Source organism: Pantherophis guttatus, chromosome 4 (genome assembly GCF_059756535.1).
Source record: "Pantherophis guttatus breed Tessera chromosome 4, ASM5975653v1, whole genome shotgun sequence".
In the NCBI taxonomy this organism is placed as follows: Eukaryota; Metazoa; Chordata; class Lepidosauria; order Squamata; family Colubridae; genus Pantherophis; species Pantherophis guttatus.
Genome location: NC_142066.1, coordinates 35,808,233 through 35,929,311, shown reverse-complemented (window position 1 = coordinate 35,929,311; position 121,079 = coordinate 35,808,233). Strand labels below are relative to the sequence as shown.

General features: G+C 36.4%; 1 protein-coding gene and 1 long non-coding RNA gene across 3 annotated transcripts; one reads left to right on the top strand and one right to left on the bottom strand.

Annotated features, from left to right (window-relative positions):
- Nucleotides 1-14,522: 14,522 nt before the first annotated feature.
- LOC148114001 (uncharacterized) lies at nt 14,523-36,780 on the top strand. Of its 2 annotated transcripts, XR_015734325.1 has the most exons (6): nt 14,523-14,573; nt 15,377-15,587; nt 16,578-16,616; nt 31,550-31,576; nt 32,396-32,487; nt 33,883-33,970. It is a non-coding gene; the product is annotated as an uncharacterized LOC148114001 (long non-coding RNA). The 2 variants fall into 2 exon arrangements; XR_015734324.1 differs by lacking the exons at nt 31,550-31,576; nt 32,396-32,487; nt 33,883-33,970 and adding an exon at nt 36,290-36,780.
- An 11,015-nt stretch (nt 36,781-47,795) lies between these two features.
- LOC117668705 (uncharacterized) lies at nt 47,796-118,767 on the bottom strand. The gene is made up of 49 exons (XM_087893607.1): nt 118,677-118,767; nt 112,485-112,505; nt 111,077-111,097; nt 110,257-110,277; nt 108,966-108,986; nt 108,148-108,168; nt 107,231-107,251; nt 106,406-106,426; nt 105,818-105,838; nt 104,995-105,015; nt 103,583-103,603; nt 102,765-102,785; nt 101,849-101,869; nt 101,024-101,044; nt 100,436-100,456; nt 99,613-99,633; nt 98,201-98,221; nt 97,383-97,403; nt 96,466-96,486; nt 95,641-95,661; nt 95,053-95,073; nt 94,229-94,249; nt 93,411-93,431; nt 92,494-92,514; nt 91,669-91,689; nt 91,081-91,101; nt 90,257-90,277; nt 89,439-89,459; nt 88,522-88,542; nt 87,697-87,717; nt 87,109-87,129; nt 86,285-86,305; nt 85,467-85,487; nt 84,551-84,571; nt 83,726-83,746; nt 83,138-83,158; nt 82,314-82,334; nt 81,496-81,516; nt 80,579-80,599; nt 79,754-79,774; nt 79,166-79,186; nt 78,343-78,363; nt 76,931-76,951; nt 71,206-71,226; nt 59,684-59,704; nt 59,402-59,422; nt 58,575-58,595; nt 53,453-53,485; nt 47,796-48,943 (listed from the first exon to the last, which is right to left on the bottom strand). Exons 1-49 carry the CDS (start codon nt 118,765-118,767, stop codon nt 48,378-48,380), a joined length of 1,656 nt encoding a protein of 551 aa, XP_087749733.1. The 3' UTR covers nt 47,796-48,377.
- Between the last annotated feature and the right edge of the window lie 2,312 nt (nt 118,768-121,079).

The window sequence follows — 121,079 nt, the reverse complement described above, 5'->3', positions numbered from 1 at the left end:
TTCAGGGCCCGACGAAAAATCCGGAGGTCTGTTATTGTACGTAACTCTGGGGGGAGGTTGTTCCAGAGGGTGGGCGCCGTCACAGAGAAGGCTCTCCCCCTGGGGGTCGCCAGCCAACATTGTCTTGCGGACGGCACCCTGAGGAGGCCCACTCTGTGCGAGCGTACTGGCCGGTGGGAGGCTATTGGTGGCAGAAGGCGGTCTCGTAAGTACCCCAGTCCTAAGCCATGGAGCGCTTTAAAGGTGGTCACCAACACCTTGAAGTGCACCCGGAAGACCACCGGGAGCCAGTGCAGCTTGCGCAGGAGAGGTGTCACATGGGAGCACCTCGTCACCCCCATAAACCCCCGTGCGGCCACGTTCTGGACCAGCTGGAGCCTCCGGGTGCACCCCAGGGGGAGCCCCATGTAGAGAGCGTTGCAGTAGTCCAGGCGGGAAGCGACTAGTGCCTGAGTGACTGTGCGTAGAGAGTCCCAATCTAGAAAGGGGCGCAGCTGGCGTATCAGGCGAACCTGATAAAAAGCCCCCCTGGCCACGGCCGTCAAATGATCTTCTAAAGACAGCCGTGCATCCAGGAGGACGCCCAAGTTACGAGCCCTCTCCGTGGGGGCGAGTGATTCGCCCCCAATAGCCAGCGATGGCATCAGCTGGCTATATCAGGACGCTGGAAGCCACAGCCACTCGGTCTTGGAGGGATTGAGTCAGAGCCTGTTTCTCCCCATCCAGGCCCACATATATATATATATTTATTTATTTATAGATATAGATATAAAGTTACATGCATTACATATAATTGAATTTGCTAACAAATTCTTATCCTTCGTATCCTTAAAGAAGAATTAAAATCTAGTGATTATATTTATTTTAATTTTTTGTTTACTCTAATAGCTTTGTATTCATTTCAATATTGTTTTAAATCATATTGTAAAAATACTTTTACTACAATACTTTTGTAACGGCACTCCAATTTGCACCAAAACTATAGGAACACTAATAAATGTTGTAGTCTGAATATTATTCTCAAAAGATTTGCACATATATACAAATTACTAAATTTCAAAAACTCCTGAGAAAAGCCAAGGTTCACAATAAATATTGCCATGTGAAACATTGTCTAGTCAGCAACAGCAAAAAATGGGGGCAATAGTAACTACAAAAATAGCAAAATGCCAAGAGGGAAAAAAGATAAAACAGTGGGGAGGGGGGTTGCTACCTTTTCCCTGCTTTCATTCCAGGATGTATCATCTTTCTTTGCTTCTAATTGAGCAGCAGTAATGTGTGATTTTTGTAATAAAGAGTACCTGAACAAAATAATCATGGATTTATGAATGGAATGTAGTATTTCAAAGCTTACATTGGTGGCTAGCTTGTGGACAGATCCAGCTTTGTGGATTTGTGCTAGAGTTATTCCCGAACTGAGCTGGGAACTTGTTGGGGAGTTGCCTTGTTGCTGGACTGGGGATTTTCTGGGGAAGACTTTTGGAGGGGTTTGGAAAGCCTCAATAAACCACTTGAATTCTCCAAGGTGTGCATGCATATGAGCTGGAGCAGGACAATGTATGTTAAAAGCAGGCATTCTATTCTGAATCAGAATCAAAGAGTGTGAAACTATTCCTTGTCCATCATAAATCCAGGGCTTTGTGTTGGTCCTTCCATTAAGTTGTTTCTTCTTTGGGTTTATAATAATATAATAATGACAAAAGTATCCACAATATTGAAGGAAGCTTCCTTTTCACTATTACAAAGTATAGCACCAAAAACTGATCATGGAAACCAATTAAGAATTGCATGACAGTAAAAAGCAGAGATTTTTGAGATTACCCTTCTATAAATCTTATCCTGTTGACATAATTGGCAGATGAAGACTGAATAGAAGCTTATATATCTAGAAAATTTGTTTTCTTATATAGCAGCTATAACTATATCCTGTGATACTACTTACTATCTACCTGGTTAGCCATAACCCCAACTCTGATCTCACTTCAGTTCTATTCGGTGTTCCTTGTTTTATCTACAAACCTGCCTGAATTCATCAGAGTTTATTATACAGGAGGAATATATACATTACCTTTTCTATTTGAATGGCAAATGCTTAAAGTTATTGGAATAAAAAAAACGACAACTGGTATGCAAAATAAATAAAAAATGATGTACAGGTAAGTTGAAATTGATGAATTGCCTGAAAAATAGATGATAAGGAATAGGTCAAATCTGAGCAAAATATTTCTAGACTTTGTCCCTGAGCTGTTCCTGTTCCAAGTCACAAGAACTTATCAATTTTTAAGTTTCCTTGTGTTTTATTTGGATGAAAACTGTATTTTCTCCCACATGATCTAAAACAAAATACTCAGGCATATTTTTATTGATGGCCCCAAACAACTGGTACTAAATTATAATAATATAATATAATTTATAATAATATAAAGAAAAATATAATGAAATATGGGCAAATTCCATGGAACTTTGGTCTTGTCAGTTGTGGATCATGTGAAACTATAGCTTCATGCCAGCCTATAAAATCATATTACTAATCTTTTTAAAAATCCAGAGAAACTGGAACAAGTTTAGAAAAGGACAAGAAGGATAATCAGAGAACTGGAACCTAAATCTTGCAAGTGGACTTGGGGAATGTTTTGCCTTGAGAAATGAGGAGTAAAATATAGCAGTAGTATTTTCAGTACCTCAAGATGTGTAACAGAACATTTTCCAATTATTTGCTCTCTATCACATTAAAGTGCAGGATTTATTATAAGATTCCGGGATTACAAAAAAAGCAGTGTGTGGTTAAATGCTAGGAAAAGACATCCTAACATTAAGAGCAGGTTAATAGAGGTCCAAATCCCTAAAAAGATTCTGTACTTCCCTTTTATTGCATGTTTCAATCAGAAACAGAAACAGCTGTCTAGCTAGCATGATTTAATTTTCATTCTTTTCCTTAATAGAAATACCCCATTCCAGAAATGATTCTGTTTCTGACTATCCTAATTTTGTATAATTTACAGATATCCTAGCTAATCAATCATATAATTTGAGGGAAAATTGATGGTTAAAATGTCTCTTCGGCTACATATACATAGCAATTTCTGTACAATATGATATTCATAATTACCTAAAGTAGAGAGTTCTAAGGAAATCCTTTTTCCCCCTTATCTGGGCTGTTTCTTCAAGAGGCAAATGTAAGATGCTGAATTTCAAAATGCTAGCTTTCCTTGACATTTTTTTTTCTTTTTTGTTGAACAATTGAGAGATATTTATGTTTTTCCCCTCATTGTTCTAGAACATTTTTCCTTAATATACAATATGTAGTAATTGCTTGTTTCCCTAATTTAGGAAACACTGTTTTTAGAATAATAGCTACAATTTCAAACAGAATTACTTAAGGATTCTAAAGGCTCCATGGTATTTAGGAGAGCTGAGGGGAATACAAGTACTGGTAATCCTCAATTTACCACCACAGTGGAGCCCAAATTTTTTATTGTTAACATTTGTTAAGTGAGTTAACATTTGTTAAGTGCCCCATTTTATGATCTTTCTTGCCAAAGTTGTTAAGTGGATCACTGCAGCTGTTAAGTTAGTAGCATTGATAAGTGAAACTGGCTTCCCCATTGACTTTGCTTGTCAGAAGGTTATCACATAACCCTGGGACACTGCAACCGTCATAAATATCTGGATATTGCTCACATGACCATGGGGATGCTGCAACAGTTGTAAGTGTGAAAAATGTTCATAGGTGTAACTTTAAAAAGTCACTAAATTAACTGTTGCAAGTTGAGGGCTACCTGCATTATTAGACTGAGAGATTTGGGGCAATAGCTGTGCCTCCTGGATACTATTTGGATGTACATGTTTCAAACTTCTCTTCTAAACTAGCAAGCAGATCAACTATGATTGCTGAAAATTTATCCAGAGAACAGAAATTTGTATTTTTTCAAAGGCAGAGTTCCCTTCACATTTGGCTACTTAAATTCAGCTACTAATTACCTATTAATTCAGCTACTAATGATTTTATTTTATTATAATGAATACTACCTGTATTGTCAATATGAAGAAATATTTGATTCTGATTAGCCCAGTCAGTTGAGTTGACAAAGCAACTGTAGCTTCCTTCATCAGACATCTGAACATTTTTCAGCTTTAAGGAGAAATTTCCAGTGTCCAATCCTTCATTAAAAACAACTATTCTGGCCTTATAGTTCCACCAGTAGATTTCTTCACCAATTGGTAGTATAAATTGATAGATGTTTTCAATGGTATGATTATTTTTTTTGCTCCATTTAATTTCTTTAAGCTTGTCGCGAGTCTTTAAAGTGACATGGCACGGTAAGATGACATCTTCATTCACTTTTACAATGACAAATAAGGGGGAACTCAGTTCAAAATAGTCTGGAAAAAATAGATAGAATTATTTTTTCAGTAATATTTAACAGCCTAATGCTGTAGCATTTCACATTTGAGGCAGAATGTCTGTCAAAATAGCTCTGTATATAATTCATTAGCTTTGTCATTCTAAATAACTGCTTATAAAACATTAGAAAATGAGTATCGTGTCTGAATCACAGGACAAGTAATCCTTCCATAATGAAAATTTAAGAGAGAGAGAGGGGGGGGGGAAGGAAGGAAGGAAGGAAGGAAGGAAGGAAGGAAGGAAGGAAGGAAGGAAGGAGACAAAGGAGAGGAGAAAGAATAATTGTCACTTAAGTAGGAAAAAGTTCCAAACAGAAGATATATATATCTAAAATTTTAGAATGAGAACAAATATTTTTGAAAGCAGCATTTTCTGAATAATGGCAACCCTACATATACATCATAGTTTTTCCCTTTGCCAGTATTGGAAAGTGAATTGAGACCAATGACAAATCAAGCTTTCATCTACTGCAAAGCAATAGGATCATAGAAGTCCTAGTTGATGACAATCTACATATAAATTTCTCTATTAGAAAAGATCATATTATTGGAGGTTTTCTTCCTATTTTAGCTGATAATGGTATCAACAACTGTACCAATAGGGATTATGATACTCATTTTAGATTTCATTCTGTATTTCTAAATATCTATTTATAGAAAACCTGAGGGAAATTTTATGATAAAAGAAGAGTGTTTATTTTTTTGTCACATAATATATTAAATACTATATTATAGTAATTTTTGTACAATATAATATCCACAATTATCTAAGGTGAAAGTTCTAAGGAAATTCTTTTAGGATGGAACTTTATCCAAACAGTATCGCAAAATCTCAAATATTTCTTCAAAAAGCAAGCATAAAATGGTGCATTCCCAAATGCTACGTTTCCTTGATGTAGTTTGTTTGCTGAATAATTAAGTAATGTTTATGTTTTTCCCCTCATAGTTTGAAAAAAATTTTTTAGAATATAATATGTAACAACTGGTTGTTTCCCCAATTTTAGAAGATATTGTTTTTAGAAAAATAGCCACAATTTCAAATGGAATTACTTAAACACATTTTAAGGGTTATGTGTTATTTAAAGGAAGTGATGGGAATATTGTTAGAATGGGAGAGCTGAATCCCAGATACTGTTTGGGGATTTGTGACCTCCAAACTTCTCTAGTTTGAAACTAGCAAGCAGATCAATTGTGTAGATTGCTGAAAACTTCACCAGGGAACAGAAATTGGGATTTTTCAAAGCTGAGATCCCTTCACAGTGAGACCATAATTCAATTACCAGTAATCTTAATTTGATTTTATTAAAATCTACACAGTACCTCTTGAACTTTCAATATGAAGACGTATTTGGGTCTGATCAGCCCAGTTAGTTGAGTTAACAATGCAACTGTAATTTCCTTTGTCAGACACCTGGGTGTTTTTCAGCTTTAAGGAGAGATCTCCAGTTTTCAATCCTTCTTTGGAAAAGATGGCTCTGGCTTTATAGTCCTGCCAATAGATTTCCTCACCAATAGCTGGTATAAATTTATAGATGTCCTCAAGAGTATGATTGATTATTTTGCTCCATTTAATTTCTTTAACTTTTGCTAGTGTCTTCAAATTGGCATGACATGGTAAGATGACATCTTCACCCTCAATTCCAGTGACCAATGAGAGGGACCCCAATACAAAATTGTCTGGGAAAAAATATTACAATTATTTTTTTTTTCTTAAATACCTAACAAGCTACAGTAGCAGCACTTCACATTTGACAGAATATTTGTCAAAATATCTCTGTAAAATTCTTTAGCTTTGTCTCTGTAAATAATTTTGCATATAAGACATTAGAAAATGAGCATGGTGCCTGAATCATAGGACAGGAACATTTCAAAGTTTATTTTTGGGCAAAAGGCTCTGACTTTGCTAATTGCTAACTATTATGTTTTCCCCTCTATAATGGATCTTTGAGATTAGAAAAAGAAAGAAAGTGAGTAGCAACATAAAAGTTATAAATAGGACACCCTATAAAATATTGTAAAATGTGATTATTGAATAAGGGTTGTTTGGAACCTCTATTCTAGTTCCAAATCAATTATTGAATTTCTTCATATTTTACCTGCTATAGGAATCAGTGATAGGATTATGATGCAGAAGTAATCCAGAATAAGATGGAATATATTTTTACTTCTCTGCGGTGTCATATTTTTTAGCAGTTCTAATCTGTAACAGACATAATTCAAAATAAATAATTTTAGTATTTCGTACTTACACTTTTCTAAATAGAAACCCATGCAGTTAAAACCATATTATTTTGGCTCACTGTATAAAATTTCAAACACAAATACCATCTGTTTTTCTTATGCAACATCTCAGAAACCCATTTTCTTTTATTTTTTTGATGTCATCATTTCATTTCATTTCTACACCATTTCTCCACCTTCTTGTGAATTATCTTGTAGGTTGTGAATTTAGCAATAGCAAAAGCACTTAGATTTATATACTGCTTCACAGTGCTTTACAGCCCTCTCTAAGCAGTTTACAGAGTCAGCATATTGCCCCCAACAATCTGGGTCCTCATTTTATCGACCTCGGAAGGATGGAAGGCTGAGTCAATCTTGAGCCAGTGAGAATCGAACTGCCAAACTGCTGGCAGCTGGAAGTCAGCATAAGTAGCCTGCAGCATTATATTCTAACAATTGTGCCACCATTTAGATGCAAATTGATCTGATTCATATTTTCTAACATAAAATGCAGATTGCAGAATACATATGCAGACAGAAATATAAATAAATTCATACAACTATAAATAAATAAGTTTAAATACCATTTAGATTGAAATATAATTACACACACACACACACACACACACATATACACAGTGTGTGTCAGCAATTACTTTCATGTCTACGTCATTTCATAGGCATTGAGTGATTGTTTGCATGGAAAATCCCAATTCTCAAAAATTTGCTTTGGTTACAGATAGGTAGAATAATCTATCATGCAGAAGGGCTTTGTAAAAAAAATAAGTAGATATTCTACATTTCGGATTTGGACTGTTTTGGAAGGCAAGCATCCTGAGATGGTATGAGGAAAATAAGTAGCTTACAATATAAAGAAAGGGGTGACTGAAACAAATAATGCATGTTTTATAGCTTTAATTAGAAGTGATACATTTCAGATGGTTTCATCTGAAGTAAAAACCTAATGCTGTTTGGGGAAAAAGTAAATTTATTTTCCTTTTTTCTATTAGGAATCGGAAACTCTTTCACATTGTACTGAATCATGCTGAAAAGTTCCTTGTTTTTCCCCTTTCCATCCCAAACTTTAATCATAATTTTATTAACTGTGTATATGTGTGTGTATGTAATGCATTATAAACTGCTGTAGAACTAATGGAAAACAATCAAATATATTTATTTATAATGGATATTTATAAATTTACTACTTTTGAGAACCTTGGAGATATTTGTGTGAGGATATGGTATTTTGTATCAATAACTCTCCTTTGGTTTAATGATATTGTTTCTCTCTTGTAAGAAATTAGTTCCCCTCAATTTTTAGTACTTGCCCCAATACAAAATGTGCCAAATGGCTCTTGACATTCTGAAGGTCCAAGAAGCTGCTAAGCCTAACTTAGCCCTGGTTCTTCATTTAAACAAAAAGGCATGTGATAATGTCAGATATTATTCCAGTTTTTGAGATAAAATCAGAAATATAAAAAAGCATCTCCCCACTCCATTTTTTTAATTTTTTTAGACATTATATAAGATATACTCTGTTTCCCTGAAAATAAAACCTCCCTAGATAATAAGCCCAATCAGGCTTTTGAACACATGCACTAAAATAAGCCCTCCCTGAAAATAAGCCCTCCTCGAAAATATTTAAACACATGCGCAGCCGGTCCCACCATTTCCTCTATTAAGGGTTAGGGAGACAGAGATGAAAATCAGGTAAAACAGCAAGAAGAGCCCCATCTTGCTCCACATGCCCCAAAATAATAAGCCTCCCTGAAAATAAGGCCAAGTGCTTATTTCAGGATTCAAAAAAATATAAGAGAGGGACTTATTTTGGGGAAAACATGATATCAAACACCCACATAACCAGCCTAATGATGAGTTTTAATCTTTTCAAATTCAGTTGATTAAAGCTATTTAATGATATATAACTGTTAGTTTTATGGCATTTTAAAATCCCAATTTTTCTTTCTTATTTTTATGGTACTTTTTTAATACCATAAATGTATACATTTATCTCTTATAAATGGTACTAAATTAATGGTTTCTCATATAGTTTCCATACTATTTGTTGTAGAAAACATCAACTAAGTAAATCTGAAAGTTTCAAATCAAATTGATTTCAACTGAGCAAATTTAGGCATATGTTAAACATTTTTCTTGAATACAGCAGAATTACAAATGATTTATCTTGGCTAAAATACATTTTTTATGAATTTTCAATGTTCAAAAAATATTAAATTAAGGACTTTTTCATTAAAGAATCCTAACAAATAATCCATAAGGTATTCCATCATTTATGTAACTGAACAATTTAAAGTCTGTATTCATTATTATATTGCTACTATTTGTGTACTGCACCCATTCTTTTTCATATAATTTTGAAAACAAACAAGGAATTAATAGAGCAGTTTGTTTAATTTATTAAACTACAACTATTGATGTATAACTATGCAAAATTTACCCTCACTGTTGAAAACCCTGCTCATTTTTTAAAAAAATTATACCTTTTTAAAAAGGCAAGAAATAACATACCTTTTCATGGAAGAAAGCTGAAAACCCAGATTATGACTATAAGAAATGAATTTGATCTTTGTATCCTCTTTATTTCAAGAAGCCTAAGACACAAATGAGAGAAACAACTGCACTGTGGCAAGATTAATAAGAGAAATGAGTTACACATTAACTGGTTTATTATAATCAAAATATGTAGTCTGTATACATATATGTTCCTGTACAAGTGTCTTGTTTGCCTAAACTCTTTGCTCTCTTTTTAGGGGCTCAACAGTTTTACTGTCTTCATTTCCTTAGAACACCTAAGAAGTAAATCTACAACAGCAGTTTTTGAACTTTTTCAAACTGTGGATCTCATGTGTTTAAAAAAATCCTTAATCCCCACTGCTTGTCTTTCAGGTACATATAGAGATGCATGGTCATGTTTACAAAACCCGTGAAGGTTTTCAAATCTCTCTTGAGCTGAAATTTGCATCATTAAGTTCAGGGAAATCTGATGTATTTCATCAGTTTGAGAAGCATGGATCAGATTGGATTTGTTCCAAATGCAGATCAAATTAAATCACCATTCATCATTGGGTGCAGAATTAGTAACATAAATATAACTTAATTAGCCCTTACTTAATAAATGTTAAAGTTGATGGATTCTATTAGGTTTTCTTACTTTGTATGCTGTCCAGAAGTTTAAAAAAGAGAGTATCTGAAACTCTGATGTGGCCACAAATTTGCTGACTCTGTGGCTAGTGAAAAAAATGTTACTGTTTTCCTTTTGTTGCATTCCTTCAAGAATCCGAGGGAAATTTGAAAGTGTTATGGTATTCCTCATTTAGCAACTGCCTTGTTTTGTGACCATTCACAGTTATGACAATGATGAAAAAGTAACTTTACGGTTAATTCTTTGCTGTATAGCAATGGAAAGCTGAAATATAATCATTAGCCCAGTCATGGTTTCACTCAAGGACTGATTCACTTAACAACCAGGTTGCCTGTATCAGTTATGGTTGCCAAAAAAGGACTATCTGTGTAAGTAGGGAAAAAACCAACAAATATATTGAATGAGAAAAAAAAGTTGACCAAATTGAGAATGAAACCAATAAAAATCAAAAGGATGTAAAAGGTTAACTCCCTGAGACACACCTAACCTAGTTCCAAATACTGATTCTAAATACATAATGTTAATACTGAATCAATATTGAATCAAGATAACGTGTTCAGTAAAAAAAAGAGTTTGTTGTTGCTGCTGCAAATTATCATTCTCCCATTTCTAAATGGGAAAAAAATAATAATCTAGATATCAGATATCTATAGAATCATGCAGGTCATGGTTGCCCCAAATACGTTTTTTCCCCAAAAGGCAACTGGACTTTGTTTTTCCTTGGAGATGTTTCACTTTTCATCCAAGCTTCTTCAGTTCTGGCTGAACTGTGTAGTATGGAACGATTTATATTCCTCGCAGTCATTTGGTCATTAGCACTCACTTCGAGGTTTAGATATCAGATATTTAGATTGTACTAGAAAATACTATAACATGGAAAAAGCTTGTTGCAATTGTAATCATTCTGAAATATCTATTAGATTCAAAGTTCTAGATTTTCCAAAATGAAAATCTTTACTTAATTCAAAACTATTTTTTGTTGTCAACACAAACTTATTGTTTAATCGCTGTCCTGGGTTTTACATGTCCCATTAAAACAAGGAAGTCTGAGGAAATGATATTGTAACTAATTATTTTTCAAATAAGCTTTTTTAGATAAACTGTATATGTAATAGTATCAGATGTGAAACCACTAGAAAGAATTTTAAGTAGACCCATAAATAGAAAATTCATTGCTATAAGATACTTAAAGAAATCTAAGGAGAAGAATGAATTGATAAGGAATTCTTATCAATGGAGAATTCTAATTTCATTGAAGTGTATCTAGTAATATATGGCATGAATTAATTAGGAAGTTAATTTTACTTACGAAATAAGGGGGCAAAATCATGTGGTCCAAAGGTGGTTTATCAACCTCAGAGGACTTCCGGTTGGTGCCGCGGGAAACCAGACAGGGAAATAGCGGGCTCTCCGGAACCCCACAAAAACCCCGTCTCCCAAGCCCCCGCCAACAGGTCTTCGGACCTCCCCTGTCCTGTAGGGACAGGGGGCATGGAGAGGGACCCCTCAATCAGCCGAGAGGAATGGGCAGGTTCCTCGGAGCTGGAGGCTTGTCCTCTGCTCTGGCGGCGGCAAAGTGGCAGCCATGGTGGCTGCCCTGAAACCGTGGCAACCGGGACACAAGAATGCGCAAGAGGAGAGGAGGAGAAGCAGAGAACAGAGCCGGGAGTTTGTTTGCTGGGTGAGTTACCATCATCCCAGGCGGGAACTGCCCATAGACTCTGTTAAGATGAGTCTTTGCCCCAGCCTTAACAGCGGCTGTGAACTATTGGGGCATAAAGGCAAAAGACCTGTTGGAGAACAACATGAAATAATGATTTTTTGGAAATGGCTGCATTACAGTGTTGGATATAGTTTTTTTTTCTTTGTATGGAAAAATGAGATTGGACTATGTTAGAGAGAGAGGAAGGAGAAGAGGAAATAACTATGCTTTCAAAAATAAAGAAAAAAAAACACGGAGGCAGAGAAAATGGCTGCTAATTGGCAAGTGAAAGTGTGAACTTCAAACGGCCTACTTGTTACATAAAGGGAGAAACTTTGTTACTTGTTTCTTTAAACTTGATTAATTTGGGGGCCAGGAGAAAAAGACTCAGATTAAGAGAGCCTGATTCTGGATAAACAAATTTGTTTATTGGAGGATATATTGAAGATCAGAAGAAAGAAATTAAATGGAACAATGGAAACTGAACTAACAGACGTGGTAATAAGAGAAGGGTGTGGCAGCACAAAAAGGACATGATGATACCATATATGGAATAGCCCAGAACTATTTTTTTTAAAAAAAAAAAAATGATGGTATTAAAATGGAGAAGAAATATATTTGGACAGACTGGAAAAAGGAATATTGGAACATATTATGTAACAAGACAACAAATTATTATATTTTGATTTAAACAGATATAATAGTTTTTAGGTGGATGAATAGAGTTAGGAGACATTTCTTTTTTTTCTTATTATACCATCTCTCTCTATTTCCTTTTTCTATCTTTTCATTTGTTTTTGTTTTTCCTCTTTAAATTTTTTTTAATCTACTTGATTTTTTCTTTCTTTTTTTTTGTTTTGATATATTTCTATCCTCTTCCCTTTTCTTAGTTTTTTTTCACTATTATTGCTGTATTATGATTATTGTCACCATTTTAAGATAATTACATTATTATTGTCACCACCTGTTTTCTATAATTATTATTACTTTTATATAAACATATAAATAACTTGATTAAGAAATGTTTGAAGGAAGAAGCATCTGTTTTGGATGTTCTAATGCCTTTTTGAATTTTAAATCTTTAACAAGTAATATTTACAGATTTAATAATTTGGAAGAAAATGTTTTTTTCTGTTAAGGTGTTGGATGTTAAAAGAATTATTCATAGATTTAATAAGCATAGAAAAATTAATTTAAAATGGTTTAAAATGATGTTTGTATTGAAATATGAAATAAGCAAGTAACAGGATAAAATTTAGGAGAAAATAAGAGATAAGATATTTGTTGAAATGTATTTTTTTTTAAATTAGCAAAAGATACGGAGGAAAATAGATTGAAAATACCATTGGTGATACACTTTGAAGTAATTTGAAGCTAAATAATTGAATAAGAGATCTTGGAGTGGAGGAAAATATAAAGCAAGATTCTGGTGATCAGTGAAAGAAAAGCTGAGACCCAGTCTTACAAATAGGGTAGGAGTGGAGGAAAGCATCATACTGGAGAACAGTTAATGCAAACTGGGAACCAGTTAAAAATAAAAATAGGAGCTAGGAGCAGAGGAAATATGCACTGGAAAGCAGTTAAATCAAAGCTGTGAACCGGCCAAAATACAGTTAAGAGTGGAGGAAAGTATACGCTGGCTAACAGTTAAAGCAAAACTGTAAACTAGCAAAAAATAAAAAGGCAGGCGTGGAGAAGACTATACCTGGGGATCAATGGAAATAAAGTTGTGAACCAGTTATAAATAGGGGTAGGAGTGGAGGAAAGCATTGCTGGAAGGCAACTATCTGAGTTGTGAACCAGTTTTACATTAGATTTAGGAGGAGTAAAGGAGAAGGTTGGTATGCAGTTAAAACTATACTGTGAACCAGCCAAAATAATTAAGGTAAGGAGTGGAGAAAGTATTGCTGGAAAGCAGCTGATTAAGATGCAAACCAGCTTAAAAATAAACCTAGGAGGAAGTGGAAGAGACATTATTGGAGAATAGTAATTGAACTGTGAACCAGTTAAATAAATGGAGAAAGGAATATTGAAAATTATAACTGGGAAATAGATATTTAAACCATGAATCAGTTAAACAGCTGGTCTAATAGAATTTGAGAATAAATTTGAAATATTAAGGTAAAATATTTTGGAAATAATAAAATATAGAGAGAAATGTTGATTTATTTCAAAATGATTTTAAGAGAGAGGGAAAATATTTTTTGTCAAGAATTGGATATCTGTTGTCATTTAAGAAAGATAAAATATAGTTTTGAGCCAATGGGTTTTAGGATTGAGGAATATATATGAAATATTAATTGTTAAAATGATAAAGATTTAGAACAGTGTTTATTGTTTAGAATTTTGGGTGTTATAGTAGAATGATAAATGTTTAGAATAAGAATTTTGTCTTTTTTTATTTTTATTTTGTCTTTTTTTAAAGTTTTAAAATTTGGAACAAAATTGATTGAGGGAATGTGAATAATTATACTTATTTTAAGCCGGACCAAACCCCTGCTCTAAAAAGATGTATTTTATGTTTAATGTTAAAATTTTTTTTAAAAAAATGGGGAAAAAAAGGTGGTTTATCAACCTCAAAATAATTGGGGGAAGAAGGCCAAGAAAAGAAGCTGGTTGTCTCCTATTGAAGATGTTAAATATTCCATAAAATGGAGTGGAAAAACAGATTTTTCCAGATACTTAAATACATTCCAGCCTTTCCAAGCTAACAATTTCCAGTTCTGAAGACAACCTGAAAGTCAATGGCTGGTTTGTAGAAAAAATATTGAAGAAAGGGGAAGACATCCTCAATGTTTAATACCGATGTTGTGTTCTATCCCCTTGATCTCACAATCAGCTCCTGGACAAAAGAACTTTGAAGGCCCTGGTGTTTAACTGCTGCTGGTGAATGCCAGGTCAGTTAATAAAAAGGCTCAATTTATTATTAAGCTCATTGTCTTGAAAGATGTCAACCTGCTTTCTCTGGGATTGACCTCAGGAGTTCTAGGGAGTTTTTGGTCACCATGGCAGCCATGGAACTATTTGAGACTCAGGACAGTGGCCACACTCCAGAGATGATCATGATGACAGTATATTTAACAGGTAAATTAGAAGAAGCATCTGTTCCCATTTCTGACTAAAAGAAATAGTCTATTTCTCTTTAAGATGATGATGTTCAGATGTATCAGCATAGTCAAAAGTCACTTACAATGTCTCTTGGTTACTCATGAAATTATTGCCGTAGTCAGGAGGTGGGGGGGGGGAGAGAGAAATTGAAATGGTACCTGTAACTCATTATAACAAATAGTTTTCCATCTGTGCAAGATTTCCAGTCTACAAAGTTTAGCATTTCAAATGACATCTTCAACTGTCGCTGTGGAAACTATTGTGCTTAAATGCATATTGTAGCATTCTCTGTGTCAATAACAAAATAGTGTGCACAGATTAAACACAACACTCAATTTCCCTGCATGAGTAAACCTTTCTTATCCTACTAAGCATCAGTTAGGAGCTTTGCCACAGATAAAGTCACTTCAGGATTTCAAACAAGAGGAGATATTTAAATAGGTAAAATAATGGCTCAAAATTCTAAAAGCCACTACAATTAGCAATCCTATACAACAAAATAAAAATCTGTACCCAAAATAAAATATGCCTTTTCATATCAGGTACTGCTTTGCATATTTGGATGCTTATTATAGGGTATCCATTTAAGGTACAAACCACCACTTCTTTATTGGAATTGTTTCTAATGTTAAAAATGATTGCACTCCATTACACATACACACAAAAAGCCCTTTTAATACACACCATTCTAATATGGTACATAAGGGGGAAAGTTATGGATTAGGTGAATATTTATTTTGCAATGCAGGAACACGCAATAAATTTTTGTTTCATCTAAGGTGAAATGAGAATAGAGCTTTTGCTTCAATCTTCTATGCAAATAAAGAAATGACAACTGGAAACTAGCAACCAACTTTGGTATCATCAAAAAACTCTTAGTAAATAGTAGATGATGTCTGACTTAAGCAGGAGAATGCTCTTGACAGCTTGCAAGCAGAATGACAATGGCTGTTTCTGTACTGACACACTTGCTGGGGCTCTGTCTTTTTTGTAAGTATGATTAAGATTTCTAGAGTGTCCTTCTAAAGATTGAAGGAGTTCTGTATATATAAGAATACATCAGTATGTTTTTTTCCTCTGCTCAGTTCAAGCTTGTGGGCTTTTAAAAAGTTAGAAATGTTGGTATTAGTACTGAAGGAGCTTTTTAATGGCTATATCTCTCATTCCTCAGTCATTGCTGAATTCTCTTCTCAGATCTGTTATGAATTTTATTTAATATATTCCATATCTTTAGAAGTATGTAAATCATACCAAATTCAGTGTGGGTTACTCAAAGGAATGTGAGTTCAATCCCATCTTTTAAAATTTTCAGACTCTGCTGCATTAATGTTGCCATGGACAACCTGTCAAGAAAAGCTTCTAAATGTCGGGAAGAAATTAACATATTTTAATCTGACAACAAGATGTATTTCTCTCTATATTGTTATGATGCGAGGCTAGTAATAGGAATGTAGAAACCTGCTATGTTTAACTTATTTTCTTTAAATATTATTTTTAATAAATGTATTCATTTTAAAATGAGTTAAGTATAAACAAATGCTTGATACTATTTTATTTACAATTTAATACCAATATTGTTTATATTAGCTATCTCACCTGAAAAGCCAAACCAATTGATTTAGTGTATTTATTCCCAGTTATGTGGAAAGTTCATATATATATATATATATATTCACAGAAATCAAACTATTTGGATTTGAATTACAATTTAAGGCAGTCTAAGATTTATTTGAATTTTGATTGGTAGTAAAGAATGTGAATTGTCTTACAGAGGTGCTTCTGAACAGAGATTCAAGGGATAGGATTTATTTAAATTGTATTAAAATATGATAGATTCAAACTACTCACAGAAGTACATAGCAATTGTTTGGTAAAAACTAAGTGTACTGTATATTTAAAAACCTATTTGTGAATTCTAATTATGAATATTAGCCTTTCCTGGTAATAAATATTTTTTATATCATGTGTTCTATTCTAAAGGCATTCACCATACAAAACAAGAAAGCTGTAGTGCTTCAGGTGAGTATATTTCTTACTATAGGAAAGCTTGCTCTTATTTATGCAGATTTTCAATACTTTACAGTCTTTACATTCATATTTTAAATATAAAGCATATTGGCAAAGAGCTTCCACAGAGGCCTACAAAAACCAATGGAGAGTTCTAGGAGAGTAGTATTTTCTGCTGGGTGCTTTATTTATTTATTTATTCATCTATGTGGGAGAAGAGTATATTTTTTTACTTCTAGGTTGTACTGATTTTTGATATCAGGATATATTTCCAAAGATACTAATCTGGAACATGGTAGGAAAGAGAAGTGATTTCTCTCAACTTAAATCCAGTAAAAGTACTTCTCAGAAGCTACTAGAATCCAGAGTCTTCTCATCCAACTATCCTATTATTGAAATCAGGAGTTTTCCAGAAACACATACTGTAGGCTTTCACCACTGAGATTATATTCAATTTTAATCATACAAAAACAAAATATAATGAAATCCACAAGTTATTTTTTCTACACTCCAAATGATTTCCATTGTTTTGCTTGAAATGCAAATATATGCATTCAGCATCATTGAATTTTGATTCAAATATATAATGACTACAGTGCAATAGAGTAGACAAACAAACAAAATTTACCTTAATATATTCAGTTAATTTTGCTCTTTTTATATATATTTAATTTCTTCAGGTAATCTTACTTCACCTCAGGTATATCTGTGCGGTTCATCCTTTGATGAAGTTGTGGTTAATTGTCTGATATCTCAATTCTCAAAATTTTCCCGAGTAATTTTGTGTAGAGATGGGAAAGAAATGAAAAGGGGCATTGGTCCTACCTGATACGCCCCTTCTCGTTGAGTGGAGACAGCAGCCAGACGTGGGTTGTGCTCATTGGACAGAGGTTGGACTGAGCCTGTAAAATCTTCTTAAATCCTTCCCCTGTTGCTAGGGCACCCAGTTTTTGCCGAAGGAGAAGGAAACAGACTCGGTGTGTAGAAAGAAAAACAGGAAAAACATCAAATGAGATAAAACCAACAACAGAATGACCAGACTGAAACAAACCCTGGGCAGGGCTGGCTGCTGTCTCCACTCAACGAGAAGGGGCGTATCAGGTAGGATCAACGCCCCTTCTCCCTTGAGGGTGGAGACAGCAGCCAGACGTGGGACATACCAAAGATCATTGTCCCATTTCACGGGCGGGAACAGTCTGGGCAGAAGACCCCTCCCGAGGGACAACACCCTGTAACACACACCTCCCAAAGTCAGCCTCCACCGAGGCGAAGTTATCTAGTTTATAATGTCTAATAAAGGGTGAAGGAGACGTCCAAGTTGCCACCCTGCAGATCTCAACCAAAGAAGCCTTCGAGGTCCAAGCTGCCGTGGTCGCAGCACTTCTGGTAGAGTGGGCTGTGACAGAAGCAGGAGGGGGCAACGACCGAAGTTCGTATGCTGTTGTGATCGTCACACGGATCCACCGCCCCACCGTGGAAGAAGTCACTCATTGTCCTAAAGAAGATGGTAGAAAGGAAACAAACAGTGATTCTGTCCGCCGAATATCAGCAGTCTTCCGGAGGTAAAGACTCAGTGCCCGGCGGACGTCCAACGTGTGTAAACAGCTCTCTACAGGACTGGAAGGAGAAGGATAAAAATCTGGTAAGACTAGTTCCTGCAAACGATGAAAAGGAGAGTTAATCTTAGTCACAAATGTCGGATCCAATCTGAGGACCACCCGATCCTCATGAAAAACACATAGATCATCTCTAATGGATAAGGCTGCAAGTTCCGAAATTCGACGCGCAGACGTAATCGCAACCAAAAAGGCCACCTTGCCAGACAATAAATGCAAGCTGACCGAATCAAGAGGCTCGTATGGTGACCCCATAAGGGAATCCAGCACGAGAGGAAGATCCCAAGAGGGATACCGATATAGAACCGGTGGGCAGAGATTAGTTGCACCTCGGAGAAAACGTCGAATCAGAGGTTGCTGAGACAACGAATGTATTGAGTTATACGTCAGGATGGAAGAAATTGCTGCAACCTGTCTTCTGAGGGTGTTAGGAGACAGCCCTTTGTCCAAACCAGATTGAAGGAAGCGAAGGATTTGTAAGACAGAAGCTCGAAGGGGCGAAAAACCTTGGGATGCACACCACGAGGAAAAGGATCGCCAAGTCGCCGAATAAATTCGTTCTGTCGAAGCTCGTCGGGAGGCCAGAATGGTATGGATCATGTCAGAAGGGATGTGGTCCTGCTGCATAGCTTCCCACTCAACCGCCACGCGGTCAGCTGAAGCCACTGAGGTTCCGGATGTAGAATCGACCCTTGGCTGAGGCAATCCGGAGAACACGGAATCCTCCAAGGAGGAGACACTGACAGATGCATGAGGTCTGCAAACCAAGATCTCCTCGGCCAATGAGGAGCCACCAGAATAATCTCCGCCTGTTCCAGCAGTAGCTTCCGAATCACCCGTGGGATGAGGGGAATTGGAGGAAAGGCGTACAGCAGGCCTTGCGGCCAAGGGGAGCGCAGGGCATCCACAGCTTCCGCTTGATGGGAAGGGAAGCGGGAGAAGAAACGAGGTAACTGGTTGTTCTGAGGCGAAGCAAACAGGTCTATTTGCGGACTTCCGAAATGAGCCGCTATCCCCCGGAATAGGAGCGGGTGAAGGCTCCATTCTCCGTGGTCCAAGTGCTGGCGGCTCAGCCAGTCTGCTGTCACATTCGAGACACCCGATATATGGTCCGCCTTCAAGGAGGCCAGATGCCTCTCTGCCCAAAGACCTAGTCTCTTTGCTTCCCGCATCAGCGAGATTGACCTGGTACCGCCTTGGCGATTGACGTGCGCCTTGGCCGAGTTGTTGTCGGTCAAAATCAGCACATGTTCCCCGGACAGCAGACGTTGAAAAGCTCGGAGAGCCAGGTAAATTGCCCTTAGCTCTAACCAATTGATGCTGCGGGCCCCTTCCACAGAGGACCAAGTCCCTTGTGCGAAGTGAGTCCTGCAGTGAGCCCCCCAGCCGGATTTGCTGGCGTCGGAAGTCACCGTTACCCTCTGGGGTTCTAGGAACAGACAGCCCTTGGAGAGCGCAGGAGATGTCCACCAGCGAAGGGATGACCGCACTCCCCGTGAAACTGACACCTTGGTCAAGGAGGATCCCTTGGCCGCTTTCTGAAAAGGCAAGAGAAACCATTGAAGGTCTCTAAGGTGTAATCTGGCCCATGGGACAATGGAGATGGCCGAAACCATCTTCCCTAGTAATCTGGAAAGGAAAAGAGGGGAAACCCTCCTCTCCCTCATTACTTTAGCCACCATGGATTTCAAGGCCACCTGTCTGTCCGGGGAAAGGAAAACTTTGCCCTGTGACAAATCAATAATAGCCCCCAAATGAAGGATCCTAGTAGAAGGTGTTAGGTGGCTCTTCTCTATGTTAACAGAGAAACCGTGTGACGCCAGTGTCTGAATCGTAAGACGAAGATCAGACATGGCTTGCTGATGAGAAGATGACATAATAAGTATATCATCCAGATAGCACTGGAGACGAACGGCTTGAAGTCTGAGATGGGCCGCTAAGGCCGCCAAAATCTTGGTGAAACTACGGGGTGCAGAGGAAAGACCGAAGGGCAGAGCCCTGTACTGGTAGTGAACCCCAGCATAAGAAAAACGAAGGAATCGCCTATGAGAAGGGTGAATGGAGATATGGAGGTAAGCCTCTGTGAGATCTATTGAACAGAGGAGATCGCCCCTCCGTACGCCGGCCAGAATTGAAGACAAGGATTGCATTTTGAACCTTCTATAGACCACGAACCGGTTCAAACGTTTAAGGTCCAGAATAGGTCTCCACCCCCCCGATGATTTAGGGACTAAAAAGACCCTAGAATAGAACCCCTGTCCCATCTGGTCGTGAGGCACTCGCTGAATAGCCTAATGGCCAAAAGATGGTTGATAGCCGAGTCCATAAGGGCTCGACGGTCGGCTATGTGGGACAGAGGACATCGGACAAAAGACAAAGGAGGGGTGGAAACAAATTCAATGGCCAGTCCAGCTGAAATGGAGGCCCGAACCCAGCAATCTGAGGTAGTACCCTCCCAAACTTTGGCGAAGAGGCCCAATCGTCCGCCAATGGGAGGATCCCTAGTACTATTAACGCCGGCGATGGATGGAACGACCCCCTTCCCCTCGAAAGGGCCGCCGAGGACCAAAATTCTTTCCCCTAGCTGGCCTCTCCTGGAAATTCCTTTGCCTAAAATTCAAAGCCCCAGGATAAAAATTACCCGTGTTTCTGTGGGGACCCATTCCCCCTTCAGCCGGACGGAAATGAGGATGAGGAGGATAAGGAGAGACCCGAGGTTCCCCCCTACGGAAAACCGCAGGTAAGACTTTTCTTTTATCTTTGGTCTCTACAAGGAACTTATCGAGGTGCTCGCCAAACAGTTTTGAACCTGAAAAGGGCACTGAGGACAGACGCCATTTATGCCGCGCATCGGCTTGCCAATGGCGAAGCCACACTAAGCATCGGGCCACAATGGAAGATGCCAGGGACTTAGCTGCAAAGCGAGTGGCATGCAAGGTGGCGTCTGCAGAAAACTGTACCGCAGCTATAATTTTATTCAAGTCCTGTTTCAACCTAGAGTCCTCAGACGACATCTTTTCCTGTAATTGTTTAAGCCACAGGATTGTAGTCCGATTAAAAAATGATGTGGTGGTAGCAGATTTAATGGCCCAAGCCGCACCCAGGTGAGCCCTCTGAAGAACCTGTTCTGCTCTGCACTCCTCAGGTCGAAGACCCTCCTCTGGATTACCAGGAATGGAAGAGGATGAGAGCAATGCCGCAACAGGAGTGTCGACCGAGGGAACCTGAAGCAGGGACTCTAGATCTGAAGAAACAATGAAGTTTCTTATGTCAGTGGAAGTTAGTACAGGAACCAAGGAGGGAGCTGACCACTGCTTCTGGATGACCTCCAGGAAAAGCGGAGGCGTAGGAATGGCTGTCACTGCCTTAGGTTGCTCTGCAAACAGCGGATTCAAAGAGCCCGTAGATGGAGACGGCTCTGGCAGAGAAGAGGGCCCCAGTTGAGCTGTGTTAACTGCCTTAAACAGCAGAGATTTATAAAGAGACTGGGGAAAAAGGCCCGTGAAGGCTGGCAGGTCAGGGGCCAATCCCTCATCCTCTGACAGCTCTGGTTCCTGGGGTTCCATGATCACATCCTTGGAGTGATCACTGACCCCAGAGACGGATGGAGAATCAGAGCCTGCCAGAGAAATGGCATCATCCATATCGAAACCACTCAGAGATACAGCCGGTTCAGACAAAACCGCACGAGAAGGGGCCGGCCCCGGAGCTGGATTGAAATGGCTAGACAATAAATGATGTACCGCGACGGAAATCATTCGTTGAATGTCCTCCGGCTGCCAATTGATCGGAGGTTGGCCTGGGGCCGGACCGGCCTCCGAAGAGGCCCGGACCGGAGCAGAAGTAATAGGAGGGTGGACCGTTGGGAGAAAGGGAGCGCTAGACTCCACTGTCGAACAAGCCCCCGGCAAAGGAGCTGATCCCCAGACTTCAGTAGAAGGTACTGCCATTTGAAAGTCCTGCAAGGACCGTTGATCCGGAGTTAAGGAAACCTCCCGTCTTAAGTCCTCAGAAGACCCTCTGGTCCTACCCATAGGAGTTCCATTACCCGTCTGCCTTTTCGAAACCTCACTGGCAGGTTTACCCTGTAACTTGGGTACCTTGGACAATAGTAAGGGTCGCTTGGTGGAGACGGCAGGAGCTCGCACCCCTTCGCCCAGAGCTTGAACCTGGTTTTCCCACAAAGAGGCCTCAGACTGTTCACGGATCATGGCCTTACGGCCATGCCTAGATTTAGATTGCGCCTTAGGCATGATTAAAGGAAAAACAAACGAACCAGGTAGGCCAAATGATAATAAATAAAACAGGCTGTTTAAGTTGGGATACACAAAGCCAAGAACAGTATAATACCAATATTGAGAGTCCCAGTAATTTTCAGGAAGGGCTCTATAAAGAAACTCTTATAATGGAACTTTTAATACTCAATAACTGTCAAAGGAGGAGAGGCTCTGTAGGCCTTACTAAACTCCGCCCTCCTTGTAAGCTGTCTCCAAGATGGCGCCCAAGAAACTGACAGGAAAGGATCGAGCTCTCCTGTCACAAAATGGCGCCCCAGTGAAAGATCGATAGAGCGCGAGGCTCTTCTTTAAACCAAAGCTCTCGGTGCTTAAATACAGAAAGGAGAGCCGGAGAGGGCGAGAATCCCAAAAAAACAGCTAATGAGTGGCCGGAAATCACTTCCGAAGCCCAAAAACCGCCGACTAGGCTACAGAGCCGGTCTTTGTCAATAAAAGCCGACAAGCGGCTAAGGCAGGGAGCGCGCCGCTCTGCCTCAAACTTTAGCGCCAAACAGCTGAGCAACAGAGCAACGGTCGCCGCAGCTCCGTTCTCCCGCCCCAAGCTCTAAGCCGGCTAGATAGGACTGAACGACTAGCGTTCGTAGGATTGAAGTCCCAGTAGACCACCTGGCAGTAAACTGGCTCCAACGGCAGCAATACGAAGAGGACAAGCAATAGCCGACAAGCGGCTGGCCCAGGAAAGCGCGAGACTCCACAATGTATTATAAAAGAAAAATGAACTGTCAAAGCAGATGGGGGGGCGCAAGGCTCCACAGGCTGCAAACACCAGGTAAATGAGTTTACTTAGAGATAATAGGGTAAGAAACCCCCCGTTTTCCCCCAAAGGAGAGCGAAAGGCTCCTCCAAAGAGTTGACTAACCGTGTATTCGAGGCTGACAGCAACTGAGGAGAGAGACCTCAGCAGCTCCAAGGGAGCTGCTGAAATAAAATTCACCTAATCCAATCCAGCAACCAGAGAATAGTCAAAAAGGGAATCCTAAATCAAACCAGAAAAATCCAGAATCAATCAGATAGCGATATAATTCTAACTGAATAGAATCTAGAGAACACTTTCCACACAACTGTCCAGTCTGACGACTGAGCAAAAAACTGGGTGCCCTAGCAACAGGGGAAGGATTTAAGAAGATTTTACAGGCTCAGTCCAACCTCTGTCCAATGAGCACAACCCACGTCTGGCTGCTGTCTCCACCCTCAAGGGAGAACTCAGGAACAAAAGGACAAAAAATTTTCATACACCTTCCACTACAACATATCACAAGATGGTGCAGGGAAAATTTCCTGCATGTTCAAGGACACCAAGAACCAGGTGAAGAATTCTACTATAAGTAACAGCCACGTTGTTGGTAAAGTTTTGGGTAAGAAATAAATGTTTTTTCAACCATAATTAATTTTAAAATGGGTGATTTAAAATGGAGTTGGTTTTTAAAAAGTGCTTTCTCTGTCCACTATCAATGAAATGTTATCTGTGAATGTATGTTAAGAATTTTTATCAATAGTATGATTGTTGATCTAGTCAGGAATTGAAATCAGATTAATTCTTTTTTAAAAAAATTCTTTTTATTAATATAAATAAAAAAGAGCAACATATTCAAAATCCATATAGACAGTGTGTTGTCTGGTTACAATTTTTTTGAGTAATAAGCATCACTGTAATGATAATAGTATTCTCTAATAGTAATCTCATAATAACAGTGCTTTTCCCTCATAATATTAATACATATTAATTGTTAATACTAATCAAAATTAATCAAAGGTAATAGTTATGGTAAACAATCCTAATAATAAAATTAATCTTTCTCTTATGGTTTTTGAAGTTCTAACTCATGTTTCTCTTATTTTACCATTGATAGAACAGATCCCATACCACAAAATATTCAGTGTCTTCCTTTTCCTTAATTTCAAATCTTAGTTTATTCATTTCTGCACATTCTAAAATTTTTGAATTATCTTTTCTTCTTCTTTTTTTATTGAAAAGTTTTACAGAAAAACAAGAATTTTCTTCCCCCCATGTTCCCCCCACCCTTTCCCTCCCCTCATCCCACCCTGCCCCCCAGACTTCCCAGAGCAAAATACAAGGTATTTCATTTAACAATCATAAACTAGATTAACCTACTTATCCTCAGACTACTAACTCCCCCCCCTGAAACCTTAACTCCACTATAGATAACCTAATACTTCTAATACTTAACGTTCATTCATAAGCTATTTGATATTTTCTTGTCTGATACTTATTTTGAATATAATCAATCCATCTTCTCCATTCTGATACGTATCTTTCTTGTGTATAGTCCTTCAGGTACGCTGAGATTTTTGCCATTTCTGCTAAATTCATTACTTTCAGTATCCACTCTTCAATAGTGGGCAAAGAGTCCTTCTTCCAATATTGCGCTATCAACAGCCTAGTTGCTGATATTAAGTTCAAAATCAATTTAGTCTCTGATACTGTACAGTCTGTCGTTATACCCAATAGGAACAATTGAGGAGTAAATTTCAACCTTCTTTTCAGAATATTCTGCATCACCCACCAAATTTTTATCCAAAATGCCTTGATTTTCTTACAGGTCCACCATATATGATAATAGGTTGCATCATTACATTCACATCTCCAATTGCAAATTCGAGTACATACATGATAATTTTTTAGGATCTAAGTGCCATCTATAAAACATTTTATAAAAATTCTCTCTCAAATTTTGTGCTTGCGTAAATTTAACGTTTCTGACCCAAATCTTTTCCCACGTTTCCATCATCACTGGTACCTGAAAGTTTTGTGCCCATTTTATCATACTATTCTTAACCAATTCCTTTTCTGAATCTATTTCCAATAATGCATTATACAACCTTTTAATATGCATCTGACTTTGATCTCTAATCTGTTTCACCAGATTTTCCTCATTTTGCATGACACCAAATTTTTGATCTTCCCTCCATCTAGCTTGAAGCTGAGCATACTGAAACCAAGTATAAATTATCCCTTCTTCTTTTAATTCATCTAAAGATTTCAGTTGCAACTTACCCCTTTCCAAAAAAAGAAGCTCTTTATAAGTAATCACCTCCATTTTTTGCTCTATACTTATATTTTCTATTGCATGTCTGGGATTTGCCCATATGGGTATCTTATAATTTAGCTTATATTGGTACTTTTTCCAAACCCTCAACAACGCATTTCTAAGTATATGACCCTTAAACACTTTATCCACTTTTTTGTCATATAACGGATAAGCATGCCATCCATATAACAAATCATAACCTTCTATGTTTAACATTCTTTCTTCAGTTAAGTTAAACCAATCACTAATTTGTGATAAAGCAGCTGCTTCATAATACAATCTTAAATTAGGCATTTTAAGACCTCCTCTCTCACATATATCCTGTATAATTTTCAGTTTCACTCTTGGCTTCTTCCCAGCCCAGATGAAAGTATTAACCCCTTTCTGCCATTCCATCAAATTTCCATCTTTCTTAAGCACTGGTATCATTTGAAACAAAAATAAAAACCTAGGTAGTACATTCATTTTTATTGCTGCTATCCTTCCCAGTAATGATAGTTGTAACTTTTTCCAATTTTCCATTTCTTTCTGTACTTTTTGCCAAAGAACTTCATAATTATTTTTAAACAGTTTCGTGTTTGAGACTGCAATATATACTCCTAGATACTTAACGTTTTCAACTATTTCAAACCCCATTATTCTCCCTAAATCTTCTCTTTGAGTTATGGACATATTTTTAGTTATCATCTTTGTCTTATGTAGATTTACTTTAAATCCAGATACTTTACCGTATTGAGCTACTATGTCCAACATATAGGGAGCCGCTTCTATAGGTTGAGATAAAGTAACAACCAGGTCATCTGCAAACGCTCTTAATCTATAATCCTGCTGTCTAATTACAATTCCTTTTATTTTATCAGAGTCACGTAACTTGTTCAACAAAACTTCTAGCGTTAAAATAAACAACAATGGCAACAAAGGACAACCCTGCCTAACCTTTCTCAATTTTAAACACATCTGTTAAACCTCCGTTAACTATTATTTGTGCTGTTTGTTCCTGATATATTGCTCTAATTGAATGTATAAAATACTCCCCAAAATGCATTTTTTCTATTATCTTAAACAGAAATTGCCAATTCAATTGATCAAATGCTTTCTCTGCATCCAAAAATATGAACGCTGCAGGGACCTAGTTGTTTTTTTCCAAATATTCCAATAAGTTTATAATTTGTCTAACATTATATTTCATTTGCCTCTCTTATATAAATCCTGATTGATCATTATGAATTGTTTGTTGCATAACTGGCATTAGTCTATTCGCTAATATCTTAGCAAAAATTTTATAATCCGTGTTCAAAAGTGAAATTGGCCTAAAATTTTCAGGTTTAGTACAGTTTTGATCTTCCTTTGGGATCAGTGAAACAAAAGCTGTTCTCTAAGAGGGTGGAACTCCTCCCCCTAGTTGAATTTTACAAAATAGAACTCTAAGCGGTTCTACTATTTCAAGCTGTGAATTCTTATAATAAACAGCTGTTAATCCATCTGTTCCCGGAGCCTTCCCTATTTTTAATTGCTTAATTGCATCAATAATCTCCTCAGAAGTTATTGGTTGATTCAATCTTTCCCTCTGTTCCAACGTTAATTCAGGAATATTCCCTTCCTTTAAGTATCTATCTATATCTATACCTTGTATTGAGTCACTAGCATATAACTTTGTATAAAATTCTAAAAAAGCCTTTTTGATCATATTCTGTTGGTAAACTTGCTTACCTCTAAATTCTATATTACCAATGACTCGTGATGTCTGTTTTTTCCTCAACATGTAGGCCAACCACCTACCTGGTTTATTGGCATTACAAAATGTATTATGTTTAGCATATTGTAAGCTAATTGCCATTAACATATTAAATTGCCCTCGTAGTATATTTATTGTTTCTTTTACTTTCTTGTCTCCTGGATTAAATATAAGTAATTGTTCTTTCTTTTTTATTTCTTCCTCTATCTCTTTCCGCTTCTTTTGTTGTTTTAGTCTATATTTATTATTCATATGTATTAACATACCCCTCATATAAGCCTTACTAGCATCCCAGACCATTTCCATAGAAGTACCCTTATTCATATTAATAACAAAAAATTCTTTCATTTGTTTTTTAAGCTCTTTCACATTTTCTTCATGTCTAAATAAATTTTCATTTAACCTCCAAGACCTCCTTTCTCCCCTCTCATGTTCAAATTCCACCCAAACCAGACTGTGATCAGTTAAAGTTCTTGGACATATCTTCGTCTTCTTCACCCTAGAAATAAAATCATTTGTGATTAGTATAAAATCAATCCTTGAGAAGGATTGATGTCTATCAGAAAAAAAGTCTCTTTCCTCCACGTTACGTTCTCTCCAAATATCTCTCAATTCTATATCTTCCATCATATCAAAAAAAGATTTAGATAATTTTGCACGTGTTGAGATCTTTGATAAGCTTTTTTTATCTTTCTATGTGTCTATTACTCCATTCCAGTCACCCATTAATATAAAAGATTTATAATCCCATTGTATTATTGTAGTATGTAAAAATTTATAAAACTTGTCTTGTTGCTGATTAGGGGCATATATTCCAATTAAAAGCATTTTTCCAGTCTGTGTTAATAATTCAATTGCAATATATCTTCCTTGATCATCTGCCTCAATTAAATTAGCTGATAATCCTTTCCTTACATATATGACTAGCCCATTTTTCTTCTCTGGTGCTGATGCCACAAAATGTGTACCTAACATTGAGTTTATCAAATATTTTTGGTCTAATAATCTAATATGTGTTTCTTGCAAGCAAATAACATCATTGTTAAATTGTTTCAAGTGGTGACATACTTTCTTTTTTGTGGTGAATTTAGGCCATTGACATTCCAAGATAGGAATTTAGTTGCCATCTTTAGCCTTTCGAAGCTGTATGAGCATCAGCTGAAGTTCCTCCTCCACCTTACTCTTCGGCCTAGCCCCCCCCCACAGCTTCTGTTTTTTGAACTTCTTGAGATAAATCTTGAGATTGTTGCCTTTTTTATTGTTGTTCTTGAAGTTTATAAGTTGATCGGGTCAGTCGTTGTACTTTCGACTCTCCCTTCTTAGATGGTTCCAAAGTTGGGGGTAAACCCCCAAGATCCAAATCTTCTTCCATGATAATTTCTCCAGCTGCAACCTCCGCATAAGTTTGTATCTGCTTTCCATCTTTTTCTTGTTGTATCATCTCCATTTTCTTCCTCGCCCCCCCCCCCGGTGAGGGTGGGTATCCAGCCTTTAAAACATTTACATAAAAATCTTTTGCCTTCCAGACTGTGTTTAACCGGTATCTTTCTCCATTATAAGTCACTATTAGACCAGTTGGAACGTCCCATCTGTATGCCACTTGTTGATTTCTCAGCTCATTTACCCAAAAGCCAAAGTCTTTTCTACTTCTCAGCATCTTTGGAGGAATTTCTTTCAAAACTACCACCTCTTGCCCAGCCACCTGAACTTTATTCTTGTAGGAAGCTTGTAAAATATCATTTCTGATCCTCCTGGTTGTAAAATAAATCACCACATCTCTTGGCAGCTGTCTTTGTCTTGCCAGCCAGGAATTAACCCTGTAAATTTTATCAATTTGGCTTGCCACATCTTCTGGTCTTTCTTTAATTATCTCTGCGATAGCATCAGCACAAATATCTTTTAAATTTTCTTTACTATTTTCTTTCAGGCCTCTCAGTCTCAAAGCAAATTCCATGGATCTGTATTGTAACATTACCAATTCATCATCCACTTTCTCTGTTTTGGTCATTACATCTCCCATTTTGCTTTCCAAATTTAAATTGGCTTCATTAATTTCTTCCACTTTCCCCATCAAGCTGGATAACAAGGTTTGACAATCCTGATACAGCATAAACAATATCATCTCTTATTTCATCATGTTTTTCTGAAACCACTTCTTTAATTGATCTTATATCCTCCTTAACTTTCTTTAATTTCCCTTCCACAAGTAGTGTTAAATTATTCATTGCTGTGGCTTGATTATTCATAGCTTCTTTCATTGTTGTTGCTTGATTATTCATGGCTTCTTTCATAAATTCTTTAAAATCATTAAGAGCAGCCTCCTGACTCTGTGAATCAGCCGGAAGTTGTGCTTTCTGTGTCACCACTGACACAACTGGAGAACCTCCCCCTCCTTTAACAACTCCTGGTTTCACTTGTTTAGAAGCCATTTTTCCCCCTTTTAAAAAGATCTTTTTTTTCCTTTTTTTTTCCAAAGCCACAAAGTCCCTTAAACAACTTTAAAATGTTTGTAATTTATAGTCTCTAATTTATCAGGCAGGATAGTTTTTTTTCTCCACAAGCTCTCACTTCCCAGCAGTTAATAAGCAGCTAATCTATTCTCCCAGCGCAAAGTTTTCAATAAGCACTTTCGTTTCTGGCTTTCACTTTCAAAACCATAACAAAGACACCATCTTCAGCCTCCAGCTCAATGAAATTCAGTTTAAAACAGAGTAACTCCGGAGTTAAGCTCTGTACTTGTTCTCCTGTTTCCGCTCTGCCTGCTTGTCATCACTCAGACTCACTTTTGACAGCAGGATCAGATCACGGCTTCTTACTCTGCTTTCACAGAGTCGTCCCGGCTTCGGAGCTTCCTGGCGGGCTGACTGGGGAGTTCTCACCTTCCAAGCCTCTGGAAATATTCCAGAGAGCTTTTGGGGAGCTCTACTGTCACCCACCAGCTCTCCTCTCCTTCTTTTCCCGAAGTAGAGGTTTTTCAGCCACCAGACAGCCGGTGTGCACTGTCAAAGCGGCTTTTACGAAGACACTGGGCTGGCAGTCTAAAAAGACCATCCACGAAGCCTGCGGTGCCAACCGGAAGTTGAATTATCTTTTCTTCTGTGAGGATCTCCTTGCCCTTCCAATATTGTGTGAACACGATTCTGGCCGCTGTTAATACATGTATTATTAAGTATGCATTTCTTTTACTATATTTGTCTGGTATGATGCCCAACAGAAATATTTCCAGTTTTAAATCTATATGTTCCTTTATCATTTTTTCTAAACCAGTGTGTACTTTGGTCCAGTATTTTTTTTTTTTTTGCTTTCGGGCATGTCCACCACATGTGGTAATACGAACCCAGGGTTTGCTTCCACTTCCAACACTTAGCAGACATTCTAAGCTAATTTTAAACATTAAAACATTCTAGCTAATTTTGCTGGACGGAAGTACTATCTATAAAACATTTTGTATAAGTTTTCTTTATATGCAGTGGACAATGTGAATTTATAGTTTCTGTCCCACAACTTTTGCCATTTGTCCAATTCTATAGAGTATCCGAAATTTTTAGCTCATGCTATCATAGTTTCTTTTACTTGCTCCTCTTCCATTCTAATAGTAAATAATTATAGAATTTTTAAATCAAAATCTGATTAATTCTATTGGCCACTTTATATGTCTATATAAAATAATCTCACCTATTAGTAATGGTTTTTATTAATTTGAACTTTATTTGTATTGTAGTTTTAAATCATGTTAGCTATTCATAGTCACTACAGCAAGGTGGGCAGTCATACAAATTAGATAAAATCATATCAATCAATAATATATAGAAACCTACAAACTGTAAAGAAGAGATGTTAGGGATGATAATGTCAAAATATTTAACAGGAAAATTAGAAGAAGCGTCTTTTTCCATTTCTGAAATATTCACAAAATAGAGGTTATGCCATACTTCATATTTTTTAAATCTACTTTTCTATACTTGATATTGCCATGGCCACAATATTTTTCAAGCGTGAAGGAATAAACCAATGGTACTTGTGGGAGAAGGGTAGTCGTGTGAAGGGTAGAATAGGAGCTGGTCTCCTTTCTTTCCCCTCAGAAAGCCATATCTTAAGAGATTTGTATTTGTGGACATTAAAATCCTCAAAATAAGTATTTTTTAATATAAAAAACTTAATATGGATTTTCAAAGTAATAAAGTGTCATGTAAAGCAAAGCTGGAAGGGAATGTAAACATTTCATTAACTTTTATTCAAACTACAGATCATGAAGGTTCATTGCCTTACCCAAGTAAGTAATTATTACATATGTTAAACTATTGATTTAAATGATTTAGCACATTTAACTGTTTTTATATTTTTGACTAATTTTGTTCACTGCTCAGAGTTCGGCATATAATAAATTTAAATAAACATTATTATATAATTATATAATAAATATTATTTATATAACTAAGCCAATACAAAATAACCTCCTAGGTTCTTGAGAAAAATTGAATGTTATAAAGGCCAGCACCAACTGAAGAACTGGCAGCAAGTGATTTCATATTGTTGTTTGTATCAACAATAACAACAATTAATAAAATACCCTTCAATTGAACAATGTTATATATTGGAAGGTATAAGCAGCATGTTGTTTCCATTGCAATACCTGCCTGATTGAACAGCTTCCTCTGGAGATTATATATCTCACATCCTACAGTTTTTCTGGAAGTTGTAAAAAACATAGCTCACTTCCCAGGTCTGGTAGATGTTGGGCCTTTATTAGTTTTTGCTGGTTTGGTATATATTTGGTATATATTTCATTGTTTGTTTTTTGTTCTGGATACAGATAATTTTTTTTCGTTTGGATTTTTTTCTTTGTGTCTGTAGTTAGCTGCCCTGAGTTTTCTGGGAATTGAGCAGCTTCCCAATCAAGAATAGAAATAAATAAAAATGGTGAAGCCAAACAATATATCTCAATTTATATCTAAATGTCTTAGGCAGTGATCAGTGTGCCACAATGTATCTTTGTAGCTTTTATCACAGGATCACAACTGCAGGCTAATAACAGCCCTGTTCATTTTCATTTGTAAGTAGACTAATTATTTCATTCCATTTCATCCTGTAGGTCTCAGCAGATTGAGTCTAATGATAAGACTTGGAATTACAGTTGCTTCTATTCCTATCTTTCTTAGAATCTATTATGGTCTGAGAAAAATGGTACTATTCCAGCTAAGTCTTTTTTAAAATAATAAAAATAATAATGCAAATAATAATGCTGAAACTGCATTTATAATTTTTCTTTGAGCAGTCAGCAGATAACTATTCCAGGTTGTTTGCTACTCTTTGGCATAAATCTCCCTTCCTCACACACCTCCATTTAAGTGATTTAAAATTCAATGGCAAAGTTTTTTATTTTGATATCTTCCTGAAATCTTGAGTGCTGAATATTAAACATTTAAAAATACTACTCTCCAAAAGAAAAGAAAACCAAATCTTAATGGTAGGGTGCTTGCTGGATTTGAAAGCATCAGCAACCAAATTTCCCCTGGTTTGCACATAGTATTGATCAAACACTGTTTCAGCCTAGGATGAAAAGTTTTGCCCATAAAATGCTGATAAGTTAATAGTGTTTTCTGAAGGTGATATATCATAGTATTTGTTGTAGCTATGACCACTAACAAATTTGAGTTCTCAGTCAAGAATTCATCTCTGTTAAGGGACTGTTCAGAAGCAATAACAGTTTATGTCATTATTGTAATATTTGGGACCATTTAATACAAAGAATAATTAAACCTACCTCACTACCACTAACTAGAATGAAATTGACCAAAGATGCTGAATGAAGGAGAAGAACCAGATAAATTAATAGTGGTGAGTGGTGATGTTCCATTCATTACTATTACTTTACCTGGTTCTTGCTGAATCCATCTGAATTTCAGTGGAATAGAAAGCTTAAATTTGGAATTCATTAACAATTTTGTAATTTGCCATTCATGCTTGCTTCATAAAAGGGAGAAGAGAAAATGTATTTCTCAATACTTTTTATCCATAATTATATCCCATTCTCTCTCTGCCCTGATCTGTAATTCTGCCAAGAGAAATCACCTAAAAACCATAATTCAATATTTTTAGTAGGTCCCTAAAACAGGCATTTTCTTAATGCTTTGCTTAAATATATTTAAATATATGATTGTACAACAGAAAAATACAAAATTTATCATTCAGTCAAATCATTACATTAATGGAATTGTTACTGATAATTTAATTTATTAGCATGGCCACTTATAGGAACTCCTAAAATCTTCCAAATGCAACCTATCCAAAAAGTGACAATTTTCCTACTATATGTTGAAATAGATAATGATGATTCAGATGTATTAGTGTGGTCAAATGTCAGTGCTTAAGATGTCATCTGGCTGTTCATGAAAATTCAGGGAAAAAAGGAAAAATAGTTGAAATGGTAGCTGTAAATTATTATAATGAATACTTTTTTTGCATGTGTAAGATTTCTATAAGATATAGCATTTCAAATGATATCTTCACCTCTGGCTATGCAAGGTATTAAATACTGGGCTTAAATGCATCTTGTATTCCTTTCTCTCTCTTTTTCAGATATAACAAGAGAAAGAGCACCAATCAGATTGATATTTCTGTCTCTGATATTAAATGATTACTGTAGAAGATAATAAAAAACATTTAAGCAAGATTACCAGTTTTTTTTTAAAATCTGGGATTTCTAATGATGTCTTCACTTTTTATATCTGTCAGTGTGGCACTTTCGCATGTTATTTTAATATAATTAAATTCATATTGTGAATGCATATGTATGTGTGGGTGTATACACTCATAATATGGATTTAATCCACAGTATGATATATAATAAACAGAAAGCAACAATCAGATCTTTGTTTTTAGAATAAAACTATGAATTATGTAATCTTTTTGTCTCCGGTATTGGAACTGGAATTCAAGATTGGGGAAATAATATTTGTTTTTGAGAGTTCTGCAGCCAGCAACAAATAGAGAAAACAGCCATATAAAAGAATGCATCTTTCCTTTCAAGGGACTGAATGGTCCAAAAGTGTGGAGGTATAGAAAGAAAAAGAGGAAGTACAAAAGACAGTGTGAAAAACTGCAAGTCCGTTACATGCTGGCCATTACTAGAAAAGAAAAAATAGAAGACTTTCCAGAGAGAGGAATTGAGCCAGAATAGTGTTTGCAAAAATAAAACATAATAGTATTATTATGCAGTGTAATAATAGTAATTGAATACATACACATACATACATGTATATACATACTGTATGCAACCCTCCACACACACACATATGGGATTAAGAAAATGTTGTACAAATTTAGATTGAAATCCAAGATTATATTACTTTCTTAATCAAAGCCCTCAATTTTCCTATGTGAATTAACCTCAATTTGCTTTCTTACCTAATCGTACCAATTAGGAACTTTCCTACTGCTAAAGTCACTTTAGGAATCGATCACAAGATATATTAAATGGGTACAATGACTTGAAATATTCTAGAAGCTGTTGCATATGTTAATCTTATTCAATAAAATGAAAACCTGTTCCCAAAATAAAATATTCCTTTTCACAACAACAACCTGCTTTGGATGCACGCTGTACAGTATCCATTTCAGGTTTTATATACCAACTTCTTTATTGAGGTTGTTTCTAATATTAAAGATAATTGCACTAAATTCACAAAATAATCCTTTAATAGAAATCATTCTACTATGGTACTTAAGGAGTAAACATTGGTTAGGTGAATATTTACTTTGCAAAGCAGGAGCATGTAAATAAATCTTTGTTTCATCTAAAGTGAAATGAAACTAGAATTGTTCTTTCAATCTTCTATGCAAATAAGTAAATGACAACTGGGAACTAGCAACCAACTTTGGTATCATCAAAAAACTCTTAGTAAACAGTAGATGATGTCTGACTTAAGCAGGAGAATGCTCTTGACAGCTTGCAAGCAGAATGACAATGGCTGTTTCTGTACTGACACACTTACTGGGGCTCTGTCTTTTTTGTGAGTATAATTAAGATTACTAGAGGTCCTTCTAAAAATTGAAGGAGTTCCATATATATAAGAATACATCAGTATGTTTTTTCCTCTGCTCAGTCCAAGCTTTGGGCCTTTAAAAAGTTAGAAATGTTGGTATTACCATGTTTCCCCGAAAATAAGACCCTGTCTTATATTTTTTGAACCCCAAAATAAGTACTTGGCCTTATTTTCAGGGAGGTCTTATTATTTTGGGGCGCATGGAACAAGACGGGGCTCCTCTTACCATCTTACTTGATTTCCAGCTCTGTCTCCCTAACCCTAACCAGAGGAAATGGCAGGGATAGGCTGCGCATGTATTTTAACATTTTTGGGGTGGACTTATTTTCAAGGAAAACTTATTTTGGGGGGAGGGCTTATTTTAGGGCATGTGCTCAAAAGCCCGATTGGGCTTATTATCTGGGGAGGTCTTATTTTTGGGAAAACAGAGTAGAACTGAAGAAGCTTTTTAATGAATATATCTCTCATTCCTCAGTCATTGCTGAATTCTCTTCTCAGATCTGTATGAATTTTATTTAATATTTTCCACATCTTCCATTTATGTTTCTCCCAACTAAGCCAGCATGGAATGCGGGGGGCGGCATTAGTAAAAAGTAACCAAGGATACTTCATTTTTTGATGAACATATCCTGGCAAAAAAGGATTTTGGTTTTTTTTAGAAATAAATTATATTGATTCAGAGTGGAGTACTGAAACCCATGTAAAATTTTCAGTCTTTTGCATTAATGTTTCCATGGATGATTTTCAAGAAAAACCTCCAAATCCCAGAAAGAATTTAATTTATTTTAATCTGACGATATGTGTTTCTATGTACAGTATATTGTTACAATGATTGATTTATTGATTTATTGATTGTATGACTTTTATTCAGGCACTATATGTTATAATGTCTATTTGTGAATTCTAATTATGAATTTTAGTCTTTCCTTCTTTTCTTTCAGGAAGAAATTGGTAATATGGAGAAGAAACTTCAATTAAGACTAGGAGATGAATTAACCAAGGAGAAGTTGACCCTATTGAGACATAAAATGAACCTATTAGAGCAAGATGAAATTGCAAAAAATCTAAACCAATCCAAACAATTCTATTTTGAACATGCAAATAAGATGGGTAGGAGGTTGGCCTAAAAACTGAAAAAAGAAAGTGAGGCACAAATTATTCAACAATTGGAAGATGCGAGGGGGAACATGCAGAACAAAGAAGAGGAGAAAATGAAAATAGCACAAGATTACTATACAGACCTTTATAATATCTTCTTTATAATAAAGAAGATATACCAATAGAGAGGATGGATACTTAATTACTTAAGGGAGGAAGAGATTTTACCATTAGGGGAGGATGAAAGAGAAATGTTGAATAAAGAAATAACAATAGAAGAGTTAAGAATGGCAACTTTGAGACTCAAAAACAATAAAACACCATGTCCAGATGGTCTCCCGGGAGAAATTTATAAAAAATTAGATGAAATCATAGAACCAACACTATTAGAGATCTGCAATGAAGCTTTATTAGAGGTGAAGATACCAGAGTCATGGAGGGAAGCATATATTACACTACTTCCGAAAGTTAGTTAGTTTAGTTTAGTTTATTATATTTGTATACCGCCCTTCTCCCGAGGGACTCAGGGCAGTGAACAGCCATGGTAAAAACAATGTACAACAAAAATTAAAAGCTTATTAAAATAATTCAATCATTTGGCCAAATTTAAAACATCCAACTAAGATCATTTTAAAAGAAAGAAAGTACAGATAAAAGCCAGATTAAAAAATATAGACCAATATCCCTTTTAAATGCTGATTATAAAATCTTTATGAATATAATTGCAGAAAGATTGAAGAAGATATTAAATGCTATCATATATCCCAATCAAAATGGTTTTCTCCCGGACAGACAAATAAGGAATAATATAAGAATAATTGTAGGTACCCTGGAGTATTATGAAGCACATTCAGAAAAACAAATGGCCCTTGTTTTTTTGGATGCCCAAAAAGCCTTTGTCAATTTAAACTGGCAATTTATGATTGAGGAAATTAAATTAATGAAAGTTGGAATTAAATTCGAGAAGATGATAGAGACAATATGTTAGGATATGGTTTGAGCCTAACAAGTTGTCCAGGCAATATATGTGTTCTGTGACTTTAATATGAATATGTATTGTGTGACTTTAAAGTTTAACTGCTGATTCACTGTAATGCTGAGTCATGCTGTAATTAGATAATCACTGGTTGTGAATGTATTTAAGAAAGGTATTGATAAAATTTATTAGAGATATAACTAAAGATTTAATAGAACTTATTAGAATTAATAATATATTTAAATAGAATATTTAGTTTAGAAACTGAAATATGACTTGCTGAGATATCATATTTTATCCCTGCTCCTTATTTAAATTTAATTAATCCCTCATATAATGATATTATAGTTTGAAATTTGACTGTATTTGAAAACTAAACAAGTGATATTGGCTTCTGTAATTATCAGAAGGAAAATCTTACTATATACTATAGACAGTGCGTGAAAATTTGGGAACTATTAAATTAGAAAATTAAGACGACAACTACTGGCTTATTAATAATGACAAAACCAGGTAAAAAGGCAATAGCCAACCAAGCAATGTCTATTACGTCATCAACACAACAGAAAACAATAGACACAATGTTACTTTCAGAAAAAGAGAAATCTCCTCAATCAATTAACATCAAAAACATTCACTCAGTATTATCAATGATACAAGAGAGTATGAACAAAACACAGGAATCAATTGCTGATAACCAACAAGAAAGTAGGAAAAACCATGAGGATTTGAAAATGGACATAGGTGAAATTAAGGATAATCTTAAAAAAAATGGATAATAAGATGGAGAAAATTCAACAAAATATTGCTAAAAATGAACAAAGGATCCAAAATATTGAAGATAAGATGGGCAAAGTAGAAAAAAAGATAGAAGAGTCAGAATGTGCTCAAACAATAATAAACAAAGAACTGGAAAATTCAATTTCATTTTTAGAAATGGAAAAGGCGTTATTTTACCTAAGATTTCAAAATATAGTGGAAAACAGAGAGGAAGATTTGAGAGATGTAATGGTGGGAATTCTGTCTGAAGCAACGTTAAAGAATAAAGAAGAAATTAATAAGGAAACTGATGAAATTTATAGAGTATTCACAAATTACGCCCGAAGAAACAGGTTACCAAAAGAGGTTCATATTAGATTTGTAAGGAAGTTGGTGAAAGAGGAAATATACAAAAAAATGAGAGAAAAACCAATTATATATAAGGGAAAAGAAATAATTACATTAAAACAAATACCAAGAAGAATAAGAGAAACAAGGAAAAATTATAACTTTCTGACAACAGAATTACACAAACATAAAATAATGTTCCGGTGGTTAACGCCAGAGGGACTGCTTGTTTCATGGCAAGATAAAAAATATAAACTTGATACACCAGAGAAAGCACAGCAATTTTTTGATAGCAACTTTTTTCCTGAGGAAGAACAAGAATCTGAACCACAGCAAGAAATTGCAAATCAGGAGAACAAACCGAGAAAAATACAGCAAGAAGAAAGGAAAAGAGGGGAGAAAGAAAGAATGGAAAGAGAAGGAGCAAGGGATAAAATACAAATTACAGGAAAAAAAAGACACTAGGAAAATAAGAACATCAAGAAAATAGAAATTTGAAATGGAGAAAGATTTAAAATTGATATCGATTAACATAAATGGACTAAACATTCCATCAAAGAGATCACGTACTTTTAGAAATTTACAAAAATTGAAGACAGATATTATAACATTACAAGAAGTTCATATTAAAAAACAACAACGAAGTTTATTAGAGAACAAAAGATTAGGAAAACTTTATACGGCACTAACAGAACAAAAAAAGAGAGGTATAGCAATGTACATCCGGAATCATATACAATCAAAGCAATTATTTGCAGATGAGGAGGGTAGGATGCTGATGATTGAAATTGAAACAGAAAAGAAGAAGATATTACTAGTATCACTTTATGCACCAAATGGAACCCAAATTGATTATTTTAAAAAGATGCACAACAAAATTAAGGAATTGGAATACCAAAACATATGCATAATTGGAGATTTTAATGCAATTGTAAACATAGAGAAGGACTATAGGAGTTGTAAACATAATAAATCCAGGAAAAAAACACTTCCAGAAACATTTTATGATATAGTAGAAGAATTTCAATTACAAGATGCTTGGAGGAACTCAATTATGATAAACAACAATACACATTCTATTCAAATCCACATCAATCGTGGTCCAGAATTGACATGGCTTGGATGACAGCAGAGCTTATAGCAGACATTAAACAAATAGAAATTACAACAAACACATGGGCTGATCATAGCCCCATTGAAATAACATGGAAGGGACACCAAAAGCGTAAAAGATGGATGATGGATAGAGATATTATAAATGACAAACAATATGTGGATATGATCCAAAAAGAATTGAAAATATTTCTACAAATTAATGTGAAAGAACACACCAGTCTACAAAATTTATGGGACACAACCAAGGCATATATCAGAAGCTTAACAATTGCCTATACTGCACAAAAAAATAAAAACAAACAACAAATAAAACAAAATTTACAGACAATATTACATCAATATGAATTAGATCTACAGAAACAGCCATATAATCAAGAAATTAAGGAGAAAATAAATTTAACAAGGCATAAATTAAATTTGATCACAACAACAGAAATAGCAAGAAAAATAAAAATCGCTAAACAAAACCAATTTGAACATGCAAACAAAACTGGACGGTGGTTAGCATATAAATTGAAAATAGAAAAACAGAGGAATATTATAATACAGTTAAAAGATGTAGATGGTTGTTTATACCAGAATATTGAAGACAAAAAACGAATTGCAAAGGAATTTTTCAAAAACTTATACGCAAAGGAAGATATTAGAGAAGAAAATATCATAGAATATTTAAATAAAATAAAAATTCAAGAATTAGAAGAAGAACATATAGAATTATTGAACAGACCAATCTCAATGTTAGAATTAATAGAAGCGAGAAAGAAACAAAAAAATAACAAGACACCGGGAACAGACGGTATACCGGCAGAGTTTTATAAGACATTCCAACAACCATTAGATGATATATTAATACAAGTTTTCAATGATGCATTAATGGAAGCTGAAATTCCGAAGTCATGGAATGAAACAATAATCACATTAATACCAAAACAAGATTCGGATCCCACGGAAATTAAAAATTATAGACCAATTTCTCTTCTCAATGTAGATTATAAACTATTCACATCAATTATAACACAGAGATTGAAAAACCTAGTCAAATACTATATACATCCTGATCAAAATGGTTTTATTCCTGGAAGACAAATTCATAACAATACAAGAACAATTATTGACACTCTGGAATTCTATGAGCAAAGATCGGAAAACCAGTTAGCTCTAATTTTCCTAGATGCGCAAAAAGCGTTTGATAATCTCAACTGGACATTTCTATTAGCACAATTAGAAAAAATGAAATTTGGAGAAAGATTTATAAAAATGATTAAAAAGATATACAACACCCAAACAGCAAAAATACAAATTAATGGAGATACAACTGAACAATTTGATATAAAGAAAGGAGTGAGACAAGGATGCCCATTATCTCCTATATTGTTTATATTAACATTGGAAATATTACTAGAAGAAATCAGGAAAGATACAGAAATAACTGGACTAAAAATAAAAAATCAAGAATATAAACTGCAAGCCTTTGCAGATGATATAGTATTCATTTTAGATAAACCCATACAATCTGGACCAAAATTAATGATAAAAGTACAACAATATGGAGAAGTAGCGGGACTGAAAATTAATAAACAAAAAACTAAAATTATAACAAAGAATCTTAACAAGTATCAAAAAGAAGAATTGGAAAATATATTAGGGATACAAATAGCAAAGAAAGTTAAATACTTAGGAATATGGATTACAAACAAAATATCAACTTTGAAGGAAGACAATTATATTAAATTGGCTAAACAAATAGAAAAGGATTTGGAAAAATGGGCAAAACTCCAATTGTCTCTTTTAGGCAAAATTGCTACCATTAAAATGAATATTCTGCCAAGAGTGTTATACTTATTTAGGGTAATACCAGTAAACCCAGGAAGAACATATTTTAAAGATTTAGACAGAATGATATTAAAATTTATTTGGCAGGGAAAAAAAGCAAGAATCAAATTAAAACATCTACAAGACAAAAGAGAGAGAGGGGGAATGGGACTCCCTGATTGGCAGAGTTATTACAAAGCCTCAGCGTTAATATGGATAAAAGATTGGATCGAACTCAAAAACATAAGAACATTAATATTGGAAGGTTTTGACTTAACAAGAGGTTGGCATGCATATCTTTGGGGAGAGAAAATTACAAAACAAGAACAATTTCGCAAACATATTGTAAGAGATAATTTGCTTAAAATATGGAATGAAATCAGAAAATATCACTATGATAGGATTCCTAGGTGGACTTCCATAATGGAAGCACATATTTATCCAAATACAATAGATACAAATAAATTAAAAACATATAAGGACATCTTAAATGAAGAAGGAAAACTAAAAACAAGAGAAGAATTGAGAATGCAAAATGTGGAAATAGAGTGGTGGTCATATTTGCAATTAAAATCCAGATATAAATCTGATATGGAAAAAACTGGAATTCAAATGGAACCAAATCAGTTGGATAAAATTTTATTAGGCCCCAATGAGAAATTAATAACCAAAATTTATAATTTTCTATTGGAATATAAACTTGCAGAGGAAGTAGTTAAAGAGAATATGATCACATGGGCGACGAATTTTGGGTATGCAATAGAATTAAATAAGTGGGAAAATTTGTGGAAAAATATTAATAAATTAACATTATCTGTACCATACAAAGAAAATGCTTATAAATTGTTCTATAGGTGGCATCTACCACCGGCGCGAATTTCTAAAATGTTTCCCGGCACATCTCCACTCTGTTGGAAATGTAAAGCGCATAAAGGGACATATTATCATATATGGTGGTCATGTTCCAAAGCTAAAAAATTCTGGAACAATATAAAAATGCAACTGGAACAAATAATAACTCAAAAGGTGCCATTAAAGCCAGAAACTTATTTATTAGGAATACCTACAAGCAAATATGAAAAAGAAATAATATATTTAATAACACACATATTGACTGCAGCAAGAATTATATACGCACAAAATTGGAAACAAGAAGAGGTCCCGACTCAAGAGAAATTAATATCCAAAATTATGGAATGCGCTGAGATGGATAAACTTACCAAGGAGATCCAAGGAAAAGAAGAATCTGAATATTATCTGGTCTGGCAAAAATGGTATAAATGGTTAGAGGGAAGTGAAAAAAGAAGAGAAGAAGAAAGAAAGAAAAATTGAATAAAAGAAAAGATATCAATAGATTAAAATAAAGTTTTAAATCAAATGAAATTTAAGAAAGAGACACGAGATATCAATAAAATAATATCATTATATAAGGTGAGAGAAATATTGTATATTGAAGAATATAGGATATTGATATTGTAACAATTCAGATATTATAGGTAGATGTTATAAAGATGATGTTTGTTGTAAATTGTTTTACTTGCATTTATAAATGTATTATGTGGTTTCTTAAATTAATAAAAATAAAAAAAGAAAAAAAGAAAGGTACTGTAACATATTCAGTTGATGATAAGCTACCATAGTGTGTGGAGTTGCTTTCATTGTGCTATTATCGTTGGATGGATCTGCTACCATCGTGGTTTATGAACCAGAGTGAGTTTGTTATTCTAACCAACTACTGTTTGTGCGGTAAGAAGATTTTGTATCACTGGACTGATTTAACTGGCGAAGACTTGGATTGATTTAAAGATTGTGAGATTGTTTTTTCACTATAAAGTAAACTTTTGATAAACCAGTTTGCACATCTCTTATTCATTGCTCTCAGCAATGTTTCTCTGTGCTCTACACTCTGCTGGTTGGTAACACAACAACAATATCCTTAACATTGGTTATGGGCCCAGAGCCAACCAGAACTAACTAGGATCGTTAAGAGCTAAACTGAGAGTTAATGTGAATAGTACAAACTGTGTTTGTGATATACAATCCAAGTGAAGATGGCACTAGAACAAGCAGCAAATTTTTCCATGATAACCCGGCTGGATGGAACAAACTATGTATCCTGGTCTACAAAATGTAATCTACTCTTGCGTAGAGATGGACTGTGGAACATAGTTAATAATCCACCAGATGTAACTGCATGGGATCCTGCTGATGAGGAAGATGCGAAGAAATTAGCTAAGTTTAACAGAGACAATGAACGAGCTCTTTGCATTATTGGACTAACACTGGGTGACCAGCAGCTTGTGGCGAAGAGTCTGCTGCTAGGTGTTGGACCAAGTTGAAGAGACTATATGTTCGTGACTGTGGGTGCTCATATTTATCTCACAGGGAGATTATTTAAACAACATCTTCTTAAAGGTGGAGATATGATGGCTCATTTGGAATCCATGACCAGAATTTTCCAGGAGCTGCATGAAAGGAAAAGGAACTTGTTTTCTCAGAATTACAGCAAGTTTATATAATTCTTTCTTCTTTGGACGATAGTTATGACAACTATGTTTCTTCGTTAGAGGTTTTGTCCAGAGATGAACTGACATTGGCTGGCATAACCGGTAGGTTATTGGAAGAATCCAAAAGAAGACAAGAAAGGGATCAGTTGAGAGTGCAACAACCAAAAGAAGAAAAAATGTATTCAACTGCCTATTTTGTAAAACTTTGTTTTGCTTGTGGGGCTAAAGGGCATATAGCTAAGTATTGTAAGAATAAGAAAATGCCTGTTAGGAACAATGCTAGACCCAAGAAGGGTTGTAATTTAGTTATATCCAGTTCAACTACTGATGTTAATCAGGATTGTTGGGTTGTTGACAGTGGTGCTTCTCAATCTATTTCTAGAAATAGAAAAATTCCTTAACACAATATATAAATTACAAAGGGCAAAGGTAATAGTGAATGGGGATATTACAGATTCTTTCCAAATAAGGAAAGCGGTACAACAAGGGTGTCTGTTGTCACCACTGTTATTTATTTTGATATTAGAAACCCTATTAAATAGAATTAGGAAAAATTGTGAGATAAAAGAATTAAAGATTAGAAGAGAGGAATACAAGGTGCAGGCCTTTGCAGATGATGTGGCATTTATTAGTGAGTATCCTTTGGATTCTGGTCCAATTTTATTGCAAGAAATAGGAAGGTATGGGGAAGTAGCTAGATTTAAAATTAACAAAGGGAAAATTAAACTGTTGGTTAAAAACTTAACAACTACAGGCACCTCTTTTGTAGGGAACACTGCCATCAGTTTTCAGACCAAAAAGGGGCCCACAAGCACCTGCTGCTTTTTCTAAGCAGTCAAGTACTGGCACCTCTGATCTACCGTCAGTTTTCAGACCCTTGGGGATCTGGGAGGACCTGCTGCCCCCTACACAGATGAGTATGGGCACCTCCTAACACACAGGGCTTTGCTCAGTGACTACCCAGCTGGTTACCCAAAGTTCAACTCTCTCATTCATTTTTTTTCCATTCCATTTTCACACACACTTTCCCTTTTTCCCTAAAGGTCCTGTGCTCTGGCAAGTCCCCCATGCTCTCTAGACTGTTTGTCTTTCTGTGGTTAGGAAATGCACAGAGGGAGCAAGATCCAGCTGAGATTGGGAGAAGGGCCCTCTCACACACACATAGGCATACGCACATTTCCCACCCTTTTCTGAGCTTTAAAAGTTAAAATTTAGAGGTACTCACTTTCTTTCCAAGCAGCCTTTGAGCTCAAAACTCGAAACCCCTTTAAAACCTTTGTTCCAAATGGCCAAAGGCCAGGAAAACTCACTCACATACTCAATGGGTCTGTGTCAGCAAGGGAGGCTTACCAGGTCAATTGGTCAGGGTAGCTTGGAGTCCCATTTTTGGGTGCCAAATTGTTGGAAGAAATGTCCATTTGGGTTCAGTTCCAAGTGGGAAGAAAGACACTGGAAACATGGAAACTGCTTGGAAAGATGGTTTAATGGTGGACAGGACCATGTGGTTTGACGTCCTGGCAAAAAAAGAGTACATGGGTGAGAGAGGGAGAAAGATCTATACCCTCTGTTGGGCTTTGAACTTGCTCCCTGTGGCAAGAAATGTATCCTGATTGGTTGTCAGACTCCCATGGGGCTATGCAGGGGTAACTTTGTAGTGCCAGCTCCACCGTGCTGGCTGGCCAGAGCTGCCATTCAGTGGGGACCCATCACCCTGAAGCCTCCCACCAGCTGCCAGGCCAGTCACCAATCCAGGACCAGCCCAAAAGCCACCATCACACTGGGAGCCTTCAGCCATGTGTCAAGCCGAATCTCATGTCTCCAGGCAGCGGAGCTGCAGCGGAGACACCCGGAAGAACCCGCCGGCCATGCACATGCTGGGAGTAGGCCACGCAGCCATCAAACAGCTGAGAGGTGGTTGCACAGCAATGACATCATTGAGACAGCACGGCAGCAACCAAGAGGCATCCGTTGCTCTCCTAGGTGTTCTGGACCTCTGTTGAGGACTGGCCATTCCATTGAGGACCAGCCCTCCCTTAAGGACTCCATTGAGACTGGGGGCTGGGAAGGCTGGACCTGAAGCAGGTGGATGATGGCTTCTTCTCACTTCCAGATCACATGGGGGGGAGCTGCACGCATGAGCGGATAGGGCAATGTTTAGTGTTTAAAAGATGGTGGGGAGCACGGGCAAGTAGCTCTAAAAAGATATTCCTTTTACAATTGTTAGTGCATGCTAGAAGGGAAGTAAAGCAGGCAGTAACAAACCAGGTTGGTGTTTGGTTGTGTTCCTTTCTTTTTCTTTTCTTTTGAAACCTGACATGTAGGTTATCTTGAGTCCCAAGCTTGGTTGACTCTTGCTGGGTGATGGTAATAAAGGGGCTTTGGGCAATTCCTATTATGGCTTAATGGCTTTGTCCTTGTTTGGATCTTGAGTAAGGGCTAATCCTATCAGCCTGGAGCTGAAGGTCTTTTGTGTTGTAGATAAACTGGCCCAGCCTTTCTGGAGCTATTAACAAAGATGGGGCTGCTTTCCAAGAGCTTTTTTCTCCTTTTCTCATCCAGGGAGATATAATATTCTGCTTTTTAAATATTTCCTAGAATACTTCATTCTTCTAGGAGAGGGGTGGGTGCTAGCCTTCTACATTTGTTAACAGCTAGATTTCATTTTAACCTGCAACAAGCCTTTTTATATTGCAGCTTCACAAATCTGGTGTGAATTTTCTCTTGCTTCTAGATGTTTTAACATTGAACCTGACTTTTTTCTTTTCAAGTAGATAGAGTAAAAGTAGTACATAAATGAGGGATTATCACAAAGCCCCTGGGATTTTGGTTAAAATGAGAAATTGAAAAACTATTCTGGAAGAAGACAAGGACAAATAATGATGGGATAGTGCTAAGAATACTTCTTGTATGGAATTGACTCTACATTGTCTTTATTTTGACCTGCTGCTGCATACACAGAGAATCCCAAAAAAGGTTCATTTTTCTCTTCTGATATTCTCACTTCAGCACTGGAGAGTCACTGATCAATGTTCTTTATGCTGGCTATTGATCATAATAAAGCTTTTGTTTAAAAGCAATCTATTTTCTGGCCGATCTTCCTTATTTCCAGGATAATCATTGTTTGCTTGTTTCTCTGTTCCATTCCAGCATCTGATAAAGTGGGGAGGGGGACCAATATTAAGTAGGATACATCAAACATTTGGGGAAATGGAATGAGTGGGAAGACCATCTCCATAGGCAGCTGGTACAAATGCAAAGGTGCAAAAATGATGATATGTACAGTATATCACAGCAAAGCCTGGGTTTTTTAAATTCAAAATAGCTGATGGCTACCAGTATCTCAATCTACCAGAAAGTCAAATAATTTTTTCCTCAATTAGCTTTTTGAGCACGGCAAAATGTATGCCAAAAAGTGATATGAAAAGATTTTCCACTACGTTTCTCCCTACTTTACTAGTTTAAATACTCACTTTAGTATTTTAACTTTACCCCAGTTTAAATACTAACTCAGGCTAGTCATTATGTGCACCTGAAAAAGAATGCAGTTCAACTATGTCTTTTAATAAAATTTGCTATTAGAGTCCTAGTCTTCTTTTTTTTTTTTACCTCCTTGACTAATAGAGCTCCCTTCCAATATTGTTTGGATAGTACCTAGAATTATACAAACATTTAGGATTAAATCAACCATGACCCTGAGCATATGATAAACACTTATATAAACATTAATAATTATGAGACATGCAAAGTTTTTTTAAATTTTATGAATTTACTGTGAGAATATCTACATTTAAATATTGATAGGAATACTTTAAGAAAACTCCATTAATTTTTTAATAAGTCTAACTCACGATCAGAATCATCATTATCATTATTACAATATCCATAACAAACAGATCAATGCATTGTTTTCAATTACTTTTTAAACTGAAATAAGATCAGTTTTTTGCCATAGCAACTGTAAAAATTCTCTGAACTATGGATGTGAATAGTTTCTCTATTTATTCCTTCCACTTCAAAAACCTATAGATAAACGTAATAATTTTTTTTCAGAACCAGTGTTTAATATTACACTTAACATTTTTAGGAAATGGAAAAAGTTATACAAAGTCTGCATTGATATAATATTAATTTTGTTCTATTATTTAATTGTTGTAATTTAATATCCTAGTATCAAAAATTTACTTCAATGCTATTAATCGCTACTAACTGAAATAAAAACCAAACAAAACCAAGCAAACTTTTGCATTAGATAAACCAAACTTGATACATTAATGTATGAGAAAAGAATATAGCCTATTACACAACCTATATTTATTATCACATTTTAACACTTTATGTATGGAGTTAAAATTTAAATGAAATTACTACAAAGAAAAATATATTCCGGGTTGTGTTCACTAGAGAGACATTTATTTATTTTTCTTTCACTATCTCTTTTTCTCCAAACAATGGTGGGATTATCAGCTCCCCATTATCAAATTCTCCTCCTGTTAAAGGGCCTGTTGAGAAGAAGGGATAAAATTTCCCAGAAGCAACATGGAGAAAGGTATATAGTTTATGTTTTCTCTGAGCATCATAAAAAGAAATTTCCTGGCTTTTCAAATTTAGGAATATCCCTATTCTTGTTAGTTTATCTGCTATATTCAGGTGTGTCGAGGGGTCTGTCCGAGCCCAGTAATTTTTTCTATTATCACGCCCTATGACCCAATAGCCATTCTGGGGAGACAATGTGATCCTCCCTGTTCTAGGAGCAGATTCAGATGCAACGCCTACATCCCACATATTTTTCTGGCCAACCTCCACTTCCCAGTAATAGCTTCCTTCAGAAAATCCCTGTTCTGCCAAGACAAATGTGTAAGACTCAAATCTCTGTTTACTTTTAGAGACATGACAAATATTTCCAGTGTCTCTCACACGTTTCCTATCTTTAGACACTTCCAGTCTTGGATTAGCTGTTTTGGGATCCAAGGTAAGATCAGCTGCAAAGAAAAGAAAATTTCTTAATTAAGATTTGTAGACAAAGGAGCAGGTCTTTTCATCACTCTCTGAAAATATAGATATCTATGGTGGACAATGTGGACTGTATTACTTTAGATATAAATTGGAAAATTACTTTAGGGATGCAGCTGCCTCAAAAAGTAGCTTGTAGGCTATAAAGCAGCTTTTATGAATTACTTCCAAAAAAGGTACAGTGCCCTAACAGAAACTATTAATAACTTAGAATCAAAGTATACATCATATGTTTGAGATTTTATGTGTGAGTAGCAGGAACACTGCAGTAGAACATTACTATAATAGGTGATATGTCTTGATAATTCATTTAACATAGAGATCCATGAATCATTCCATTTTATTTATTTCATATGAATACATGAAAAGAGTAAGTAAAAAGGAATATTAGGACAGGGATGGTAGGCACACTGGTGCATTTATGCACGCTCCTTACAGACCTCTTAGGAATGGGGTGAGGTCAAGTGTAGACAGTTTAAGGTTAAAGTTTTGGGGGTTTAGGGAAGAAACTACAGAGTCAGGTAGTGCATTCCAGGCATTGACCACTCTGTTACTGAAGTCATATTTTCTGCAATCGAGTTTGGAGTGGTTTACCTTGAGTTTGTATCTATTATTTGCTTGTGTATTGTTGTGGTTGAAGCTGAAGTAGTTATTGACAGGAAGGACATTGTGGCAGATAATTTTATGTACTATGCTTAGGTCAGACTGAAGTTGGCATAGTTCTAAGTTGTCTAAGCCCAAAATTTGAAGTCTGGGGGCATAAGGTATTTTATTTATTATTTTATTTTATTTTATTAAAGATAATCAAACAACAAATCACCAAGCACCTAGAAGCAAACCAAGTAATAACTAAAAGCCAACATGGGTTTGTCAAAAAAGATCATGCCAGACTAATCTTATTGCATTCTTTGACAAAGTGACAAAATTAATGGACCAGAGGAATACTGTCGATATAATTTACTTGGACTTCAGTAAAGCATTTGATAAAGTAGACCATAACCTACTATTAGATAAAATAGAAAAATGTGGGTTAGATAGCTTCACCACCAGATGGATTAATAACTGGCTGACCAACCACACTCAACGTATAGTCCTCAATGGAACTGCATCTACACGGAGAAAAGTATACAGTGGAGTACCCCAGGGCTCTGTTTTAAGGCCAGTGTTCTTCAACATCTTCATCAATGACTTGGATGAGGGGATAGATGGGGAACTCATCAAATTTGCAGATGACACCAAGCTGGCAGGAATAGCCAACACTCCAGAAGATAGGCACAAGATACAGAAGGATCTTGACAGACTTGAACATTGGGCTCTATCTAACAAAATGAAATTCAACAGTGAGAAAAGCAAGGTTCTACATTTAGAGAAAAAAAACAAAATGCACAGGTACCGTATATGTGATACCTTACTCAATAGTAGTAACTGTGAGAGGGATCTTGGAGTTCTAGTGGACAACCATTTAGATATGAGCCAGCAGTATGCAGCAGCTGCCAAAAAAGCCAACAGAGGTCTGGGCTGCATAAACAGATGGATAGAATCAAGATCATGTGAAGTGTTAATACCACTTTATAATGCCTTGGTAAGGCCACACTTGGAATACTGCATTCAGTTTTGGTTGCCACAATTTTAAAAAGATGCTGAGACTCTAGAAAGAGTGCAGAGAAGAGCAACAAAGATGATTAGGGGACTGGAGGCTAAAACATATAAAGAATGGTTGCAGGAACTGGGTATGTCTAGTTTAATGAAGACAAGAACTAGGGGAGACATGATAGCAGTGTTCCAATATCTCAGGGGTTGCCACAAAAAAGGAAGTCAAACCATTCTTCAAAGCATCTGAGGTTAGAACAAGAAGCAATGGGTGGAAACTAATCAAGGAGAGAAGCAATTTAGAACTAAAGAGAAATTTCCTGACAGTTAGAACAATTAGTAAGTGGAACAACTTGCCTACAGAAGTTGTGAATGCTCCAACATTGGAAATTTTTAAGAAGATGTTGGATAACCATTTGTTTGAAGTAGTGTAGGGTTTCCTGCCTGGGCAGGGGGGTGGACTAGAAGACCTCCAAGGTCCCTTACAACTCTGTTATTCTAACTTCTAAAATTGCAGTTAGAGGATGGAGGTTAGAGGAATGGTTAGAGGAATATTTATTTTTTTATTTTATTTTATTTTATTAAACTTGTATGCCGCCCTCTCTCCCAAAGGTCTCAGGGTGGCTCACAACGATAAAAAACACATAAAATTCAGTATTCAAATTTAAAAACCAATAAAATCCCCTTTAAAAATCCAGCCAGGGCAAATAGCCATGTTTTGAGGTCATGGCGGAAAGAGCGAAGGTCAGGGACCATCCAGAGCTCCAGGGGGAGCTGATTCCACAGAGTACGCGTGCCCAAAGAGAAGGCCCACTCCCTGGGAGTCACCAGCTGACACTGTCTGGCTGACAGGACCCCAAGGAGGCCCTCCCTATGACAGTGCACCGGGCAATGGGGAGCTGTTGCTGGCCGTAGATGGTCCACCAGGTACCCCGGGCCTAAGCCATATTTCACGCACAAAGTGTGCTGTTCAGTATTCATGTCTCCAACCTTCTTATACCTTTCTAATTATTTTATTTTTTTCTTATTGATTACATGGATATAGCCAATGGTGGGATTTAGCAGGTTCACACCTATTTGGGAGAACCATTTGTTAACTTTTGGAGCAGTTTGGAAAACCAGTTCTTGGAAGAAATCTCCTTTTGTTTTTTCCACTTTACAAAGCTAATCCTGTAAGGAAGGCAGGAGGGAAACATTCTGGTGTTGTTTCTAGCCTATTCCTTATCTCTATTGCCCTGCTTACAGAAACTGGCTCTCAGTTAAGCCTTATTACATTGTAACATTGTAAAGGTTCTTGGCAGTACACTCAGACTTTCTGTCACCTGAGCTTCTCTGAAGGGTTTTTTTTTTTGCTGGTACTTTTCTTTTCTTTGCTTTATTAGGGGTTTGACTTTCTTAAAGGGGAAGGGTTGTTTTAAACTTTTTACACTGGTTTAGTGAATCCTGGCACTGTCCTTTTGGAGTGTACTTCCAAGAGGCAGGATGCAAGCTTGGCACTTTTTTTATTGCCTTTCTGGGGGCATGTGATATTTCCTTAAATCTGGATGATTTCCTTAGGATATCTTGTGAGGTGAGTGAGATCAGCTGGTATCTTTAAGTGGTGCAAATGGATCTAAGGATTGTTTCTCCTGGGTGTGCTCTTTCTGGAGAGCTTAAATGACCTCTCTGCTAAAGGGTTTTACTTTATGAGCAAGAGTTGGCTGCTGGTAATTATCATTGCATTCTAACTATTTTAATTCCTCAATGTGCTCTGGTACCATGCCTGATTTGTAACTCCAGCTTGCAGATATTTCTAATCTAATGATTGGTATTTAGGGCAGCTTTTTGCAAGCAAAGAAGCTTTTCTATTTTTCTACAGGTAATCCTTACAACAGTTCATTTAGTAACCATACAAAGTTACAATGGCACTGAAAAAAGTCACTTATGACCATTTTTTATACTTATGACTGTTGAAGCATCCCCACGATCACGAGTGGCTGAGCGAGGTGAAGCGTCCCTCGATGTGAGTGACATCAAGTTGGCCATGCCCACCCAGTCACATGACCACCCAGCCAGGCCTACCCAGTTGGTCATTAGTGCAGAGAACCAGTTGTTAAATTATTTGAATCCCAACGTTGTATATAGCATTGTATTTTTTAAAGCAAAAATTGTTGTTGCAGATATGTTATCCTAATTAGCACTAACTTTTTATTTGACATGTTTATGTTCTGAGAATCAATTGATACACCTCAGTGGTCCAAATTCTTTCAGACAATAAAACAATAGTTAAAGCATTTTTCTAAAGTTTTGCACTGATTGAAAATCTAATGGCGATTTCTTTCTATGCAAAAATGATGCTTAACCTAAATGACTATTTGGGAAGCATATCTGAAAATTTGCTTTATGAAAATAAAATCCAGATATTGCTTGCAAAATTCAGCACAGATAAAAAAAAATGTGCTTCCACAAGATGTAAACTATGATGTAGGATTACCATAAATGAGGATTGAATTGGTTCATGTAGAATGGCTCTATTAGTAATGACTTAATATTTTCAAATTCTGACATTGAATCCTTCTTCCTCCTTTAGGCAGGAGGAATGACAATTATGTTGGCAAAAGAAAAGTAAACAACAATAATATCAGTAATTATTACTAATCAATGCTTCACATTCTGATGCTATTTTATGCAGAATTCTTTTTTATTTTTTGATTCGTTTTTTTATAATGCAAACATGAACACATCTCTCATCAGCCTTATTATCTAACTTTTCCCATCTTTTTCCATGAACTCTTCATGCTTCTCAATTCTCACTCCTCTCTCATATGCCTTTATTTTCTTTCTTCACTTTTCCTTCACTGTTCACCATTTTTATCTCCCCTTATTAAATTTTATCCAATTATTCTCACCTTTGCAGGAATGAGTAACTTGCAACTGGAATTCTGTGAATAAAAAAATAGAAAAAGCTAAGTATAGAAAAATATAATTCTTTTCTGATAATAATCCCCTTAAGAGAAATACTTTTTGTCTTACTTCTTTTTAAAAAGATTTTGTTTTCCCTCCAGTTTTCCCCATCAATTTTTTATGTGGACAGAACACTTTATAAAGCAACATTCCTTCATGAATTTTTCTTCTTTCTAGATTTATTTATGTAGGCTTAATTCTCTCCACATTTATTCACATCTAGATCTATGGAGAGCTGCTTTGTTCTCCCTCAAGGTTTGTTTTCTTCAGTTATAGCCAGTTATAATTGACTCTGAAAGATATTGTCAGGTCTCAGATATTTCTGCAGGGACACTGGCATTTTGGTGGGAGGAAGAAGGGAGGAATGGAGTGATCTATATATGAAGTTTCTGTTTCTAGTTTCTGTTTCCTACATTACTGTGCTAATCTCTATATGAAGTTTTTATTTCTCTGCAATGATGTAATGTGGGAGGAGTTTGGCTAACATTACTTTAAATAGCTGGTCTTAAGTGAGAAGCTTCCATTCTTGCCTAGATCTCTTGTTATCACAAACTTTCAATAAAAGCTTCTTTTGGGACAACAGCAGTTTCAAGCAGTTCCTGTTTTCTTGAGAAGATTGGAAAGGCAAGACCTTACATTAGGCAAGAACTCAAAACTGGTCAAAGAGAAAAAGGATGGCTTGTTATGTTTATGTGTAGATTATAGGAATTTAAATGCTATTTGCAAGGAAAATCTTTATCCCCTACCCTTAACGAAGGACATGCTGGGCCATCTGGTGAAGGGGGAAATTTTTTCTAAACTAGACTTATGAGAGGCTTATTACCAGATCAGGGTCCAAGAAAATGATAAATGGAAAACAGTGTTTAACTGTCTGCTAGGATGTTTTCAGTTCAAGGTTTTGCCATTCAGACTCCAAGGAACTCCCACTAATTAATGAGGTGCTGCATGAGCACTTGTATAAGGTAGTTTTGGTTTATCTTGATGATATATTGATTTATACTGAAACTAAGACTCAACATGTTAAATTGGTGTGGGATGTTTTGAAGAAATTAAGGGCAGCTAAGTTGTTTGCCGAACTCTACAAATGTTATTTTTACCAAGATAAAATAGATTACCTAAGGTACAGAATCTCTCATCAGGGGGTGGAAATGGACCTGCAAAAGTCAGAGCAGTCCTCGAGTGGGAAACCCCATGTACTTGCAAACAATTGCAGAGCTTCCTTGGGTTCACAACCTTTATAGGCAGTTTATCCCCTCTTTTGCCCAAATAGCATTGCCAATTACAAATCTGTTAAAAACCAAGGGGATAGATAAACCAAAACCTAGTCAACCACTAAACTGGAATATGGACTGCCAAACAACATTTGAAAAACTGAAAGAACTCTTTGGCTGAACCTGTATTAAAACACCCAGACCCAGAGAAACCATATGTAATCCAGGCCAATGCCAGCAATGTGGCAGTCAGTGCTGTTTTACTCCAAGAGAATGAAGAAGGCAAATTACAACCATGTGCATACACCTCTAGGAAGTTAACTGAAGCTGAACAGAGATGGGCAATATGGAAAAAGGAGGCTTTTGCAATTAGGTGGGAACTCAAACTTGGAGACTTTTCTTGGAAGCACTCAAAACCCCACAGAAAATGTCTATAAAACAAGTCTGGTGGGCTCAGTACTTCCAACGCTTTAATTTCACATTGAAGTATTTACCAGAAATGAAAAACTTTTTGGTAAATGCCTTGTCCAGACTATTGCAACAGTGTCAAGGTGGAAGTAATTAAGCCAATGATCCCAACCTCCCAATTAGCAGCTAAGGTCAACACATGTTCTCAGATGAAGAACAACCCCTCCATTTTAGACAATGCTACCACCACAGATTTCAAAAAAGCTTAAAAACGGATGAGTGGTTTAGTGCCAAAAAACATACTTGCATAATAAGAAAGGGGTTAGCTTGGATGGGAAATAAAGTGTATGTCCCAGCTAGGGAAAGACTGAAAATTATGCAAGCTTGTCACAACTCCAAATTATCTGGTCACTTTGATTTTGTAAAAACATTACATTTACTGAATCGGCACTTCTGGTGGCCCTCATTGAAAAAGGACATAGAAAGTTATGTAGTAAGCAGCCCCATTTGCACTGCCGCTAAATGCAGCCAGGGGAAAAACCCCAGTCTACTATAGCTGGGGGCTGACCCTTCAGCACTAAAGATATCTTTTTAGTGCTGAAGGGTCTCTCTCCATGGATTTCATTGTTGAATTACCCAAGAGTTCTGAAAACACAGTGATCAGGACTGTCACAGATCTTTTCTCAAAATAGGTTCATTTCATCCCATGCCAAAAAATCCCAACAGCTAAACCTTTGGCTATACTGTTTTTGGTCCACTCTTACCACTTGCATGGAGCCCACAACATATTATTTCAGTCAGAGGGGTCCAATTCACTTCCAAGTTTTGGAAAGCTTTTTTGAATCTACTTGGGGCTGAGCAGGGACTTGGTTCTAGTCATCCATCATCCATGGACAAATGGAGCCATGAAACAAACGAACTCAGTTCTGGAACAGTTCCTGTGCTGTTTTATTAATTACCAGCAGCACAATTGTACCGAACTACTGCCTTTTGCACAAGTAGTCTATAATAATGGAAAAGAGATGATGTAGTTCCCATCTTCAAAAAAAAGGGGGGGGGGAATAGAACCAGGAAGCTACAGACCTATCAGCCTGACCTCAATACCAGGGAAGATTCTGGAAAAGACAATCAAGCAATGAATCAGCGAACACCTAGAAGCAAACAAAGTAATAACCAAACGCCAATGTGTTTCTCAAAAGCAGATCATGCCAGACTAATCTTATTGCATTCTTTGACAAAGTGACAAAATTAATGTACCAGAGGAATATTGTCGATATAATTTACATGGACATCAGTAAGGCATTTGATAAAGTACATAACCTACTGCTAGATAAAGTAGAAAAATGTGGGTTAGACAGCATCACTACCAGATGGATTCATAACTGGCTGACCAAGTGCACTCAACGTGTAGTCCTCAATGGAACTGCATCTACATGGAGAAAATTATAAAGTGGAATACCCAAGGCTCTCTTTTAGGCCCAGTACTCTTCAACATCTTTATCAATGACTTGGATGAGGGGATAGATGGGAAACATCAAATTTACAAATGACACCAAGCTGGCAGGAATAGCCAACACTCCAGAAGATAGGCATAAGATACAGAAGGATCTTGACGGATTTGAACATTGGATGCTATTTAACAAAATGAAATTCAATGGTGAAAAAAGTAAAGTTCTACATTTAGGCAAGAAAAAACAAAATGCACAGGTGCAGTGTATGTTGTACCTCACTCAATAGTAGTAACTATGAGAAAGATCTTGGAGTCCTAGTGGGCAACCATTTAAATATGAGCCAGCAATATGCAACAGCTGCCAAAAAAGTCAACACAGTTCTAGGCTGCATAAACATAAGGATAGAATCAAGATCATGTGAAATGTTCAGCTAAGTTACTGATTGGTCAATATTGGAAAAGGGTTGATATGCCTACAATTCAAGAATGGACTTTGAAGATGGCCAGTTTTGCAGAAATGGCGAAGATATCAGCATACTTAAAAGACCAGACTCAAGAGACTTATGTATGGGAGTGGAAGAAATGGATAGATTATGTGCAGAATAAATACCAAACTAGGAAGTACCAGATAGCTTTTAGCTAAATGTTGTGTAGAAATGTATAGTTTATAGGGGGAAAAATAGCTTATTGTTATGTAGAAATGTATAGTGCACAGGGAGGAGAATAGAGGGTTGGAAAAGTATGATATAATATAATGTGGATGGATTTCACCTTGGGGAAGTCATGTGGAGGGAGGGTTTGGGGGGGTTAGGGAGGGATGGGGGGGAAATGGGGGAAAAATTGATGTTTGTAAAACTTTTTCAATAAAAAAAAAGATCATGTGAAGTGTTAATATCACTTTATACTGCCTTGGTAAGGCCACACTTGGAATACTGCATTCAGTTTGGGTCACCATAATGTAAAAAAGATGTGGAGACTCTAGAAAGAGTGCAGAGAAGAACATCAAAGATGATTAGGGGACTGGAGGCTAAAACAAATGAAGTATAGTTGCAGAAACTGGGTATGTCTAGTTTAATGAAAAGAATGACTAGGGGAGACATGATAGCAGTGTTCCAACATCTCAGAGGCTGCCACAAAGAAGAGGGAGTCAAGCTATTATCCAAAGCACCTGAGAGTAGGACAAGAACCAATAGGTGGAAACTAATCAAGAACAAAAGCAACATAGACTAAGGAGAAATTTCCTGACAGTTAGAACAATTAATCAGTGGAATAACTTGCCTCAGAAGTTAAGAATGCCCCAACACTGGAAGTTTTTGAGAAGACGTTGGATAACTATTTGTCTGAAGAGTTGCAGAGCTTCATGACTAAGCAGAGGATGGACTAGAAGACCTCCAAGGTCCCTTCCACCTATGTTATTCTGTTCTATTCTGTTCTACTCTGTTCTGTTCTATTCTATTCCATTCTAAATAGGGATTTCTCATACCATCTTCTTCCTTTAAGAGAGCTCAAAAGAAAAACAGAGAAATCAACAATTATTATATGAATAAAGCAAATCAAAATAATTACCTCAAAAAAAAGCTTAACTCTATAGCGATTTGATTTACATTTTGAATTGGGATTACTTCATTGTACGCAAAAATCCTTGTAAGATTTATCGTTTTCTTTTCAGTTTACTAATCGTTTAAATCCTCCCATATTTTCTAGTTGGATTGATTTGGATTACATTGGTTGGTCTTATATCCTGAAGCTTTCTATGGTTTATCCTTAGATAGGGTAAGGGTGAAGGGTGGCAATCCATGCACAGAAATAATAAAACTTAATTTAATCATAGATCCATTTATGTATTGAGTGATCCAATAGTGACATCACCTTGCTTAGAAATTTCATGAACAAATGCATGGAGTTTGTCTACTCATGCAAAAGTAAGAGCCTTCTGCAAAGAAATAGTTAATAGATTAAATCCAAATTGAAGATGCCAATAGCTTTTACGGGACTTACCATCTTCTTCCCTTAAGCGGGCTGAAAAGAAAAACAGAGAAATCAACAATTATTATATGAATCAAGCAAATCAAAATAATTATCTCAAGAAAAAGCCTATCTCTATTGCGATTTGATTTACATTTTGAACTGGGATCAGACTCATTGTACACAAAAATCCTTGTAAGATTTATCATTTCCTTTTCAGTTTACTAATCGTTTGAATCTTCCCATATTGTTACACTCCTAAAATCTATATCTGTCTATACGTCTTCAACCAGAAATCTAACTTTCTGATTGCCCATCTTTTGAAATGTCATATACAATCCAGTATGTCATCTTTTCAAATATTATATACAACCTTTTTGTTAATCTCACAAAGCAAAATGAAATGCCCCCCCTCAGAGGTCAATTTGGAGGGCGAGGGGGAAGTGGAGAAGGGGAGAAGGGGAGCGGGTTCGGACCATCAGACAGGAAGGTACGCCAGGACTGAGGATGATGCTGAAGGATAACGATAAAACATGTAGCTAAATTATGAACTACTCCACTGTTTCTCAACCTTCAAAACTCCAAGTCAGTTCCCCATTATTCCACTGACAGAGATTCTGTTGCTCCTTCATTATCTTACCTCCATCCCCTCATGTCCTGTGAACATGTATGAGGAAAGAAGAAGGCCCAAATATATTTAAAACTCCAGTTGGCAATACTACCTTCACTGTGTGGTAATGCTCAGTATTGTTAAAGTATTTTAATTTTTTAATACTTTTATTCTTTTTCAAATACATTTTGTCAGTGAATTTTATAGATTAAAAAACTACTGAAATATTGAGAATCTTCAGCATACTTACCCACTTTTGACGTTAGCTGATCTGCAAAGGAAAGTACAAACATTTTACACATAGCACACATTTCAAAGTAAATAAGAATTTATCTTGCATGAAAAGCAAGTAAATTTAATCATAGATCCATTTACATATTGAATGATCCAATAGTGGCATCACCTTGCTTAAAAATTTCATTTAGAAATGCATGGAGTTTGTCTACTTATGCCAAAGAAAGAGCCTTCTGCAAAGAAATAGTTAATAGATTAAATCCAAATTGAAGATGCCAATAGCTTTTACGGGACTTACCATCTTCTTCCCTTAAGACAGCTGAAAAAAAAAAGAGAGTAATCAACAATTATTATATGAATAAAGCAAATCAAAATAATTAGCTCAAGAAATAGCCTATTTCTATTGCGGTTTGATTTACATTTTGAATTGGGATCACTTTCATTGTACAGAAAAATCCTTCTAAGATTTTGATTTTCTTATCAGCTTACTACTCATTTAAATCCTCCCACATTTTTACATTCCTAAATCTATATCTGTCTATACGTCTTCAACCAGAAATCTAATTTTCTGATTGCCCATCTTTTCAAATGTAATATACAATCCAGTATGTCATCTTTTCAAATATTATATACAACCTTTTTGTTAAGCTCACAAAGCAGAATGAATTGCCCTCCTCAGAGGTCAATTTGGAGGGGAAGGGGGAAGTGGAGGAGGGGGAGAGGTGGAGTTGGGACGGTCCGAGAGGAAGGCATGCCAGGGGTTGAGGACTATGCTGAAGGATAATGATGGAACATGTAGCTAAATTATGAACTACTCCACTGTTTCTCAACCTTCAGAACTCCAAATCAGTTCCCAGGATTCCACTGACAGAGAATCTGTTGCTCCATCGTTACCTTAGCTCCATCCCCTCATGTGCTGTGAACATGTATGCAAGAAGAAATAGGCAAAATGTGCTACAACTCCAGTTGGCAATGCTACCTCCACTGTGTGGTAATGCTCAGTATTGTTAAGGCATTTTAATTTTTTAATACATTTATTCTTTTTCATATACATTTTGTCAGTGAATTTTGTAGATTAATAAGTTACTGAAATATTAAGAATCTTCAGCATACTTACCCACTTTTGTCGTTAACTGATCTGCAAAGGAAAGTACAAACATTTTACACTTAGCACACATTTCAAACTAAATAAGGATTTATCTTGCATGAAAAAAAGCAAGGCTGATTGAGTGGAGAAATGTAAAACTTTGGTTAAGGAGACGTACTCTTTTCTGTGAAATATACAATATTTCACCAAATACAGGAATCTGCAGCGCGGCTCTCTACCCTTCTATTGTTTTGTAATTTTCATATAAAATTTGTCATTTCTTTCCCTTATAACTAATTTAAGATCAAATTGTATCCTTTTCTAGTTGGATTGATTTGGATTACATTGGTTGGTCTTATATCCTGAAGCTTTCTATGGTTTATCCTTAGATGGGGTAAGGGTGAAGGGTGGCAATCCATGCACAGAAATAATAAAAGTTAATTTAATCATAGATCCATTTACGTATTGAGTGATCCAATAGTGACATCACCTTGCTTAGAATTTCATGAACAAATGCATGGAATTTGTCTACTTATGCCAAAGTAAGAACCTTCTGCAAAGAAATATTTAATTGATTAAATCCAAATTGAAGATGCCAATAGCTTTTACGGGACTTACCATCTTCTTTCTTTAAGACAGCTGAAAAGAAAAATGGAGAAATCAACAATTATTATATGAATCAAGCAAATCAAAATAATTACCTCAAGAAAAAGCCTATTTCTATTGCCATTTGATTTACATTTTGAATTGGGATCACTTTCATTGTACACAAAAATCCTTGTACGATTTATCATTTCCTTTTCAGTTTACTAATCGTTTAAATCCTCCCATATTTTTACATTCCTAAAATCTATATCTGTCTATACGTCTTCAACCAGAATTCTAACTTTCTGATTGCCCATCTTTTCAAATGTCATATACAATCCAGTATATCATCTTTTCAAATATTATATACAACCTTTTTGTTAAGCTCACAAAGCAGAATGAAATGCCCCCCTCAGAGGTCAATTTGGTGGGCGCAGGAGAAGTGGAGGAGGAGGAGGGGTGGAGTTGGCACGGTCCGACAGGGAGGCATGCCAGGGGCTTAGGACAATGATTAAGGATAACGCCGGAACATGTAGATAAATTATGAACTACTCCACTGTTTCTCAACCTTCAAAACTCCAAGTCAGTTCCCAAGTTTCCACTGACAGAGAACCTGTTGCTCCTTCATTACCTTAGCTCCATCCCCTCATGTGCTGTGAACATGTATGCGAAAAGAAGAAGGCCAAATGTGCTACCACTCCAGTTGGCAATGCTACCTTCACTGTGTGGTCATGCTCAGTATTGTTAAGGCATTTTTATTTTTTAATACTTTTATTCTTTTTCAAATACATTTTGTCGGTGAATTATGTAGGTTAATTACCAAATTACTGAAATATTGAGAATCTTCAGCATACTTACCCACTTTTGTCTTTAATTGATCTGCAAAGGAATGTAGAATCATTTTACACATAGTACATATTTCAAAATAAATAAGAATTTATCTTGCATGAAAAGCAAGAAAGGCTGATTAAGTGGAGAAATGTAAAACTTTGGTTAAGGAGACTTACTTTTTCTATGAAATATACAATATTTCACCAAATACAGAGATCTGCAATGCTGCTCTCCACCCTTCTATTGCTTTGCAATTGTCATATAAAATTTGTCATTTCTTTTCCTTATAACTAATTTAAGATCAAATTGTATCCTTTTCTACTTGGATTGATTTGGATTACATTGGTTGGTTTTATATCCTGAAGCTTTCTGTGGTTTATCCTTAGACGGGGTACGGGTGAAGGGTGGCAATCCATGCACAGAAATAATAAAAGTTAATTTAATCATAGATCCATTTACATATTGAATGATCAATAGTGGCATCACCTTGCTTAGAAATTTCATTTAGAAATGCATGGAGTTTGTCTACTTATGCCAAAGAAAGAGCCTTCTGCAAAGAAATAGTTAATTGATTGCATCCAAATTGAAGATGCCAATTGCTTTTATTGGAAAAGAAAATCAACAATTATTATATGAGTAAAGCAAATCAAAATAATTACCTCAAGAAAAAGCCTATCTCTATTGCGGTTTGATTTACATTTTGAATTGGGATCACTTTCATTGTACACAAAAATCCTTGTAAGATTTATCATTTCCTTTTCAGTTTACCAATCGTTTAAATCCTTCCACATTTTTACATTCCTAAAGTCTATATCTGTCTATAGGTCTTCAACCAGAAATGTAACTTTCTGATTGCCCATCTTTTCAAATGTCATATACAATCCAATATGTCATCTTTTCAAATATTATATAAACCTTTTTGTTAAGCTCACAAAGCAGTATGAAATGTCCCCCTCAGGTGTTGATTTGGAGGGCGAGGGGGAAGTGTAGGAGGAGGAGGGGTGGAGTTGGGACGGTCCGAGAGGAAGGCATGCCAGGGGCTGAGAACGATTCTGAAGGATAACGATGGAACATGTAGCTAAATTATGAACTACTCCACTGTTTTTCAACCTTCAAAACTCCAAGTCAGTTCCCAGGATTCCACTGACAGAGAATCTGTTGCTCCTTTGTTACCTTAGCTCCATCCCCTCATGTGCTGTGAACATGTATGCAAAAAGAAGAAGGCCAAATGTGCTACCACTCCAGTTGGCAATGCTACCTTCACTGTGTGGTCATGCTCAGTATTGTTAAGGCATTTTAATTTTTTAATACTTTTATTCTTTTTCAAATAGATTTGGTCAGTGAATTTTGTAGCTTAATTACAAAATTACTGAAATATTGAGAATCTTCAGCATACTTACCCACTTTTATCGTTAGCTGATCTGCAAAAGAAAGTACAAACATTTTACACATAGCACACATTTCAAAATAAATAAGGATTTATCTTGCATGAAAAAAAGCAAGGCTGATTGAGTGGAGAAATGTAAAACTTTGGTTAAGGAGAAGTACTCTTTTCTGTGAAATATACAATATTTCATCAAATACAGGAATCTGCAGCACGGCTCTCTACCCTTCTATTGTTTTGTAATTTTCATATAAAATTTGTCATTTCTTTCCCTTATAACTAATTTAAGATCAAATTGTATCCTTTTCTAGTTGGATTGATTTGGATTACATTGGTTGGTCTTATATCCTGAAGCTTTCTATGGTTTATCCTTAGATGGGGTAAGGGTGAAGGGTGGCAATCCATGCACAGAAATAATAAAAGTTAATTTAATCATAGATCCATTTACGTATTGAGTGATCCAATAGTGACATCACCTTGCTTAGAATTTCATGAACAAATGCATGGAATTTGTCTACTTATGCCAAAGTAAGAACCTTCTGCAAAGAAATATTTAATTGATTAAATCCAAATTGAAGATGCCAATAGCTTTTACGGGACTTACCATCTTCTTTCTTTAAGACAGCTGAAAAGAAAAATGGAGAAATCAACAATTATTATATGAATCAAGCAAATCAAAATAATTACCTCAAGAAAAAGCCTATTTCTATTGCCATTTGATTTACATTTTGAATTGGGATCACTTTCATTGTACACAAAAATCCTTGTACGATTTATCATTTCCTTTTCAGTTTACTAATCGTTTAAATCCTCCCATATTTTTACATTCCTAAAATCTATATCTGTCTATACGTCTTCAACCAGAATTCTAACTTTCTGATTGCCCATCTTTTCAAATGTCATATACAATCCAGTATATCATCTTTTCAAATATTATATACAACCTTTTTGTTAAGCTCACAAAGCAGAATGAAATGCCCCCCTCAGAGGTCAATTTGGTGGGCGCAGGGGAAGTGGAGGAGGAGGAGGGGTGGAGTTGGCACGGTCTGACAGGGAGGCACGCCAGGGGCTTAGGACAATGATTAAGGATAACGACGGAACATGTAGATAAATTATGAACTACTCCACTGTTTCTCAACCTTCAAAACTCCAAGTCAGTTCCCAAGTTTCCACTGACAGAGAACCTGTTGCTCCTTCATTACCTTAGCTCCATCCCCTCATGTGCTGTGAACATGTATGCGAAAAGAAGAAGGCCAAATGTGCTACCACTCCAGTTGGCAATGCTACCTTCACTGTGTGGTCATGCTCAGTATTGTTAAGGCATTTTTATTTTTTAATACTTTTATTCTTTTTCAAATACATTTTGTCGGTGAATTATGTAGGTTAATTACCAAATTACTGAAATATTGAGAATCTTCAGCATACTTACCCACTTTTGTCTTTAATTGATCTGCAAAGGAATGTAGAATCATTTTACACATAGTACATATTTCAAAATAAATAAGAATTTATCTTGCATGAAAAGCAAGAAAGGCTGATTAAGTGGAGAAATGTAAAACTTTGGTTAAGGAGACTTACTTTTTCTATGAAATATACAATATTTCACCAAATACAGAGATCTGCAATGCTGCTCTCCACCCTTCTATTGCTTTGCAATTGTCATATAAAATTTGTCATTTCTTTTCCTTATAACTAATTTAAGATCAAATTGTATCCTTTTCTACTTGGATTGATTTGGATTACATTGGTTGGTTTTATATCCTGAAGCTTTCTGTGGTTTATCCTTAGACGGGGTACGGGTGAAGGGTGGCAATCCATGCACAGAAATAATAAAAGTTAATTTAATCATAGATCCATTTACATATTGAATGATCAATAGTGGCATCACCTTGCTTAGAAATTTCATTTAGAAATGCATGGAGTTTGTCTACTTATGCCAAAGAAAGAGCCTTCTGCAAAGAAATAGTTAATTGATTGCATCCAAATTGAAGATGCCAATTGCTTTTATTGGAAAAGAAAATCAACAATTATTATATGAGTAAAGCAAATCAAAATAATTACCTCAAGAAAAAGCCTATCTCTATTGCGGTTTGATTTACATTTTGAATTGGGATCACTTTCATTGTACACAAAAATCCTTGTAAGATTTATCATTTCCTTTTCAGTTTACCAATCGTTTAAATCCTTCCACATTTTTACATTCCTAAAGTCTATATCTGTCTATAGGTCTTCAACCAGAAATGTAACTTTCTGATTGCCCATCTTTTCAAATGTCATATACAATCCAATATGTCATCTTTTCAAATATTATATAAACCTTTTTGTTAAGCTCACAAAGCAGTATGAAATGTCCCCCTCAGGTGTTGATTTGGAGGGCGAGGGGGAAGTGTAGGAGGAGGAGGGGTGGAGTTGGGACGGTCCGAGAGGAAGGCATGCCAGGGGCTGAGAACGATTCTGAAGGATAACGATGGAACATGTAGCTAAATTATGAACTACTCCACTGTTTTTCAACCTTCAAAACTCCAAGTCAGTTCCCAGGATTCCACTGACAGAGAATCTGTTGCTCCTTTGTTACCTTAGCTCCATCCCCTCATGTGCTGTGAACATGTATGCAAAAAGAAGAAGGCCAAATGTGCTACCACTCCAGTTGGCAATGCTACCTTCACTGTGTGGTCATGCTCAGTATTGTTAAGGCATTTTTATTTTTTAATACTTTTATTCTTTTTCAAATACATTTTGTCGGTGAATTATGTAGGTTAATTACCAAATTACTGAAATATTGAGAATCTTCAGCATACTTACCCACTTTTGTCTTTAATTGATCTGCAAAGGAATGTAGAATCATTTTACACATAGTACATATTTCAAAATAAATAAGAATTTATCTTGCATGAAAAGCAAGAAAGGCTGATTAAGTGGAGAAATGTAAAACTTTGGTTAAGGAGACTTACTTTTTCTATGAAATATACAATATTTCACCAAATACAGAGATCTGCAATGCTGCTCTCCACCCTTCTATTGCTTTGCAATTGTCATATAAAATTTGTCATTTCTTTTCCTTATAACTAATTTAAGATCAAATTGTATCCTTTTCTACTTGGATTGATTTGGATTACATTGGTTGGTTTTATATCCTGAAGCTTTCTGTGGTTTATCCTTAGATGGGGTACGGGTGAAGGGTGGCAATCCATGCACAGAAATAATAAAAGTTAATTTAATCATAGATCCATTTACATATTGAATGATCCAATAGTGGCATCACCTTGCTTAGAAATTTCATTTAGAAATGCATGGAATTTGTCTACTTATGCCAAAGTAAGAACCTTCTGCAAAGAAATATTTAATTGATTAAATCCAAATTGAAGATGCCAATAGCTTTTACGGGACTTACCATCTTCTTTCTTTAAGACAGCTGAAAAGAAAAATGGAGAAATCAACAATTATTATATGAATCAAGCAAATCAAAATAATTACCTCAAGAAAAAGCCTATTTCTATTGCCATTTGATTTACATTTTGAATTGGGATCACTTTCATTGTACACAAAAATCCTTGTACGATTTATCATTTCCTTTTCAGTTTACTAATCGTTTAAATCCTCCCATATTTTTACATTCCTAAAATCTATATCTGTCTATACGTCTTCAACCAGAATTCTAACTTTCTGATTGCCCATCTTTTCAAATGTCATATACAATCCAGTATATCATCTTTTCAAATATTATATACAACCTTTTTGTTAAGCTCACAAAGCAGAATGAAATGCCCCCCTCAGAGGTCAATTTGGTGGGCGCAGGAGAAGTGGAGGAGGAGGAGGGGTGGAGTTGGCACGGTCCGACAGGGAGGCACGCCAGGGGCTTAGGACAATGATTAAGGATAACGACGGAACATGTAGATAAATTATGAACTACTCCACTGTTTCTCAACCTTCAAAACTCCAAGTCAGTTCCCAAGTTTCCACTGACAGAGAACCTGTTGCTCCTTCATTACCTTAGCTCCATCCCCTCATGTGCTGTGAACATGTATGCGAAAAGAAGAAGGCCAAATGTGCTACCACTCCAGTTGGCAATGCTACCTTCACTGTGTCGTCATGCTCAGTATTGTTAAGGCATTTTAATTTTTTAATACTTTTATTCTTTTTCAAATACATTTTGTCGGTGAATTATGTAGGTTAATTACCAAATTACTGAAATATTGAGAATCTTCAGCATACTTACCCACTTTTGTCTTTAATTGATCTGCAAAGGAATGTAGAGTCATTTTACACATAGTACATATTTCAAAATAAATAAGAATTTATCTTGCATGAAAAGCAAGAAAGGCCGATTAAGTGGAGAAATGTAAAACTTTGGTTAAGGAGACTTACTTTTTCTATGAAATATACAATATTTCACCAAATACAGAGATCTGCAATGCTTCTCTCCACCCTTCTATTGCTTTGCAATTGTCATATAAAATTTGTCATTTCTTTTCCTTATAACTAATTTAAGATCAAATTGTATCCTTTTCTACTTGGATTGATTTGGATTACATTGGTTGGTTTTATATCCTAAGCTTTCTGTGGTTTATCCTTAGACGGGGTACGGGTGAAGGGTGGCAATCCATGCACAGAAATAATAAAAGTTAATTTAATCATAGATCCATTTACATATTGAATGATCCAATAGTGGCATCACCTTGCTTAGAAATTTCATTTAGAAATGCATGGTGTTTGTCTACTTATGCCAAAGAAAGAGCCTTCTGCAAAGAAATAGTTAATTGATTGCATCCAAATTGAAGATGCCAATTGCTTTTATTGGAAAAGAAAATCAACAATTATTATATGAGTAAAGCAAATCGAAATAATTATCTCAAGAAAAAGCCTAACTCTATAGTTATTTGATTTACATTTTGAATTGGGATTACTTTCATTGTACGCAAAAATCCTTGTAAGATTTATCATTTCCTTTTCAGTTTACCAATCGTTTAAATCCTCCCACATTTTTACATTCCTAAAGTCTATATCTGCCTATAGGTCTTCAACCAGAAATGTAACTTTCTGATTGCCCATCTTTTCAAATGTCATATACAATCCAATATGTCATCTTTTCAAATATTATATAAACCTTTTTGTTAAGCTCACAAAGCAGTATGAAATGTCCCCCTCAGGTGTTGATTTGGAGGGCGAGGGGGAAGTGTAGGAGGAGGAGGGGTGGAGTTGGGACGGTCCGAGAGGAAGGCATGCCAGGGGCTGAGAACGATTCTGAAGGATAACGATGGAACATGTAGCTAAATTATGAACTACTCCACTGTTTTTCAACCTTCAAAACTCCAAGTCAGTTCCCAGGATTCCACTGACAGAGAATCTGTTGCTCCTTTGTTACCTTAGCTCCATCCCCTCATGTGCTGTGAACATGTATGCAAAAAGAAGAAGGCCAAATGTGCTACCACTCCAGTTGGCAATGCTACCTTCACTGTGTGGTCATGCTCAGTATTGTTAAGGCATTTTAATTTTTTAATACTTTTATTCTTTTTCAAATAGATTTGGTCAGTGAATTTTGTAGCTTAATTACAAAAGTACTGAAATATTGAGAAGCTTCAGCATACTTACCCACTTTTATCGTTAGCTGATCTGCAAAGGAAAGTACAAACATTTTACACCTAGCACACATTTCAAACTAAATAAGGATTTATCTTGCATGAAAAAAAGCAAGGCTGATTGAGTGGAGAAATGTAAAACTTTGGTTAAGGAGAAGTACTCTTTTCTGTGAAATATAAAATATTTCACCAAATACAGGAATCTGCAGCGCGGCTCTCTACCCTTCTATTGTTTTGTAATTTTCATATAAAATTTGTCATTTCTTTCCCTTATAACTAATTTAAGATCAAATTGTATCCTTTTCTAGTTGGATTGATTTGGATTACATTGGTTGGTCTTATATCCTGAAGCTTTCTATGGTTTATCCTTAGATGGGGTAAGGGTGAAGGGTGGCAATTCATGCACAGAAATAATAAAAGTTAATTTAATCATAGATCCATTTACGTATTGAGTGATCCAATAGTGACATCACCTTGCTTAGAATTTCATGAACAAATGCATGGAATTTGTCTACTTATGCCAAAGTAAGAACCTTCTGCAAAGAAATATTTAATTGATTAAATCCAAATTGAAGATGCCAATAGCTTTTACGGGACTTACCATCTTCTTTCTTTAAGACAGCTGAAAAGAAAAATGGAGAAATCAACAATTATTATATGAATCAAGCAAATCAAAATAATTACCTCAAGAAAAAGCCTATTTCTATTGCCATTTGATTTACATTTTGAATTGGGATCACTTTCATTGTACACAAAAATCCTTGTACGATTTATCATTTCCTTTTCAGTTTACTAATCGTTTAAATCCTCCCATATTTTTACATTCCTAAAATCTATATCTGTCTATACGTCTTCAACCAGAATTCTAACTTTCTGATTGCCCATCTTTTCAAATGTCATATACAATCCAGTATATCATCTTTTCAAATATTATATACAACCTTTTTGTTAAGCTCACAAAGCAGAATGAAATGCCCCCCTCAGAGGTCAATTTGGTGGGCGCAGGAGAAGTGGAGGAGGAGGAGGGGTGGAGTTGGCACGGTCCGACAGGGAGGCACGCCAGGGGCTTAGGACAATGATTAAGGATAACGACGGAACATGTAGATAAATTATGAACTACTCCACTGTTTCTCAACCTTCAAAACTCCAAGTCAGTTCCCAAGTTTCCACTGACAGAGAACCTGTTGCTCCTTCATTACCTTAGCTCCATCCCCTCATGTGCTGTGAACATGTATGCGAAAAGAAGAAGGCCAAATGTGCTACCACTCCAGTTGGCAATGCTACCTTCACTGTGTGGTCATGCTCAGTATTGTTAAGGCATTTTAATTTTTTAATACTTTTATTCTTTTTCAAATACATTTTGTCGGTGAATTATGTAGGTTAATTACCAAATTACTGAAATATTGAGAATCTTCAGCATACTTACCCACTTTTGTCTTTAATTGATCTGCAAAGGAATGTAGAGTCATTTTACACATAGTACATATTTCAAAATAAATAAGAATTTATCTTGCATGAAAAGCAAGAAAGGCTGATTAAGTGGAGAAATGTAAAACTTTGGTTAAGGAGACTTACTTTTTCTATGAAATATACAATATTTCACCAAATACAGAGATCTGCAATGCTTCTCTCCACCCTTCTATTGCTTTGCAATTGTCATATAAAATTTGTCATTTCTTTTCCTTATAACTAATTTAAGATCAAATTGTATCCTTTTCTACTTGGATTGATTTGGATTACATTGGTTGGTTTTATATCCTAAGCTTTCTGTGGTTTATCCTTAGATGGGGTACGGGTGAAGGGTGGCAATCCATGCACAGAAATAATAAAAGTTAATTTAATCATAGATCCATTTACATATTGAATGATCCAATAGTGGCATCACCTTGCTTAGAAATTTCATTTAGAAATGCATGGTGTTTGTCTACTTATGCCAAAGAAAGAGCCTTCTGCAAAGAAATAGTTAATTGATTGCATCCAAATTGAAGATGCCAATTGCTTTTATTGGAAAAGAAAATCAACAATTATTATATGAGTAAAGCAAATCGAAATAATTATCTCAAGAAAAAGCCTAACTCTATAGTTATTTGATTTACATTTTGAATTGGGATTACTTTCATTGTACGCAAAAATCCTTGTAAGATTTTCATTTTCTTATCAGGTTACTACTCATTTAAATCTTCCCAAATTTTTACATTCCTAAAATCTATATCTCTCTATAGGTCTTCAACTAGAAATCTAATTTTTTAATACTTTTATTCTTTTTCAAATACATTTTGTCAGTGAATTTTAATTACAATTACAAAATTACAAAATTACAAATTTACTGAAATATTGAGAATCTTCAGCATACTTACCCACTTTTGTCTTTAACTGATCTGCAAAGGAAAGTAGAATCATTTTACACATAGCACACATTTCAAAGTAAATAAGAATTTTTTTTTTCATTTTATTGAATAAAGAATATATTACATTTCAAACTCTACAGTTCGGCAACATGAAGTCATCTTGTATATTTACATATATGGAATCTAATCAATTATCTAGGTATTATACAATTTATACGTAAATTTTGTAAAATTGAACACATAATACAACAATAATATATAGATTAATTAATTTTTATTTATTTTTATTTTATTTTGAATTTGTATACCGCCCTTCTCCCTGAGGACTCAGGGCGGTGAACAGCCAAGTAAAAACATCAAATACAAATATTAAAATACAGTTAAAATATACATATATAAATTTGGCCCCATTAATTATAAACAATAAACAAAACACTTAAAAACACTTTAAAAAAAATTAGGCCAGCCCGGCTTGCTGGAAAAGGAAGGTTTTAAGGGCACGGCGGAAGGCACTGAGGTCTTGGATTCTCCTTATCTCTGGAGGCAATTGATTCCAGAGGGTAAGTGCCCCCACAGAGAAGGCCCTCCCCCTGGGGGTCACCAGCCTGCACTGTTTGGCTGATGGCACCCTGAGGAGGCCCTCTCTGTGGGAGCGCACGGGTCGATGGGAGATCGTCGGTGGCAGCAAGCGGTCTTGAAGATAGCTAGGCCCTATGCCATGAAGCGCTTTAAAGGTGATAACCAACACCTTGAAGCGCACCCGGAAGACCACTGGGAGCCAGTGCAGCTCGCGCAGGAGCGGTGTTACATGGGAGCGCCATGCTGCTCCCGTCACTACCTGCGCTGCTGCATTCTGGACCAGTTGGAGCCTCCGGGTGCTCCTCAAGGGGAGCCCCATGTAGAGAGCGTTGCAGTAGTCAAGGCGAGAGGTGACGAGGGCATGAGTGACTGTGCACAGGGAATCCCGATCAAGAAAGGGCCGCAACTGGCGGATCAGGCGAACCTGAAAAAAGGTCCCCCTGGTTACAGCCGTCAGATGTTCCTCCAAGGACAGCTGCCTATCCAGGAGGACTCCCAGATTGTGAGCCCTCTCTGTGGGGGCCAAAGATTTGCACCCAATAGTCAGTGATGGAGTCAACTTACTATATCAGGATGCCGGGAGCCACAGCCACTCAGTCTTGGAAAGGTTGAGCCTGAGCCTGTTCCTCCCCATTCAGATCCGCACAGCCTCCAGGCACTGGGACATCACTTCAAGGGCATCGTTGGGGTGGCCTTGGGTGGAGATGTACAGCTGGGTGTCATCAGCGTACTGGTGGTATCTCACCCCAAAGCCACGGATGATCTCGCCCAGCGGCTTCACATAAATGTTGAACAGGAGGGGCGAGAGGACCGACCCCTGAGGCACTCCACTATAAGAGGCCTTGAGGTCGACCTCTGCCCCCCTGCCAACACAAACTGCGACCGGTCGTAGAGAAAGGAGGAGAACCACCGTAACACGGTGCCCCCCATCCCCAACTCTTCCAACCGGTGCAGCATGATACCATGGTCGATGGTATCAAAAGCCGCTGAGAGGTCTAACAGGACCAGAACAGAGGAACAACCCCTGTGGTGAGGAGAGGCCTCACCACCGCTTCTTTCAAGGTGGCGGGGAGGTGACCCTCACTCAACGAAGCGTTGATAACACCCTGGAGCCAGCCTTGTGTAACCTCCCGGGAGGCCAGTACCAACCAGGAGGGACACGGGTCCAGTAAACATGTGGCCGCACTAAGTCTCCCCAAAATCCTGTCCACATCATCCGGAGTCACAGCATCAAACTCCTCCCAGGTAACATTCTCAAGACTATTCCTCGTCTAGCCCTCCAGAGATCATCAACCAACGCGACCAATGCCGTTTCCGTGCTGTGTCCAGCCTGAAACCCGACTGGAACGGATCTAGATAGGATGTTTCCTCCAAGAATTGTGGAAACTGTCGCGCGACCACACTCTCAACAACCTTCGCCAGGAAGCGAAGGTTGGAGACAGGACGATAGTTGGCCAATATTGCCGGATCCAGGGACGGCTTCTTGAGGAGAGGCCTCACCACCGCTTCTTTCAAGGTGGCGGGGAAGTGACCTTCACTCAACGAAGCGTTGATAACACCCTGGAGCCAGCCTTGTGTAACCTCCCAGGAGGCCAGTACCAACCAGGAGGGACACGGGTCCAGTAAACATGTGGCCGCACTAAGTCTCCCCAAAATCCTGTCCACATCATCCGGAGTCACAGCATCAAACTCCTCCCAGGTAACATTCTCAAGACTATTCCTCGTCACCCTGCCCTGATCTACCCAGTCAGAGTCCAAATCCCCCCGGATCTGGCGATTTTGTCATACAGGTATTGTCCAAAATCCTCCGCCCTGCCTTCCAAGGGATCCTCCCACGCTCCCGGATGGAGCAGGGAGTGGGTTACCCTGAACAGGGCGGCCGGACGATTCCCTGATGACACAATAGAGGCGGAAAAGTAGTTAAACTTTGCCATCTTTATCGCCACTAGGTAGGTCTTAATATGTGGCCTTACCAGTGTTCGGTCAGATTCAGCGAGACTGGCCCTCCAACCGCTCTCTAGGCGTCTTTTCCGGCGTTTCATCTCCCTCAGCTCCTCGGTGAACCAAGGAGCCGCAAGGGATCGACACCGGGTCAGAGGCCGCAAAGGCACGACTCAATCCAAGGCCCCACCAGCCGCCCGATCCCAGGCAGCTACCAGGTCCTCGGCCGAGTCGTGTGCCAGATCTTCAGGAATTGGCCCAAGCTCCGTCTGGAACCTATCAGGATCCATCAGGCGCCTGGGGCGGATCCATCTAATTGGGTCCGCCTCCCTGCGGCGGGGTGTAGCGGTTTGAAGGTCAAGACGAAGGAGTGAGTGATCTGACCATAACAAGGGTTTCATGTCTATATCCCCTATAATAAGACCACTCAACCACTGGCCAGAGACAAAAATCAGGTCCAGCATGTGTCCCCCCCTGTGAGTGGGGCCGTGAACTAACTGGGTCAGGTCAATGGCCGTCATGGAAGCCATGAACTCCCGAGCCATCTCTGACGTTTCACCAACGGACGGCAGATTGAAATCACCCATGACCATAAGCCTGGGTGTATCAACTGCCACCGTGGCTATCACGTCGAGTAGCTCAGGCAGGGCCGTTGCCACGCGGCAGGGAGCCAGGTACGTAAGCAGCAAGCCCATCTGAACCCCATGACCCCATCTCACAAAGAGGGACTCACATCCGGCAATCTGTGGCACAGTGGTCTCCCTCGGACTCAGACCTTCGTTAATAATAACCGCCACCCCCCCGCCCCTCCCCTGGGCCCTCGGCTGATGGAATGCTCTGAAGCCTGGTGGACACATCTCAACCAGAGGGACCCCTCCCTCCGGGCCCAACCAGGTCTCCGTAATACCCGCCAGGTCCGCTCCCCCCTCTTGAATAAGATCGTAAATGAGGGGGGCCTTATTTACCACGGACCTGGCATTGCACAGCATCAGCCGGAGGCCCAGGTCCTGAGTATCTGAGCCACCTAGTATCCGAGGGGAGCCTTGAGGACCGGGGAGTGCAATCGCTCTCAAGTAGCGAGTGCGCACCCCCGGCACAAGATAAGGTCCTCTGCTCCCGCCATATCTGCCCCTCCCATCCACCTTGCTGATGACATCCCCAATCCCTCGTCCTGCGCCCTCCAAACCATTACCCTGTGCCAGGCTGGGCCCTGACCTAGGTCCCCCCCATCCCCTTTGGTCACCCTCCCAGTTCCCCTTAAAAGATTATTAAGAACCCTAATTAAAAAACCCCTCAATCCCCGCTTTAAAACATGCCACCTCTCGGGGCTCCAAAGCCCGTCCTTAAGGTAGGCCTTCGATAGAGTGGAAGGCCATCGCCGCGAGAGGGGGGCATCTCGCAGCGCAAGCAAATCTGCCGAGGTATAAGCCATACAAGTATGATGAGATGGAAAAGGGGAACCTTGGATGTCAGCGAAATTTAAAGATAGTCATTGAGGTGAGAGATGGCAAAAGAGGCTGGCCAGGATGAAGCTGGGGCCCCTTCGCTCTCTCACAGTGATGGGGCGACCAGATCAGATGGTTGCATTGCAGGCAGATGGCCACAGCCGTTCTCTCACCGCGGCTGGATGTAAAAGGCCAACAATAGTCACTCTCTCCCTGCAGATGGAGCAGCAGTCCTTGACCTAGACTCTCAGCTTCTCCCTCCAGCCTGCAATCTCTCCTCCCCCGAGCCAAGGCCTAAAGGTGGCAATCAGGCGGCAGGAATAAACTAGCCAGCAGCAGAAGGAGATAGAGAACAAACATAAAAATCCAGGAGGGTGATAATAAAGTCCCAAAGTCAGTAGTGATGGAAAAATGGGCCGACCTAATAGAGAGTCCAGGTAGCAACGGGGGGGAGGCCATTTTCATAGGGGGGGGCGAATCCAAGGGGGAAACCAGATGGTAATTGGAAATCCCCCTCTAGAACTCCCCAACTCCCTTCGATGTTCCGGGCCAAATCACCCCCAATAGTCCTGCCCGTTTTCTCCAAGCAAATTCTGCCACGATCTTCCCAGGTCTCGGTCCATGTAGGGGGTTTTCAGGCGCAGCTGACTGCTGGGCCATACACCCCGAGCCTCAAATCTGGGCTAAATAACTGTTTGAAGCGGCCAACAGGCCTCCGAGCCTCCGGGTGCTGGGTCCATTGCCTTCCCGCACCCCCCCTCCCCCGGCAGCCCAGCTTTTTTTTTCGGCCACCGTCAAATCGAAGGGAGGCTTGGGTCGCTATAGATGATTCCCTCGGCTCCCTCAGTTCTCCATCCGGCTCAGTTAGACTCCCCAGACCACCTTAACTCCGTCACCTCCTACAGTCAGTCCGTAGGATGAAATGCCCGATCTCCGGGGCTCCGCAGCTGTGGAGTCATCGTGGAGGCCGCCATCGCCGCCGCTGCCCTCCTTACAGCGCTCCGATTACATCTCCTCGCTGTAGCTCTGCCATCCCAGGGCCAATCCCGATAAGGGATGGCACGTCCGAACCGTCAGACCATCGGCATGCTGAACGTGGGGCTCAAGATCACTAAAACAGCCTCTGACGTTTCCAAAGTTCTCCTTTTCCCCATCAACATCAACAGCGAGCCCCTCGGAGGTCCACCATCTTACGCATGCGCAGGGATTATAATAATTGTACATTGTCCTTGTGAGTGTTAACTTTTGCATTTATTTTTCAACCACCTATACCAGAGATCCCAGATGGTATAGAATTCTGAGTCTTCCTTTCCATTTAAGGAGACTTACTCTTTTCTGAGAAATATACAATATTTCACCAAATACACGGATCTGCAACGCTGCTCTCCACCCTTCTATTATTTTGTAATTTTCATATAAAATTTGTCATTTCTTTCCCTTATAACTAATTTAAGATCAATTGTATCCTTTTCTAGTTGGATTGATTTGGATTACATTGGTTGGTCTTATATGCTGAAGCTTTCTGTGGTTTATCCTTAGACAGGGTATGGATGAAGGGTGGCAATCCATGCACAGAAATAATAAAACTTAATTTAATCATAGATCCATTTACGTATTGAGTGATCCAATAGTGACATCACCTTGCTTAAAAATTTCACAAAGAAATGCCTGGAGTTTGTCTACTTATGCCAAAGTAAGAGCCTTCTGCAAAGAAATAGTTAATTGATTAAATCTAAATTGAAGATGCCAATTGTTTTTACTGGACTTACCATCTTCTTCCCTTAAGCGGGCTGAAAAGAAAAACAGAGAAATCAACAATTATTATATGAATCAAGCAAATCAAAATAATTACCTCAAGAAAAAGCCTATCTCTATTGTGGTTTGATTTACATTTTGAATTGGGATCACTTTCATTGTACACAAAAATCCTTGTAAGATTTATCATTTCCTTTTCAGTTTACTAATCGTTTAAATCCTCCCACATTTTTACATTCCTAAATCTATATCGGTGTATAGGTCTTCAACCAGAAATCTCACTTTCGGATTGCCCATCTTTTCAAATGTCATATACAATCCAGTAGGTCATATTTTAAAATATCATATACAATCTTTTTGTTTAGCTCACAAAGCAGAAATAAGTGCCCCCCTCAGAGGTCGGTTTGGAGGGCGAGGGGGAAGTGGAGGAGGAGGAGGGGTGTTGTTGGGATGGTCCGACAGGAAGGCACGCCAGGGGATTAGGACTATGATGAAGGATAACGATGGAACATGTAGCTAGATTATGAACTACTCCACTGCTTCTCAATCTTCAAAACTCCAAATCAGTTCCCAGGATTCCACTGACAGAGAATATGTTGCCGCTTCCTTACATTAGCTCCATCCCCTCATGTGTTGTGAACATGTATGCGAAAAGAAGGAGGCCAAATGTACTACCACTCCAGTTGGCAATGCTACCTTCACTGTGTGGTCATGCTCAGTATTGTTAAGGCATTTTAATTTTTTAATACTTTTATTCTTTTTCAAATAGATTTGGTCAGTGAATTTTGTAGGTTAATTACAAAATTACTGAAATATTGAGAATCTTCAGCATACTTACCCACTTTTGTCGTTAACTGATCTCCAAAGTAAAGTACAAACATTTTACACCTAGCACACATTTCAGACTAAATAAGGATTTATCTTGCATGAAAAAAAGCAAGGCTGATTGAGTGGAGAAATGTAAAACTTTGGTTAAGGAGAAGTACTCTTTTCTGTGAAATATACAATATTTCATCAAATACAGGAATCTGCAGTGCGGCTCTCTACCCTTCTATTGTTTTGTAATTTTCATATAAAATTTGTCATTTCTTTCCCTTATAACTAATTTAAGATCAAATTGTATCCTTTTCTAGTTGGATTGATTTGGATTACATTGGTTGGTCTCATATCCTGAAGCTTTCTATGGTTTATCCTTAGACGGGGTAAGGGTGAAGGGTGGCAATCCATGCACAGAAATAATAAAACTTAATTTAATCATAGATCCATTTACGTATTGAGTGATCCAATAGTGACATCACCTTGCTTAGAATTTCATGAACAAATACATGGATTTTGTCTACTTATGCCAAAGTAAGAACCTTCTGCAAAGAAATATTTAATTGATTAAATCCAAATTGAAGATGCCAATAGCTTTTACGGGACTTACCATCTTCTTTCTTTAAGACAGCTGAAAAGAAAAATGGAGAAATCAACAATTATTATATGAATCAAGCAAATCAAATTAATTACCTCAAGAAAAGCCTATCTCTATTGCGGTTTGATTTACATTTTGAATTGGGATCACTTTCATTGTACACAAAAATCCTTGTAAGATTTATCATTTCCTTTTCAGTTTACTAATCGTTTAAATCCTCCCACATTTTTACATTCCTAAAGTCTATATCTGTCTATAGGTCTTCAACCAGAAATGTAACTTTCTGATTGCCCATCTTTTCAAATGTCATATACAATCCAGTATGTCATCTTTTCAAATATTATATAAACCTTTTTGTTAAGCTCACAAAGCAGTATGAAATGCCCCCCTCAGGTGTTGATTTGGAGGGCGAGGGGGAAGTGGAGGAGGAGGAGGGGTGGAGTTGGGACGGTCCGACAGGAAGGCATGCCAGGGGCTGAGAACGATACTGAAGGATAACGATGGAACATGTAGCTAAATTATGAACTACTCCACTGTTTCTCAACCTTCAAAACTCCAAGTCAGTTCCCAGGATTCCACTGACAGAGAATCTGTTGCTCCTTTGTTACCTTAGCTCCATCCCCTCATGTGCTGTGAACATGTATGCAAAAAGAAGAAGGCCAAATGTGCTACAAATCCACTTGGCAATGCTACCTTCACTGTGTGGTCATGCTCAGTATTGTTAAGGCATTTTAATTTTTTAATACTTTTATTCTTTTTCAAATAGATTTGGTCAGTGAATTTTGTAGCTTAATTACAAAATTACTGAAATATTGAGAATCTTCAGCATACTTACCCACTTTTATCGTTAGCTGATCTGCAAAGGAAAGTACAAACATTTTACACATAGCACACATTTCAAACTAAATAAGGATTTATCTTGCATGAAAAAAAGCAAGGCTGATTGAGTGGAGAAATGTAAAACTTTGGTTAAGGAGAAGTACTCTTTTCTGTGAAATATACAATATTTCACCAAATACAGGAATCTGCAGCGCGGCTCTCTACCCTTCTATTGTTTTGTAATTTTCATATAAAATTTGTCACTTCTTTCCCTTATAACTAATTTAAGATCAAATTGTATCCTTTTCTAGTTGGATTGATTTGGATTACATTGGTTGGTCTCATATCCTGAAGCTTTCTATGGTTTATCCTTAGACGGGGTAAGGGTGAAGGGTGGCAATCCATGCACAGAAATAATAAAAGTTAATTTAATCATAGATCCATTTACGTATTGAGTGATCCAATAGTGACATCACCTTGCTTAGAATTTCATGAACAAATGCATGGAATTTGTCTACTTATGTTAAAGTAAGAACCTTCTGCAAAGAAATATTTAATTGATTAAATCCAAATTGAAGATGCCAATAGCTTTTAGGGGACTTACCATCTTCTTTCTTTAAAACAGCTGAAAAGAAAAATTGAGAAATCAACAATTATTATATGAATCAAGCAAATCAAAATAATTACCTCAAGAAAAAGCCTATTTCTATTGCCATTTGATTTACATTTTGAATTGGGATCACTTTCATTGTACACAAAAATCCTTGTATGATTTATCATTTCCTTTTCAGTTTACTAATCGTTTAAATCCTCCCATATTTTTACATTCCTAAAATCTATATCTGTCTATACGTCTTCAACCAGAATTCTAACTTTCTGATTGCCCATCTTTTCAAATGTCATATACAATCCAGTATATCATCTTTTCAAATATTATATACAACCTTTTTGTTAAGCTCACAAAACAGAATGAAATGCCCCCCTCAGAGGTCGCTTTGGTGGGCACAGGGGAAGTGGAGGAGGAGGAGGGGTGGAGTTGGCACGGTCCGACAGGAAGGCACGCCAGGGGCTTAGGACGATGATTAAGGATAACGACGGAACATGTAGATAAATTATGAACTACTCCACTGTTTCTCAACCTTTAAAACTCCAAGTCAGTTCCCAAGATTCCACTGACAGAGAACCTGTTGCTCCTTCGTTACCTTGGCTCCATCCCCTCATGTGCTGTGAATATGTATGCGAAAAGAAGAAGGCCAAATGTGCTACAACTCCAGTTGGCAATGCTACCTTCACTGTGTGGTCATGCTCAGTATTGTTAAGGCATTTTAATTTTTTAATAATTTTATTCTTTTTCAAATACATTTTGTTGGTGAATTATGTAGGTTAATTACAAAATTACTGAAATATTGAGAATCTTCAGCATACTTACCCACTTTTGTCTTTAATTGATCTGCAAAGGAATGTAGAATCATTTTACACATAGTACATGTTTCAAAATAAATAAGAATTTATCTTGCATGAAAAGCAAGAAAGGCTGATTAAGTGGAGAAATGTAAAACTTTGGTTAAGGAGACTTACTTTTTCTGTGAAATATACAATATTTCACCAAATACAGAGATCTGCAATGCTTCTCTCCACCCTTCTATTGCTTTGCAATTGTCATATAAAATTTGTCATTTCTTTTCCTTATAACTAATTTAAGATCAAATTGTATCCTTTTCTACTTGGATTGATTTGGATTACATTGGTTGGTTTTATATCCTGAAGCTTTCTGTGGTTTATCCTTAGACGGGGTACGGGTGAAGGGTGGCAAGCCATGCACAGAAATAATAAAAGTTAATTTAATCATAGATCCATTTACATATTGAATGATCCAATAGTGGCATCACCTTGCTTAGAAATTTCATTTAGAAATGCATGGAGTTTGTCTACTTATGCCAAAGAAAGAGCCTTCTGCAAAGAAATAGTTAATTGATTACATCCAAATTGAAGATGCCAATTGCTTTTATTGGAAAAGAAAATCAACAATTATTATATGAGTAAAGCAAATTGAAATAATTACCTCAAGAAAAAGCCTAACTCTATAGGGATTTGATTTACATTTTGAATTGGGATTACTTTCATTGTACGCAAAAATCCTTGTAAGATTTTCATTTTCTTATCAGCTTACTACTCATTTAAATCTTCCCAAATTTTTACATTCCTAAAATCTATATCTCTCTATAGGTCTTCAACCAGAAATCTAATTTTTTAATACTTTTATTCTTTTTCAAATACATTTTGTCAGTGAATTTTGTAGGTTAATTACAAAATTACTGAAATATTGAGAATCTTCAGCATACTTACCCACTTTTGTCTTTAACTGATCTGCAAAGGAAAGTAGAATCATTTTACACATAGCACACATTTCAGAGTAAATAAGATTTTTTTTTTCATTTTATTGAATAAAGAATATATTACATTTCAAACTCTACAGTTCGGCAACATGAAGTCATCTTGTATATTTACATATATGGAATCTAATCAATTATCTAGGTATTATACAATTTATACGTAAATTTTGTAAAATTGAACACATAATACAACAATAATATATAGATTAATTAATAATTGTACATTGTCCTTGTGAGTGTTAACTTTTGCATTTATTTTTCAACCACCTATACCAGAGATTCCAGATGGTATAGAATTCTGAGTCTTCCTTTCCATTTAAGGAGACTTACTCTTTTCTGAGAAATATACAATATTTCACCAAATACACGGATCTGCAACGCTGCTCTCCACCCTTCTATTATTTTGTAATTTTCATATAAAATTTGTCATTTCTTTCCCTTATAACTAATTTAAGATCAAATTGTATCCTTTTCTAGTTGGATTGATTTGGATTACATTGGTTGGTCTTATATGCTGAAGCTTTCTGTGGTTTATCCTTAGACAGGGTATGGATGAAGGGTGGCAATCCATGCACAGAAATAATAAAACTTAATTTAATCATAGATCCATTTACGTATTGAGTGATCCAATAGTGACATCACCTTGCTTAAAAATTTCACAAAGAAATGCCTGGAGTTTGTCTACTTATGCCAAAGTAAGAGCCTTCTGCAAAGAAATAGTTAATTGATTAAATCTAAATTGAAGATGCCAATTGTTTTTACTGGACTTACCATCTTCTTCCCTTAAGCGGGCTGAAAAGAAAAACGGAGAAATCAACAATTATTATATGAATCAAGCAAATCAAAATAATTACCTCAAGAAAAAGCCTATCTCTATTGTGGTTTGATTTACATTTTGAATTGGGATCACTTTCATTGTACACAAAAATCCTTGTAAGATTTATCATTTCCTTTTCAGTTTACTAATCGTTTAAATCCTCCCACATTTTTACATTCCTAAATCTATATCTGTGTATAGGTCTTCAACCAGAAATCTAATTTTCTGATTGCCCATCTTTTCAAATGTCATATACAATCCAGTAGGTCATATTTTAAAATATCATATACAATCTTTTTGTTTAGCTCACAAAGCAGAAATAAGTGCCCCCCTCAGAGGTCGGTTTGGAGGGCGAGGGGGAAGTGGAGGAGGAGGAGGGGTGTTGTTGGGATGGTCCGACAGGAAGGCACGCCAGGGGATTAGGACTATGATGAAGGATAACGATGGAACATGTAGCTAGATTATGAACTACTCCACTGCTTCTCAATCTTCAAAACTCCAAATCAGTTCCCAGGATTCCACTGACAGAGAATATGTTGCCGCTTCCTTACATTAGCTCCATCCCCTCATGTGCTGTGAATATGTATGCGAAAAGAAGGAGGCCAAATGTGCTACAACTCCAGTTGGCAATGCTACCTTCACTGTGTGGTCATGCTCAGTATTGTTAAGGCATTTTAATTTTTTAATACTTTTATTCTTTTTCAAATACATTTTGTTGGTGAATTATGTAGGTTAATTACAAAATTACTGAAATATTGAGAATCTTCAGCATACTTACCCACTTTTATCGTTAGCTGATCTGCAAAGGAAAGTACAAACATTTTACACATAGCACACATTTCAAACTAAATAATGATTTATCTTGCATGAAAAAAAGCAAGGCTGATTGAGTGGAGAAATGTAAAACTTTGGTTAAGGAGAAGTACTCTTTTCTGTGAAATATAAAATATTTCACCAAATACAGGAATCTGCAGCGCGGCTCTCTACCCTTCTATTGTTTTGTAATTTTCATATAAAATTTGTCATTTCTTTCCCTTATAACTAATTTAAGATCAAATTGTATCCTTTTCTAGTTGGATTGATTTGGATTACATTGGTTGGTCTTATATCCTGAAGCTTTCTATGGTTTATCCTTAGATGGGGTAAGGGTGAAGGGTGGCAATCCATGCACAGAAATAATAAAAGTTAATTTAATCATAGATCCATTTACGTATTGAGTGATCCAATAGTGACATCACCTTGCTTAGAATTTCATGAACAAATGCATGGAATTTGTCTACTTATGTTAAAGTAAGAACCTTCTGCAAAGAAATATTTAATTGATTAAATCCAAATTGAAGATGCCAATAGCTTTTAGGGGACTTACCATCTTCTTTCTTTAAAACAGCTGAAAAGAAAAATTGAGAAATCAACAATTATTATATGAATCAAGCAAATCAAAATAATTACCTCAAGAAAAAGCCTATTTCTATTGCCATTTGATTTACATTTTGAATTGGGATCACTTTCATTGTACACAAAAATCCTTGTATGATTTATCATTTCCTTTTCAGTTTACTAATCGTTTAAATCCTCCCATATTTTTACATTCCTAAAATCTATATCTGTCTATACGTCTTCAACCAGAATTCTAACTTTCTGATTGCCCATCTTTTCAAATGTCATATACAATCCAGTATATCATCTTTTCAAATATTATATACAACCTTTTTGTTAAGCTCACAAAACAGAATGAAATGCCCCCCTCAGAGGTCGCTTTGGTGGGCACAGGGGAAGTGGAGGAGGAGGAGGGGTGGAGTTGGCACGGTCCGACAGGAAGGCACGCCAGGGGCTTAGGACGATGATTAAGGATAACGACGGAACATGTAGATAAATTATGAACTACTCCACTGTTTCTCAACCTTTAAAACTCCAAGTCAGTTCCCAAGATTCCACTGACAGAGAACCTGTTGCTCCTTCGTTACCTTGGCTCCATCCCCTCATGTGCTGTGAATATGTATGCGAAAAGAAGAAGGCCAAATGTGCTACAACTCCAGTTGGCAATGCTACCTTCACTGTGTGGTCATGCTCAGTATTGTTAAGGCATTTTAATTTTTTAATAATTTTATTCTTTTTCAAATACATTTTGTTGGTGAATTATGTAGGTTAATTACAAAATTACTGAAATATTGAGAATCTTCAGCATACTTACCCACTTTTGTCTTTAATTGATCTGCAAAGGAATGTAGAATCATTTTACACATAGTACATGTTTCAAAATAAATAAGAATTTATCTTGCATGAAAAGCAAGAAAGGCTGATTAAGTGGAGAAATGTAAAACTTTGGTTAAGGAGACTTACTTTTTCTGTGAAATATACAATATTTCACCAAATACAGAGATCTGCAATGCTTCTCTCCACCCTTCTATTGCTTTGCAATTGTCATATAAAATTTGTCATTTCTTTTCCTTATAACTAATTTAAGATCAAATTGTATCCTTTTCTACTTGGATTGATTTGGATTACATTGGTTGGTTTTATATCCTGAAGCTTTCTGTGGTTTATCCTTAGACGGGGTACGGGTGAAGGGTGGCAAGCCATGCACAGAAATAATAAAAGTTAATTTAATCATAGATCCATTTACATATTGAATGATCCAATAGTGGCATCACCTTGCTTAGAAATTTCATTTAGAAATGCATGGAGTTTGTCTACTTATGCCAAAGAAAGAGCCTTCTGCAAAGAAATAGTTAATTGATTACATCCAAATTGAAGATGCCAATTGCTTTTATTGGAAAAGAAAATCAACAATTATTATATGAGTAAAGCAAATTGAAATAATTACCTCAAGAAAAAGCCTAACTCTATAGGGATTTGATTTACATTTTGAATTGGGATTACTTTCATTGTACGCAAAAATCCTTGTAAGATTTTCATTTTCTTATCAGCTTACTACTCATTTAAATCTTCCCAAATTTTTACATTCCTAAAATCTATATCTCTCTATAGGTCTTCAACCAGAAATCTAATTTTTTAATACTTTTATCCTTTTTAAATACATTTTGTCAGTGAATTTTGTAGGTTAATTACAAAATTACTGAAATATTGAGAATCTTCAGCATACTTACCCACTTTTGTCTTTAACTGATCTGCAAAGGAAAGTAGAATCATTTTACACATAGCACACATTTCAGAGTAAATAAGATTTTTTTTTTCATTTTATTGAATAAAGAATATATTACATTTCAAACTCTACAGTTCGGCAACATGAAGTCATCTTGTATATTTACATATATGGAATCTAATCAATTATCTAGGTATTATACAATTTATACGTAAATTTTGTAAAATTGAACACATAATACAACAATAATATATAGATTAATTAATAATTGTACATTGTCCTTGTGAGTGTTAACTTTTGCATTTATTTTTCAACCACCTATACCAGAGATTCCAGATGGTATAGAATTCTGAGTCTTCCTTTCCATTTAAGGAGACTTACTCTTTTCTGAGAAATATACAATATTTCACCAAATACACGGATCTGCAACGCTGCTCTCCACCCTTCTATTATTTTGTAATTTTCATATAAAATTTGTCATTTCTTTCCCTTATAACTAATTTAAGATCAAATTGTATCCTTTTCTAGTTGGATTGATTTGGATTACATTGGTTGGTCTTATATGCTGAAGCTTTCTGTGGTTTATCCTTAGACAGGGTATGGATGAAGGGTGGCAATCCATGCACAGAAATAATAAAACTTAATTTAATCATAGATCCATTTACGTATTGAGTGATCCAATAGTGACATCACCTTGCTTAAAAATTTCACAAAGAAATGCCTGGAGTTTGTCTACTTATGCCAAAGTAAGAGCCTTCTGCAAAGAAATAGTTAATTGATTAAATCTAAATTGAAGATGCCAATTGTTTTTACTGGACTTACCATCTTCTTCCCTTAAGCGGGCTGAAAAGAAAAACGGAGAAATCAACAATTATTATATGAATCAAGCAAATCAAAATAATTACCTCAAGAAAAAGCCTATCTCTATTGTGGTTTGATTTACATTTTGAATTGGGATCACTTTCATTGTACACAAAAATCCTTGTAAGATTTATCATTTCCTTTTCAGTTTACTAATCGTTTAAATCCTCCCACATTTTTACATTCCTAAAGTCTATATCTGTCTATAGGTCTTCAACCAGAAATGTAACTTTCTGATTGCCCATCTTTTCAAATGTCATATACAATCCAGTATGTCATCTTTTCAAATATTATATAAACCTTTTTGTTAAGCTCACAAAGCAGTATGAAATGCCCCCCTCAGGTGTTGATTTGGAGGGCGAGGGGGAAGTGGAGGAGGAGGAGGGGTGGAGTTGGGACGGTCCGACAGGAAGGCATGCCAGGGGCTGAGAACGATACTGAAGGATAACGATGGAACATGTAGCTAAATTATGAACTACTCCACTGTTTCTCAACCTTCAAAACTCCAAGTCAGTTCCCAGGATTCCACTGACAGAGAATCTGTTGCTCCTTTGTTACCTTAGCTCCATCCCCTCATGTGCTGTGAACATGTATGCAAAAAGAAGAAGGCCAAATGTGCTACAAATCCACTTGGCAATGCTACCTTCACTGTGTGGTCATGCTCAGTATTGTTAAGGCATTTTAATTTTTTAATACTTTTATTCTTTTTCAAATAGATTTGGTCAGTGAATTTTGTAGCTTAATTACAAAATTACTGAAATATTGAGAATCTTCAGCATACTTACCCACTTTTATCGTTAGCTGATCTGCAAAGGAAAGTACAAACATTTTACACATAGCACACATTTCAAACTAAATAAGGATTTATCTTGCATGAAAAAAAGCAAGGCTGATTGAGTGGAGAAATGTAAAACTTTGGTTAAGGAGAAGTACTCTTTTCTGTGAAATATACAATATTTCACCAAATACAGGAATCTGCAGCGCGGCTCTCTACCCTTCTATTGTTTTGTAATTTTCATATAAAATTTGTCACTTCTTTCCCTTATAACTAATTTAAGATCAAATTGTATCCTTTTCTAGTTGGATTGATTTGGATTACATTGGTTGGTCTCATATCCTGAAGCTTTCTATGGTTTATCCTTAGACGGGGTAAGGGTGAAGGGTGGCAATCCATGCACAGAAATAATAAAAGTTAATTTAATCATAGATCCATTTACGTATTGAGTGATCCAATAGTGACATCACCTTGCTTAGAATTTCATGAACAAATGCATGGAATTTGTCTACTTATGCCAAAGTAAGAACCTTCTGCAAAGAAATATTTAATTGATTAAATCCAAATTGAAGATGCCAATAGCTTTTAGGGGACTTACCATCTTCTTTCTTTAAAACAGCTGAAAAGAAAAATTGAGAAATCAACAATTATTATATGAATCAAGCAAATCAAAATAATTACCTCAAGAAAAAGCCTATTTCTATTGCCATTTGATTTACATTTTGAATTGGGATCACTTTCATTGTACACAAAAATCCTTGTATGATTTATCATTTCCTTTTCAGTTTACTAATCGTTTAAATCCTCCCATATTTTTACATTCCTAAAATCTATATCTGTCTATACGTCTTCAACCAGAATTCTAACTTTCTGATTGCCCATCTTTTCAAATGTCATATACAATCCAGTATATCATCTTTTCAAATATTATATACAACCTTTTTGTTAAGCTCACAAAACAGAATGAAATGCCCCCCTCAGAGGTCGCTTTGGTGGGCACAGGGGAAGTGGAGGAGGAGGAGGGGTGGAGTTGGCACGGTCCGACAGGAAGGCACGCCAGGGGCTTAGGACGATGATTAAGGATAACGACGGAACATGTAGATAAATTATGAACTACTCCACTGTTTCTCAACCTTTAAAACTCCAAGTCAGTTCCCAAGATTCCACTGACAGAGAACCTGTTGCTCCTTCGTTACCTTGGCTCCATCCCCTCATGTGCTGTGAATATGTATGCGAAAAGAAGAAGGCCAAATGTGCTACAACTCCAGTTGGCAATGCTACCTTCACTGTGTGGTCATGCTCAGTATTGTTAAGGCATTTTAATTTTTTAATAATTTTATTCTTTTTCAAATACATTTTGTTGGTGAATTATGTAGGTTAATTACAAAATTACTGAAATATTGAGAATCTTCAGCATACTTACCCACTTTTGTCTTTAATTGATCTGCAAAGGAATGTAGAATCATTTTACACATAGTACATGTTTCAAAATAAATAAGAATTTATCTTGCATGAAAAGCAAGAAAGGCTGATTAAGTGGAGAAATGTAAAACTTTGGTTAAGGAGACTTACTTTTTCTGTGAAATATACAATATTTCACCAAATACAGAGATCTGCAATGCTTCTCTCCACCCTTCTATTGCTTTGCAATTGTCATATAAAATTTGTCATTTCTTTTCCTTATAACTAATTTAAGATCAAATTGTATCCTTTTCTACTTGGATTGATTTGGATTACATTGGTTGGTTTTATATCCTGAAGCTTTCTGTGGTTTATCCTTAGACGGGGTACGGGTGAAGGGTGGCAAGCCATGCACAGAAATAATAAAAGTTAATTTAATCATAGATCCATTTACATATTGAATGATCCAATAGTGGCATCACCTTGCTTAGAAATTTCATTTAGAAATGCATGGAGTTTGTCTACTTATGCCAAAGAAAGAGCCTTCTGCAAAGAAATAGTTAATTGATTACATCCAAATTGAAGATGCCAATTGCTTTTATTGGAAAAGAAAATCAACAATTATTATATGAGTAAAGCAAATTGAAATAATTACCTCAAGAAAAAGCCTAACTCTATAGGGATTTGATTTACATTTTGAATTGGGATTACTTTCATTGTACGCAAAAATCCTTGTAAGATTTTCATTTTCTTATCAGCTTACTACTCATTTAAATCTTCCCAAATTTTTACATTCCTAAAATCTATATCTCTCTATAGGTCTTCAACCAGAAATCTAATTTTTTAATACTTTTATTCTTTTTCAAATACATTTTGTCAGTGAATTTTGTAGGTTAATTACAAAATTACTGAAATATTGAGAATCTTCAGCATACTTACCCACTTTTGTCTTTAACTGATCTGCAAAGGAAAGTAGAATCATTTTACACATAGCACACATTTCAGAGTAAATAAGATTTTTTTTTTCATTTTATTGAATAAAGAATATATTACATTTCAAACTCTACAGTTCGGCAACATGAAGTCATCTTGTATATTTACATATATGGAATCTAATCAATTATCTAGGTATTATACAATTTATACGTAAATTTTGTAAAATTGAACACATAATACAACAATAATATATAGATTAATTAATAATTGTACATTGTCCTTGTGAGTGTTAACTTTTGCATTTATTTTTCAACCACCTATACCAGAGATTCCAGATGGTATAGAATTCTGAGTCTTCCTTTCCATTTAAGGAGACTTACTCTTTTCTGAGAAATATACAATATTTCACCAAATACACGGATCTGCAACGCTGCTCTCCACCCTTCTATTATTTTGTAATTTTCATATAAAATTTGTCATTTCTTTCCCTTATAACTAATTTAAGATCAAATTGTATCCTTTTCTAGTTGGATTGATTTGGATTACATTGGTTGGTCTTATATGCTGAAGCTTTCTGTGGTTTATCCTTAGACAGGGTATGGATGAAGGGTGGCAATCCATGCACAGAAATAATAAAACTTAATTTAATCATAGATCCATTTACGTATTGAGTGATCCAATAGTGACATCACCTTGCTTAAAAATTTCACAAAGAAATGCCTGGAGTTTGTCTACTTATGCCAAAGTAAGAGCCTTCTGCAAAGAAATAGTTAATTGATTAAATCTAAATTGAAGATGCCAATTGTTTTTACTGGACTTACCATCTTCTTCCCTTAAGCGGGCTGAAAAGAAAAACGGAGAAATCAACAATTATTATATGAATCAAGCAAATCAAAATAATTACCTCAAGAAAAAGCCTATCTCTATTGTGGTTTGATTTACATTTTGAATTGGGATCACTTTCATTGTACACAAAAATCCTTGTAAGATTTATCATTTCCTTTTCAGTTTACTAATCGTTTAAATCCTCCCACATTTTTACATTCCTAAATCTATATCTGTGTATAGGTCTTCAACCAGAAATCTAATTTTCTGATTGCCCATCTTTTCAAATGTCATATACAATCCAGTAGGTCATATTTTAAAATATCATATACAATCTTTTTGTTTAGCTCACAAAGCAGAAATAAGTGCCCCCCTCAGAGGTCGGTTTGGAGGGCGAGGGGGAAGTGGAGGAGGAGGAGGGGTGTTGTTGGGATGGTCCGACAGGAAGGCACGCCAGGGGATTAGGACTATGATGAAGGATAACGATGGAACATGTAGCTAGATTATGAACTACTCCACTGCTTCTCAATCTTCAAAACTCCAAATCAGTTCCCAGGATTCCACTGACAGAGAATATGTTGCCGCTTCCTTACATTAGCTCCATCCCCTCATGTGCTGTGAATATGTATGCGAAAAGAAGGAGGCCAAATGTGCTACAACTCCAGTTGGCAATGCTACCTTCACTGTGTGGTCATGCTCAGTATTGTTAAGGCATTTTAATTTTTTAATACTTTTATTCTTTTTCAAATACATTTTGTTGGTGAATTATGTAGGTTAATTACAAAATTACTGAAATATTGAGAATCTTCAGCATACTTACCCACTTTTATCGTTAGCTGATCTGCAAAGGAAAGTACAAACATTTTACACATAGCACACATTTCAAACTAAATAATGATTTATCTTGCATGAAAAAAAGCAAGGCTGATTGAGTGGAGAAATGTAAAACTTTGGTTAAGGAGAAGTACTCTTTTCTGTGAAATATAAAATATTTCACCAAATACAGGAATCTGCAGCGCGGCTCTCTACCCTTCTATTGTTTTGTAATTTTCATATAAAATTTGTCATTTCTTTCCCTTATAACTAATTTAAGATCAAATTGTATCCTTTTCTAGTTGGATTGATTTGGATTACATTGGTTGGTCTTATATCCTGAAGCTTTCTATGGTTTATCCTTAGATGGGGTAAGGGTGAAGGGTGGCAATCCATGCACAGAAATAATAAAAGTTAATTTAATCATAGATCCATTTACGTATTGAGTGATCCAATAGTGACATCACCTTGCTTAGAATTTCATGAACAAATGCATGGAATTTGTCTACTTATGTTAAAGTAAGAACCTTCTGCAAAGAAATATTTAATTGATTAAATCCAAATTGAAGATGCCAATAGCTTTTAGGGGACTTACCATCTTCTTTCTTTAAAACAGCTGAAAAGAAAAATTGAGAAATCAACAATTATTATATGAATCAAGCAAATCAAAATAATTACCTCAAGAAAAAGCCTATTTCTATTGCCATTTGATTTACATTTTGAATTGGGATCACTTTCATTGTACACAAAAATCCTTGTATGATTTATCATTTCCTTTTCAGTTTACTAATCGTTTAAATCCTCCCATATTTTTACATTCCTAAAATCTATATCTGTCTATACGTCTTCAACCAGAATTCTAACTTTCTGATTGCCCATCTTTTCAAATGTCATATACAATCCAGTATATCATCTTTTCAAATATTATATACAACCTTTTTGTTAAGCTCACAAAACAGAATGAAATGCCCCCCTCAGAGGTCGCTTTGGTGGGCACAGGGGAAGTGGAGGAGGAGGAGGGGTGGAGTTGGCACGGTCCGACAGGAAGGCACGCCAGGGGCTTAGGACGATGATTAAGGATAACGACGGAACATGTAGATAAATTATGAACTACTCCACTGTTTCTCAACCTTTAAAACTCCAAGTCAGTTCCCAAGATTCCACTGACAGAGAACCTGTTGCTCCTTCGTTACCTTGGCTCCATCCCCTCATGTGCTGTGAATATGTATGCGAAAAGAAGAAGGCCAAATGTGCTACAACTCCAGTTGGCAATGCTACCTTCACTGTGTGGTCATGCTCAGTATTGTTAAGGCATTTTAATTTTTTAATAATTTTATTCTTTTTCAAATACATTTTGTTGGTGAATTATGTAGGTTAATTACAAAATTACTGAAATATTGAGAATCTTCAGCATACTTACCCACTTTTGTCTTTAATTGATCTGCAAAGGAATGTAGAATCATTTTACACATAGTACATGTTTCAAAATAAATAAGAATTTATCTTGCATGAAAAGCAAGAAAGGCTGATTAAGTGGAGAAATGTAAAACTTTGGTTAAGGAGACTTACTTTTTCTGTGAAATATACAATATTTCACCAAATACAGAGATCTGCAATGCTTCTCTCCACCCTTCTATTGCTTTGCAATTGTCATATAAAATTTGTCATTTCTTTTCCTTATAACTAATTTAAGATCAAATTGTATCCTTTTCTACTTGGATTGATTTGGATTACATTGGTTGGTTTTATATCCTGAAGCTTTCTGTGGTTTATCCTTAGACGGGGTACGGGTGAAGGGTGGCAAGCCATGCACAGAAATAATAAAAGTTAATTTAATCATAGATCCATTTACATATTGAATGATCCAATAGTGGCATCACCTTGCTTAGAAATTTCATTTAGAAATGCATGGAGTTTGTCTACTTATGCCAAAGAAAGAGCCTTCTGCAAAGAAATAGTTAATTGATTACATCCAAATTGAAGATGCCAATTGCTTTTATTGGAAAAGAAAATCAACAATTATTATATGAGTAAAGCAAATTGAAATAATTACCTCAAGAAAAAGCCTAACTCTATAGGGATTTGATTTACATTTTGAATTGGGATTACTTTCATTGTACGCAAAAATCCTTGTAAGATTTTCATTTTCTTATCAGCTTACTACTCATTTAAATCTTCCCAAATTTTTACATTCCTAAAATCTATATCTCTCTATAGGTCTTCAACCAGAAATCTAATTTTTTAATACTTTTATTCTTTTTCAAATACATTTTGTCAGTGAATTTTGTAGGTTAATTACAAAATTACTGAAATATTGAGAATCTTCAGCATACTTACCCACTTTTGTCTTTAACTGATCTGCAAAGGAAAGTAGAATCATTTTACACATAGCACACATTTCAGAGTAAATAAGATTTTTTTTTTCATTTTATTGAATAAAGAATATATTACATTTCAAACTCTACAGTTCGGCAACATGAAGTCATCTTGTATATTTACATATATGGAATCTAATCAATTATCTAGGTATTATACAATTTATACGTAAATTTTGTAAAATTGAACACATAATACAACAATAATATATAGATTAATTAATAATTGTACATTGTCCTTGTGAGTGTTAACTTTTGCATTTATTTTTCAACCACCTATACCAGAGATTCCAGATGGTATAGAATTCTGAGTCTTCCTTTCCATTTAAGGAGACTTACTCTTTTCTGAGAAATATACAATATTTCACCAAATACACGGATCTGCAACGCTGCTCTCCACCCTTCTATTATTTTGTAATTTTCATATAAAATTTGTCATTTCTTTCCCTTATAACTAATTTAAGATCAAATTGTATCCTTTTCTAGTTGGATTGATTTGGATTACATTGGTTGGTCTTATATGCTGAAGCTTTCTGTGGTTTATCCTTAGACAGGGTATGGATGAAGGGTGGCAATCCATGCACAGAAATAATAAAACTTAATTTAATCATAGATCCATTTACGTATTGAGTGATCCAATAGTGACATCACCTTGCTTAAAAATTTCACAAAGAAATGCCTGGAGTTTGTCTACTTATGCCAAAGTAAGAGCCTTCTGCAAAGAAATAGTTAATTGATTAAATCTAAATTGAAGATGCCAATTGTTTTTACTGGACTTACCATCTTCTTCCCTTAAGCGGGCTGAAAAGAAAAACGGAGAAATCAACAATTATTATATGAATCAAGCAAATCAAAATAATTACCTCAAGAAAAAGCCTATCTCTATTGTGGTTTGATTTACATTTTGAATTGGGATCACTTTCATTGTACACAAAAATCCTTGTAAGATTTATCATTTCCTTTTCAGTTTACTAATCGTTTAAATCCTCCCACATTTTTACATTCCTAAAGTCTATATCTGTCTATAGGTCTTCAACCAGAAATGTAACTTTCTGATTGCCCATCTTTTCAAATGTCATATACAATCCAGTATGTCATCTTTTCAAATATTATATAAACCTTTTTGTTAAGCTCACAAAGCAGTATGAAATGCCCCCCTCAGGTGTTGATTTGGAGGGCGAGGGGGAAGTGGAGGAGGAGGAGGGGTGGAGTTGGGACGGTCCGACAGGAAGGCATGCCAGGGGCTGAGAACGATACTGAAGGATAACGATGGAACATGTAGCTAAATTATGAACTACTCCACTGTTTCTCAACCTTCAAAACTCCAAGTCAGTTCCCAGGATTCCACTGACAGAGAATCTGTTGCTCCTTTGTTACCTTAGCTCCATCCCCTCATGTGCTGTGAACATGTATGCAAAAAGAAGAAGGCCAAATGTGCTACAAATCCACTTGGCAATGCTACCTTCACTGTGTGGTCATGCTCAGTATTGTTAAGGCATTTTAATTTTTTAATACTTTTATTCTTTTTCAAATAGATTTGGTCAGTGAATTTTGTAGCTTAATTACAAAATTACTGAAATATTGAGAATCTTCAGCATACTTACCCACTTTTATCGTTAGCTGATCTGCAAAGGAAAGTACAAACATTTTACACATACCACACATTTCAAACTAAATAAGGATTTATCTTGCATGAAAAAAAGCAAGGCTGATTGAGTGGAGAAATGTAAAACTTTGGTTAAGGAGAAGTACTCTTTTCTGTGAAATATACAATATTTCACCAAATACAGGAATCTGCAGCGCGGCTCTCTACCCTTCTATTGTTTTGTAATTTTCATATAAAATTTGTCACTTCTTTCCCTTATAACTAATTTAAGATCAAATTGTATCCTTTTCTAGTTGGATTGATTTGGATTACATTGGTTGGTCTCATATCCTGAAGCTTTCTATGGTTTATCCTTAGACGGGGTAAGGGTGAAGGGTGGCAATCCATGCACAGAAATAATAAAAGTTAATTTAATCATAGATCCATTTACGTATTGAGTGATCCAATAGTGACATCACCTTGCTTAGAATTTCATGAACAAATGCATGGAATTTGTCTACTTATGTTAAAGTAAGAACCTTCTGCAAAGAAATATTTAATTGATTAAATCCAAATTGAAGATGCCAATAGCTTTTAGGGGACTTACCATCTTCTTTCTTTAAAACAGCTGAAAAGAAAAATTGAGAAATCAACAATTATTATATGAATCAAGCAAATCAAAATAATTACCTCAAGAAAAAGCCTATTTCTATTGCCATTTGATTTACATTTTGAATTGGGATCACTTTCATTGTACACAAAAATCCTTGTATGATTTATCATTTCCTTTTCAGTTTACTAATCGTTTAAATCCTCCCATATTTTTACATTCCTAAAATCTATATCTGTCTATACGTCTTCAACCAGAATTCTAACTTTCTGATTGCCCATCTTTTCAAATGTCATATACAATCCAGTATATCATCTTTTCAAATATTATATACAACCTTTTTGTTAAGCTCACAAAACAGAATGAAATGCCCCCCTCAGAGGTCGCTTTGGTGGGCACAGGGGAAGTGGAGGAGGAGGAGGGGTGGAGTTGGCACGGTCCGACAGGAAGGCACGCCAGGGGCTTAGGACGATGATTAAGGATAACGACGGAACATGTAGATAAATTATGAACTACTCCACTGTTTCTCAACCTTTAAAACTCCAAGTCAGTTCCCAAGATTCCACTGACAGAGAACCTGTTGCTCCTTCGTTACCTTGGCTCCATCCCCTCATGTGCTGTGAATATGTATGCGAAAAGAAGAAGGCCAAATGTGCTACAACTCCAGTTGGCAATGCTACCTTCACTGTGTGGTCATGCTCAGTATTGTTAAGGCATTTTAATTTTTTAATAATTTTATTCTTTTTCAAATACATTTTGTTGGTGAATTATGTAGGTTAATTACAAAATTACTGAAATATTGAGAATCTTCAGCATACTTACCCACTTTTGTCTTTAATTGATCTGCAAAGGAATGTAGAATCATTTTACACATAGTACATGTTTCAAAATAAATAAGAATTTATCTTGCATGAAAAGCAAGAAAGGCTGATTAAGTGGAGAAATGTAAAACTTTGGTTAAGGAGACTTACTTTTTCTGTGAAATATACAATATTTCACCAAATACAGAGATCTGCAATGCTTCTCTCCACCCTTCTATTGCTTTGCAATTGTCATATAAAATTTGTCATTTCTTTTCCTTATAACTAATTTAAGATCAAATTGTATCCTTTTCTACTTGGATTGATTTGGATTACATTGGTTGGTTTTATATCCTGAAGCTTTCTGTGGTTTATCCTTAGACGGGGTACGGGTGAAGGGTGGCAAGCCATGCACAGAAATAATAAAAGTTAATTTAATCATAGATCCATTTACATATTGAATGATCCAATAGTGGCATCACCTTGCTTAGAAATTTCATTTAGAAATGCATGGAGTTTGTCTACTTATGCCAAAGAAAGAGCCTTCTGCAAAGAAATAGTTAATTGATTACATCCAAATTGAAGATGCCAATTGCTTTTATTAGAAAAGAAAATCAACAATTATTATATGAGTAAAGCAAATTGAAATAATTACCTCAAGAAAAAGCCTAACTCTATAGGGATTTGATTTACATTTTGAATTGGGATTACTTTCATTGTACGCAAAAATCCTTGTAAGATTTTCATTTTCTTATCAGCTTACTACTCATTTAAATCTTCCCAAATTTTTACATTCCTAAAATCTATATCTCTCTATAGGTCTTCAACCAGAAATCTAATTTTTTAATACTTTTATTCTTTTTCAAATACATTTTGTCAGTGAATTTTGTAGGTTAATTACAAAATTACTGAAATATTGAGAATCTTCAGCATACTTACCCACTTTTGTCTTTAACTGATCTGCAAAGGAAAGTAGAATCATTTTACACATAGCACACATTTCAGAGTAAATAAGATTTTTTTTTTCATTTTATTGAATAAAGAATATATTACATTTCAAACTCTACAGTTCGGCAACATGAAGTCATCTTGTATATTTACATATATGGAATCTAATCAATTATCTAGGTATTATACAATTTATACGTAAATTTTGTAAAATTGAACACATAATACAACAATAATATATAGATTAATTAATAATTGTACATTGTCCTTGTGAGTGTTAACTTTTGCATTTATTTTTCAACCACCTATACCAGAGATTCCAGATGGTATAGAATTCTGAGTCTTCCTTTCCATTTAAGGAGACTTACTCTTTTCTGAGAAATATACAATATTTCACCAAATACACGGATCTGCAACGCTGCTCTCCACCCTTCTATTATTTTGTAATTTTCATATAAAATTTGTCATTTCTTTCCCTTATAACTAATTTAAGATCAAATTGTATCCTTTTCTAGTTGGATTGATTTGGATTACATTGGTTGGTCTTATATGCTGAAGCTTTCTGTGGTTTATCCTTAGACAGGGTATGGATGAAGGGTGGCAATCCATGCACAGAAATAATAAAACTTAATTTAATCATAGATCCATTTACGTATTGAGTGATCCAATAGTGACATCACCTTGCTTAAAAATTTCACAAAGAAATGCCTGGAGTTTGTCTACTTATGCCAAAGTAAGAGCCTTCTGCAAAGAAATAGTTAATTGATTAAATCTAAATTGAAGATGCCAATTGTTTTTACTGGACTTACCATCTTCTTCCCTTAAGCGGGCTGAAAAGAAAAACGGAGAAATCAACAATTATTATATGAATCAAGCAAATCAAAATAATTACCTCAAGAAAAAGCCTATCTCTATTGTGGTTTGATTTACATTTTGAATTGGGATCACTTTCATTGTACACAAAAATCCTTGTAAGATTTATCATTTCCTTTTCAGTTTACTAATCGTTTAAATCCTCCCACATTTTTACATTCCTAAATCTATATCTGTGTATAGGTCTTCAACCAGAAATCTAATTTTCTGATTGCCCATCTTTTCAAATGTCATATACAATCCAGTAGGTCATATTTTAAAATATCATATACAATCTTTTTGTTTAGCTCACAAAGCAGAAATAAGTGCCCCCCTCAGAGGTCGGTTTGGAGGGCGAGGGGGAAGTGGAGGAGGAGGAGGGGTGTTGTTGGGATGGTCCGACAGGAAGGCACGCCAGGGGATTAGGACTATGATGAAGGATAACGATGGAACATGTAGCTAGATTATGAACTACTCCACTGCTTCTCAATCTTCAAAACTCCAAATCAGTTCCCAGGATTCCACTGACAGAGAATATGTTGCCGCTTCCTTACATTAGCTCCATCCCCTCATGTGCTGTGAACATGTATGCGAAAAGAAGGAGGCCAAATGTACTACCACTCCAGTTGGCAATGCTACCTTCACTGTGTGGTCATGCTCAGTATTGTTAAGGCATTTTAATTTTTTAATACTTTTATTCTTTTTCAAATACATTTTGTTGGTGAATTTTGTAGGTTAATTACAAAATTACTGAAATATTGAGAATCTTCAGCATATTTACCCACTTTTGTCGTTAACTGATCTCCAAAGTAAAGTACAAACATTTTACACCTAGCACACATTTCAGACTAAATAAGGATTTATCTTGCATGAAAAAAAGCAAGGCTGATTGAGTGGAGAAATGTAAAACTTTGGTTAAGGAGAAGTACTCTTTTCTGTGAAATATACAATATTTCATCAAATACAGGAATCTGCAGTGCGGCTCTCTACCCTTCTATTGTTTTGTAATTTTCATATAAAATTTGTCATTTCTTTCCCTTATAACTAATTTATGATCAAATTGTATCCTTTTCTAGTTGGATTGATTTGGATTACATTGGTTGGTCTCATATCCTGAAGCTTTCTATGGTTTATCCTTAGACGGGGTAAGGGTGAAGGGTGGCAATCCATGCACAGAAATAATAAAACTTAATTTAATCATAGATCCATTTACGTATTGAGTGATCCAATAGTGACATCACCTTGCTTAGAATTTCATGAACAAATACATGGATTTTGTCTACTTATGCCAAAGTAAGAACCTTCTGCAAAGAAATATTTAATTGATTAAATCCAAATTGAAGATGCCAATAGCTTTTACGGGACTTACCATCTTCTTTCTTTAAGACAGCTGAAAAGAAAAATGGAGAAATCAACAATTATTATATGAATCAAGCAAATCAAATTAATTACCTCAAGAAAAGCCTATCTCTATTGCGGTTTGATTTACATTTTGAATTGGGATCACTTTCATTGTACACAAAAATCCTTGTAAGATTTATCATTTCCTTTTCAGTTTACTAATCGTTTAAATCCTCCCACATTTTTACATTCCTAAAGTCTATATCTGTCTATAGGTCTTCAACCAGAAATGTAACTTTCTGATTGCCCATCTTTTCAAATGTCATATACAATCCAGTATGTCATCTTTTCAAATATTATATAAACCTTTTTGTTAAGCTCACAAAGCAGTATGAAATGCCCCCCTCAGGTGTTGATTTGGAGGGCGAGGGGGAAGTGGAGGAGGAGGAGGGGTGGAGTTGGGATGGTCCGACAGGAAGGCATGCCAGGGGCTGAGAACGATACTGAAGGATAACGATGGAACATGTAGCTAAATTATGAACTACTCCACTGTTTCTCAACCTTCAAAACTCCAAGTCAGTTCCCAGGATTCCACTGACAGAGAATCTGTTGCTCCTTTGTTACCTTAGCTCCATCCCCTCATGTGCTGTGAACATGTATGCAAAAAGAAGAAGGCCAAATGTGCTACAAATCCACTTGGCAATGCTACCTTCACTGTGTGGTCATGCTCAGTATTGTTAAGGCATTTTAATTTTTTAATACTTTTATTCTTTTTCAAATAGATTTGGTCAGTGAATTTTGTAGCTTAATTACAAAATTACTGAAATATTGAGAATCTTCAGCATACTTACCCACTTTTATCGTTAGCTGATCTGCAAAGGAAAGTACAAACATTTTACACATAGCACACATTTCAAACTAAATAATGATTTATCTTGCATGAAAAAAAGCAAGGCTGATTGAGTGGAGAAATGTAAAACTTTGGTTAAGGAGAAGTACTCTTTTCTGTGAAATATAAAATATTTCACCAAATACAGGAATCTGCAGCGCGGCTCTCTACCCTTCTATTGTTTTGTAATTTTCATATAAAATTTGTCATTTCTTTCCCTTATAACTAATTTAAGATCAAATTGTATCCTTTTCTAGTTGGATTGATTTGGATTACATTGGTTGGTCTTATATCCTGAAGCTTTCTATGGTTTATCCTTAGATGGGGTAAGGGTGAAGGGTGGCAATCCATGCACAGAAATAATAAAAGTTAATTTAATCATAGATCCATTTACGTATTGAGTGATCCAATAGTGACATCACCTTGCTTAGAATTTCATGAACAAATGCATGGAATTTGTCTACTTATGTTAAAGTAAGAACCTTCTGCAAAGAAATATTTAATTGATTAAATCCAAATTGAAGATGCCAATAGCTTTTAGGGGACTTACCATCTTCTTTCTTTAAAACAGCTGAAAAGAAAAATTGAGAAATCAACAATTATTATATGAATCAAGCAAATCAAAATAATTACCTCAAGAAAAAGCCTATTTCTATTGCCATTTGATTTACATTTTGAATTGGGATCACTTTCATTGTACACAAAAATCCTTGTATGATTTATCATTTCCTTTTCAGTTTACTAATCGTTTAAATCCTCCCATATTTTTACATTCCTAAAATCTATATCTGTCTATACGTCTTCAACCAGAATTCTAACTTTCTGATTGCCCATCTTTTCAAATGTCATATACAATCCAGTATATCATCTTTTCAAATATTATATACAACCTTTTTGTTAAGCTCACAAAACAGAATGAAATGCCCCCCTCAGAGGTCGCTTTGGTGGGCACAGGGGAAGTGGAGGAGGAGGAGGGGTGGAGTTGGCACGGTCCGACAGGAAGGCACGCCAGGGGCTTAGGACGATGATTAAGGATAACGACGGAACATGTAGATAAATTATGAACTACTCCACTGTTTCTCAACCTTTAAAACTCCAAGTCAGTTCCCAAGATTCCACTGACAGAGAACCTGTTGCTCCTTCGTTACCTTGGCTCCATCCCCTCATGTGCTGTGAATATGTATGCGAAAAGAAGAAGGCCAAATGTGCTACAACTCCAGTTGGCAATGCTACCTTCACTGTGTGGTCATGCTCAGTATTGTTAAGGCATTTTAATTTTTTAATAATTTTATTCTTTTTCAAATACATTTTGTTGGTGAATTATGTAGGTTAATTACAAAATTACTGAAATATTGAGAATCTTCAGCATACTTACCCACTTTTGTCTTTAATTGATCTGCAAAGGAATGTAGAATCATTTTACACATAGTACATGTTTCAAAATAAATAAGAATTTATCTTGCATGAAAAGCAAGAAAGGCTGATTAAGTTTGGTTTGGTTAACTTTGGTTAAGGAGACTTACTTTTTCTGTGAAATATACAATATTTCACCAAATACAGAGATCTGCAATGCTTCTCTCCACCCTTCTATTGCTTTGCAATTGTCATATAAAATTTGTCATTTCTTTTCCTTATAACTAATTTAAGATCAAATTGTATCCTTTTCTACTTGGATTGATTTGGATTACATTGGTTGGTTTTATATCCTGAAGCTTTCTGTGGTTTATCCTTAGACGGGGTACGGGTGAAGGGTGGCAAGCCATGCACAGAAATAATAAAAGTTAATTTAATCATAGATCCATTTACATATTGAATGATCCAATAGTGGCATCACCTTGCTTAGAAATTTCATTTAGAAATGCATGGAGTTTGTCTACTTATGCCAAAGAAAGAGCCTTCTGCAAAGAAATAGTTAATTGATTACATCCAAATTGAAGATGCCAATTGCTTTTATTGGAAAAGAAAATCAACAATTATTATATGAGTAAAGCAAATTGAAATAATTACCTCAAGAAAAAGCCTAACTCTATAGGGATTTGATTTACATTTTGAATTGGGATTACTTTCATTGTACGCAAAAATCCTTGTAAGATTTTCATTTTCTTATCAGCTTACTACTCATTTAAATCTTCCCAAATTTTTACATTCCTAAAATCTATATCTCTCTATAGGTCTTCAACCAGAAATCTAATTTTTTAATACTTTTATTCTTTTTCAAATACATTTTGTCAGTGAATTTTGTAGGTTAATTACAAAATTACTGAAATATTGAGAATCTTCAGCATACTTACCCACTTTTGTCTTTAACTGATCTGCAAAGGAAAGTAGAATCATTTTACACATAGCACACATTTCAGAGTAAATAAGATTTTTTTTTTCATTTTATTGAATAAAGAATATATTACATTTCAAACTCTACAGTTCGGCAACATGAAGTCATCTTGTATATTTACATATATGGAATCTAATCAATTATCTAGGTATTATACAATTTATACGTAAATTTTGTAAAATTGAACACATAATACAACAATAATATATAGATTAATTAATAATTGTACATTGTCCTTGTGAGTGTTAACTTTTGCATTTATTTTTCAACCACCTATACCAGAGATTCCAGATGGTATAGAATTCTGAGTCTTCCTTTCCATTTAAGGAGACTTACTCTTTTCTGAGAAATATACAATATTTCACCAAATACACGGATCTGCAACGCTGCTCTCCACCCTTCTATTATTTTGTAATTTTCATATAAAATTTGTCATTTCTTTCCCTTATAACTAATTTAAGATCAAATTGTATCCTTTTCTAGTTGGATTGATTTGGATTACATTGGTTGGTCTTATATGCTGAAGCTTTCTGTGGTTTATCCTTAGACAGGGTATGGATGAAGGGTGGCAATCCATGCACAGAAATAATAAAACTTAATTTAATCATAGATCCATTTACGTATTGAGTGATCCAATAGTGACATCACCTTGCTTAAAAATTTCACAAAGAAATGCCTGGAGTTTGTCTACTTATGCCAAAGTAAGAGCCTTCTGCAAAGAAATAGTTAATTGATTAAATCTAAATTGAAGATGCCAATTGTTTTTACTGGACTTACCATCTTCTTCCCTTAAGCGGGCTGAAAAGAAAAACGGAGAAATCAACAATTATTATATGAATCAAGCAAATCAAAATAATTACCTCAAGAAAAAGCCTATCTCTATTGTGGTTTGATTTACATTTTGAATTGGGATCACTTTCATTGTACACAAAAATCCTTGTAAGATTTATCATTTCCTTTTCAGTTTACTAATCGTTTAAATCCTCCCACATTTTTACATTCCTAAATCTATATCTGTGTATAGGTCTTCAACCAGAAATCTAATTTTCTGATTGCCCATCTTTTCAAATGTCATATACAATCCAGTAGGTCATATTTTAAAATATCATATACAATCTTTTTGTTTAGCTCACAAAGCAGAAATAAGTGCCCCCCTCAGAGGTCGGTTTGGAGGGCGAGGGGGAAGTGGAGGAGGAGGAGGGGTGTTGTTGGGATGGTCCGACAGGAAGGCACGCCAGGGGATTAGGACTATGATGAAGGATAACGATGGAACATGTAGCTAGATTATGAACTACTCCACTGCTTCTCAATCTTCAAAACTCCAAATCAGTTCCCAGGATTCCACTGACAGAGAATATGTTGCCGCTTCCTTACATTAGCTCCATCCCCTCATGTGCTGTGAACATGTATGCGAAAAGAAGGAGGCCAAATGTACTACCACTCCAGTTGGCAATGCTACCTTCACTGTGTGGTCATGCTCAGTATTGTTAAGGCATTTTAATTTTTTAATACTTTTATTCTTTTTCAAATACATTTTGTTGGTGAATTTTGTAGGTTAATTACAAAATTACTGAAATATTGAGAATCTTCAGCATATTTACCCACTTTTGTCGTTAACTGATCTCCAAAGTAAAGTACAAACATTTTACACCTAGCACACATTTCAGACTAAATAAGGATTTATCTTGCATGAAAAAAAGCAAGGCTGATTGAGTGGAGAAATGTAAAACTTTGGTTAAGGAGAAGTACTCTTTTCTGTGAAATATACAATATTTCATCAAATACAGGAATCTGCAGTGCGGCTCTCTACCCTTCTATTGTTTTGTAATTTTCATATAAAATTTGTCATTTCTTTCCCTTATAACTAATTTATGATCAAATTGTATCCTTTTCTAGTTGGATTGATTTGGATTACATTGGTTGGTCTCATATCCTGAAGCTTTCTATGGTTTATCCTTAGACGGGGTAAGGGTGAAGGGTGGCAATCCATGCACAGAAATAATAAAACTTAATTTAATCATAGATCCATTTACGTATTGAGTGATCCAATAGTGACATCACCTTGCTTAGAATTTCATGAACAAATACATGGATTTTGTCTACTTATGCCAAAGTAAGAACCTTCTGCAAAGAAATATTTAATTGATTAAATCCAAATTGAAGATGCCAATAGCTTTTACGGGACTTACCATCTTCTTTCTTTAAGACAGCTGAAAAGAAAAATGGAGAAATCAACAATTATTATATGAATCAAGCAAATCAAATTAATTACCTCAAGAAAAGCCTATCTCTATTGCGGTTTGATTTACATTTTGAATTGGGATCACTTTCATTGTACACAAAAATCCTTGTAAGATTTATCATTTCCTTTTCAGTTTACTAATCGTTTAAATCCTCCCACATTTTTACATTCCTAAAGTCTATATCTGTCTATAGGTCTTCAACCAGAAATGTAACTTTCTGATTGCCCATCTTTTCAAATGTCATATACAATCCAGTATGTCATCTTTTCAAATATTATATAAACCTTTTTGTTAAGCTCACAAAGCAGTATGAAATGCCCCCCTCAGGTGTTGATTTGGAGGGCGAGGGGGAAGTGGAGGAGGAGGAGGGGTGGAGTTGGGATGGTCCGACAGGAAGGCATGCCAGGGGCTGAGAACGATACTGAAGGATAACGATGGAACATGTAGCTAAATTATGAACTACTCCACTGTTTCTCAACCTTCAAAACTCCAAGTCAGTTCCCAGGATTCCACTGACAGAGAATCTGTTGCTCCTTTGTTACCTTAGCTCCATCCCCTCATGTGCTGTGAACATGTATGCAAAAAGAAGAAGGCCAAATGTGCTACAAATCCACTTGGCAATGCTACCTTCACTGTGTGGTCATGCTCAGTATTGTTAAGGCATTTTAATTTTTTAATACTTTTATTCTTTTTCAAATAGATTTGGTCAGTGAATTTTGTAGCTTAATTACAAAATTACTGAAATATTGAGAATCTTCAGCATACTTACCCACTTTTATCGTTAGCTGATCTGCAAAGGAAAGTACAAACATTTTACACATAGCACACATTTCAAACTAAATAATGATTTATCTTGCATGAAAAAAAGCAAGGCTGATTGAGTGGAGAAATGTAAAACTTTGGTTAAGGAGAAGTACTCTTTTCTGTGAAATATAAAATATTTCACCAAATACAGGAATCTGCAGCGCGGCTCTCTACCCTTCTATTGTTTTGTAATTTTCATATAAAATTTGTCATTTCTTTCCCTTATAACTAATTTAAGATCAAATTGTATCCTTTTCTAGTTGGATTGATTTGGATTACATTGGTTGGTCTTATATCCTGAAGCTTTCTATGGTTTATCCTTAGATGGGGTAAGGGTGAAGGGTGGCAATCCATGCACAGAAATAATAAAAGTTAATTTAATCATAGATCCATTTACGTATTGAGTGATCCAATAGTGACATCACCTTGCTTAGAATTTCATGAACAAATGCATGGAATTTGTCTACTTATGTTAAAGTAAGAACCTTCTGCAAAGAAATATTTAATTGATTAAATCCAAATTGAAGATGCCAATAGCTTTTAGGGGACTTACCATCTTCTTTCTTTAAAACAGCTGAAAAGAAAAATTGAGAAATCAACAATTATTATATGAATCAAGCAAATCAAAATAATTACCTCAAGAAAAAGCCTATTTCTATTGCCATTTGATTTACATTTTGAATTGGGATCACTTTCATTGTACACAAAAATCCTTGTATGATTTATCATTTCCTTTTCAGTTTACTAATCGTTTAAATCCTCCCATATTTTTACATTCCTAAAATCTATATCTGTCTATACGTCTTCAACCAGAATTCTAACTTTCTGATTGCCCATCTTTTCAAATGTCATATACAATCCAGTATATCATCTTTTCAAATATTATATACAACCTTTTTGTTAAGCTCACAAAACAGAATGAAATGCCCCCCTCAGAGGTCGCTTTGGTGGGCACAGGGGAAGTGGAGGAGGAGGAGGGGTGGAGTTGGCACGGTCCGACAGGAAGGCACGCCAGGGGCTTAGGACGATGATTAAGGATAACGACGGAACATGTAGATAAATTATGAACTACTCCACTGTTTCTCAACCTTTAAAACTCCAAGTCAGTTCCCAAGATTCCACTGACAGAGAACCTGTTGCTCCTTCGTTACCTTGGCTCCATCCCCTCATGTGCTGTGAATATGTATGCGAAAAGAAGAAGGCCAAATGTGCTACAACTCCAGTTGGCAATGCTACCTTCACTGTGTGGTCATGCTCAGTATTGTTAAGGCATTTTAATTTTTTAATAATTTTATTCTTTTTCAAATACATTTTGTTGGTGAATTATGTAGGTTAATTACAAAATTACTGAAATATTGAGAATCTTCAGCATACTTACCCACTTTTGTCTTTAATTGATCTGCAAAGGAATGTAGAATCATTTTACACATAGTACATGTTTCAAAATAAATAAGAATTTATCTTGCATGAAAAGCAAGAAAGGCTGATTAAGTGGAGAAATGTAAAACTTTGGTTAAGGAGACTTACTTTTTCTGTGAAATATACAATATTTCACCAAATACAGAGATCTGCAATGCTTCTCTCCACCCTTCTATTGCTTTGCAATTGTCATATAAAATTTGTCATTTCTTTTCCTTATAACTAATTTAAGATCAAATTGTATCCTTTTCTACTTGGATTGATTTGGATTACATTGGTTGGTTTTATATCCTGAAGCTTTCTGTGGTTTATCCTTAGACGGGGTACGGGTGAAGGGTGGCAAGCCATGCACAGAAATAATAAAAGTTAATTTAATCATAGATCCATTTACATATTGAATGATCCAATAGTGGCATCACCTTGCTTAGAAATTTCATTTAGAAATGCATGGAGTTTGTCTACTTATGCCAAAGAAAGAGCCTTCTGCAAAGAAATAGTTAATTGATTACATCCAAATTGAAGATGCCAATTGCTTTTATTGGAAAAGAAAATCAACAATTATTATATGAGTAAAGCAAATTGAAATAATTACCTCAAGAAAAAGCCTAACTCTATAGGGATTTGATTTACATTTTGAATTGGGATTACTTTCATTGTACGCAAAAATCCTTGTAAGATTTTCATTTTCTTATCAGCTTACTACTCATTTAAATCTTCCCAAATTTTTACATTCCTAAAATCTATATCTCTCTATAGGTCTTCAACCAGAAATCTAATTTTTTAATACTTTTATTCTTTTTCAAATACATTTTGTCAGTGAATTTTGTAGGTTAATTACAAAATTACTGAAATATTGAGAATCTTCAGCATACTTACCCACTTTTGTCTTTAACTGATCTGCAAAGGAAAGTAGAATCATTTTACACATAGCACACATTTCAGAGTAAATAAGATTTTTTTTTTCATTTTATTGAATAAAGAATATATTACATTTCAAACTCTACAGTTCGGCAACATGAAGTCATCTTGTATATTTACATATATGGAATCTAATCAATTATCTAGGTATTATACAATTTATACGTAAATTTTGTAAAATTGAACACATAATACAACAATAATATATAGATTAATTAATAATTGTACATTGTCCTTGTGAGTGTTAACTTTTGCATTTATTTTTCAACCACCTATACCAGAGATTCCAGATGGTATAGAATTCTGAGTCTTCCTTTCCATTTAAGGAGACTTACTCTTTTCTGAGAAATATACAATATTTCACCAAATACACGGATCTGCAACGCTGCTCTCCACCCTTCTATTATTTTGTAATTTTCATATAAAATTTGTCATTTCTTTCCCTTATAACTAATTTAAGATCAAATTGTATCCTTTTCTAGTTGGATTGATTTGGATTACATTGGTTGGTCTTATATGCTGAAGCTTTCTGTGGTTTATCCTTAGAAAGGGTATGGATGAAGGGTGGCAATCCATGCACAGAAATAATAAAACTTAATTTAATCATAGATCCATTTACGTATTGAGTGATCCAATAGTGACATCACCTTGCTTAAAAATTTCACAAAGAAATGCCTGGAGTTTGTCTACTTATGCCAAAGTAAGAGCCTTCTGCAAAGAAATAGTTAATTGATTAAATCTAAATTGAAGATGCCAATTGTTTTTACTGGACTTACCATCTTCTTCCCTTAAGCGGGCTGAAAAGAAAAACGGAGAAATCAACAATTATTATATGAATCAAGCAAATCAAAATAATTACCTCAAGAAAAAGCCTATCTCTATTGTGGTTTGATTTACATTTTGAATTGGGATCACTTTCATTGTACACAAAAATCCTTGTAAGATTTATCATTTCCTTTTCAGTTTACTAATCGTTTAAATCCTCCCACATTTTTACATTCCTAAATCTATATCTGTGTATAGGTCTTCAACCAGAAATCTAATTTTCTGATTGCCCATCTTTTCAAATGTCATATACAATCCAGTAGGTCATATTTTAAAATATTATATACAATCTTTTTGTTTAGCTCACAAAGTAGAAATAAGTGCCCCCCTCAGAGGTCGGTTTGGAGGGCGAGGGGGAAGTGGAGGAGGAGGAGGGGTGTTGTTGGGATGGTCCGACAGGAAGGCACGCCAGGGGATTAGGACTATGATGAAGGATAACGATGGAACATGTAGCTAGATTATGAACTACTCCACTGCTTCTCAATCTTCAAAACTCCAAATCAGTTCCCAGGATTCCACTGACAGAGAATATGTTGCCGCTTCCTTACATTAGCTCCATCCCCTCATGTGCTGTGAACATGTATGCGAAAAGAAGGAGGCCAAATGTACTACCACTCCAGTTGGCAATGCGACCTTCACTGTGTGGTCATGCTCAGTATTGTTAAGGCATTTTAATTTTTTAATACTTTTATTCTTTTTCAAATACATTTTGTCGGTGAATTATGTAGGTTAATTACAAAATTACTAAAATATTGAGAATCTTCAGCATACTTACCCACTTTTGTATACAATATTTTGTATATTTTGTATATATTTTGTATACAATATTTCACCAAAAACAGAGATCTGCAATGCTGCACTCCACCCTCTATTGCTTTGCAATTGTCATATAAAATTTGTCTTTTCTTTTCCTTATAACTAATTTAAGATCAAATTGTATCCTTTTCTCGTTGATTGATTTGGATTACATTGGTTGGTCTTAATGCTGAAGCTTTCTGTGGTTTATCCTTAGACAGGGTACGGGTGAAGGGTGGCAATCCATGCACAGAAATAATAAAACTTAATTTAATCATAGATCCATTTACGTATTGCGTGATCCAATAGTGACATCACCTTGCTTAAAAATTTCACAAAGAAGTGCCTGGAGTTTGTCTACTTATGCCAAAGAAAGAGCCTTCTGCAAAGAAATAGTTAATTGATTAAATCCAAATTGAAGATGCCAATAGCTTTTACTGAACTTACCATCTTCTTCCCTTAAGCGGGCTGAAAAGAAAAACAGAGAAATCAACAATTATTATATAAATAAAGCAAATCAAAATAATTACCTCAAGAAAAAGCCTATCTCTATTCCAGTTTGATTTACATTTTGAATTGGGATCACTTTCACTGTACTCAAAAATCCTTGTAAGATTTATCATTTCCTTTTCAGTTTACTAATCGTTTAAATCCTCCCACATTTTTACATTCCTAAATCTATATCTGTGTATAGGTCTTCAACCAGAAATCTAATTTTCTGATTGCCCATCTTTTCAAATGTCATTTACAATCCAGTAGGTCATCTTTTCAAATATTATATAAATCTTTTTGTTTAGCTCACAAAGCAGAAATAAGTGCCCCCCTCAGAGGTCGGTTTGGAGGGCGAGGGGGAACTGGAGGAGGAGGAGGGGTGTTGTTGGGATGGTCCGACAGGAAGGCACGCCAGGGGATTAGGACTATGATGAATGATAACGATGGAACATGTAGCTAGATTATGAACTACTCCACTGTTTCTCAACCTTCAAAACTCCAAATCAGTTCCCAGGATTACACTGACAGAGAATCTGTTGCTCCTTGGTTACCTTACCTCCATCCCCTCATGTCCTATGAACATGTATGAGGAAAGAAGAAGGCCAAATATGCTTACAACTCTAGTTGGCAATGCAATGTTCACTGTGCGGTAATGCTCAGTATTGTAAAGGCATTCTAATTTTGTAAAACTTTTATTCTTTTTCAAATACATTTTGTCAGTGAATTTTGTAGATTAATAAATTACTGAAATATTTAGTATCTTCAGCATACTTACCCACTTTTGTCGTTAACTGATCTGCAAAGGAAAGTACAAACATTTTACACATAGCACACATTTCAAAATAAATAAGGATTTATCTTTCATGAAAAGCAAGGAAGGCTGATTGAGTGGAGAAATGTAAAACTTTGGTTAAGGAGACTTACTCTTTTCTGTGAAATATACAATACTTCACCAAATACAGGGATCTGCAACGCTGCTCTCCACCCTTCTATTGCTTTGCAATTGTCATATAAAATTTGTCATTTCTTTCCCTTATAACTAATTTAAAATCAAATTGTATCCTTTTCTAGTTGATTGATTTGGATTACATTGGTTGGTCTTATATGCTGAAGCTTTCTGTGGTTTATCCTTAGACAGGGTACGGGTGAAGGGTGGCAATCCATGCACAGAAATAATAAAACTTAATTTAATCATAGATCCATTTACGTATTGAGTGATCCAATAGTGACATCACATTGCTTAAAAATTTCACGAACAAATGTATGGAGTTTGTCTACTTATGCCAAAGTAAGAGCCTTCTGCAAAGAAATATTTAATTGATTAAATCTAAATTGAAGATGCCAATAGCTTTTACTGGACTTACCATTTTCTTCCCTTAAACGGGCTGAAAAGAAAAACAGAGCAATCAACAATTATTATATGAATAAATCAAATCAAAATAATTACCTCAAGAAATCTATCTATATTGCGATTTGATTTACATTTTGAATTGGGATCACTTTCATTGTACACAAAAATCCTTGTAAGATTTATCATTTCCTTTTCAGTTTACTAATCGTTTAAATCCTCCCACATTTTTACATTCCTAAAATCTATATCTGTCTAAAGGTCTTCAACCAGAAATCTAACTTTATGATTGCCCATCGTTTCAAATGTAATATACAATCCAGTATGTAATCTTTTAAAATATTATATGCAACCTTTTTGTTAATCTCACAAAGCAGAATGAAATGCCCCCCTCAGAGGTCGATTTGGAGGACGAAGGGGAAGTGGAGAAGGGGAGGGGTTTGGGACCACCAGGCAGGAAGGTACGCCAGGGGCTGAGGATGATGCTGAAGGATAACAATAAAATATGTAGCTAAATTATGAACTACTCCACTGTTTCTCAACCTTCAAAACTCCAAGTCCGTTCCCCATGATTACACTGACAGAGGTTCTTTTGCTCCTTCGTTATCTTACCTCCATCCCCTCATGTCCTGTGAACATGTATGAGGAAAGAAAAAGGCCAAATATATTTACAACTCCATTTGGCAATGCTACCTTCACTGTGTAGTAATGCTCAATATTATTAAGGCATCTTAGTTTTTTAATACTTTTATTCTTTTTCAAATACATTTTGTCAGTGAATTTTGTAGGTTAATTACAAAATTACTGAAATATTGAGAATCTTCAGCATACTTACCCACTTTTGTCTTTAACTGATCTGCAAAGGAAAATAGAATCATTTTACACATAGCACACATTTCAAACTAATTAAGGATTTATCTTGCATGAAAAGCAAGGAAGGCTGATTGAGTGGAGAAATGTAAAACTTTGGTTAAGGACACTTACTCTTTTCTGTGAAATATACAATATTTCACCAAATACAGGGATATGCAATGCTGCTCTCCACCCTTCTATTGCTTTGCAATTGTCATATAAAATTTGTCATTTCTTTCCCTTATAACTAATTTAAGATCAAATTGTATCTTTTTGTAGTTGATTGATTTGGATTACATTGGTTTGTCTTATATGCTGAAGTTTCCTGTTATTAATCCTTAGACAGGGTATGGGTGAAGGGTGGCAGTCCATGCACAGAAATAATAAAACTTAATTTAATCATAGATCCATTTACGTATTTTGTGATCCAATAGTGACATCACGTTGCTTAGAAATTTCACAAACAAATGCATGGAGTTTGTCTATTTATGCCAAAGTAAGAGCCTTCTGCAAAGAAATAATTAATTTATTAAATCCAAATTGAAGATGCCAATAGCTTTTATTGGAAAAGAAAATCAACAATTATTATATGAATAAAGGAAATCGAAATAATTAACTCAAGAAAAAGGCTAACTCTGGCTTCCGGTTGGCACCGCCAGCATCGCAGACGGTCTTTTCGGACGCCAGCCCCGCAATTCCATTAGAGCCGTTCTGACAGCGCTAATCAGCTTTCAGATGGCTTGAAAATCTCTCCTTTGGGAGAAGAAGGAGAGAAGAGCCGGTGGGCGAGGGTAGAGCTCCCTGGAAGCCCCTGGAACTCCCCGCTCAGCCCACTGAAGCTCCGGATCCGTGGTGACTCCATTCTAAATGGAGCCAGACGCCGGCAACCGACTCTGCTGTCAAAAAGGAGATTAATTGAATTCAAAAGCAGACAGAATGGAAGCAGGAGAACAAGCTTTTGCAAGTATTATGCTTAACTCCTGGGATACATTGTTTCTACTTGATTTTTCTGAGCTGGAGGTGGAAATGGCATCTTTGTTGTGGGCGTAAAAGTGAAAGTTAGAAATGAAAGTGTTTGTTAACAGATTTGTGCTCAGAGACTGGATTTAAGTTGCTGGGATTTGAGAGCTGTGTGTAGAAAAGACTATCTTGCTTGATAAATTACAAATAAATCTGAGAAAGCTGTTCAAGAGATTTTATGGCTGTGAAAAGAAAAATTCTTTTAAAATAATATGGCTTCCAAGCAAGGAGTTCCTGAAAGTGGTGGAGGCTCTCTAATGGCGTCAGAAATGACACAGAGAATTGATTCACAGAGCCAGGAGGATATTTTTATAGATCTTACAGAATTTATAAAGGAAGCCATGAATAACCAAATTGTAATTATTAATAACCAAACAGCAATCATGGAACAAAAACTTATAGAACTGGTGGAAGATATAAAAGCAATTGAGGATGTTTTTGAAGGAAAGCACAATGACAATGTAGGAGACATTTTGACCAAAACAGAGAAGAATGGGCTGGCTCTCAAGAATCTTCAAACTTTCTTCCTGTCCTTTTGGAATTAACTGACAGAACTTTTCAAAAATATAATTTGGAGCAGAAAGAAGTAGAAACTGACCAGCCCTACAAGGTTTCGGAGGACAAAGAAGACTTGGCAGAGGCATTCACAAAATTAATTGAAATGCAACAACTGGACTTTTCTTTTCAAACTGAAAAATCTTATTGAGTTAATTCTTCGTTCTATGAACTGACTGATTATATAAGCAAGAAGAGTCGATATGGGGGCTACAAATCAGAGGAAATGGTTCCAAGAAAGGGAAAAGTTTTAAAGATATATCAACCCCCAGTTAAAATTCAAAACCTCGTCAAAATAAAAGTAGGAGGGAGGAAGAAAGACTGGGAAAAATACAGAAAGAAAGGAAGAATGGAAGATTAACTTTTTCTGGTCTAACTATTGATGTATTAATGATTAATTACAATGATTAAGTAATTGAATTAAGAATTCAATTAATGATTAATTAAGGTTTACTTATTGTTGTATTAATTAATTTTGATTTAGGTACTGATTTTATTTTATTTTATTTCTTTTTTGAAACCACCAATTGTGGTGAGGGGGATAGTTATATTGGTAATCATTTTAACACTTATCAAATACACAAAGTTATATGCATTTAATGTACCTGGGTTTGCTAACAAAAGTATGTTTGGCATATAATATTAAACACAATAGCTATTTAAACAAGAGTTAAAATGTAGTGATTACAATTGCTTTAAAACTTTTGTTTACTTCAATATCTTTGTATTTATTTTAATGCTAAATTTTTACATGCATTGGATACAATACTTTTAGTACAATATTTTTGAAATGATGCTTCAATAGGATAAACTCTAGCAAACATATTGGAGGAAACTTCCTATACATAATTCAAAAGTATGGGACCAAAAATTGGTGTTGAAACCCCATTAATAATAGGATGATAATAAAAAACAGATGGGATCGCCTTTGGAGATCGCCCTTTTTTTAATTGGGGATCTTATCCTGTTGACATAATTGACAAGTAAAGTCTGAATAGAGGCTTCTATATCTATATAAACAGGTGTGTGTGTGTGTGTGTGTGTGTGTGTGTGTGTGTGTGTGTGTACTACAAATATATCCTATAATACTCCTTACTGATTAACCATGACCCTAACTCTGATGTCACTTCAGCTCTATTCAGCATTTCTCAAACATTTCCCACTCTACAACTCCAATCTTTTCCTTTTCTTTTCCAAAGAAAATATTCAAGAGTCTATAGGATCCTCTCCTTAATTATTTTTCTTCTTTTTCTTTAAATACTTTGCATTTTCTGCAAGCCTTTAATTTCCTTACTAAATGCTAAGATATTCTCTTGTTTTCCTTTTTTTAAATTTACAATCCTGACTGAATTCACAACTGAGTTTATTATACATTAACAATATGCACAATATCTTTTCCTTTGCAATAAAAGGCACACCCAACTATTACAAATAGGAAAGCTGAGATGCAAGTAAAATAAAGAAGTAGTTCTTCAAGTAAAATGAAATTGATGAATTGCCTGAAAAGCAGATGACAAAGAATGAGTCAATGAGTTGAACAAAATAGTTCTAAAAATTGTTCTTGTTCTTCATGGCCAGCTAAAAATCTTAACAATATACCAGTCTTTAAGTTTTATTATCTTTTATTTGATGAAGACAGTTGTTGTAGCATGGGAATAATGAGAGGCACAAGCAAGCTAGTGACAACAGCTCTTTAATTCAGGGTGAGACTTCAGCAAAGAAACACAGGCAACAGTCCTCTTTATATACTTTTCAGAGGCAGCCATGAACCAATCAGAATTCACTGAACCTTTGAATTTCCCGCACAAAATAGATACATACATAACACCCCTCCACTCCCAGAAGGCACTTATCCTATCTATTTACATATTTACATACAAAATCATGCAGGTGACCAGGGCGTGTCTTAGTTCTGGTTGACCTGCGCAGTTCAGTTGTTGGCGAGGCATCGAGGCGGTCAGAGGGACCTCCTGTCTCTCCTGGCTCCGCCAATGGAACCTCCTGGATTTCTCCGGAGGTGTGGCTATCCCCGGCTGGGAGTGTCGATTCGCTGGGGCGGTGCTGGAACTCTGGGCTGCCAGATAAGTATTCTGGCTTACTCGGGCTTGAGGTAGCTGTGTCAGGAAAACTTTGGTAGTTAGGGCTCACAATGATTGAGGTTTCATGTTGTAATCGTCTACGCAATTGATCTATATGTCTCCTCCAAATTTTATCATGCCCTATATCGACTGTATATGATTTTGGACCGATAATTCCTATGATGGTTCCCTCTACCCACAATGGCCCGTTGGTGTAGTTTCTGGCAAATACTGGTGTTCCCACTTGGAATTGTCTTAGTCCTCCCCCTTCCCCTTTGAAGCTATCGGGGGAGTAATTGGGATGCAATCGATCGAGAATGCACCTTAGCTTTCGACCCATTAAAAGCTCGGCTGGGCTGTGGCCCGAGGTGGGGAACGGGGTAGCATGCTGCACAGCTAAGAACTCATCTATCCTAGCCTGCCAGTCCCCTGCATCGAGCCGGGAAAATGCTTCCTTGGCCATTCTCACAAATCTCTCCGCAAGGCCATTCAAAGCCGGATGAAAAGGAGCAGATAAAGCATGTCTAATGCCTAACTTGGCCAGGTAGCCCTCGAATTGAGTCGCCATGAATTGGGGCCCATTGTCAGCTACCAGGGTGTCCGGCAACCCATGTGTTATAAACAGTTTTCTGAGTACTTTGATTACGGCCTCAGAAGTTGTAGATGGCATTAGAGCAATCTCTAGCCACTTAGAATATGCATCTACAATGATTAGAAAGTTCTGGCCATGGAACGGGCCAGCGAAATCGATGTGAATCCTCCCCCATGGTCCCTTTGGTTTTTACCATTCCCGAACGGGAGCTATAGGAGGATCTGGGCGGGATTCCTGGCAGGGCCTGCACTTCCCCACCCACTCAGTGACGTCTTGGTCGAGATGTGGCCACCAAACATAACTATGAGCTAGGCCTTTCATGCGAACAATACCAGGGTGTCCCTCATGCAGCATTTCTAAAACCCTGTGCCTTAACCGCGAAGAGATGACAACCCTGTCACCCCACAATAAGCAACCCCCCAACATTGAAAGTTCATTTTTCTTGTTAAAGTACAATTGAAAATCCCCACTGTCCACCTTTGTAGGCCAACCCCGCATTACCCAGCCCATTACAGTGCGCAAAACAGAGTCCCTGGCAGAAGCCCTTGCCACCTCGCTTGAAGAAATGGGGCCCGGGGACACAACATCAATGAGTAAAACTGGGGCTTCCGGAGTCGGGTTGTCCAACAGTTCAGGCAAGGGGCATCGGCTGAGGGCGTCAGCATGTCCCAGAGTTCTGCCCGGTCAGTGGAGCAGTCTGTAGGAATAGGCAGCTAAGAAAATGGACCATCTGGTCATCCGAGGAGAAAGAGCAGCCAGGGTCAGTTTATCTCCAGCCAAAAGTCCCAAAAGAGGCTGGTGATCCGTAATAAGTTCAAAGGTTTGGCCAAACAAGTACTCATGAAACTTTTTGACCCCAGCTACAGCTACTAATGCCTCCCTGTCCAGCTGGCTGTACTTCCTTTCTGCACTAGATAAAGTGCAAGAGTAATAGGCGATGGGCACCTCTAACCCATTCGGCAGTCTATGGCTTAACACTGCGCCTACGCCAAAGGGGGAAGTGTCATACATTAATACTAGGGGCAGTTCTGAATTGTATTGAATGAGGAAGCTGTCCTCAGACAAAAGTTTCTTTACAGCATTGAATGCAGCTGCTTCTCGTTTGCCCCACACCCAGGGAACGTTTTTTCCTAGGAGCCTGTGCAGTGGCTCCGCAATGGTGGCTTTGTCTTTTAAAAACATGGTGTAGAAATTGAGAAGCCCCAAGAAGGCCTGCAGTTCGGCTTCGATCTAGGGGTTCTGGATGGCCCTGACCTTGCTTTCTGTGGGATGAATGCCTGTGCCGTCGATTCTGTAGCCTAAGAATTCTACCGATGGAACCGCTATTTTGCATTTAGCTCATTTAAGTTTGAGTCCCGCTTCTCTGAATCTGGTTAGGACTTGTCTAACCCTATTTCCTAGCTGTGTCTCGTCTTGGCCACTAATTAGAACGTCGTCGAAATACGGGATGACTCCTGGGAGGCCTTGTAGAAGGTGCTCCATGGTACTCTGGAAGAGCCCTGGGGCGATGCTAACCCCAAACTGTAGTCTAGTGCATTTAAAGGCACTTCTGTGAGTTACTATAGTCTGCAATTCTGCCGTAGCATCATCTACTGGCAGCTGTTGCTACGCCTGCGCAAGGTCTAATTTTGCGAATAGCTTGCCAGGCCCCAGGGAGTGTAGTAGATGGAGCATGATCAGAACGGGATAGGCACTCTGCTGCAACGCCTTATTTATCGAACACTTGTAGTCAGCGCAAATTCTAATTGACCTCTAATTGAGGTTTCCCATTTAGCATGATCTACAGGAACTAACACCCCTTGCTTAATGAGCTTGTCGAGCTCTGCATCGATTTTGGGCTTCAAAGCAAATGGAACCCGTCTTGCCTTTAGTCTGATTGGCGCTACATTGGGGTCTAAATTAAAGGAGATAGGGGTCCCCACATACTTGCCTAGAGTCTCCTCAAAAACATCCCGAAACTCGTGGAGAGGAGTTTCTTTGAGGGATGGTCCACCAATGCTGTGGACGCCCGTGAAGCCCATGCCGAGGGCTCGGAACTAGGCCATGCCCAGGAGACTTGGTAGCGGCTTGCTTACGATGGTCAGGGGTAGCTCTTTCTGGAACTCGCCGTAGGTGACCTGGAACGTGCCCACATCTTCTACAGGAACTCGGTTTCCCTGGTAGTCGAGGAGGCGAACTTTTTGTCGAGACAGCTGGGCTTTCTGGAACTTAGGCAGGAGCGTTTTAAGTGTTGTCCAGGACATAATTGAAAGTGTAGACCCGGTGTCGATGTCCATTTCGCATGGTTTGCCTTTGATTTCTACTTTCGTGTAGACCTTCTCGTCGTCTTTTGTGCTGGCTTGGCCGATTCCCATGCTGTAGGTCTCCCGCTTTTGATTCTCGCGCCGTTTTCTCGCACCATCATCTTTGTTTGGCTGTTTTGAATGAGCCGATTCTGGTTGGTCACGGTAGTCACATGGCTTGCGGCTACGTGGAAATTGAGCTCTGCAAACTCATGCTAAGTGGCCTTTCCTGTCGCAACACCTGCAAGTGGCGTCTCTGTATTTACACGATTGTCTCTCGTTATCCCTGCCACAGCTAGAACAGTTCTCATGGCGGCGGCTTTGCTCACTCTTTTTCTTCTCCGTGTGGAAGACGTCCTCATCCGACTCTTCCTCCGTGCTGGTTCGCGCCTCCTCTCTGTGGACGGGGGCTGTTTTCGGGGCATCTTTGCCTGGCAGTGGCCGCTGTAGCACTTCAGAAGCCTTCGTTGATGCCTCATGTGCTCGGGCTTCATCAAGCGCGCCGGCTAGCGTTAGATCTGGCTTGGCCAGAAGGTGCCTTTGTAAACGAGTGTCTCTAACGCCACAAATCAATTGCTCAAGTAACGCATCGTTGAGGTCTCTGTAGTCACAATGTGTTGCGGCTTTTCGAAGTGTGGCCACATATGCACTGACCGGTTCTCCTTCCCTTTGTACACGTTGCCAGAGCTCGTAGCGCTGTACAAATTTCGAAGGAACTGGAGCGTAGTGGGCTCTCAAGTTTGCTTGAAGTACGTCTCAGGGAACCGTCTGGACTGGGGTTGGCTTGCAGAGGGACTTGGCCATCTTGAATATGTCTGGCCCACAGTGGCTTAAGAACAGGGCTCTTTTTCGGTTCGCGGAGAGCCCCTGCATCTCGCTTGCTTCCAGGGAGCATTCAAACCTGGTTAGATACGATCCCCACTTCTCTCGGGTCGGATCGAAAGGTTTGGGCGGGACGTAGGCAGACATCGCAATATGTCTCCGTAGTCCATTCATTACCCTGGCTGGAAGTCAGATCTCTTTTTGAATTGCTTCTTGTGGCCTCTATCCCACCTTCGTCGCCAATGTTGTAGTGTGGGAATAACGAGAGGCACAAGCAAGCTAGTGACAACAGCTCTTTAATTCAGGGTGAGACTTCAGCAAAGAAACACAGGCAACAGTTCTCTTTATATACTTTTCAGAGGCAGCCATGACCCAATCAGAATTCACTGAACATTTGAATTTCCCGCACAAAATAGATACATACATAACAACAGTATTTTCTCCCATGTTTAAAATACTCAGGCAACGGTGTTGGTGGTCTAAACACAAATGGAGTTAATATTAACATTATAAAGAAAAAGATATGGGCAATTCCAAGGAACTTTGGCCTTGGCAGCTGTGCAATCATATGAAGCTAGAGCTCCATATCAGCTATAAATTCAGCCTACTAATTTAAAAAAAAAAATCAAAAAAACTAGAACAGGTTCAGAAAATGGCAAGAAAGATGATCAGGGGACTGGAAACTACAAGAGGAATTGGTGTCACATTTACTTTAAAAGAATGGGGGTAGAATATGGGAGCACTTTTCTTTAGTGGTAATACAGAACAGATTCCAAATAGGCTCTGTACCATATAAAGTATATGGCTTTATGCTTTACAAGACTTCTGAGTTACAAAAAAAGAAATTCTAATTAAATGCAAGGAATAACTTCCTAACAGTAAGAGCAGTAACATCTGTCATATTTGAAAATGATTTAGTAAATGATACTAAATTGGATGCAGTCACGTATAGATTCCATATCTGTTGTGGAAAATATGAACTAAGTAAATCTGGAAGTTTCAAGTCAAATTTATTTCAATTGACCAAATTTAGCCATGTGTTTAATATTTTTCTTGAACATAGCAGGATAGAGAAGTGATTAGCCTTTGCTAGATTACATCTTTATGATTTTTTTAATATTGAAAAAACATGAAGTTAATTACTCTTTTCCTAAGGAAACCTAAAAACTAATTGTTAATACTGTATATTCCATCTTTTTTATGTAATTAAACAAACAATTTCAACTATG

Coding starts and splice junctions, on each gene's coding strand:
- LOC117668705 (XM_087893607.1), bottom strand. CDS start 118,767: ATGGGCTTCACGGGCGTCCACAGCATTGGTGGACCATCCCTCAAAGAA. Junction 88,543..89,438: donor TCAGTTAAAGACAAAAGTGG/GTAAGTATGCTG, acceptor ATTCCTTTGCAG/ATCAATTAAAGACAAAAGTG. Junction 85,488..86,284: donor CCGCTTAAGGGAAGAAGATG/GTAAGTCCAGTA, acceptor TTTCCTTTGCAG/ATCAGTTAAAGACAAAAGTG.